Source organism: Aphis gossypii, chromosome 3, assembly GCF_020184175.1.
Source record: "Aphis gossypii isolate Hap1 chromosome 3, ASM2018417v2, whole genome shotgun sequence".
Taxonomy (NCBI): domain Eukaryota; kingdom Metazoa; phylum Arthropoda; class Insecta; order Hemiptera; family Aphididae; genus Aphis; species Aphis gossypii.
Genome location: NC_065532.1, coordinates 8,463,790 through 8,607,968, shown reverse-complemented (window position 1 = coordinate 8,607,968; position 144,179 = coordinate 8,463,790). Strand labels below are relative to the sequence as shown.

At 27.2% G+C, this 144,179-nt stretch overlaps 17 protein-coding genes and 3 long non-coding RNA genes across 30 annotated transcripts in view; 10 read left to right on the top strand and 10 right to left on the bottom strand.

The window, feature by feature from the left end:
• LOC126550976 (uncharacterized) overlaps nt 1-1,662 on the top strand; it is a 1,688-nt gene extending 26 nt beyond the window's left edge. Inside the window, exons 1-2 of the mRNA XM_050203731.1 lie at nt 1-728; nt 922-1,662. The exon at nt 1-728 is cut by the window's left edge and continues 26 nt beyond it. Coding sequence (XP_050059688.1) covers nt 384-728; nt 922-1,662 — 1,086 coding nt within the window. The 5' untranslated portion in view covers nt 1-383. The remainder of the gene's footprint in view (nt 729-921) is intronic.
• A 2,358-nt stretch (nt 1,663-4,020) lies between these two features.
• Nucleotides 4,021-7,923, bottom strand: LOC114133130 (26S proteasome non-ATPase regulatory subunit 14). The gene is made up of 6 exons (XM_027998770.2): nt 7,750-7,923; nt 7,405-7,657; nt 7,124-7,340; nt 4,785-4,897; nt 4,464-4,664; nt 4,021-4,386 (listed from the first exon to the last, which is right to left on the bottom strand). The coding sequence occupies exons 2-6, from the start codon at nt 7,645-7,647 to the stop codon at nt 4,225-4,227; spliced, it is 936 nt and encodes a 311-aa protein (XP_027854571.1). The 5' UTR covers nt 7,648-7,657; nt 7,750-7,923; the 3' UTR covers nt 4,021-4,224.
• A 148-nt stretch (nt 7,924-8,071) lies between these two features.
• On the top strand, nt 8,072-8,928 carry LOC114133131 (COX assembly mitochondrial protein homolog). Its single transcript, XM_027998772.2, has 3 exons — nt 8,072-8,375; nt 8,445-8,549; nt 8,616-8,928. Exons 1-3 carry the CDS (start codon nt 8,309-8,311, stop codon nt 8,819-8,821), a joined length of 378 nt encoding a protein of 125 aa, XP_027854573.2. The 5' UTR covers nt 8,072-8,308; the 3' UTR covers nt 8,822-8,928.
• Nucleotides 8,864-10,424, bottom strand: LOC114133129 (uncharacterized). Its single transcript, XM_027998769.2, has 3 exons — nt 9,926-10,424; nt 9,281-9,785; nt 8,864-9,209 (listed from the first exon to the last, which is right to left on the bottom strand). Exons 1-3 carry the CDS (start codon nt 10,109-10,111, stop codon nt 8,944-8,946), a joined length of 957 nt encoding a protein of 318 aa, XP_027854570.2. The 5' UTR covers nt 10,112-10,424; the 3' UTR covers nt 8,864-8,943.
• A 4,733-nt stretch (nt 10,425-15,157) lies between these two features.
• On the top strand, nt 15,158-28,080 carry LOC114118912 (neuronal synaptobrevin-like). The gene is made up of 6 exons (XM_027980344.2): nt 15,158-15,738; nt 17,877-17,997; nt 18,066-18,144; nt 18,235-18,314; nt 21,002-21,053; nt 24,262-28,080. Coding segments are annotated over exons 1-6 (354 nt in total). The 5' UTR covers nt 15,158-15,736; the 3' UTR covers nt 24,282-28,080.
• Nucleotides 28,081-29,052: 972 nt separating this feature from the next.
• LOC114118915 (facilitated trehalose transporter Tret1-like) lies at nt 29,053-36,561 on the bottom strand. Of its 3 annotated transcripts, none has more exons than XM_050204413.1 (7): nt 36,414-36,561; nt 36,003-36,266; nt 35,514-35,592; nt 35,209-35,326; nt 34,489-34,680; nt 33,247-33,542; nt 29,053-31,178 (listed from the first exon to the last, which is right to left on the bottom strand). In XM_050204413.1, exons 2-7 carry the CDS (start codon nt 36,086-36,088, stop codon nt 30,312-30,314), a joined length of 1,638 nt encoding a protein of 545 aa, XP_050060370.1. In that variant the 5' UTR covers nt 36,089-36,266; nt 36,414-36,561; the 3' UTR covers nt 29,053-30,311. The 3 variants fall into 3 exon arrangements, with proteins under 3 accessions (XP_050060370.1, XP_050060371.1, XP_027836149.2); XM_050204414.1 differs by having other exon boundaries at nt 36,003-36,120; nt 36,414-36,559; XM_027980348.2 differs by lacking the exon at nt 36,414-36,561 and having other exon boundaries at nt 36,003-36,367.
• Nucleotides 36,562-37,047: 486 nt separating this feature from the next.
• Nucleotides 37,048-47,727, bottom strand: LOC114133145 (facilitated trehalose transporter Tret1-like). 7 transcript variants are annotated; one of them, XM_050204410.1, is made up of 9 exons: nt 47,581-47,713; nt 46,163-46,250; nt 43,147-43,222; nt 43,002-43,089; nt 42,836-42,917; nt 42,617-42,734; nt 40,867-41,058; nt 40,489-40,784; nt 37,048-40,044 (listed from the first exon to the last, which is right to left on the bottom strand). In XM_050204410.1, exons 3-9 carry the CDS (start codon nt 43,208-43,210, stop codon nt 39,277-39,279), a joined length of 1,608 nt encoding a protein of 535 aa, XP_050060367.1. In that variant the 5' UTR covers nt 43,211-43,222; nt 46,163-46,250; nt 47,581-47,713; the 3' UTR covers nt 37,048-39,276. The 7 variants fall into 7 exon arrangements, with proteins under 7 accessions (XP_050060367.1, XP_027854604.2, XP_027854603.2 ...); XM_027998803.2 differs by lacking the exon at nt 47,581-47,713 and adding an exon at nt 46,546-46,717; XM_027998802.2 differs by lacking the exon at nt 46,163-46,250 and having other exon boundaries at nt 47,581-47,727.
• Nucleotides 47,133-51,328, top strand: LOC114133146 (synaptobrevin-1-like). Its single transcript, XM_027998805.2, has 6 exons — nt 47,133-47,193; nt 47,641-47,729; nt 47,840-47,918; nt 50,050-50,129; nt 50,205-50,256; nt 50,722-51,328. The coding sequence occupies exons 2-6, from the start codon at nt 47,646-47,648 to the stop codon at nt 50,742-50,744; spliced, it is 318 nt and encodes a 105-aa protein (XP_027854606.1). The 5' UTR covers nt 47,133-47,193; nt 47,641-47,645; the 3' UTR covers nt 50,745-51,328.
• A 6,781-nt stretch (nt 51,329-58,109) lies between these two features.
• LOC126550891 (uncharacterized) lies at nt 58,110-66,895 on the top strand. Its single transcript, XR_007604949.1, has 4 exons — nt 58,110-58,300; nt 61,315-61,422; nt 61,517-61,614; nt 66,340-66,895. It is a non-coding gene; the product is annotated as an uncharacterized LOC126550891 (long non-coding RNA).
• Nucleotides 66,896-75,327: 8,432 nt separating this feature from the next.
• LOC114118905 (chloride channel protein 2) lies at nt 75,328-92,142 on the top strand. Its single transcript, XM_050203437.1, is given in 19 exon segments — nt 75,328-75,787; nt 84,148-84,403; nt 86,348-86,476; nt 86,548-86,681; nt 87,305-87,587; nt 88,119-88,203; nt 88,334-88,438; nt 88,540-88,574; nt 88,577-88,641; nt 88,759-88,890; nt 88,967-89,129; nt 89,211-89,326; nt 89,416-89,530; nt 89,610-89,747; nt 89,835-90,094; nt 90,407-90,546; nt 90,753-90,894; nt 90,999-91,226; nt 91,297-92,142. Coding segments are annotated over 19 exon segments (2,805 nt in total). The 5' UTR covers nt 75,328-75,637; the 3' UTR covers nt 91,426-92,142.
• Nucleotides 92,143-93,586: 1,444 nt separating this feature from the next.
• Nucleotides 93,587-96,343, top strand: LOC126551219 (uncharacterized). Its single transcript, XR_007605083.1, has 3 exons — nt 93,587-93,834; nt 93,894-94,022; nt 96,246-96,343. It is a non-coding gene; the product is annotated as an uncharacterized LOC126551219 (long non-coding RNA).
• LOC114118927 (60S ribosomal protein L34) lies at nt 94,553-97,623 on the bottom strand. The gene is made up of 4 exons (XM_027980360.2): nt 97,463-97,623; nt 97,278-97,350; nt 96,977-97,174; nt 94,553-94,698 (listed from the first exon to the last, which is right to left on the bottom strand). Exons 2-4 carry the CDS (start codon nt 97,340-97,342, stop codon nt 94,602-94,604), a joined length of 360 nt encoding a protein of 119 aa, XP_027836161.1. The 5' UTR covers nt 97,343-97,350; nt 97,463-97,623; the 3' UTR covers nt 94,553-94,601.
• A 999-nt stretch (nt 97,624-98,622) lies between these two features.
• On the bottom strand, nt 98,623-99,996 carry LOC114133115 (gamma-aminobutyric acid receptor-associated protein). The gene is made up of 3 exons (XM_027998737.2): nt 99,728-99,996; nt 99,253-99,450; nt 98,623-99,179 (listed from the first exon to the last, which is right to left on the bottom strand). Exons 1-3 carry the CDS (start codon nt 99,815-99,817, stop codon nt 99,111-99,113), a joined length of 357 nt encoding a protein of 118 aa, XP_027854538.1. The 5' UTR covers nt 99,818-99,996; the 3' UTR covers nt 98,623-99,110.
• A 5,165-nt stretch (nt 99,997-105,161) lies between these two features.
• Nucleotides 105,162-108,902, bottom strand: LOC114133114 (60S ribosomal protein L22-like). The gene is made up of 6 exons (XM_027998735.2): nt 108,738-108,902; nt 108,267-108,497; nt 107,474-108,193; nt 107,289-107,410; nt 107,105-107,210; nt 105,162-105,288 (listed from the first exon to the last, which is right to left on the bottom strand). Exons 1-6 carry the CDS (start codon nt 108,756-108,758, stop codon nt 105,244-105,246), a joined length of 1,245 nt encoding a protein of 414 aa, XP_027854536.1. The 5' UTR covers nt 108,759-108,902; the 3' UTR covers nt 105,162-105,243.
• Nucleotides 108,903-109,060: 158 nt separating this feature from the next.
• On the top strand, nt 109,061-109,825 carry LOC126550956 (uncharacterized). Its single transcript, XR_007605014.1, has 2 exons — nt 109,061-109,504; nt 109,580-109,825. It is a non-coding gene; the product is annotated as an uncharacterized LOC126550956 (long non-coding RNA).
• Nucleotides 109,826-112,498: 2,673 nt separating this feature from the next.
• LOC114133135 (paired amphipathic helix protein Sin3b) lies at nt 112,499-117,140 on the bottom strand. Its single transcript, XM_027998779.2, is given in 3 exon segments — nt 112,499-112,583; nt 112,651-114,282; nt 114,285-117,140. Coding segments are annotated over 2 exon segments (3,582 nt in total). The 5' UTR covers nt 116,410-117,140; the 3' UTR covers nt 112,499-112,583; nt 112,651-112,825.
• Nucleotides 117,141-117,188: 48 nt separating this feature from the next.
• On the top strand, nt 117,189-121,047 carry LOC114133139 (protein OSCP1). Its single transcript, XM_027998782.2, has 6 exons — nt 117,189-118,397; nt 118,555-118,865; nt 118,936-119,095; nt 120,002-120,155; nt 120,219-120,413; nt 120,673-121,047. The coding sequence occupies exons 1-6, from the start codon at nt 118,286-118,288 to the stop codon at nt 120,827-120,829; spliced, it is 1,089 nt and encodes a 362-aa protein (XP_027854583.2). The 5' UTR covers nt 117,189-118,285; the 3' UTR covers nt 120,830-121,047.
• Nucleotides 119,797-122,234, bottom strand: LOC114133138 (protein aveugle). The gene is made up of 4 exons (XM_027998781.2): nt 122,057-122,234; nt 121,393-121,509; nt 120,834-121,015; nt 119,797-120,161 (listed from the first exon to the last, which is right to left on the bottom strand). Exons 1-3 carry the CDS (start codon nt 122,093-122,095, stop codon nt 120,845-120,847), a joined length of 327 nt encoding a protein of 108 aa, XP_027854582.1. The 5' UTR covers nt 122,096-122,234; the 3' UTR covers nt 119,797-120,161; nt 120,834-120,844.
• A 2,170-nt stretch (nt 122,235-124,404) lies between these two features.
• Nucleotides 124,405-140,356, top strand: LOC114133134 (NACHT and WD repeat domain-containing protein 2). Of its 3 annotated transcripts, XM_027998778.2 has the most exons (23): nt 124,405-124,654; nt 124,742-124,830; nt 127,419-127,535; nt 130,210-130,413; nt 130,471-130,615; nt 130,706-130,931; nt 131,241-131,439; nt 131,497-131,946; nt 132,020-132,159; nt 132,443-132,898; nt 132,981-133,233; nt 133,292-133,464; nt 133,551-133,574; nt 133,717-133,936; nt 133,994-134,206; nt 134,275-134,435; nt 134,564-134,850; nt 134,920-135,133; nt 135,217-135,435; nt 135,501-136,050; nt 139,431-139,759; nt 139,837-140,017; nt 140,085-140,356. In XM_027998778.2, exons 1-23 carry the CDS (start codon nt 124,552-124,554, stop codon nt 140,250-140,252), a joined length of 5,121 nt encoding a protein of 1,706 aa, XP_027854579.1. In that variant the 5' UTR covers nt 124,405-124,551; the 3' UTR covers nt 140,253-140,356. The 3 variants fall into 3 exon arrangements, with proteins under 3 accessions (XP_027854579.1, XP_050059656.1, XP_050059657.1); XM_050203699.1 differs by lacking the exon at nt 133,551-133,574; XM_050203700.1 differs by lacking the exons at nt 124,405-124,654; nt 124,742-124,830; nt 127,419-127,535 and adding an exon at nt 129,103-129,301.
• Nucleotides 140,357-140,475: 119 nt separating this feature from the next.
• Nucleotides 140,476-143,626, bottom strand: LOC114118914 (solute carrier family 25 member 16-like). The gene is made up of 7 exons (XM_027980347.2): nt 143,148-143,626; nt 142,967-143,059; nt 141,590-141,723; nt 141,330-141,515; nt 141,112-141,268; nt 140,916-141,054; nt 140,476-140,790 (listed from the first exon to the last, which is right to left on the bottom strand). Exons 1-7 carry the CDS (start codon nt 143,239-143,241, stop codon nt 140,616-140,618), a joined length of 978 nt encoding a protein of 325 aa, XP_027836148.1. The 5' UTR covers nt 143,242-143,626; the 3' UTR covers nt 140,476-140,615.
• Between the last annotated feature and the right edge of the window lie 553 nt (nt 143,627-144,179).

The window sequence follows — 144,179 nt, the reverse complement described above, 5'->3', positions numbered from 1 at the left end:
ATAAGAAAAAATAAAGTCGTATCGTACAAAAGCGCCAAAATCGTATCGTACACAAGCGCCAAAATCCTTGGTACCTGTGTGCCACGGTTAATATATGTTAAATAACAGATATTAAATTTAGAACTATATCGTTCAAAAACTCCAAATGTTTAATCTTAATCGACAAATGTCGACAATTAGATTATATATCTGATTACGATAGATTGTCACATAGACAGTGTGTGGGCAGTTTTGTATTATAAGTTTATAACATATTGTTAGTACCTACTTTGTACGCATTCGTTTAAGCATCATTCGTTAAAATGAATTTCACAAAAACTTTTACGAATAAAGGTGTAGTGTGTATTTTATTTAAAGAGTAAAAATATAGATTTTTACGAGAAATGGCCAGTGGTAATGTGTCGTTGAGGTGTACCAAAAAAAAATGTTCTGCTAGAATACAAATGGATAAATCTATGACTACAATTGTTAGTATTAATGGTGAGCATTTACACGAAATAGTGAACGATCATGATGCCCAGTGTCATATTTTGCGCAATAATTGTAAAAGAAAAGCAACCGAAAATATAACGGACCGACCATCGAAAATTATGCGTCACGAGTTGTGTGCTGCTGAAAGTACTGCAATGGTTTCAGATGATATTGGAAATATTCGAGTTTCAATGTACAGACAACGACGTAAATTATTGCCGAAAACGCCTCAATCATTGGAAGAAGCTATTAATCAAGTTAGTAACCGGAATATTTTTACTAATAGGAACGAAACGTTATGTCACGTAGATACAGAAAGCAAAATCATTTTTCTGACCACTAAATCTAATATCCAATACATGTGCCACAATAGTTCACTTTTAGTTGCCGATGGTACATTTTACGTTTGTCCGAAATTCTTTTACCAACTATATACGATACATGTTATAGCTGTGGAAGATATTTACATTTAATTTACTGTCTACTACAAGTAAAACTTCAAATTGCTATGAATCAATGTGGAAATACATACAAAAATTGTGTGAAAAATATAATTTAGAATTTTCTCCTAAAATACTCCTAGTTGATTTTGAAAAAGCAGCACATGATGGATTTTTAGCAGTTTTTCCCAATTCAAAAATAAAATGTTGTAAATTTCATTTAGGGCAATCGTTGTTTCGGAAAATTCAAATCTTGGGTCTTCGAAATGAATACATGAAGAACTCTGAAATAGGGATTTGGTTGAAGTCTTTTTTTGGTTTGGCTTTTCTTCCGTGCACCGAAGTATCTGATGCTTTTGCAGATTTAATGTCTATCGCGCCCGAAGATCAAACAATTTTAAAATTTAGTGATTACGTTTTAGAAACATACATTGATTCTAGTATTTTTCCACCTAAAATTTGGGCTGAAATTCCGGATAATGAGGTTATACGAACTACAAATGCAGCTGAATCATATCATCGACATTTAAAAGATCAATTTTATTCGGCTCATTGTTCCGTCCATATAGTAATTGATGTATTATTAAAATTACAAAGTGAAACATATTTATTTATGAACTCTCCTCCTAACAATAAATTAAGGGTATCTCACGAAGAAATAATTGTACAATGGAAGAAATATCAGGATGGTGAAATAAATCGTTTAGAATATGTGAAAAAAGTAGGATTAAAAAATCAACCAATTTATTAAATTATTATTATTGACATTTTTTTTATAAAATCACAACCTTTTTATTAAATTTATATTTATTTGCATGTATATTGTATATCATAATTTGTTATTGACATATTTTTTTTTGTATAAAATCGCAACCGTTTTTTTAATTTATATTTATTTGCATGTATATTATAATTTATTATTGACAATTTTTTTAACACAATATAATTATTTAAAAGAGCAATTTTTAAATATCTACTTATACAAAATTTTAATTTTGGCTCAAATTATTTGTAATTTTTATACCTTTGGCGCCTATTTCACATGTTAGGTATACAATATTATATTGGAGCTTATGTCCTACACATTTTGGCGCAAATGATAGGTCATTTTTGTGCCTTTGGCGCTTCTGTCATATAGCCGAAATTTTCAGCAGCAGTCAAGTCAGGAATATAACACGGCATTGACGCCCGTCGAACGCAGATAATAATAATTAACAATAAAATCTTACGGTTTTTCGTTACGAAAAATATTTTTTCAGTCACCACGCCAGGCCCACGACAAGAGCTATTCAATAGCTTAAAAATGATAATTCATTAATTATATTCTTAATTTTATTTACGGTTTAAACTTTTACGGATAGATTACACCTTACTATCCGTCTTAACCATTAATTAGCTAAAAAATTATTCTCGGACGTCAAAAAATATAAAAGCTTCTCATTTATCATCAAGTATTATTTGTATATTATTTGATTAAAATAATATAAATATTGTCACAAAAATTAGTTGTTACAAACTTAATAATATCATACTGCATATTGTATAAATTGCAAAAACATAAATTTATAGTATCAGTATGACATATTATTACACACTAAATTAGTTCCTGTAAAAATACAATCACAATGCATGTATAATATTATTAATATTTAATATTATTATTGACAATAAATTGTGACGATGGATGACAGTGCGATACTAAGAAAATATTGGCTTATCGCTTTTTCTGTCAGTCACAAATCTAGGAATTGTTTTATTTGCAGTCGGTAATAATAATATAAATTTAATACATACAACGCTACCTATCGGCAGCTATTTTAATCAAAATTTTAGTCACCGAAAATCCTTATACCAATGGTTTATCTGTCTATTCTATACCTAATCAATGGTAATAACAAACAATTAACAAATTGATTAATGTCAATTCATTACTGTATAGTATTAATGTTTTAGGTCTTAATCAAATAACATAAAATTTTCTTTATTAAACTTCAATACCCATTGTTTCATAACGCGTATCCCTTATGAAGCAAACAACGAGAGGGTAAGAACTATGATAGCTATTGAAAACGAATGAATTAAAATTAAACTATTGTAATTTGTAACATAAAAGAAAAAAACCAAGACTTAATAAGTCAACATTACAGTAAAAATGTTTTTATGCATAAATATTACAGTACACATTATATCTGTCAGATACACCTTTTTTCATTATTTTGGTAGCTTATGTATAGAAATTTCAAATTCAAATTATATGATTATTACAATATCCAATCGAGATATTTAATAACCTAAATTATTTTAATATCTATTCATTCTTTTTATACTTTATAGTTTATACAGTAACAGAGGGTATACACATTTACACGCCAAAAATGTAAAAGCCTTATTTTAAAAATCTCAAACAGGCAACTGGTATACATACCATTTATATTTATAAATTATGTACCCAAATGATAAGTACTACCCAAAATGATTAATAGAAATAGGAAATATAATATTAAAATAATAATATCTAAGATGTATACATTAAGTGTAATGTTTCAGAAGAGTTTTAAATATTTTCATACAACAAATAAAAACAATATAAATCATAATATGAATCTTAGTATTCTTAGAAATAAACAAGGCACATATTATAAATTATAACTGTACTGTTAGTGAGTTATAACTTATAGTTACTATGGAGTATAAAAACTAATACACATTTATACACGCATCACACGTTTATAATTGTACCTATTTCACAATGTACATTTATGGATGATAGTCATTATCCGTATTTTGTGAAGGCCACAAACATCATTCTGTTATTAATCAATTGCTTTTACATATTTATTAGAATATTTTTTTCTTATTTTAAGTCCGTAAACCACCACTGATTTAATAAATTATATATTAAAATTATTGCGAGGGAGATTCTTAGATGACTTGTAATAATTTGATAAAAATTATTTTTTAAGAAAAAATTTGTATAGTAAGTAAATTCTTAAATATTATTATATATTACACTCATTATTCCTTTTTTACTTTAATACCTTAAAATAAAATTAAAAATAATTATTTATTTCAATCTATTAATATGAATAATATGAACGATAATCTTAGCTTAAATTATATGAATAGAAATCTTTATTAATCAAGATTTATTTATATTAAAAAAAGAGAAAATATAAAGTTATGACTTATAAATAATATTCATAGAAATATTGGAGCGGCAAACAAATATTAACTATTAAATTCTGATATACAATTTCAAATAATTTATTTATCTCCGTATTTTTTTCCACGATTGCATAAAATTCCACAAGTATTATTTAAATACTACAGTATCCAACATAGAACCCAAACACTGAACAATGTTTCCAGACATTAAGTTATCAACCTTTTCTTCCAAATGCCTCTTAGGATCTTGTTTTCCTACATTTTTGATAGCCAATTGTTCTGGTGTCATTTTATCCTCATCTTCCAAAGCCTGTTAACAATTAAACGCAATATATTTAATTATTAGTTAATACACTCAGTTTTCTTTACAAAAAAATTAATATTTACTTTATTGTAACTCTTAGCTAACTCTAGCATTTCTTTAACTGTTGATCGGTTGGTATCACAATGCTTTTCATAATCTTCAAGTGCCATACCATCCATCCATGATTTTTTATGTAAATTCAATAACATTTTTTGTTCGAGTTCATTTTTCCGGTAGTTTATTGAAATAGAATAGTAATGACGATTAAGACCATGAATTAGAGCCTAAAATGGACAATAAGATATTAGAACTCACTTATAGTGTTGTTATATTATAATATGTCATTTGTAGGTAAATTTCCCAACTATTAAAAACAAAACAATAAATATTAATATTTTACTTACTTGAACTGAAGGTTTTTGTAAATGTCCTAAATTGCTAGTAGTTTGTCTTGGCTCTTGGCCAAGTACCATCATGTTGGGGTTAATTAAACGGAAGGCATCAATAACTACCTTTCCTAAAAATCAAACAATAAATTTAATTAATTATAGTAAAAAATAACATAATCAATAACTGAAAGAGGGCATACATTCTGTATTTCTTAAATTTTATAGAATAACGAAGATATATTTTTTGAAACAGTAATTTAATTTCTTTGTTCATAGTATAGAATTCATACTTATATGTGTTGTTTATATTAACAGATTATAACACACCAAAATATATGTTCAGCAGTTCTTTTTATGTTGTAAGATTGTTAGTTTTAATATTAGAATGAATTGATCTATTATGAAACTTAAAGGTAAATCAATTATCTGTGTTCTCTCATTCAATTTTTACATTTTAATTTTAATTTCCGAGTATATAAAATGAAATATTTAAAAATATTCATAACACACTCAAAAAATAAGATTAGAATTCAAATGGTAATCAAGTATATTTTTATAATGAATAGAGTATTATATTAGTAAGTTATGCCAAATAGTATGAACAATCACAAAACATCTAATGAACTACTATAATAGTGTGCTAATGGGTCATTTAACATTATTTAATGACACATGATTAGCATGATGAAGCTCAGATTCTGTTGTAATAAAAATATATAATATGAATGATTTCAATATTGAGCTAATAGAAGATAATAACAAATTATACTAATATTACATTACATTATAGTGATTATCTATTAAATTATGTTTAAGGGGCCCAGTGCCAGATTTTCAAATTTGTATTTTAGTTACCACCTTAACTGTAATACTTTTCTACTAATTTACTATCCGATACTTATTTAAGGGGGGTTGATAGGGTGTATTATATCCAAAAAAATTACTTTACGGGAATAATTCTTAGGCTTTGTAGAATTGTAGGATTTTGGTAACTATATTTTTATTTGAAAGAAGAAAACTGCCTACAGGCCGCATAGAACTTCAATTTTTATTTTATTCAAAATAATAGTAAAATATAATTTATACAAAATTGCTTAAAATTGTATTATTTTTGAAGACAGATTACAAAGTTTGAGATTAAAATATTAAAAAATGGGGATCGATACGGCCTGTAGAATATTACCCTTTAATAGTTAAAAAAAATTATCGAATTTGGTTGATTCTACAGAACAGGATCTCTATTCCTATTGAGCATATTTTTGTGTACAAAATCGCATTGGCACCGGGTGCCTTACGCAATATACAAATAAAAATGGAAAATAAGAGTATACAATATTATTAGTATTTAGTATTTATTTGTGAAAGTGTAGTATACTGGTATGTTATTTTGATAAACTTAGAATACTATAACCCATAAGCATCCAGACCATGGAGCAGTTATGCGAAAAAAGAAAAATATTGATCTTGGAAATTAGTATTATAAGAAAGATGTTACTAGAACTTATTTTTAATTTTGTTCTAAACATTTGACATTCAATTTTAGTTTTCTATACATAATTATTACATTTTTTGTTTGATAATTAATGTACAAAAAGTATATAAATAAAAACACATTAAACATTACTTTGTCATGTTTAAATGTGTTTGGCAGTTACTTAAAAATTCTAACAAAATAAAAAAGCCATGAGATGAAAGAGTTTGAGTACAGGTGATTAATAAACACCCCATTTGTTATTATTTCTTATAAATAAATTGGTTGGATTCAAATAAATGTTAAGTCGTATTGAATAATAAACATAATATTGTTTAAAGTAATATTTTTAGTATAGGTAATTATGCGTTTTTAAGTAAAATAATTAGTGACTATTAAACCAATAAAAAGTTATAATAAAAAAATTGTACCTACAAATTGTTTAGATTGAAGTTTAAATTACTTTTTCATTTTATTTTGCAGAAAACGTTAAATATTTATTCAATTCAAATTGGAAGTTTTCATAATGATTAATAATTTTATTAATAATAATGGTGATGTAATACTAATCATCTGTTAAATTCTACCTTAAATATTAACCAATTTTCTTTCTTTAAAACTTTAATTTTAATTTGGCCATAATAATTTAAAGTTGTTTGTTACTTTACTAAAAACATCTACAAAAAAAATAATCTCAATAAATCGTATTAAAATTAAAAACATTTTAAGTTATTATCAACAAATTGACTGTTAAGAAAGTTGTAATAAATGAACAACCTATATTAAATTATTTAACTATGGCTATTAAATATTATTTTTAATTTGCATTTTATATTTGTAAACATAACAGCAATAAACACTAAACAAAGTATTAGCGTATTACCTTTAACACTTTGAATAGGGTCCACTACAACAGCAACAGCTCTTTCAGAGAGGGCTTCAAAACTTTGTTGTGTATTAATATCGACACCAGATAACCAGCATCCAAACCCTGGATGTGAGTGATACCATCCTACAACCATTTCCGGCCTGCCAGTTTGTTTCAACATGTCCAACATCTTTGCTTGGAATACTGGATCTACAGCTTCAACACTTACACCCTAGAATGATTAATTAACATCAACTAAAAAAATTAATAAATAAATAAATAATAAACATTCTTACAGTTCCAGTTTGGGGCATTGCAAATACATCAATAACGCGTACAGTGTAATCGTCCACAAATTCACCCAACATTAAGCCCATAACTTCCATAGGGACTCCAGCACGACCATGTTTCAACATTTTTAACAGGGCCAATGACGATACATAGACTTGTTCAGCAGTATCTACAACAGGAGTATCGGCAGCAGGCGCTCCCCCTTGTCCCAAAGGAATACCACCGCCCAACCTCAATAGACGATCCATGACTTTTGAACTATCCAAAAAATAACATCAAGTGAGTTACAAAGATTTAATATAATATGTTAATGTTTAAATTAAAAACAAACTGAATAATATACGACATACCTGTATTGTAGGTAACTATTAGGATTTAAATTACAAACTAATGTAAATTCATAAACGATTATATTGTTATTTGTTTAAACTTTTGAAGATATTCACTACTTTAAAGATACTAGTCACTAAAGTATATTGTGTAGTGAAAAGACTATTGTAAGCAGTGACTATTATGTATTCGAAAAATGATTAAGCGAATTTAAGTTTGACAACAAACTAATCACATAACCTAAAATACTACGTTTATTCTGAAATTGAGGTTAGACCATGGTTAGAAAGTGAAATATCAAGATGATTGATAATACTATTGATAAAGTGATATCAAGAAATATTTTTATCTTAAATTCAGCTTCAGCCTTCTCAGGAAAGACGAAACAGATTCAAAAATTCAGGATTAATATTTATTGTTTAGTATGAAATGACTTGAAAGTGTAAATTAGAATTTAATATTATAAAGTACCTAATGTTATTAATTTTTAATATATTATTTCAAGTAAACTTGTGTTTAAAAATATAAATATTTCAAAATACATTTTTAGTCATCAGCATAATATTATTTTATACTGTAATGTCTGCATCATCTGAAATTAAGGATGAACGTAAATCTCGATATGGAGGAGGACCACATGGGTTGGGTAAGCATTTTCTAATAGTTCTTTCCTTGAAAATTTACCCTTTTAAATATCATTTCCATAATATTTCAGGAGATCCTGATAGCTATTCATTGAGAAAAATTGAACAAAATGTAGTAATACCAAAAATTGTAAGAGAAAGAGCAAAATATGAAAAATGTTCTGAAGAAAATAAAGGTAATTTTACTACATTTAGGTTTATTAATTATTGGAATAAATTAATAGTTTTAAACTCTGTTTAAGTGTTTGGAGATTGTTGTTTGAATACTGGATTCTGGATGTTCTATAAATGCAGAACAGAAGTAAAAGGATTAAATGATTGCATGTCCAAGTGGTTTACTAATGAAGATTTTATTAAAGAATGTCGAGATCAATATTTACAAGAACGAAGACAATACAGACTTACAGGAGTTAAAAAAAATCCAGAAGTACAGAAAATAAAAAGTTGAATATTTTAAAATAATTATAGATTAGAAAAAAAATGGCTTAAATTAATCATTAAATCTGTATATTTTTGTTTTTAGTCACACAATATACTGTTTTTGTGTAAAGTTTATTCATATTAACAACATTAAGGTTTTTTTCTGTTTTGAGATGGCACCCAACGTCTTACTATAATGTCATTAATAGTGTACTGTGACAGATCGATAAGCATTTCTTCTTCATACTCAGGACCAAGAACTGTGCATATAAGTAAATCTTTACTAGCAGCTTCTATTGCTCGACCACATCCATACCATGAAGGCCACGATGGTAACAATTCACTATTTTGACCATTAGCACTAATCACAACCACATATGAAGAATGATAGTATGTTGGAGATGATTTGTACAGTACTGAAAAAATGCATATACCAATGAAAAAAATTATTTATATTTTAATTTTTAATATAACATTTAAAATTCACCATAATCTCCACCATATTGTTGTCCCGGTTTAACAACCCATCCTTTTGATCTATAATAATGATAGGCTGCATAATAATATGGAAAATTTTTTTTCAAACCATTAAATTGCTTCCAACATTCAACTACACTCATTAATGAACCATTCTCTTTTCGCATTTCCAAACATTCCAAAGTGTAACATAAAAAAAAAGCTTCTTCTAAAAGTAGAAAATATGATAATTCATGTTGAACACCAGATAGAATTAACAGTTGTTCATATTCTGTAGAACGACTTGATTTTAAATCTTTCCAATTATTATAAGTTGGCTTATTAGCGTCATGAGGTTTTTGGAATTTGGTACGTGCGTTTTTTTTATCTTCATAATTTTGGTTGTTATTAGGAAATTCAAAAGGTACTAATTCCATTGCTTGCCAATTCTTTTTTTGCCTTAACACTTGATTTTGTAGAGTTTTGTAGTCTATGAATTTGTCTTTGTCAATTATACCAAATTGTCCAAAACAACCCTGATATTAAAAAAAAAATTAATTCATAGATGAACTCTACAGTTTCACAGATTCACTGAAACTCAGTAATTTCAATAAGATCTTAAATAAAAAAAAAGTAAAGTATATTCCTAAAAATTAAATATAAACATTTTACAAACCAAATTGCAAAGACGTGATTTGTCGTTTAAATCGTTGATGATAATAACTCTCCCATTAAAAATTCCTTGATATTTTGGCCATGCATTTGGATCAAAAATGTCTCCATTTTCATCAAAAATTGGAAAATTAACCAGTTTAATATTTTTTACATTTTTTTTAGGTACTGGTGGTTTCAAAGGCAACATTTTTCACAATAATTTCAATACAATCTATTAGGCCTCTGATTGTTTTTGGATAAAATTATTTTTTTTTAATCTTGAATTAGTTAGATTATTCCAAAATGAATTTACCATGGTCGAAAATATATTAATAATTATTGTAAACAAAAATGGAAAAAAAGTATTTGAACTATAACTCTACTTAGGAGGTTAAAGACGTTAAGCCGTTAAGGTTATATTAAATGTCGAATAAATCGTGATCTACGTTCAACATAAAAAATTCGAAATATTTAACTTCATTTATAAAACATTCATAACAAATAACAATCATAACACAATATTTAAAAAATTCTCTCTTATCATTAGTATAATGTTAAAGTTTATCAGTGTAGCCAATAGCCGCAGACATGTTTTAGAGTAAAGCAAAACTACCTATTATGAATAATTATTCAAAATCCTGAAAAATGAAAATAAATCACCATTTACCAATGTCTTTATATTATGTAGGTACCTAAAAATTATTTTGAAAATCTGTGGCTTACAATATTACATATTGCACGTTTTTACCGAGTAAAACAAACTCTTGTGAACGTTACATTTTCCATATTACGCGTTCGTAAGATGGAGACAAATAACAACACATTCGGGTATAACATCCTTTTTACAATTATTAACAACATACACACCTACAATGCTGTGAAAACTATTTTTTTGTCTTTGTGATAGGTACAGAGAAACATTTTGAATTTTTTAGCAACCTACGCGCAGTGACAGCTACACTTAATACTGCCTATTTTATACTTAGGTAACAGATGCAACTAGTTCAAAAATCGTGATCAGATAAGAAGAACAAACTATTATATTCGTGTTTATTACTTCAATTTTTACATGGTAAGTTCATTACGTATATACAGGGGCTGATTTATCAATTCGTGGGCCCTGTACAACTTACAATTTTGGGCCCCAAATTGTCCGTCTATATTTTCTTCAATGCAAAAATAAAAATGTACGCATAATATATTTTTAAGCTAATGCTGTAGGTACCTAATTAGTATATGAGTAGTTAGAGCATAGAATAAAATTGTATTGTTAAAAATATGATTATTAATTTTAATATTTATTCAAGTAAAACAAGTAACATAATTGTTATAAACAACACGGCTTTTTTTTTAAATTAGTATTTTTTATTAGATAGGTATTATTACACTTATATACACTTAAATTGACTTAAATTGATAAAACGGTATATAAATAATTTTATGTGACCGAAGTCGATGGGCCCCTCTGACAAGTGGGCCCAGTGCAAATGTTCCATTTGTCCTTGCATAAATATGGCCCTGCGTATATATTATGCTCTAATTAACTTAGTTAAACTATATTAATAATTTTAATTGTTAAGTACACTGGTGGGTTTATTATTTGTTTTTAAATCAAAGGGACTGGTTGTTCTGTTGAATTGTGTGAACTTTATCCACTCCACCTATCAGGTCTAAAACTATACAGTAGAGACGTAGAGTAAAGTGTATAATTCAGTCAGAAATCGTTAACGTTAAGTTTTTCGTGTACCATATAACGGGTACCTATGTGTATTGATTATACATTTACTCAACAGTTATTTACAGTTATTTGTGTTACAATTGTAGAGAAACACTAATTAGATTAGATTAGATTGTTCCGAGTTTTCTTACAAAAAAAAATGTTCCTTGTCCAGGAAAGGTTTACTCATAAATACAATATTTAAGTATGACGACATGACATATACTTTATATTGGATAGGTATAAAATATAAGAATACAATTATAAATAAGCAATGACAAACAATGTTTTAAATAATAAAAAGCATTTTAGCTCATCTACTCAAACTCAAGCATACATTTTTGAGAAAATCATTAAAATTTTAATTGTTTAAACACTTGTTTACACCTAATTATTGCTATTTTATAATATTTTTTAAACTTACATAAGATACATAAGATCTGTTCATAACTGATAACTGTAATATTGTGCTTATAATATTTTGCTTCTGAAATTGTCATACTGGCAAATAATCACGTCTAACTCGTCTAAGTAGGTATCTAACATAATATCAAGATAATGGTATTTAGGTCCGTCTTTATTTGGATCTGTATTTTCTAATAATATGTAATAATATAAAATACATATAATTATATCATTTAATCATTTTAATTTATACTTTTATCAAAAATGACTACCTAACTTAAGTATGGATCACTGGCCACTATAGATCTATGCTATAAACTACTGTAGTGCGACAATATATTTAAGTGGGTTTAATGAAATACTGTATACTTTAACAAATTACATAATGGAGTTTCATAAATATTCATAGTATTTTGAACATACTTACAGGCTACACATATAGGTAACATAATCAAAAAAATTAAATTTTTGTTTTTGATTAATGACGAGAGGTCGCATATTTAATGATTAAAAGAAAATTAATTGTGTATTGTATATAATATATATTATATAGGTAATTAAAATTGATTAAATAAAATAAAGTATTTACAACAAAAAGTAAAATTAAAAATTACGGTGCGTAAAAATAAGCAGATTCCAATTATGATACTATTAGGTTCCATTAATTAATAATAGCTCTAAAAACTTTGCACTGTGTACTTATATAAGGTCGATTTTAAATTTAGGTGCTGTTATATTTACAGGGACTAGGGAACCACAGACAGAAAATAATCGTAATCAGATTAAAAGAGTGCAATATACATTTTTAGGTTTCGGCGATTTCGCTACTCATTCATTATTTAATAATGATCATTGATCATGTATATGATACAGAGTTGAATATATCAGGTTTACAATCCCTAGCTCCTATACGTTTGTAAATCACTTATAGAAGCTAGGTATAATCATTTTCATTGTGAATAGAAAATAATAATAATAATAATATACGTGCGATGGCAAGATGTTTCAAACTTTCAACATCATTTCCCTACGATTAATAATAATTTTTTTTTGATTTTGACGAAGACTGTGTTGCATACTTGCATGTTTATTTTAGTTTTTCTATTATTTAGTTTTTAATTATTTTGAAATAACTATGCATTTTTCACTTTTGACTCTTTGACTTTAAGTACAAACTAAATCCAATTTGAGAACAGAAACTACCCTCAATAAACAAGATTATTTTTGAAATACCAAGTATGCTCAATTTATAGTTTTTAAAAGAAATTTGGAAAATATTATTAATTTACAAAAGCAGCACAAAAAGTATATATTTAAGTCTTTGAGGTATAGTTATTATTTACGATTGTTTACATAGTATAAAAATACACTTATTTATATATTATGTATTATATAGCAACTACTATAAGTATACAAATTAAATACCTATATTTAAATATTTAAAAAGATACATTTATACTAACAATAAGGGTTCAAAACGTCATGGTTACAATATATGTTTTCAAGTTTTATTAACGTTATATCGACATATTATATTTATATAAATATATAAATGTACATAAAATTATAAGAAAATTAAAATGCGAACCGACCGAAAAAGCGAAAACCACTATTTATTCTATATTTTAAATCAGGTCACGAAAACCACAATCCAATGTGCAGAGCTGCATAACGCATGAGTTATACGGCCATAAGTATACGATATACTTTTATAATGTTTAGGCATGTAAGGCTATAATAACAAAAAAAGAAAAGTTTTAGCACAGAAGTATGAGAAAAAAAATACTGCAGAAAATCTTATAGTATCCTCTAAACATTTAACTTTATACGTGTATCAAGTACCTATTAGCACCCAATACAATAAGTATTTTAGACTGATGAATGCATATGTGATGGACAATCATCGTGTATTTTTGTCATTAAAATATATACCGTGCGTCCAAGTATATGAATAAATATCAAGTATAAGTATAGATATCTATACACATTATATGCACTTTCGCCGATATACACGCATCGAGTGTGATGTAAAATACGCGTCATATATGCATATATTACGCCCGAATTCGATCGCGGCCGCCTAAGAGCAGCGATATACAAAAATAACAATATATAATATAATCGCTGGCGGAGGACGCCCACGATCGAGGATCAGCGTTGCGCGCGACGAAATCGCATATGTACTATTATATAAACCATATAATGTACGGGGTGATCCGCATTTCGCCGGTTATACAGTAATAATTTTAAATCGTACGGGGTTTTTTATTTTTTTAAATCAAAGTATTTATCAACGCGTTTAAAAATAAAAATTCACTCGAATACAATTATTTACTATATTTTTTTACTATCATACCTCAACGATACTATAATATGACTATATTATTCGCTTACGCGGTGTCTTAGGGGTTTTTCGTCTTGTTTCCGATTATAACCTATTATTATTATTATTATTTAACCTCAGCACGGCCCGAAAACGTTGACGACGACGTGTATCGAATTTCGAACAGATCATATAGGTATATGGGTAAATATAATTATAATAATGCACTGCTCCTGCCCTGCTGCACGTTTAAAATATATATTTTATTCCGACACCACACGAATTGACTGTATACAACACAGTGACCCGCTTAAAAGCAGGACACCCCGTATACACACAATATCTATATATGTATATACGTAAATGCGTATACGGGCGCTAAAGGTTTTCCTTGTTTTCCGCGGTGTGCGTGGGTGGCGGTTGCGAGGCGTCTGCGGGGGTGGTTTAGAGCGTCGGTGTCGGTGCGGGTTAGGTTACGGCGGCGGCGAGTGGGTCCGATATGGGTGACTCTGCCGCCGCTCGTAAGGACCGCGGGGTCGGTGGAGTCGTCTGAGGTGGGTGTGGAGACGGTAGCGGCGTTTTAGCGCGCGCGCGCTCGCGAGCAGCCCTCGACGGGGGGTGAGCGAGCGGTGTTCCCCGTTCCCTTACGACGCGGCGCTACGGAGTGGTCGCGGGTTCCGAGGGACCCGATCGATCGTCGAGCTCGACGCCGCTCACCCACACTATAAAACACTCACACGGACGCGCGCGCGCGCGTGAAAACGTATACACACAGACACCGCGTACGACACTATATAACGGACGGCGGGACGACGCGCGCGCGCAAACGCACGCAGACGGTATCGGCGAGCACTCGCACGCGCGCGCGACGAAAGCTCACGGCAGCCAGTGCCTTCTACAGTCGTCGACGACGCCGCTGGCAAAAAAGTAAATTTCGATTTTGGAAAAAAATATTCTCGTCCGGTACTCGTCTCGCGCGCACTGCCGTCGACATCGTCGTCACAATCACACGGATTACTGGGACTTACGACGCATCGCACCTAACCCGCCGCCGACAGGACCGTAATATACGCGCGAGTTGACTACCAATATATTATAATAGAATATCACCACGTTACGCGTACGTCAAAGGTACCCACATCAAATCTGCGGCCGAAAAGGAACTCGACGGAGTGCCAGTTTTGAGCGCAAGTCTCGAGACGACGTGCAGTAACCGAGTCGCCACTCTGCACAGCGCGCGGCGTGTCATATTTTATTATTATAATAATATTATATTAAACTATACGTCGTAGGCAGTCGCGTCGTCTTCGTCGCACTACTAGCACATTTGCGTACAGCAGCGACGACCGTCGTCGAGTCGTTGTCAATCCGATCGCTTTACGGACAAAATGTGAGTATATATTGAATAATAATCTTACTTATATGCGGTTAGGTATACATTATTATTATCTATTTAACGATGTATTTATCGAATCGTATATAATCGTATGACCCTCGCGTGCAGTACGCGGTGCAACGTGCAGTGATTTGCAGTCGTACTAGGAATAATATTTTATTTTGTCGTGTTAATGTACCGTAGGTACCACCACACGCCGCGAGTATTACCTATGTATAATAATAATATGTAAGCCGCATCGAGTTCGTGAGTTCGAGGGTTATACTTCGTTTACGAATTCCCACAAACTTTCCTAGGTGGCGGCGAGGGGAGTGCAGGGATAGGCCGTATTCGCTCTACGCTCAAACACGGTCGAGTATGTATAGCGGCTATACAGTGCTATCCGCGCGCGACACCCACCCCTCAAAACCCTTCTAGACCGTCTCCGACAGGATTCCGCTTTCGGGGATGTCCGCTCCACCGCGACGACCGCCGCCCCGCCGCCGCCACCACGCCCGTGCGTACGATGTATATATATAATTTTTTACCCTCGTAACAACCCGCGTTGAACGCTTATAATATATTATGTACGACGATATATACTTTCGACTGATACGGTTTTTTTGGACGTGCGTGTGATACATCACATTGTGGGTCTAAGCGCACGCCGTTACAATATAATATAACGCGTTATTGTATTAAGATCTGCGTAAGTGTTTTCCTCCGGACTTTCTTGCGCGTAATCCCGCAGGCAGCCCACGCCATTTCTACCATCGATTTATCAGTGGGAGGCGACGATGATATTGCTTTGTATTATTATATATAACTGTGCACAGTACCTACCGATATAGGTATGGGTCGACTTCGGCTGCAGCTTTTGTATCAACGTTTTATAACCCACAATGTTATACATTTTACTAGACATTCCGTGATTTCAAGGTACACTACACGTGTAACCCACGACACAAAATTACCAGTACGAAAATGATTTATACGTGTATTACTTATGACTTAAAAAAAATGTGTATAGCTTATATTATGTGTTCAAAATATCCATATATGTTTTTACAACTTTGCATCTATGCGCGCCCTTAAAATGGCCTGATTAATATACAGCATAATATAGACATATTATAGTATGTCGTTTTTTAAATATGTAAAATAAATATTTATATAAAAACGATAGTAAATATATAATTAACTTAGTTAAGGAACATAACAATATATGATCATATTGCGAAAATGTAAAAATTTATCATAAATTAATAAATGCATCAATACCTACACAATGTTTGAAAACATTAAAACATATTTTATAAATTATATAGTGTTATATTAAGTTGATAAAATGTTTATTTTATATTTTGGCAATTTCAATTTAAAACTTTTATAATATTAATTTTTAGTTTTGGTTTTGGATATACATTAAAAATTTCTGTTAGTTTTAAGTGTTTTAATTATTAAATTTCATAAATTTAACATTATTTACTAAAATATAATAACATTTTACACTTAAAACAATTTGAAAACATTTCGTTTCATACTTAGAATATAAAATCGTTAAAAAATAATACTAACAAATAAACTAACGTCTAAAACCTAATTATATACATTATTTAATTTTAATCAATAATTAAATAATAAAATGAGTAAAGAGTAAAATATAATAAAGTAAATTCTCAAAAAAAAAAGTGTTACAAAATTAATTTATATTTCAGTATATAGATAGGTACTCGACTTTTTCCGATCCCTACACCCTTAAAATCACCTGGAACGTAAATCGGTCAAGTGAACTACACATATAGATATATACACATAAACACGTATTGTAGATACTTATATTGCTAACTATATTACGATGGCTATTGTGCAAACGCCTGTCCTGTATCCACGTTCAGAAATCCTATGTACAAACATTGCCCAACTGCATACACGTAAAAAATATGACAAACAGTATTCCTTGTAATTGAGCAAACAAACAAGGGTTGAAAAACCTTTTCGTATTATATGCTTGTAGACATTTTTTGGATAAAATATACGCCCTTTTTCATTACTCTTACCGTCAAATAAACTATGTATTCGTACAGCGATCGATAATAATAATGATTACATTCCTTTTATTCTTATCATAAATTGTGTATGCACATTTACAGGGCCGATGGAACAGGCGTTGGACTTACCGCAGGAGATGACAGTGTCGTTGGAGGCCCGAAGACACCACAGCAAATTGCGGCGCAAAAGCGATTGCAACAAACACAAGCACAAGTCGATGAGGTATGTACAAGCACAACAATTATGTCATTTATTTGTAACTTACTGTATTACTTAATGTGTTATTTTAGGTCGTGGATATTATGAAAACGAACGTGATGAAGGTACTGGACAGGGATCAAAAACTTTCCGAACTGGATGATAGAGCAGGTTCAAACCATTTTTGTTCATTATTAATATTTAATATAAATTATTTTTCTTTTATTATTGTTAATTATTTTTATTTATATATTGTCACAGATGCATTACAACAAGGAGCATCGCAATTTGAACAACAGGCTGGAAAACTAAAGAGGAAATTTTGGCTACAAAATTTAAAGGTATGTTACAATATTCGATATTGAGGTACTCGTAAAAAATATGGAAACTCATATTATGCAAGTATTTTGATCAATAGTTCAAGAATAAGAGCATATAATTTCCTTCTTTCCGATAAAAGAGTAAATGGATTCATAGTTAAAGAATTATTTAATGATTTTTTATCAAATTTAAAAACATTGATTTTTGGCAATCTTGTTTATAAATATAAATAGGTATATGACATATTTTTTAACTAACATTATTAGGTCTCACTTCTATAAACATCGATATTTACGTATACTAATATTTTGTCTAAATCAGAAGTTAATATTTATAATAAATAATATCAACAATTGTCTATAAAAAATAGGATTGTAGATACAGAGAATAAATAGATGCATTAAGGAAAAGTATTAACATAATAAATAGTAAATTACTATTTTAAACAATTTATAATAGCGACTGTATACTATATAGTTTATACAACAGTTATTGTCTAATCATTTTATGTATATCCATTTGATGTACAATATAAGTATATTGTAAAATAGGTCAAAATGTCAAATACCTGAAAATTAAATGTTATTTGAGGAATATGAGGGTGCCGTCATACACTGATTCGTTTCTATATTCGATTTACGAACATACAAAATATATATTTTAGCTATAGCTAAAACCATATTATATGGCCTAGTTATTATTATAAGTATATTATTTTATACCTATTATCTAGTAATTTTAAAATAACACGAATTTTTGTTGTCTTTATTTAAGTGTTTAAATTAAATGATAATGTTACTTGAGTCAATATCTATGACTAATAAAAAGTTTTATTTTTCTAAATATCTCAATAAGTTAGATAAAATTAAAATTAAAAAAAAAATGTAAGACTCATGGATCATGATAAATATATATATATTTTTTAATTTTAACATATTTAAAAAAAAACCAATTAACTTTAATACAATTTAAAATTCTTAAGTTATAATAATTATGTTAACGATCATTGGTAAAATGTATTATGTCGTGTATTAGATCATAATATGATAATAATAATTAATGTAGAAACCTATACCAAGTATTATATCTATAAGCTGTATATTTTTTCCTAATATGAGGAAAGTATCATAATATAACCAGAAATATACCGCAAAATAACTATTACAATATATTTATATATTTGTAGATAAGAATAAGCATATAGTGTTAAGTAGATTCTTATAACACTATATAATTCTTATATTATAAAAATAGAAACATTTTTATACCATATTTTAAATATATCGATAATATTTAGAAACAATATGACTGCATTAATTCAAGAAGTTTTGCATCTATGTATTTACATCAAGATAATAAACTTGTATTCTGAACTTGAAGTTTGATTACACCATTCACAGTTTTGGTAAAACCAGCTTTAATGAAAGTCACAAATCACGATTACAATAAAACATAACTACATACATTTTTTGTTCTTTAATCTTTATGCACTGTTTATGTGGTTCTATTACTTTTTTAAAAAATACATTAAATATTTAAAAGATCAAATATCAATATAATTAATTAAAATTAATGAAAATAATCTTTTGTAATAAAAAAAAAATGTTTGGACCACATTGTTTTATATAGATTTTAAAATAATTACCTTCTTTTATAAACTATTAGATAGTTTTTGCTTCATACTTTATAATTTGTCATTGTATTTTGATACATTTTAAACATAAATAATATAGAATTTACTTTTATAATCAATTAATCAAAAAATTACTATTTAATCTTAAAATTACTGTGTTTAAAAGAAGGATAAAACTTAAATTTTATGAAACTTATTTGAATTAAAATACATAATTTTAAATTTTAGTTTAAATTTAACTCTATTGTAGTTAGTAACACAATCGTGAAAGAATTGAACTAGTGTTCTTTATAATTTGATCGAATACGTTCCAACTACTTCGACGATGTACAAAGATAAGTTAATATTTAATCAAGGGCCACACCTTTTTTTAAAAAAAAAAAAAACAAAAACAAATAATTAGGTAGATACTTTTATTTACAAAAACCTATCTAAACTATTATTATAATTCTAACCACTTAAAAATTTCTTAGCTTTATTTATTCTTTTTTAGAATACTATTTAGTGTAGTTATCTACACCAAAATTATAATAGATTTATAACATAACAATATACATGAATTTTTCTAAATGCTATATATTTAGGGAAGTTTTTATTAATGATAATATCACGTATATTTATACACATAATATTAAATGAATGAGATACCTACCTCAACAATAATATACCATGTTTCTATCTTTTTAATTTTATTAATATAGGTACAGACTTCAAATAAAATAAAAGGAAGCTTTAAAAATATTTTGTTTAATATATTAATAATTTTTCATTGCAATACTAAAGAAATAAAAAATAGTTTTATTTATATTATATAATATGGGTTTAATACAAAGATCGATCAACTTGTTCTATAGGAAAATCTTAATAGTTGTTGATTCTGATCTTTGCACTAATATTTTACTAGGTACCTACAAACTACATTATAAGGAATCTATTTATTTATAACGTTTAGTCATAAGGTTACAATTTAAAATAATTATTTTATTATATTGTTTTTTAAAAGTATTAAATTTAATAGAATAATGTAGGCTTTAAAAAAATAGAATTTTTGAATTTTTGAATATTTTATTTCAGATGATGATCATAATGGGAGTTATTGGTCTCGCAATATTAGCCATTATAGTTGGTAAGTTCCAATAAAAACACTTTGATGGCTTAAGAATGTATAACTTACCGGGAAATTATACAAATTTACCTATTCACAAAAATAATTGTTAAAAAAACGAATACAATATACAATAGAATTTAATCAAGCATTCCTCAAGTTTCAATTATATATTATATGATATAACATTTCAGTTAGAAACACACAAAATTAACAAATATTGTTTTTAAAGCTTATTTTTTTATTCAAAATTCAAATTTAATTTATCCTTATAATACTTTAAACATAATTATGTATTATCTATACATTATATATATATATATTTTTTTTTTTTTTTTTTAGTACTTATTTGATTACCAATATAATATATAATAGTATATATACAAATATATATGTATACATTATAAATAAATACATATATATATATATACATTTGAATATATAAATATATATGTATGTATTATGTATATAAATGATTGATGTGTTCAGCTTAAAAATATTGTTGTTTAGCTGAATTTAGGACATTCGTTGTACTATATAAGGTCATATATAATATCAATAATATTTCCTAAATATTACTCGTTTATAATGTTTGAATAACACAGTATTATCCATTTTTAGAATAATTTATTTAGGTAAAAAGTTAATAAAATAAAACATAATTTTATTGTGCTATTATTAATGACGTGTCTTGTGTATTTGACAATGTATGTTGTATATTATACAGTGTATGATATACATTATATACGTAATATTATACATATTTAAACCCTCTCCACATATTATATTATAATATACTCACACTATAAACTAGAGAAAGACATTAAACAAAGCAACGGAACATTTAAAAAAAAAACCGAAAAAAAAGGAGAGAAACACATACATAATATATTATACATTAATACATTATACTTACACAAAGGATAATCATGCTTTGTTTTGTGTGCTTTATATTTTTGTGTGCCGTTTATTTATTATTATAATTTTTTTCGTTCCGATAACGTCATGTGTTTTATGCATTTTGTTTCGACAACCGTTGATACTTAAATACTTGAACATAATTCTTGTTGAAACGATCTAACTCGAACACACTATTCTCTTCGGTATGTAATCTATTATTAGGTAATTTGTTTTTTAATTATAAATTATTTAATACTTTTATAATTCTTCCGTGTTTTGCACTATAGTATTGCTATATTATTATATTATCACGAATTTACTTTCAATTATCAACTACTTAACTATTAATATACGAAATAGAAAATTTAAAACAAATGCTATGCCTTAAAAACCTTTAAATATCGTAGTTTCCTCCCAATTTTTATTTATTTAGTACCTATATAGTAATTATAATTAAGTTGGTCGTCAGCAATACACGACCGTGAACGTGCGAACATAATATGTATATACACACGGAATATAGATTATAATATAGATAATTTCATTTAATATAAATATTTCTTTGACTTATATTGATTGTCTACTAGTCATTCATTTCATTCGATCATTTATACTAAACATGTAGCTGTTTTAAGTACCTACCTAAATATTTTATGAATGTAAATTTGCATGGCTTATTATTATTTTTTTTATACCTAATATACACAAGATAATGCACCATGATATTTTAATAACCGTTATTGCAGTTTAATCGGTTAATAAACCTTATAACAATAAAACAATTTTTTTTTTTTGATCAATTAAAATGATAGATTTTCAGTCACTCAAAAAATTCATTTTTTACATATTATAGTTTTTAAAAATTTAAAAAAACTTTGTTTTTATTTGAAAAAAAAATTGTTCAAAATATTGTAAATTACGTATTAAAAAAAAAAAAAGGCTATATTAATATTATATTATGGTCATAATTGTATAGTTGGCACGAATTTATTTTCGTGTAAGTACCTAGTAGGTACATAGTTATTTTACTGAAAATAAGGACAATATATTCTTACACTATGCATATAGTATCATACATTACGCATATAGGTACAGTGTACACACTCCATAAAACAATAGTAATTTGCTAAATACTTTATAAAATTTATAATTATTTATAAACTACTTAAATTAGTTTTAAAATATCTATTTAATTCATATAAATAATAAAATTAAGATTATGAATATTTAACCATTAATAAATAATGAATGTACTTATAGTAAAACAACTTCTTACTATAACGAAAATACTCTAAATATCTATTTATATATTATAAAATATAATATCATTTGTTACTTGTTTATGATAGATAACTAAATTTAACGGGTAACGATTAGTATAAAACTAATTTTTGTTTTTAGATTAAAAAATAAAATGTATAAGGTATAACTTTTCGTTATTATGTATACTATATACTATATTATGTATACATTGTATAGTAACTAACGAAAATGTTTAAAGTTAAATTACTTATACTAATTATTATTTTATTAAAATTGTGTTCTAAAAAGTTTTATATATTTACACTCATTCACATTCACGTATTTTCAATATGTAAAATATGACTTTTATAATGTAAAAAAGTTAATAAATACAATGATAAAAATAATTAAATTTAAAATATAGTTACAGTATATATTTACCTATATTTCTTTTAAATACTTTTCTATAATTTTAAAATAATTATTATATTTAAGCTCATTAATTATACATTTTACATCCACTTTTATTATAAAATATGATAAAGCATTTGATCTACTAGAATACTAAATATTTACAGGATTATTAATATTATTAAACTATAAAATTTGTTCTATCTTGAATGTGAAGTAGGTAAATATATGAAAAAGGAAGTCAAGAATATTTCTTTGTTAATTATTGTTTTTTTTTTTAGTTTGGTATTTAAATTAAATTTATCAAAACGGATCTGTCAATATTATTTATAATTAATCGTAGTAATATTAGTATCAATATGCAGTCCTAGATCATAATTCATAAATAGTATCTTTAAATTACGATAAATCACATATTTAATCACAGCCAATAAAATATAATACGGTTTAAATATTTTAAGTTTTCAATCTACTACATATTTTCAATATTGCTTTTAGTTGTAAGAATACGAGTATCAATACAATTTTGGTACTTTGTAGTTATTATATTACGTACTTAATTCCATAGAGCAATTTTATCTTAATTATTATCTACTATTAAATAGATTGCATTATTTACCGTATAGTTATTTTGTCTTATTAAAAATATTGAAATATTTATTTTTTTTTTTTGCAGCTTGGTTTTCGGATGAATAAAGCTAGGTAACAAACTTTGATGCGAGCCACCACACACACTGACCATCGTTACAACCGCAAAAACGTGACTCTTTAAATGATATAAGAAACTGAAGGTGCATTAAAATAAAAATAAAAACTTATAGGTATATATAAACATTATTTATATATATATATATGCAATCTACACATATATATATATATATACTAAAAATACATAAATATCGCTTTGAATAACTGCCCCTGCCAAAAAAAAAAAATACTATCGTAATAGGTACTCGATTAAGACGATTTTTGTTATACAGACACACAAATTTACATGACATACACGCCGTAACATCCATATACAGCTATCTGCATAATAAAACTAAAAAAAAACTACATGTACTTATCTGTATATATATTATATATTATATAAATGTGTATGTATGTATATGGGTGTGTGTATACTTTCTTTAATATCAAAGTATAAAAGTATACGATGAGTTCATGTTAAGTTAAACAAGAAATATAAATATCTTTAAATCTATATACGATAGAGTATCCTTTTGTAAATATCACTTAAAACTATTTTATACAATGTACATGTCTATCATCACATATTATAGAACTATAACGAGTTTGTAAACCTTCACTATATAATATATTTTATTGAATCATAAAAATTGGGTAGGATTCTCAACATATTATACCTACGCTACAATAATATTATACCCTCATACGTATATATTATTATTATTATTATTATATGTATGAAAACCTATTCATTGTTATTTTATAGAGTACTTATATATTTATATGAGTATTGTTTGTACTTATAATATTTATATTCGCTTATTAAATTTTGAATAGTTTATTATATATGTATGAGAAAAACAACAGCTAAGCATATAATAATCTATTAAATTGTTATAAATAATGTGGCAAAATAAATTTGTTTTCAAATAATATAAAATCATAATACATCATACACGTAACCCGTAACTGTGAGTCTAACATTAATGGTTTTTATATAATATCAACATGTTTTATTCCCAAAATAAACTTTTTACGAACATTTAGGATAAATAAGTCCCCTATTTCTAAAAAATGATATTACTATTTGACAGCAATGTTTTTTGAGTTGTAGAAATCAAAACTTCTAAGGCACCACGTGTATAGAAGACGTATTTAAAATGATCATCTTATTTACGTCATTTTTAATATTCGAAAATGTATAGTTAAAAACTAAATATACTTGGAAAAAACGGCAACAAGCATTTTCAAATCAAAAGAAAATAAATAGATACATTTTTCGAAAAAAAATTTCTTAGGTATTAATTATAGTAAGTTATTATGGAGAACTGTTTTTTTCTTTCACTTATTCTATAGCTACCGTAGATATTTATGATCATATTATGTGCATTATGCTTAATAGAAAATTGTCATAAAATCAAAATGTACTTAGTATCTACATTGGATTTGATAGTACTATCTACCTCTGCACTCTGCAGTAATCATGATGAGTTATAGTTTAATTTTTGAAATAGCAAAGAAATATATAAGCATAAAATTGTTATCACTTGTTATAGCCAGTAATTTCGGCGTATGCGTCGGGTACGCCAATTCATTATTTAAGACTATTTTTGTTTTTATTATAAATAACTAATAACATTGTGCTTCCGTGACCATTCAAATTTTTCGACATTTAAATCATTAATTTACCAGCACAGATCAAGGGAAATGCATTCCAGTGTATCCTGCAAGTAGAAAATCTTGAATATCCCATTAGTCTGTATTCTGTGATTATAGTACTGTACAATTAGCAAAAAAAAATATCAGGAACCTGTCCTAATCTATAAATCTATAATAACATAGGTACAACATGCGATTTGTGGAGAACTACATGATTTTTATCATTGAGGAACGAGGGTTATTTGTGAGGAGGGTGCGAATAATAATTAGGATATAAGGATAGGTATGCGGCAATGTTTTTTGGCGGACTTGCCTTCCAATTCATAAATAAAAACTGGAAATTGGAAATATAACGTTGTCATCTTTTATGTATGCATACAAGTATATAGATATAGCGAGTAATGCTTTAATCAGAAAATGACTAAAATTTACAATTTAAAATATATACATACTCAATAGGTATATACATAAAACATTACTTATGAATAACAGATGATGAAGTCCGTTGAAAATTAGACAGATATGATAATTGGGGGTTTTGTTAGACTGTAAACATCCTTAAAACTATTATTAAAGTAATCAAGACAAATTGAAAATCATTACAGTAAAGAAACAAACTGCTATTACTTAGAATTGTTTTAGATTGTGTCACTATTAAATTTGATATTCTTTTTAAACGTGATAATCACACTAGGGAATAATAAAAGTTAATATTATTGTTTTTCATTTGTAATGAATAAAAATAATTTTTTTTTAACAATGAAGCTGAATATACTTAATAATCAGGTGCCTAGTATAATGTTATATATAGCTATGTTATACACAACTATTAAAATAAAATATTCACTGTTACAGTGGTGCAGTTATACCTTTTACCATTATATGGACTCACGTTAGTTGAGGCTTGGGTTACTGCTTACATGATAACATTATAATACTGATAAATTTTGTAATTATTTAAGTCACAGACATTAACCATTACTTATTTACAGGCCCGGCTCAAGGGGTAGGCGACACAGGCCCACGCCTAGGGCAGCATTTAAAATTGTTGTTTTATAGATAAAAAAAAAAAAATATTTGATGTAGTATGTAAGGGGTGACAAAATTCAAGTTTTCGTAGGTGTGTTAAAACACTTGAGCCGGCCCTGCTTACTTAATGGTTTTTAAGTTTTGAACCCAAAAAACAATAATGCCAATATTCATGCGGTATTAGATCTTTTTCTCGATATGTCACGTAACGTAATACATAGCGTAATTTACTATTTAATCTATTGTAAACCGATGACGTATCGGTGAAAGTAACTGATGTCGGAAAAATGTGTTATTAATTATTAATTATTATAATCATACGTTTAACATAAGAAGACGCAATTTGTGTTTATTTGACTATTACATAAAAAAATAATATTAACACCTCTTAAAATTTATTATAATTTTGTTGTATCAATGTCGAGACGATAATAGAAATTTATAAGGGTACCATAATATATTTTGTCTCCTACAGTGTTATATAGTAATATTATTATTAAAACATAAAATTTATTATGTAATTAGAAAGTTAACATTTTTACTATATATTATTATATTTATCTCCATCGTCGACCAATATTGTCAAAATGTGAAGCTTAGTTGTTTGGAAATTTGTTCTTATAATTTCCAATATTTAATGCGTGTAGATTTTTTTATTGTAACAATAATAATAATAATTCGAGGATAACAACACAACACCAATTTAATTGCGCGACGTGCGTGTATTAGATAAAATTACCTATTTATAAATAAACAATATTAATTATATTATTATTAGTTTGTAAGAATTTGGACTACGAAAATGTGTAACGAACAAAAAATATTATATGCTCGTATATATTATATTTAGGTATACTAAGTATGACCGAGGTGTTGAACGGAAACGTTTCGAGTGTTCCGGATGTAATATTATTAATTATACACTATGAAATCATCATATAATAACATATTACGCATGTACGATTTTATTGAGTAGAAAACCTTTTTTGTGGCGTCTACTAAATTTGTATATCGAATATTATATTATTATACACTTATATAACGTATGTGTGCGCGTATATATTATTAAATACACGATTATTATGGTATTAAATATAATATAATATATATACATAAATGTATAAGTATAATTATTATTATGAAAATATTCCTCGTGAGTTTAATATATAATACCTATACAAATCAGTGACTTAGCCAAGGAGTTGTGGGGACCAGAGACTGCAGACCACCGCAAAATTGTAGAAAAATTTAAAAATGGTTTCATTGTTATATGAACGTATATCAATGTATCATATTATGAAGTTAAGACATAACTTTGTATTAAAAAAATGTATTTCCACATAAAGCAATTCGCAGAATAGTTTAAAATAGCGTTTCTCAACTTGTGGACCTCGATCACCTTAACTAGAGATCACTTAGGTCAAAAAGCAATAAAACGCTAATTTATAAAATGAACCTTTTTGTTTAGAATATTGAACAAAAAAAAATACTTTTAATTAAGTACTACACATGGTATTTATAAATTAATATCCGAAATGGTATATTTCGTTTGGTTAATCAGTTAATGATATGATGTTTTTATTGTTCAAATTTGTTCTTAATATAGATAGGGGTCGCGAAGTAATTTACCATATCGTATATTACCAAATTTGGGGGTCATGATATTACAATGGTTGAGAAACGCTAGTACAAGATGTTATACACCTACCTGTAGCACTATTATGTACCAAGTCTATGTCCAAGTAAAGCCTCCTCTTTATAACAAAGTATCACCTCTCCTCCCCCCCACCCCAGACACACATTTTAAACCCTGACTACACCACTGATTTACCTATCGACGACCTACTACAGTATCATTCGTGAACTCTATTAAATATTTACACCATACAATATTAATATAATATATAAAATCACCGAACACGCGTGTACATTGTAGGTATGTGGAATTATTTCGTGTCCCCGTTTTTGGGGTACTCGAAGAATTTTCCGTTGTAAGTCGTGTAACTTAAACGTGACTTGTGGGATGAATACTTATATAATAATATGATAATTGATAATATTATAATAAAACAGGACGGTATTTACATAATTTCTTACACAACGTATCGATTTATTTTTCAGCGTCCGCCGAGGTAAAACCACTCGACATTTTTTTAATTTAAGTCTTTGATTTACATATTATTATACTTTCGAAGTCATAATATAAAATATTAATAAAAAATAATAATAAATTACAAATACAAAAAAAAACACGAACGGCGATTATAAACAGGTAAAAAAAAAAGTGCACTTTATAAATTTCATAACAATCGTATTCGTATATTATATTATTATACACCACGCATGCTATTACTGTAATAACTATAATACTATATTATTGTATTCCATCGATCCTATTTCTTCTGCAACCACACGGAAGAATTATACAAATGTAGTGCTTACGACAAATTTAAAAACACGCGGGTTCATATAGAGGTGTCCAGTGGCGTACACAAGAGGGGAATGTGGGGGTCAAATCCCCCCCCCCATTGTCATTATTTTTTTTTTTTACTTAGAATTATATTTAGTATGCACTATGAACTAAAATGTAATATTTTGTTATATTATGGGTTATGATCAATTGAGGTATTGCATTTTAACAATTTTGTTAAAACTGAATATCATTAAAATTTTATTTTGGTTTATTTATAGCAAAGTCATGTTTATTTGGTCGAAATGGTCGATGACGACTATGATAATTATAATTATACTTTATTATAATTTATAACATATCTTACTGTGTTTGATGTGAATTTTGAATTAATTAAAATAATATTTATTGTTTCTTATTGTTAAATATTTCTCTACCTAAGTAAAAAATGTTGAGAGGGTGGGTGACCTTCCGATTTTCCCCTCCTATTTAGCTATGTCGTTTTCTATTTTTGATCCCTCCCCCCTTTCAGAAATCGTGTCTACGCCACTGGAGGTGTCGGTCGCACGAATCGGACAGTGCAGCGAGTTAGACGGACACTAATGGATTATATACTGTGTTATAGTAATGATAAAATCGTTAATTTCGTTACCGGTTAGGTATCGTTCGGGTGAAACTGCCGACTAACGTTGGCTTTTACAGTTTTCACAGACTTACGATTTGCGAGATGGAAAAAAATTTCAAAAACAAAACGCTATAACATGCGAAAACTAAGGCGGATAGAGGATAATTTTCCTGCGAGACGTCATCGTGCAGTATATTATACACACACATATATATATAACGATTATATACACACACACATGGCAACTGCGCTGCGGTCAAGTGGTCGGGCCCCTCACGCAATAACGCGAGACGCGACGGCCCGTGCCGACACATCACGGCGGCGTCGAATAGGTCGTCGCCTTGCAGCGGGCGTCGTGACCGACCTGGTCGTCGTCGTCGTCGTCGTCCGAGGCGGCGGCAAAGTGCGCTTCGATCTCGTCGAACCGCTTGCCCATCGTCTCGGGCAGGCGGACGTAAACGTACGCGGCCATGGCCAGCGACGCGGCGGCGAACGACGCGAACGTCATGGCCACGGAATCGCCGCCGTCGGCCACCGCGTAAGGGAACGCTTTGAGCACGACGAACATTAGCGTGTACGCATAGGCCACGAGCGCGGCGCCGGCCGCGGCCCGGACCGAGACGGGCAACAGTTCGCCGACCAGCGTCCACGGGAACACGAGCACGCCGGCCGATCCGCTGCACGCGAACACGGCGACGCCGACCAGCGGCAACAGCGGCGCGGCGGTCGGGCCGCAGGTCAGCGCCACCAGGGCGGCCGAGCACGCCATGGCCAACGACGAGGCTATGAGCAGCGGCCGGCGGCCCACGTGCGTGGACAGCGCGCACGCCGCCACGCTGGTCAGCAGCCGGACGGCGCCCAGCGCCACCATGGCGTCCATGTCCGAGTACGGTCCGACCACGTTGGCCGTGCACGCCACCGACCGCATGACGGGCACCGCGTAGAATATCACCGGGTAACAGCCGCTCAGTTGCTGCAACAGGAACACGGTGGCCAGCACGCGCACCGGCCGGGTCACGGTCCGCGGCTGCGGCGAACGCCACCAGCCGCACCACTTCCGCTTCCGCCGCGACCGGGCGGATCGTCCGCAACCGCTGCAGTGAGGAGGCGGTTGCGCGTCCGCCGCCGTCTCGTCCGCGGTCGTCTTCGAGTACAGCAGATCCATTTCCTCGGCAAACACCTGCGCAGTAACAAAATACACGACCGTTACTCTGTCGTAAAAGAATTCGTATCGAGGGAAACCACCGTTTTTTCACCGAAAAGAGCTCTCGAAAACGGATGTTTCGAGATTTAAATTTTAAAGGACTTTAGTGATTTTGTCACCTAGAAACCCCCGATTTTTTTTTTTTTATTATTGAAAATCAGTGCGCGCATTAAAACGAGTTGTTGGGTACATTGTTTTGATGTGATTTTGCACTCCAAACCTGTATTTCGTACATATATTATGAGTGTAACTGTATGTATTTATAATTGTGAAATAAACACGACACATTTGCGCGTCGGCTATTTTATTGTGACCTTGCGGCTTGCGGGTCGAGTTTAAAGTCGTATAATAATATATTGGTTGTTTAATATATTTTATTTTTTAATCTCAAGCCTCGTTAAAAAAATATAACTCTGGTGCACATATTCCGTCGGCTTTGAATGTTGACAGGATACTATTTCTACATACCTACACGTTTCAACTGTTTTTGATATAAACTATATAGTTTCGTACTTAATGTATTTTTACGCATAATTTGTGTTTAAGCTACAGTTATGTATTATATAAATTATTCTTATGCGAATCTCGAGTGTATTTGTAGGTATACACAAATGTCTAATCATTATAATATGTACTTATTAGGTACATAGTATTTTATCGAGCACGTGCACATACACGTTCGTCGAGTGTGTTGTAAAAGTTATCTTTTTAAATATATTATAATATATGCAATGAAACTTCGAACTATTTTTAAACTGTTATTTACACATTTTGATACGTACAATTATTATATAATCCAGACAATATAAACATAAATATTACCATACAAACATTGTTATTTGTTTCTTATCCTATAATGAATAGAGTTCATAAAACGATTCGATTAATTTTATTGATAATAGGTAGGGTATTTATGTTATTTATGTTATTGATCTATTTAATATGATTTATAGTGAAAGGGGTTTAAAAATACATCGGAAACGTATCACACATTCACTTAACACGCTCTGTACCTTGAGCATCGTAACATCGAATTCAAGATTATCGAACTGCATAAAATATTATGTTATTATTATATAATATATATATTGCTGATATTATAATAAATAAATACAAAACCAATATAAAACCATAAGAAAATATTGGAGTACTTACATTAAATAAAATGGTATAATAACCTATATTTTCTCCAAAGTTCGAATATGAATAAAATCGCTTTAGAATATTAAATCAAGGTAATTTTTGATGAGCAATCAATCAATAATTAATAAATTAATAATACTTAATAAACGCAATTTTTTTTTAAATTTAGTCTGACGATGACTTACTTTGCAAGAAAGTTGCTAAGATTAGATTAATAAGATTATTAATTTACCATTTAATAATATTAATGTGCCAACATTCATTACCAAGTTTTTTTAAACTGTATAGTCTGTATTTAAAATGTACACAGTTTACAGTTATACAGCTTTTGGTTGAAAATAATTAATCTATAAAGTATAAGAATGAGACATATTACGTAAAATTGCACAATTCTTTTGGTATTCCCGCTATTTGATATTTGTCATTATTTCATTTTTAAATATTCAAAAAAATACCTATTAATAAGTATAAATTGAAATATAAAAAAATGTTTAAATTTGAGAATAACGTTGTGAATATATTTTTGTCTTATTTTATCTCATAAACCGTAGTTAAGTCGAGATATTTTTCTTTTAAAAAAAGAAAGTATTAATATAAATTAGTAATTAATATAGTTAATGTCTTCTTAAGATAGATGTTTAAATAGATGTGAGAATTAATCTTTTAAGAATATTTGTAGTAAAACCAAAAATTAGATAGACCGTTATGCTCTGCAGGGTTCTTTTGCCTAAATGTTGGTACTTAGAACATATTATTATATTTATTATTACCATTATTCATTAGTATTGCACTTCTACGTATAGGTAATAGGTACCATATATTTAACGAGTTTTAAGTTTTAAAATCGCTGTGGAAGTACTTAATATTAGTAAGACAGAGTTAGAGAAATTGTCGAACTAACTTGGTTGTTTCTCGGGTATATTCTTCTCATTGAACTTCTGGCGTCGTACATACGGTCGGTCCGAAACTTGGCTAACCAAGCCGGACTTTCTGGTAAAAAGATGGCCAAGAGCACTGTTGTAACGGCTGTAAATGTGAAAAATATCACGTTGACTGCCTGCCACTGGAACAGTGATCCAACAGTGGTTGCGAACAATACGCCCACCGAAAAAAACACGCTGTTCAACGACAACAACACTTGTCTATACGAAGAGTGAGCTATTTCCGAGACGTAAACGACGACCATGGACGTCATACCTGTAAATCGAAAATGGTTCAAACATTTGTACATACGTTATTACGATTTATTATAATATACAGTAGGTATATAACAAACATGCACCTCTCTCCCTTTAAATTTCGATTTTTGACATTTTTAAACTCAATGATGATAACTTAAGTAGTTAAGTACTCAAATACTTTGATTGAGTATTACTATACAATTTTAAGCATTGTTAAAAAGTGTCTCATGTCGATACAAACTTTATATAATTTTATTTTCAAATTATAACCACCCTTTTATTGAAAATAGTTGGATAGAAAATCAGATAATTTTGTTGATTCAACCAAGTTTTGATTACATTTTACTTTACTTGGGAAACGTATCTTTTCTATTCTATTCATTATAATTGATTATAATAAAACTACTTACTAATTTTACTAACATAATAAACCAAACTGGGATACTACAATTAATATACATATATCAGTGGCTATTTTTTCTGTTTTTCCATAGTTACTCTCAATTTGTCCAAGGTATGATTGTAAAATGTTATATAGTACCATAAGGGTCGTACACATTTTTATTTTTCGTAGTGTACAAAGTGTGTCATATAGTACACACAAAAATAGCCACTGAATTATGTATTTACATAATTATAAACAAAATAAACAATATTTCAATGATTTTACAATACTAACCTAAATTGAGAAATAAAAATCACAAGACTGGGAAATTAGAGCAAACAAGTGTTTATTAGTTATGTATTACAAAGTTAATGTGAATTTTCTTGGGTTAATAATATTTTCAACTATAATATATGTAACATATTTGGATATTAAGAGAAAATTAATTTATATTGTTTGTAAAAACTCATCAAATAACTGTTTTTAGGTATACTATTACTTATTTTAATAAGGTGCCTTACAATAGATCGACTGTATATCCATATCCATATGCATATTATAAATTACCAAGTCTTACCTCCACCAATACCAGCGAAAAATCGACACGCGTAGATCAAACCCATGTTTTCTGGCCGAGCAACCGAAGCGATCGACCAGGATATCAAGAGCGGTACGCACGTGAGTAAAAACGCGTTCTTCCTGCCGATCCGGTCCATAATAACGCCAATGGAAATCGCCCCGATTGGTGTACAAAGCACTAGAATGCTAGCTAAAACGTAAACATAATGATGTTATATAAAATAATGGACTGTTGTGTAATCGTTAGTAGGAATTTCAATTGGCGTCAGAACGGCTGACTTATAGAGATCAATGACCCAAGTGATACATTATTAGTGTAACTAAGCCTAAAACTAGTGAAATTTTAAAATAATATGTTATTACCGGTATAAACGGTATTTTCTGTAACTTTTCAATCACGGCATTTCAAAAATACCACTAACCATAATTGATACCATTTACTGTTCAAAAATCTAATTTTTAGCAATTAGTCAATGAGTATACGTAAAGTCCGATCAAAATACAAGACGGTATAATATTATAATGGTAGATAAGTATGTTGTTGTGTCTTTGAAATAATTATTATATTATAACAGGATAAACAGTTTTCCAGAACGATAAAGACGTTCGTATAATTAGTTTTAATTTAAATCTATCTATAATGACCCGTAGATAATCGAAAAGTATTCTTTTACTAAAGTATTTTCATAGTTTGATAATTAAGGTATATTATACTTACTTAACCAAGATAATTCTGAAACATCTGTAAATTCATAGTGATTCAGAAATATGTTTGAGTATACCATATTAATTCCGGGCTGAGTGACCAACAAAAAAGCAACAACACTTGCCAATATCTAGGTAGAAATACGATTAATGTGCATCATCCCAATATTAAAAAAAACTTTTGTAAGTAATATTTTCTCAAGAAGTCAAATGTATATAATTTTAATTTTTTAATTTTTACTAGATTTGACAGAGTCGTGAAATGTTGGTACAGTATCGAGAACTAATCGGTAGTGATAATAATAAGATCATATTAACCTGAGGGTAAAGATCTCCCTTAGACAGTTTGCTCGTGACATTTTGTTCGACGTGGGATATGATATCATTTGATTTGTATCTATTATAAAAACAAAAAATATTTATGAAACACTTAAAAGGTAGAAAATAATTATAGGTCTTAATTTATAAGTAAATTATAAAAAGATCTAAATTAGAAATCAGCTCATGAAATACAAAATATAATGTCCCTAAGAAAAAAAGCAACTAATTGTACTATGTAAAAATCAATATTCATTAAGGTTGCGAAACTTTAATATAAAGCATATATTATATGCTTTATATAATATATTTTGATTATTCATTTATTCGTATAAAAATAAAAACTGAACATTTTAAAATGCAAAAAGGTATAATAATGAACTAATATAATAATAATAGATAACAATAAAATAATATAATCGCAATATCATGTTAATTGTTATTATACGCATATTTCACAATGTATATTATTAGTTTTTTTTTACTCACTGTATTCCATTCGATAGGCTTTGATGATTTTTCCAGACAGAAGAATTTCTGGAAATAAGTGGTGTAGTAAACGTACTATACGCCATTGTGTATACAATGAATGAACCATAAATATGTGCTGCAACATCATGTTATAATATACGCGTATTATCTAACGTATATTGTGTATACGCATTGATCCAATGTACGAATTCAATTCTTTTTAGCGTACTTTGATATAAAACAATATGCCTTATCTTATATTTTAAATTACACGCGCTGCACCTAGTGAAAATCACGGATTTAATATATTATACATACTAACTAGGTATTCATTATATTATGATGGTATGTATTATTTTTTTAAAAACGGAATATAACTAAAACGTTATCTAAAATATTAAGTAATTACGTAATAATATTAGGCCTTACCTTATTAATAAAAAACTCAGTAATTGCCTATAAGTTCAGTACAATATCTTTTACAGTGTACAATAATATTATAAAACATACATTCAGGACAATCGTATACCTAGTCGGCTGTACAAAAATACCAACGTCTATGCTGGTAATATACGAATACGATAATTAAATATAATAATATTAATAATCATATTAGGTTTACATACCTTATTATATTGCCTAATCAAATTCAATTTGTTTAAAATTTTAATTCGGTATACCCAGGTTATACTCGCAATACGTTATATAGAAACATAGGTACTAGCAGTAAGTAAATATAGATAACTAGGTACTATTTTATGTATGAAAGTGTACAAAATAAAGAAATAAAAAATTCAACAAAATAATATATAAATTTTATACTAGAATAGAGATTATACAATAGAGATACTTCAAAATAGCTTATGCCAGAAATATCAATAGATAATGATTTTATTTATAAAATTGATATCATTGTTGAAACACATATAGGTAACGAAAATCGTGATGATCAGGATTATTAGTTGCTTAATACTATTATTATTATCTAATCTACCTGTAAATTAAATTCGAAATTCAAATAATTATTATATATATTCAATGAATAAATTGTATTACGACACAATCATTTTTATAAAATCAGTTAACAGTTTATTATTAATCATAAATATTGTACATTCATAACACCTATCTACACTTGAAACGAGGATTCACAATTCGTAAACATATTGTTATATTACTTTTACTTAATGGATTATACAAGTTACGACGTATACAATAACAAGATATTTTTCGTATTGATTATAACGTATATTTTCTACGTCATCACTACAATTAATAGATTATATACCGAACTATAATAATTTATCAGTTATCACTGTGCATTCGTATACAATAATAATATTAAGTTAATTTGGTTTTTAATTACAAAATATAATACACACCGAATATCGACAATACCTAAAATGAGCGTATAATATATAAAATATATAATAATATAGGTATTAAGGGGTGGGAAAGCATAAGTAATTTTGTTCTGGGACACCCGAGATTGGCACAACTATTAGTTCGCTCAAAAATGACCTTTCTCTATTCACCCGCGTCTTTTTCGAATAAATATGATAAAGTAGTTTACTCTTTGCACTTAAAAATAACTTCATTCTTTTTGTGCACGGTTATACGTTTAATATTTTGAAAAGCTGTCTCAAAATTAGTTTAATTAAGCTATTTAGAATAACCCAAGGGCAATACGAAGAAGCGCCTTTTATTACTCTCTAAAAATGTTTTGTGTACACTATACCTACATTAAAATAATAATTGTATAAATTAAAAAGTTGTGTTTGTGAACTAATAAATTAGTACTATGTAGGAACATTAAAATAATCATCATTCTATAACATAGGTAAGTACATTTATAATTAGTTGTTATAAACTTATTTATGTTATTGAAATTAACTAATAAAGTGATAAGTATGACGTATGTATCTAACAATACATATTTTTAAAACGTAATAGAAGTAACTTCCTTGTGGTGCTCTCTAGGCTATGCTAAATCAAACTAATCCTGAGACAGTACTTTTCAAAATGTTGAACTTGAAATCTTGTGTAAAAAGAAAAACTACTTTATCATATTAAATCAAAAATAGAACGTTGGCGAATAGAGGAAGATTATGTTTGGGTGGAACGAGCATAAGACCATATGTGGGTTGCCTATTAATTAATATTTATTGAAATTGATATCTATATCCAAGGCCGTAACTGGGGGGTCCAAGGATCCTTACTTTCTCTTCAACGAAATTTTTAAAAGTAGAAATATTTTTTTATTATTAAATAATTAACTATATTATATATAAATTGAATATGTTAATTCGGGGACTTATATTTTTAATAACGATAATGATCAAATTTTATATTTTTAACGTAAAAATGACAAATGTTCAGTATCTATATTTAAAAAAATGTTGGACGTCCCCTCCTAAAATTTTTTAGTTACGGCCTTGCCTATATCTACATAAATATGTGGTGTTCAACAATACCTATATAGTTCTTTACATGTAATATTTATTCTAAGCTCGGTTACTCGGGGGAATAGATATTATACTATATAACAGGGACAGCAAACGTTTTGAACACTACGTGCCAAAAATTACCTTATTTTTTTCGAGCGTGCCACCATGAAAAAAATTATATATATTATATTCAATAAGACGTATGTTCAAAATATTTGTATTTATTATATATTGATATTTTAATTTTTCGCGTGCCATGGATTTGCCGTCCCTGCTATATATATAATATATAATTTGCAAATAATTATACGTATTTTATAAACATAATATAAATAAAACAAAATAAAAGTAAGGATACAATTATTAAGAGCGAATTTGTAGTATTTGCAACCCTTCAATAATCTGATAGCTCGAGGTGAGGATTTGATAGAGAGTTCACAAAACACAACGTTAAACTATTTGAATATCAAACATGTTACATTTAAAGTTCAGGTATCAATTTTTTTTTTTATCAAAACGTTTATTAAATTTAGGAACAGTTATCTATAAAAATTATTTTTAAAAACATATTCGGTGCATTATACTATAACAAAATTCTTACGATGATAGTGAAATATTTTAATCTATAGGTATACATATTTTATAATTGGAAATGCTAAACCTGAAAAGAGAGAGAGAGAGAGAGAGAGAGAGGGAGAAGTATAAAGCTCTATAGAGCCACATTTACTGATTACACGTAGGTTTACCCTTTCAAAATCGACGAGGAGGAGTGGAGCGGTTTCAAAATTCGCACCAAACACGGGGCTCTGGGAATGTATACAATAATATTATATAATAGTATGATTTTATGTCATCGCCGCCGTATTGCTCCGAACGGTCTTTGCACTCGGTCCCTTGAAGTAGTCCTCTATCTCTCGAAAACTCTTGCCCAACGTCTCGGGCACGACGAAGTGCACGTACACGGCCATGGACGCGGACACGGCGCCGAACGCGACGAACACGTTCGGCACGGCGACGGCGGCCAAAACGTACGGGAACACCTTGAGCGCGGCGAACATGATCAGGTAACCGTACGACACCATCGCGCAGCTGCCGACCGCTCGGACGGGCGTGGGCAGCAGTTCGCATATCAGCGTCCACGGGAACACGAGCACGCCGACGGAACTGCCGAACATGTACAGCATGACGCCGCACAGGGCCCACGGGACGGCGAGCGCGTCGCGGTCGCGCTGGGCGACCGCCACCAGGGCGGACGACAGGGCCATGGCCGTGCACGAGAACACCAGAAGCGGTTTCCGGCCCACGCGCAACGACAGCGCGCACGCCAGCAAGCCGGAACCGAACCTGACGACGCCCAGCGCGGCCAGCGATCGGATCTCGACGGCCGGCGGGTAAGCGGCGGGCACCACCGACTTGAGTATGGGCAGCGCGTACGATATGGTCGCGTAGGCGCCGGTCAGTTGCTGGAGGAGCAGCAGCGCCATCAGTATGGCTATCGGCTTGTACCCCTCGGGATTGGACATGACGAACTCGACGAACGACGGTTGTTGCGCGTCCAGGCCGGCGGTGTTGTCCGACGCGGATTTCAGTCTCCTCCACTCGGTTTCGAACACCTGTGCGACACGCCGCCGGGTCGTTAATACTTAATATTAATTGCGAACGGACATGAATTGGTTTCCGCCTACCTATAACGATTTTGCCGATTTTTTGAAATTTTTTTTTCCTAATTTATGTTGCCCGTCACGCCAGTTTCGAGAGATATCATGATTTGATTTTACTTTATAGATTTTATGAATTATTATCGCTAATTTAGATTAAAGGTATCTACGTGATGTACAAGTATAATGAAGATTATATTGAAGAAAAATAACAATGGGTACCAATTTGACAATCGTTGCATAAAAATATTAGATACCGGAAACCAATTCGGATTATGTATATAACTATGTACATAAAGTACAATATCAAAAATAATAATAGTAATAATACTCGTAAAAATCAATTAAACAATAATGTCGTGTTTAGTACAAGATTAATATAATAATTGTATGTCCCACCTGATTGTCGTTCGGGTAAATCTGTTTCACCGCCTTTTTGGCTTTATCAATGTGCTCCGAACTTTTAAACTTCAGTATCCAGATCGGACTTTCCGGCAAGTAAATAATTATGAGAACCATATTGACGATAGTGAAGATGACGAAAGAGAAGTTTATGACTTTCCATTCTAAATCTGCTAAACAAGTAGATATCAGTATACCACCGGAAAAGAAAACGCTATTAAGAGATAACAATATCTGCTTGTAAGACGAGTGACTGATTTCCGACACGTACACTAAGCCCACTGTAGTCATTCCTGATTGATTTGATAAATATAAACATATTTTAATACAACATATATGTTATTACATTGTTAATGGATTTTTACATTTGTATACCTGCCCCGATTCCACCCAACACCCTAAAGGCATAACACGTGTAGATGTTATCTGAACTTGAGATGGTCACTGTTGTCCACGATGCGAGTAATGGAAAGCAAGTTAGGAGACAAGCGTTTTTCCGACCAATTTTATCCATCACCAGACCGACGAGGATCGCTCCAATAGGTATACACAAAACCGAAATACTTGCTTTCATAAAGAACAACATAAAAATTCGCTTTAACTAGGTATACTTAAACACATCTTAAAGCATACACGTTATTTTATATACATACATTTAAAAAGCTATTAAATATTTTATATTAGGTATAGATAGTAAACGGACAATTAAGACCCTAGCCACTTTTTTCTATGTGATACCTACAATTTACAAAAGATTTTTTTTGCAGCATAATACTACATTAATAAAAAATGGGAATTAAGATATCATTTAGTGTCAAACACGGTGTGTTAAAAGTTGAAATGGGTTTATTAATGGAATAAAATAAAATACGAATTTTGATCGGTTATAAATTAAATTATTTATTTATTAACGGACATAAGTCTTATTATTAGCAAACTGTTATGAAATACAGCAATACATTCTTTAAATTTTTTCGACGGAGCCAATTATTTATATACGGCATTTATTCGAAAATCGAAGGGACCAATTTTCAGGGCAAACATTGTCATTAATGTCTCCCCTGTCATTTTCCAAAAAAAACAAACATTATAATTATAATAATAGTAGCAATCAACGTGACGGTCGTTAAAATAATAATGTAAATTTCAATGAATCATATTTTTAATCGTTGATGTGTTAGGTATTCCTACAAAAATAATTACGATACGTACAATCGAAAGCATTTTGTTGTTACCTATTTGAAATTCAAACGGTATTTAATTAGATTTTATTTTTATTTTATTATTTTATGATTTTAAAATAGGGTATTTTCTAGCAAAAGTTTTGATAAATAAATTTCTTATATTTTCGTCAGAAAAAAACTTATAACGTTAATGTATAATTATATTGTAAAGAAATTTTAGGTTCATATTAATGTAGAATGGTTAAAAATGTTAAAATACAATATTTTAATTTTTTTAATTTTTAATCTGTAAAATGTATATTTTTATGAGAAAATTGATTAACTTATATAATTTCTTATTTTCATTATAGTCAAATGATTATTTTAAGTTATTCGCGAGTTTATAGTCTCAATTAAAATGTGAATTTCAATGTTAAGAATTTATTTAACCTCTGTTAGGTTAGATTTTCTTAAAAACATTACACTTAATATTTAAAAACCATGAATATGGTAGTATACAGTTTAATAGTATTTATAAATATAGAATATTACAATTTGGTATTTTTATATTATAACACATACCTACTAATATTATATTCATTACCTACAAATACGTACATTTAAATTTTAAATTAGTAGATAATATAATGATGTTATAATATATTATTATAATTAAGAGATAAAATAATAATTTCATTATTTATACTTTGAGATACTAAAATATATTGTTATTTAGGTACCTAGTGAATATTTGATATGAGAGTTATAATTTTAACATTGGCTAATAAAAAAAATATTTCAATATACTTATTAGAATTTAGCAATTAATTGAATTATTATTGATTATTATTTATTATTAATGTTATCCCTACTAGATTAAATGTATAATAGGTATTATGTACATTCGTACATTCAGTTTTAGAAATTAATATTTTAAAATTTAAATATGAAATGGTTATTACTTATCCATGAAAATTGTTCTTTATTTATTGTTGGCATATGATGCAACATATTATTTGAATAAGCTAAATGTATTCCTGGTTGAATGACCATTAATAAAGATATACAACTGGCCAACACCTAAAAAAATGATCTTATAAGTTATACAATATAAATTATAAAAATAATTATTTTAATCAATATATATAATTAATGGAACGAATTTAAAATTTAAAACCTACTTGAGGATATAAATCTCTCCATGAAAGACTCGAAACTGACAATTTTTCATCTTCAACATATATGATTTTATTCTCTGCATTCCTGCAGATAGATGTAGTTATTTTAAACAAATAATTTATGAAATAATTATGTAAAGGAATGTAACATATTAATTATAATACGTACCTATTGTTTTCAATTAATTTATTTTGACCATCATCATTAATTACACATTTGTCTACACTAATTATAGTTGTAGTGTTTATATTACATTCTGAAATAAATATTTTAAATTGAATTATTTAAAATATGATATAATTTAATTACGTACTATTATTCTCGGGCGTGGTGATTTTATCCGCAATAATTTTCACATTCTGATCTGTATTACTCATCTTGCTGTTGTCCTAAAAATTAAATTATCAAAATAAGTATTAAATATTTCTAGGCATTAGCATTTATGTACATTAGTACTGTAGCCTGTAGGTAACATCTATTGCAAACTGCAATAATTTTTATCTATAAAATATGATTAAATATTTCAAAATATAATATATGTTATATATACATAGTATTATTATATATTACAATACGACTTAGAAAATATTTATCAAATTATAGCAACAATAATCATTAAGGTCATAGAGATGGAACCTGTACATTGATATTATTATTAATAATCTTCAAGTATAGACTAGTAGTTCACTAAACTAAAGACAGATTAATATTGAAATGATGTTTGTCATATATATTTGTAAAGATCTATTAACATATGTCATAATTCTACGACATTATTATTTCTACGAATAATTTTAATCACGAAAAGTTAAAAGAATATGAAATAACATAAACAGATAACTTATCTGGTTTCTACGATCCTTTTTATTATTTATCCTAAAACAAGATAACAATAGATTTGACAGTTTTATTACATTTTATGTTGACTCAGTACCTATAGTTTATAAATACAAAAAACTATTTATATTTAAATATTTAATTACATTATTATTTGTATGAAACCTTATTTTCTGTCTATAGTATACTTTAACATTAAACTTTGTTTGATATATTTCTCCAATATTTCACAATATACCAAATTTAAGTCATTTTGAGTCTACAAAAATGAAATAATAATTTCACAATCATTTTTATTTTAGTGTGTGTTTGCCATGATCTTTTGGAGCAGAAAAAATGCTTTGATCTTTTACTTTAGTATCTTCTCTAGCAAGAAAGTGAATATCAAAAGTGTTGGCAAAAAGAAATACAATTAAGGAAAAACAAACATTTTTAAGCCAACAAAATCATTTTTTTTTACATGTGTAACTCCAAAAGGAATAACTGTGGATACTTTAAGTTTTCACTATGTATTAATATTACCATCTTATATACATAATACATTTTTTCTAAATATTTGAAATTTTTGTTCTATAAATGTCCATAAAAATTTTATTACTTGACCAACCAAGAAACTTAAAAATTTTATAAAAATACCCTTATGATGTGTGTTAATATAGCTGTTAATAAATTTAATACAATTTAGTGGCACGATTTATTCTTATAGGTTTAAAAAATTTAAATTTTAACGAATTTGAACGATTTTAATTATTTTATTGAAATTCAAAATTATTATTCAAGAACACTTCGAACTTTTTTAATGTTTAAGCTATTTTTGTTACACTTTTTCAATTTTCCAAAATATTTACATTAATATTGAGCTATATATATATAGGTATATCAAAACCTGAACAACTATTATAAGGAACCGTGTAGGTAAAAACACTAAGATATTTTTATTTTACATCTGTCAAAGTTCCAACTAGATCCAATTTCTACCAGAAACTACCCTCAAAATGGAAATATCAAAGCGGTTTTACTACCTTAAGGTGATAGCAGGCAGAAAAAGAACAAAGATAGGTACAATTTTGTAAAATCAATACATTCATCGCTCCATTTAAAATTTAAAAATTGTTTGAATCTTGAATTTGTTTAAAAAAGATAAATTTTAGGGCGATGGTAAACTCTCCTGATTTTATGGTTCCTTTAAAATCGCCAAAATCCCACACTTATGCTTCCAAAAATATTGCGTGTAAATGACCTATATTAAATTTAAATAGCTTCATCAAGGTGGATTTATAATTTATAATAAGTCCATCAATAAATGCGTTTAAAGAGTATATTTACCGCTCGTAGATAGATTTTCAATACTAAGCAATTGCATATTTTCTTAATTTATTGTCTAGATTTCCACGTATATAATAGTTAATAGGCATAAACAATTTATGGCAAAAATATCGTTGCTATAATAGCCAATATTAAACGTAGGTAGCATCATGCATCATACAATAATAATAGAGGAGATGAGAGTCCACTTTAGTCTGTATAGTTAAGTTTAATTTAATTATTTAATACACCTTTCAACTTCTGTGTTATATAGAAAATCAAACGAAGAAACCAAGTTTTAAATTCAACAGCTAACATATTAACGTACTTATAGCGTATCTATAATGTACAATAGAATAGTGGGCATTGTTAACAATTACGTAATAGCGTATACACTACACAGACTTCAATTTTTTTGGAGATGTATTATTAACAAGAATGCATGAGACTGACTCGATTCACATTTTGCGTGGTTATTAATTTATACGCATCCGGTCAGTACAGCAGTAAGTACGTTAACCTAAGGTGTGCCCATATGATATTGTGTATGTACATAGAATAATATATTATTATAAGATATAACTTCTTAATCCGTCGTTCCATTAACTCTTAACAAAAAAAAAATTATAGTAATATACTACCGATTAATATTAGTATACTTAGTATTGCAAAATAATTTTTAACCTGCAAGATGGATAAGGTAAATGAAAATAAAATAAGTTGAGTTAACGTTAAATTATAGAAATACTTCAACTGTGGCAGAAATCACAAGTAAGGAAAAAAATTATCAAAAAAAAGTTATCAACTATCTACGCCAGACGACATTGAGGTACAATAAAGGTTATAAATAGGTACATAAATTGCGCCGGCGGCAGCGATACTGAAGTTGAGAAATAAACAATATTGTTTTGACATCATTTGCATTTATGTTTTCAGGTTTCCTATTTTACGATTGGTGAGATGACTGTTAATTTATATGTTATTATTCTATATGTTCGATCGTATTTAAGATTTAATAATTTAATTTAATTAGATTCCCAACAAGTATTTTTATGGTTTTTGATAGTGACTCATAATGTTAACGTATGCATTTATTATGGCGTACTTTTTTTGTCTATTTAATTAAAATAAAATATCTAAAAATATTATAGTACCTACATAATATTATATTTTCAATTGATATATACCTTTTAATTTGTGATAAATCCACCGGCGCAAAAGATGTATAGGTATAGATTTCAGGTGGTCCAGAAAAATCGGCACAATTGACGAACACTGTACATTAAAAAATGTTACTTTTGGAGACAATAACTTGTTGAGTAATTAAATTAGTTATAAAATTATCTAACCGGTGAAATTAAACAATTCAAAAAATAAATATTTTATCTAATATTTTATCTAATTTTATCTATGCCTATACATCTGCCGGTAATCGGTAAAAAACGTTAAATACATTTTACTTTAAAATTTCAAATATTAGTTAAAGTATAAGCATATTATACAAAACGATTGTTAAATATTAAATAAGTAAATAATAATAAAAATAAATATCACACTCCGAATACTGTACCTATTGCAATTCACTATTCACGATTTTATCTATACGTTATTGATCAAATTCAGACTTTAGAGTAGTATAAATTCATTGTTGAAATAATATTAATCACTTGACGATCTTAAAAATTTTCCAAAAAAAAAATAAACTACCTACACGATAAATATTAAAACATAGATCGCGAAAGCGCGGGTAATCGCAACTGTTAAGCCCGCGCTCGAATCGTTGGACATGTGCCAAAGACGTTCCGAACCACAACAAAGTGTTTACAACGTCACCGGGATAGTTCCGTATCAATCATTATGACGTCACTTTATGATTGCATCACCACCAATCACTATTCTTCAGTCATCTGTAGTCACTAGTTGCACAGCATTAATTCGTTTAACAATTATTATTCTTTATTTCCTAATCTTAGACAGTTAAAATTGCGATACGCGAATCGGAGGACCGATCGGGGCAGACCTATTCTCGATACTGCGTCAGTCATTCAATTATTGCCGTGATCGATTAAAAAATCGTCACCCGTACGCCAGTGTCGTCAGTCAGACCGCAGAGACGCAAAATTCCGACGTCGACGTCCCGCCCTTGACCAGACGTTCATCTACGTCGTCCATTGAATCGCATCAGTTACCCGGCCAATAGATCTTAAAAAAAATTCCGGTGAGTACTACCTACGATCAAATACGATAATATCACGTCCCTGTGCCGCGCGCAACTGTCGTTTTTGAGTTTTCGGCATCCGGAAACTATGACAACCTTTGGTCGAACGTAAAACGCTGCGCTGCGTAATGCCGCATAGTAGGTACCTGTCTATGTTTAAATCTGTTTTCGATAGGCGTGCGTACTAAACTTACAATGTTGGTTTATGTGCAGGTGTACAAAACATTACATTAGCACACTACTAACATACATCCCAACGCCGATCCGCTAATCTTTGTTTACCCACCAAAGTGTTTATTGTGACGTTTTCTGTTTTCCGATAATTGCCATTCGCGAAAACATTTGCCCCGACCATTATAATATTAAATATAACTTTGTGTCACATACCTATTACGTTTAGTTTCTAAGTTTCCGTGTCACTGATAGTGGTTCCGTTAATTCTTGCAGGCACAATGGCTGACAACAAAGGACAGAGCACAAAAAAACCGACAGACTCCCAAAAGAAGCTTCAGGAGTCCCAGGCTCAGGTTGATGAGGTCAGTATGAGCACATTGTGTACTATTTATTAAATTTATCTGTATGAATGCATTATCAGCGTTGTACGTATTCAATAAAAAATTATCTAATCATGTATAAATATTTCAAGGTCGTTGGAATTATGAGAGTCAATGTTGAAAAGGTATTAGAACGAGACCAGAAATTATCAGAATTAGACAATCGTGCAGGTACATAAAATATAAATCATTATAATTTTTAAATATTATAAATATTTTAATCATTATAGTTAAAAAAGAACCTAACAAAATTATGTTCTTAGTTATCTTATGTGGTTTATGTTATTATTTCAATGCAAGGAAAGTTGATGATGGGGCAGTATGTTGTACTTAGGTTATATGGATTCAAAAATCATTAATTTTCAGAAAAAAAAAACTAAATTCTATATTGACTAATCTATTATAACTAGTTATCATTTTTATTTTAGTAACAAAAACTGAAACTTTTTTTCTATGTCCAATGGTTTTAAATTAATTTGAAAAATTTAGCTATAAAAAAAAAAGTTTTTAAATAAGTTAATAAGTATTTACTATTATATAGTGCTGAATTATACTTGGTTTAAATTTTTAATAACTATTTTCTATATAACTAAACATTTAGATAATATGTATGTTACACTAATTGTCTTATTTATACAACCAATTATAATAATCTATTCTAATAGCAAATGTAATTTAATTTCAATCTATAATTTACTCAAATAAAAAAATATTCTTATTTAAAACTAAATCGATTTCCAAAAACATAATTTGAAGTAACTACACAAAATCAACTATTTAGAATGATCAAATAAACATTAAAGAATACAGTTATAATAATCCTCAGATTTGTACAAACAAATAATAAATATTATAAATTGTTAAATATTTAGTTCTGAAAACTATTTTTTGTATTTATTAATAATACATAAAAACACAAATATACATTTTCACTTTCTTATTTTTGGATTTGATAGCCTCATTATTATTAACAACCCTATCAAACAATTAATATTGTTTACCTATTATGATTAATCTGCATAAATATTCAAAAATACTACATTATACCTTTCTACAAAAATTTAATATAATTGATTTTTGTTTATGCTTACAATTATTCAGTAGGAAGGTAAGTTTGGTTAAATAACCATATATAGTAGATAGCGTTTCAATAACAGAATTTTATTTCCTGTAGTAAAAATTTATCATGCTTGTAGTAGTGTCATTTGTGGAATGCATTTATAGTATGCATATATATATTTTCTTAATAGGCTACTAAAATTAATATTGTTATTTTGGCATAAAATAATAATAAAAGACACTGCTGTTGATTGTTATTTAACAATTGACTTTTTAGATACCTTAAGTATTAAAACGTCTGTTAAGTAGAATATGCATGTGTACTTAATATAAATTGAAATTAAATATTTTAGCTGCTTATTTCAAAATTAGTTCAATTGTATTTATAGTTGTTAAAGATTTAATGATAGTTATGTGTATTTCTTATACTCAAATTATTCTGACTCAGCACTTTAAAACATTTTTATCTTTGGAATTCATGTACCTGTTTAAAAAACATACTACAAATCATATGCTGATAATAAGAATATTATAATTTTCTTCCCATACTGTATTAATCAGTATACAATAAATAATTTATAAGATTGTTATCTTATACCTAGAAAGCAGAATTTATAATGATTTAAAACAAATCTACTATCATCTATGACTAAAGGGTTATTTCATATTTGCCAAGCATATAACCAGCCTTACCCCTAAACTAGCCAATTTTTCTTTTTACAAAAAATTCTTTGACATTTTTAAATACACAATAAAAGACCATATTTTAAATTATTTAGAATTTTTATATGATTTAAATAGTCTACTGTGTCAAAAAATCTTTATAAAAATTTGAATGATAAGTTTCTGTCCTTAAAAATGGTTTTATTTTTTAAAATATAAAATATGTGTAATATTGGATTTAAAATTTATTATTCCCAGATAATTAGTAGTGTTTCATAACAAAGTTATAAAATGTCAATAGGTTAATATTAATTTCTTTAATTTCCAAATTAGCATTGTCTCTTAACCAATTATTATGGAACTAAATTATCATTAACACACCAACATAAATAACCCAAAACTACTCATTCAAACGTTGATTAAAATATATACAATTTTCAAAAACATAAACATTTTTTAGAACCACCATGCTTTTGTTTTATTAGAATCTATTTGACTAGTCTGTTAAAATGTACTGTTTCAAAATGTATTCTATTGATTATAATTAACTCTCAATGTAACATAAATAATTATATTTCAGATGTATTGCAGCAAGGTGCATCTCAGTTTGAGCAACATGCTACAAAACTTAAAAGAAAGATGTGGTGGAAAAATTTAAAAGTTTGTAGTACTAAAAATACACTTAAATACTTAAATTACATTATTAATTTAATATATTTATTTTTATTTTATTAGATGATGATTCTTTTGGGAGTTATTGTAGCAGTTCTTTTGATTCTTGTTGTTGGTGAGTTGTTTTTACAATTTTATTTGAATATAATAATTGATATTACTAGGACTTCAGTTTACTATTACTATTGTCAGCTAGTACACAATAAAAATCACTTACAATTAGAATATTTAATTGTAATATTGTATATATTCAATGTCCATAAAAAATGTATTTTTCATAAAAAGGGTCAACATACAAACACATAATATTAACTTTATAATTGATAAATTTGTTCATTATAATAATAAAAATAAAACCTTAATTTATTTTGTTGAACCCAATTTTTCATATTATATATGGGTCAAAAACAGAAAACAAATAAAATGCTGACTTCCGCTCATAAAAAAAAATATATATATATGCCATATTTATAAATATGTTAAATTTATATTAAAAAAATGTTCGTATATTCTCAATAATAGTTAGGATAAAATTATAGTATTATTATTGTAACAATTAATTAAATATTTTTATTTACAGGGTCATTTTTTGGTTCCAATTAAGTAATGTTGTTTATGAACAGAAAAAGAAGAATTATCATTTTACATCCTGAATGCATTAACTTAATATTAATATTAATATTAATATAAATTGTGATAAATAATAAATTAATGAGGTTACAAAATTGCATTTTTAATACATTGCATTATATACAAATTTGAACTATTTGTCTGTCAGAAATATTTTATTTAATCTTAGAAATTTATTTAATTTTTTAATAATCGAAATAATTATAAACTGAATTTTTTTTTTTTTGTTGTTCATAAAATATTCAACATTGTACAGTAAATTAAATTTTAATATTAATCATTAATCATTTTTAATTTATTCCTTTATTATTACTTTAATTTAATTTGAGGTTTAATTGGCTATGGTAATAAAATATTGTATTGAATATAATATTTATTTTATTTTTTTATATCAAACAAATTATTTTTATAGTGTAAGCTGATGCATAATAAAATATATATTTCTTGTAAATCTTATCAACAACATTTATTTTTGTTAATAATAACTTTATATGTATTGTTAAAATGTTGAAAGCTTTAGGAAATATACTATGAAAACATCGATTTAAATAATTAAACTATAATTTGTTTAGAAAATCCTTAATGTTAATAATATCCTTTACTAGTTATGTATGTATTTTTTTGTAACAGTATTTTACAAAGTATAAAAGTATGACTTTACTTGTATGTAGTGAAGCTAAGTTTTTTAACATGACTACAAGAACTACAAAGCATTTAATTTCAGTAATTTTAATTAGCATGTTATTTTTATTTTATTCATGTTTGACAGATTTTAAATTTTAATATTTATTTTATAAATTAATTATTTCAGGTATGCTGTAAAAATATAAGAGCCAATGCACTTTGAAGATAATTTTCATATATAAGGCCTGGATTTAAATGTCTTAAAAACTACCAAAAAATAATCACAAATGCTTTTCCATGTGTCCTTAAAAAATTATCAACATTTTTTTTTATAGGTATAACTAAAGGTAAAAGGAAAACAAAACTTTTTAAACATTATAATTTTAATACTTCTTTATATTAACAAAACTAACAGTATCAAAATAACAAAATACCAAAATCAGGCATGCATAGGTGATATATAACCAGTATACTAGAAATAAATACAATCACAAAGTATCTTGAACCGTTAAATTAGTTGTTATTTGTTTGAGTCTCAGTAAAACTGCTCACTCAATAATAACTAGAAATAGCATAAGACGTTATCATATTCATTTATAAATAAGTAAATTGACATTTAATAAGAATGAAAAATATCTAGGTGAAAAGTATTAAGCAAATATGAAAACAATATTTCTTGGTAATATGTTTCTTTATTTTTACCTAACTTAATTTTCAATAAATCCTCGTACAGTACATTAAAATATGCACTAAAAATTAATAAAATTCAGAATATAAGTGTCACCTTTGAAGTATTTATTTTTATCAAACAACAATCTAGGAAAGTTTTTAACTTTAAACATTTCAATTTTTAAATTTATGAAGAAAATTTTGGTATCACTAGTTAATTCTTCATTAAAGAATTATCAACCTTATGTTTATTATTTTTTAAATTTTTTTCTCCTAAGTTACATGCTAGGTTATATAACTTATATCCAAATTTATTTTGCTTTAAAAACTCATATTATTTATGTATATTACAACACGAGACCTAATATGTGTACTATAGTAGTATGTACAGTTGGTACCTATATTTTTTTTTTTTAATTAATTTTTATAAAGAAAAAATGAAATTCATAAACATACATTAAAATAAAATTTAAGTAATAAATTCAAATACCTGTAATAAATCTTAATTCTATAAAAAAAAAAAACTGAACAAATTACAGTAAAAATATAGTATGTGACTTTGGAGCATAATTCATAAAATTTTAAGAACTGTTAAAATGATAAGTGCTAACTGTATAGGTGTACTGTACAACTTACTGTCTGTACTAAATAATGAATACTGCGAATTGTAAATCATGAAAACGATTGTCCGTTGTTATCATTTTTTTTTTTTTTTTTTGACGGTCTATCATATTGAGTCAATAGATGACACGACACGACTGCTAATAATACTATAGATGTTATAAGTTCGTATAAAAAAAAAAATGAAAGTTGATAATATCAAATTCTCAAATAAAATTATTCATCTACAACGTATTAACGTAATATCCATTCAACAGTTACAAGTTTCTCATATTTTCATCATTCGACGGTTCATAAAATGAATTATGTAATTGGAATACATTATCCTAGAACCTAGAGTACCTATCCAAATAATAATGTATATTGCATTATTAATCGGGCTTTACTTAAATGATTAAGGTACCTAAATACGTACCACGTATAACGTATGGAATATGCTTATATCTGAGGGACGGAAAAATGTATTAGACATATTTTTTTAAATTTTATATATAAAAAAAATAAAGTAAAACAGCCGTCAGGCCAATGACAAATTTGAAATTCCAATAAGTCAGGCTACCGGAATCCTCCGGGCCTGTCTTTGTTTATATCCATCAATTTAGTACAATATGAATAGCTTACAGCTAGTACTTTCAGTATTTCAGTGTATTGTGGGAAGTGTGATATAGTATAGTAGTGAAGTGTGTATGGTCGGTATACTCAATGCGGAACAAAGATTACCTAATAAATGGAAATTAGATATTATGATTATAATATGATAAATACGTATAATGATCTAAACTATCTTAGAATCTTAGATACGGTAGAACACCAATTTATTATCAGGACGAGAAAAATAAAAAGTTTGGTCTTTTAATAACTCGTGAATCGTAATCGTGTTTCGTTTTTCCGCATAATCGTAATCGTAGGTTAGATATCCACTTTGATTATTATCGCCTATCGAGTATTGCACTGAATCAGTAGTTCGGTACCTATTTTTCTCAGTAGGTCAGTTGTTGTCTAATCGTTGTACAAACTAATTTGTCAATCATCAAGTGGATTTCAGTGCCACGATGTCGTCTATTAGAAAACGTGTAAAGTGCTAACAACAAAAGAAAAATTAGACATCATAGAGTGATTGAAAAAATGGTCGGTTGTACAGTAGCATTTGTCAAAATGTACAGTGTTTGAAGATCCACAATTTCATAATATGTATATAAAAAAAAGATAAATATAGTCAGTCTCATTCTGAAGCTTTTGATGCGTTATTATTATTATTATTACACCGTGTTAGGAAGTAGCAGTGCAGCACAATTATAATATACAAATATACAATAGAATAAAATAAACAAGTAAATAAGCGTAACATTAAGTTAAAATTTAAAATAATATAATTTATATTGGTAACCCTTAGTTTCTTTGGAATTTTCAGTTTGTGTTATTCAAGTTGTCATAAGTCATTTAAATCAGTACTGGTCACTGGACCATATTTATAGCGTTCTGATCTGTTTCTATAAGGTCCTTGTAATTACATGTGATTGGACATTCACTAAATTTAAGAAGTCCATTATTTGTTTTTCACCACACACAAGTACAACGCTGATGATGCTTCTAAGTAGTCTCACTTTTTAGATTGGTTTTACATCGTCCCACATTCGTTCGTTGAAGAGTTAAATTTGGCGTTTAAATGCGGTTTCAGAGGCGAGATAAATCGAACACCGTTCAGTTGTTACAGTTAAGAAAATTAAGGGACTTGCTGCTCCACAGAGAAAGTCAAGAATGAAGCAAACTAAAATAATGTAAATACCATGTAAGTTTTTTCTTTTTTCCTTTTTTAAAATATTGATTGTTTGCTCTTTTTAATTTTTATAATGTTAATTATTTCTTTATCATCACAAATTTCAAATTATTTTATAATTAATGAGTACAATGTAATAATCCATTATCCGGTACTCGCTTATCTAGCTACTCATTTTGATCTTAAGACAATTACCTCGACCAAAGAAAAAAAAATTCATAACACATTTTTGATCAATTTTTTTTTTTAATTTCTTTCTATAAATAACGTTTTTAAAAAATATTCGCTGGGTCGAAACTCTAAATTCTCGAAAATTGAATTAAAGTTTCTCATAAGTTGTTCGTTTATCAATTCAAAAATATCGAAAATACTTTATCACAATATTTTTTTATAAACATTATAGTAAGAATTTTGACAAAATTCAGTCTCGAAAATTTACAATTTAAAATTTTTATTATGAAAAATATATTAATAGTAACAGTAAAGTACATATTAATATATCATGAATCTTGACTATTCTGTTGCTTATCGTGATCTTTTCAACGCTCAGTTACAAAAGCAGACTTTTATGTGATTGTACTCACATAATATATTATAAAATATTTAATTGAAATTTACGCTTTATTTTTTCAGTATTTAATAAGTTATGAGGATAAATAATAACATAGACCTATTACTAATATGTTAAAATATTACGTACCTTATTCAATATTAATACAAATTATTATTTAACGGCGTAACGAGTATGCAATAAAGATACAGTGCTAACATGAATTTATTTTTCCGGTATTTCCTAGATTACTATTATTTTGACTATTATTTACTCTGTGTATTTAAAAAAAAAATTTTCTTTCTCATTGCTCTTCTCTCCTGACTATTTGGGGTCGGCGTACCTTCTCCACCTCACGTCCCCCTAGAGTTATGTCCCCACTTCTTTACTCAGTCGAGTACACTGAATAGATGATTCATCAGTCAACACATCTTTATAGTCGATACTACACTTTTTTGTGTCGTACATTTTAATATTTTTTTTTTATTGGGCAACAGAACCCGTATTTAAGATTATGACAGTAGTAGGATGAAGGTATCTACATAGTAGTATAATTAAAGCCCCGAGGCATCAACTGCTGACTGGTTCAAAGAACGAGGTGCGTGTTGTATAATATACAGATTGATGTTTTTGACGTACACTCATCATCATTATTTCATAGACTTGATGTTTTTTATTTATTTTTTTTATACATAGTAGAACATTTTTCTAAAAAGTTACATTTCTATCACTATTATTGTTTAAGTATTTTACCATTTTGAATTTTATATTCCGAGTAGAGTATTTTTTAGACTTATAATAAACTAAAATATACCAATATACCTATGTTGTACAATTTTTGAAATATTTTTATATTTTTTAAGTTTTTGAATTATTTTTTATTTTATATTGAATTTTATAAAATGTTTTATTCTAAGAAAATTGCTTTAAAGTTAAATTCAAGTTTCCTCTTAATTATTATTTATTACAAAACTAATATTTTTAAAAACATAGCTAATTTTTTTTCAAACTTTCTTTCATTCAATAAAAGCTCTGCAGACATATTATGGACATATAATATATATCAAAATAATACAATATAGTATAATATAATAATAATAATATATGTATATATATATCAATATAACATTAACTTCAATAATAATAAAATAAAGTGTTAACAAATATAAAAGCTAATTTTAAGAAAAAACTGTACAGTATACACCTCCATGTTTTTTCTCCGTCTTACAAACATACAGGATAGCTAAATTACCTTTAATAACAATAATTTTGTTCTTTTAGCTTTAATATTCAAGTAAATATTTTCCTATTTCTAAAGTTAAGAACATTATATGGCATTATCTATAAGTAGCATTGGGTCTTTTTTTAAATACTTATTAATTTTTAAGCTAGAAATACAGAAATATTATTTTGAAAAGTATCTTTTGAAAATATTATACACACTCATATTTTACCATCCCTTATAGTTATATTTTATTCTATTATTTTAATCCGTGTAAAATTATTTAAATATTAACATAATAATTATATACCTGTATAAAAGACAACTGTTATTCCCATCTTACAGTAGACAAACTAAGATAATTCGGTGGTCCACCTTTTTATGTTCATAAAAATAAATAAATAATTTAAATTAATTTACAATATCTACTTAGATAATATTCTCACCTTTAAATTTAACAATACGTCAATTCATTTTAAAAATAATAAAATAACAGAGTAAAATAGATTGTTTCAAATGTAAGACGTAAAATGTATTTGTTATGTATGTTAGTATAAGACGGGTATGACGTACTCTTTTAAGCGTAAATATTATTGTTTATACAGATTCTCAACTACTGTCGGTTAAAAAGGAAAAGCGTAAATATCTTAATTCAGTTAGTATAATTTTCGATAATAACCAATAGCAAATAGCTAGGTATACCATTCTTTAATTCAGTCGAAATATGTATTTATAAATGATATACAAATCAATAACCTTTCAGATAATTGGGTAACATAGTTCAACTATATCACTGCAGTATAAATTATATAATTATTTACATAGAGCATGATAATACTTAAATTGTATATCTATAGACACGAATTGTTCAATTAATTATTAAGAGGTTTATTTTTTAAAAAATAGAGAATTGTGCATTTATTGAAATACTAATTGAATTTCAATTTTATTACAACGTTAGTTTCAATAAGTTATGATAAGTCGTACACTCGTACATATTATAATAGTCTGCTCCCGCATTTACTAATCATTTTGGACATAGTTGTTTAAACTTGGTCATTTTTTTAACAATAATTTGATTTTTTAACAGTATATTCATATGAATTTTTTGTATTGCAATTTCAGTACTGTATTGCAATTATTGTTTTTATTAATACCTATTTGGATTTTTTATATTATGTTTTTTTAATATAATATAATTAATATTATTTTGAAAAACTGTGTCCGTGTTGAATAATATAAAATAATATTTTAAAGTGACGATGGTACATAATTTTAAAAGTTAAGTTCAAATAACAAACGAGATAAGACATCTAACAAAAAAAGTATAGTAGATACTTATTTAAAAATGTATCAAGTGAAATAAAATTATTCATATAATATATACATAGGTATATGTTATTATGTGTGTTTTAATCGTTATGCACATGTCGTATACTTATTATATATTATGCTCAATGGTAATATATACATTTTGGATTAATAAACCTACGTAGTATATTATGTGTTTATTAAATCTGAGCCATTAAATTACGGTTCAAATTAGTTCAGCTAATGACATTATATGTACAGTTCAATGTCAGCTTATTTATCAAGATAAGGTGTATAATGTCTCATTGCATTTTATTAGGTATACCTACGCAATACACAATAGTAAAATTTATTTATAATTTTTGTTATTGTATCCACTATTCACCTTATATTATAGTTATACATAACATATAATACGATCTTTTTTATTTAAGCTAACCACCAATAGTAATAATGTACCAACAGAACAATCTTTTGCTATGTTTATAAAAATAAAAAACTAATCGCAGTACAAACAAATTAAAATAGCAACATTATATCTTCTACTTTATAGGAAACATAACATTAATGTTTATCATCATTTAGTAGATGGTTGGCGTTAGCCAACATATAATAAAAACAAACTAAATGATCCTTTTATAGGTTTTTACTTTTTTATTTTACAACACTTCATTAAAAATGTTTACTTTAAACTAAAAAATGATTAAATTTTAAAATTAATTATTCGGTTGATGGATAACTAGACTACAATTTAAGTAAGTTATTTATATTTACGTAGGTTGCAGGTATAATAATTATATTTATAAGACATATATATATATATTATATATAATGAAAAAAAATATAATATAATATAATTGCAGATAAGTCATACATTTAAAATTTAAATTCAATTTATTTAAAATAAACTACATATATACATAAAAGTACAAGATTGTTACTATTATTTTGTATTTATGCGATAAAATGATAACTTATATATTTGTATGCGGTATCATTATCTCATTTATATTATTTATTTAAAACATGAACCAAGATGGTATCAGATTTTATCCGACATAATATTTTTCTCTTTTGTTTACTGAAAATTTAAGTCCAATATTAGATTTATCTATGTTCTATTTAATGGAAATAGTTTTCATTTGGGCAATATGTAGGATATTCCTCTTAAATAGTAAAAATTGATTTTGAAAAACGCTTATTGAAAATAAATTATCAACTAATAATTCGTTTTTAATACTCCATTAGTTTATAATAGGTAACTATGTTCTGTAATTTATATTTTGATTTGTTATTATGTTCCTAATTCTAGGTTATGCCTTACTAAATTCTCAATATCTATTGTCGATCCGCGACTTTTATAATCATGAGCACCCATTGGGAGGAGCGAGATAGAGCACTTGCCTCCCCCGGACAAGAAATATTTAAAACTTGTAGCTCAATAAATATTACCATAATATTATTATTATCTTTATTACCTTACATTTGAGAATTTTTTTATTTCTAACCCCTCTAAAATGTTACTTATAGGCGCCCATGTTTACAATCAGACACAAGTCTCAACATAAGCATGGTTATGTTTATATTTATTTTATATGTCTTCGGTTAGGAATTCTTATTGCTTTCAAAAAGACGAACCATTGACCAACTATCTACTATAAATTATAATAATTTACTGTAAATATATATTTTTTAATTATAGTCTGTATATTTTATAATTTATAAGAAGAAAAGTCAGAGGTACTGCAACTATTGTTCGCTAGCAATCATAACCCTTATTTAAAGAATTATACATAAACAAAAATAACATATAGGTAATTTCCATTGATGAATCATTAATAATTAATATAATACATATAACTATTATAACTGTTGTTGGTAGGTAGTACATACAGCATACTTTAAAATTTTAATTTTAATATATAATATGTAGGTACATTGTACAGTGTACTATATAAATATGAGACTGTATAATAAAGTATTACAATTTTTGGAAGACTTCTTCCAACATGTGTGTAAAAATATGTTATGTTTTAGTATTATATTTTTAATTATTATTTTATATTTATTTTAAAATAATTAAAAACAGATATAATATATTATGTTAAATTAACTACATTGTAAAAACTAAAATAAGTATATATAAAATTACACATGCCTACATACGTCCTACACTCCTAAATGTATAATTAATATTCATAGGTATAGACATGTAGTTTATTAATAATTGTATATAGGTATAACCTTCATCTACTTTTATCCTTTATTGAATAAACTGTTCAAACTACCTTTTTTATTATAACATAAATATGTGTTATATGTATACTATATACATTAAATGATAAGTAAATTTGTTAACTGAAAAATGAATAAATAAAATTATTGTATTATAGTTATTTTTAACTTAGAAATTGAAAAAAACGTTATATAATAAATAAATAAAAAAAAAACCATTATTATTTTTCATCGTGTCTTAAATAAGCTAATACTGACAGAAATTACTTATCTATACTTTTGTATCACCATATTAGATTAAAATAAATATTTTAATTTAACTACAATAAATAAAATCAACTAACTATTTTATTTTCTCAATCGAAAAACATATTTATTAATGCAATACTAAATACCTGCCTACCAAATACGAACAAAAAATAAAATAAAATTATAGCTATCTGTGTGAATCCACAGTAAATTAATAATATTCCTGTTGGTATTAAAATTGTAACCACTCTCTCTATTGAATCATTAAAATAATAAAATGACATAGTTTAGCAATGCTGTGTTAAAATAAAGCGTTAGATTGGGTGTCAGATAATTGGAACTATAGCAAGTGAAATTATTTTTGCTAAAACAATGAAACTACTGACCTACCAGCAACTTATATAATATAATTCATACTAAAATTGTTATCAAAATATAACTTAGATAATTATTTGATAACTTTTTAAGTAGACAAAATAATATTTATTTATTTCCAAAATTTACTTGTTAGTAAGAGGAGGGGATACAAATTATTATATAAATCTATATTTTATTTTATTTTAAGCTATTAATTATTTAATATTATTTTGCTTACTTACTCTGTGTTGTTTGTTTTTTTTTATCTTACATTTTTATTTCCGTAATTAATGTATATTTTTCATCTAATATATAATGTAAAAGTCCTAGTAATAAAATTGAATAACAATTAAACATTAGCATCATATTACAACTTTAATACCAAATTCATTGTATGAAGCAAAAATTAATTTTGATTTCACAATGCATAATTTATTTACATTTCATCTTAATCTATGTATATACCAACGTCTTTTTTAGGTAAATCGTAAAATGTTTGAGTAACCATTATAAGATGTATTTATTATAATTGATTAATAATAAGCAGTATGTACGTAAAACAGTTCAATAATATAAAATAATATCTATAAATACAAAGAATTATGTATGTTTTATATTTATATTTTATTGATATATTTACTAAAAAGTATTGATTACGAGTTTCAATATTTTTATTAATACATAATTTTGTTAATGTTACAATGTTATTATTTATTTTTATGATTCATAGTAAAATCACAATTTATACAAAAAACACACATACAATTTATTTTAAAAATCGTGTGGTTAAACGTTTAATAATGTGCAAAAATTATTACTTATTTAAAACAATTTTATTAATACAATATGCATGCATTATTTCTACAGTTAATTTTATAGTAAGTTCATTATTTAAAATAACTGTTTGAAATGCGATACATTCCCTTAGGTTTTGTAACGGTATTACAACTATAGATAATGTATTCCACAGATTACCAACAGTCATGTGGTCATCGTTGAGAAGAACTGTCGTGTACGCTCTCCCTGATTGTTGCTTGTAATTATTACGTAAAACAATTATTGTTATTACCTTATTATTTTGAATATTTAATTTAAATTTGAAATTAAATATATCAATTTTTTTTTTGTAGATATTAATTAATGTTATTTTAAGTTATTATAACTAAGAATCATGGATAATGAAAATGGAAGGCTTCCACCGGACTCACATGAATACCATCATACTTTGGTAAGTTAATTAACCAATTATGTCGCATTTTTTATTTAAAATAATTAAACTTAATTAAAAAGATATTTATTGTATTATATATATAAACATATATATATATATACATATTTTACAAAAAAAATAGATTAAATACCTTAATGTTTTATTTAAAAACATAATAATGTTTAATTTACCATTTATTTTTGTATTAACATTTCAAAACATCTACATATTATTATACCTATTATGAATTATATATAATTTATATAGTGTATTGATCCTATTAATTTTAATTTGCAGAAACAAAATTATTTTCTGTAATTAACTTAAATAGTGTGTCAGCTAATACTTAAAATGAGCTATTTCGTTATATATATTATTACAACTAAATATACTAATTAATTCAAATATAACTACATAATTTTACCAACGAACAGTAAGTAACCAAATTATTTGTTTAATAAATAAATGATACATCATATTATATCTACTATATAATTGAAGCCATACTTGTGGTTCATATCGGTTGTAAATACAGATTTTATCAAAATAAAATATTTTATTATATGGTTTAATAGTTTTAAAATTCTAATTCCAAATTTATTTACCAAAAACAGTAAAATAATTATACTTTCGTAATGGTCCATTTGGTAGGTAGTTGTTAGTTAAAAAAAGAGTTTATTATTTTTGTGAAAAAAGTATTAAATCAATATAGTACAGTTATTTAACTATTCGTTGGTGTTTGTACGTTGATAACTTATTTGGTACGATTAGATATGATTCAGTACAAAAAAAAAAAATAAACCATGTAAAGTAGTTAATATAATATCTTATGAAATGTATAAAGTATAATTTATACATATACATCAATATAATATTATATAACTTACATGACATATAATGTGTATATTGTTTAAATTATTAAAAATTATGAATATTGAATACATTTTTACAAGTAGCAGTATTTACGATAGTAAAACTCACGATTTGTTTATAACCAATTATCTATGTTACATGGTTTGTGTTATTTGACTTAGGATTATGCACTCGTAATTTTATTCTAAAATTTAAAAGAGTTAAGTTTCTTGAATGTTAAACGTTTTCGATCACAAAAATACAATTTAAGACTTAATAATAAATACAATTGATTTATTTTTAAATGAGTTTTTAAAAACTAAAAAATTTAAATACGCGTAAAAAATATTATATAATGTTTATCAAGTTTAACTGTATAATAGTTTAAATACTTGAGCTTCTAGATTAAAAAAATAGTTTTAAATTACTTTTATACAATACATAATTCAAAATGTACGTATAATTAATACGGTTTTATTGTAAATTTAGTTAATTGTACTAACCAATATAGTTTGACCATAAAAATAAGAGGTTTTTTCTTAACAATAATATCTTTTCTTTTTTTTAAATCAATAATTTACAAGATAAAAATTTTCAACTTAAAGTTCATGTCTTAAATGTGGTGTAAAGTATATTGATTAAATGTATTTAGGATTAATCATAATATGATTTAAAATTATAAAAGCTAGTAAAAATGTGTAAATTCTTTCTATAGTTTTGTTACTATAACTACAATTAGTTTAAAAAAATCAATTTGAATTAAAATGTGCACTGTGTGTAAAGCTTATAACTTATATAATGTATAACTATGTGGGCTTATATACCTATATAATATAGGTATCTTGAATTAGTTCATTACTATTTTAATAATCATTTACAAGTAAATATTAAACATACATATATTGTGTGTGAGTGTGCACGCGCGTATGTGTGCAGTATATATTAAGTTTAGATAAGAATAATAGAGTGGTAAAAATTATTTATCTCCATGTTATAAATATATATATATACATATTTAATTATTTATTTCTTCATTCTAACAAAATTTAATTTATTGAAGCTGATAATTTACTTATTATTACCTTATTGTACATATTTTATTGGTTAGCTTTTATATTTTAAACAACATATTATCTAAATTAAACCATTTAATTTAATCTAAATAATAAATAATAATGTTCGTTTAAAAATTTAAGAGAATTTCAGAGCTCTATAGTCTTTTTGTTTTCTATCTCTGGCCCATGTGCCACATAGAAAAAATGCATTTACGCAGAATCATTTGTTTTATGTTTTTGAATAATTTTAGAGCAAAACTACCTATTACAAAAACGATGGATAATAATATTTTTTAAAGTAAGACATATCAATTTGTCTAAATATTGTCTTAAAATAATAAAATTTAACATCATTTAAATTTACAACATTTTTTTCTAAAATCAAATAACAATAAAATATAAAACCGATATAAAATATCCTCAAAAATATTATCTTCTATAATTTTTGTAATAGATGATTTTACTCAAAGATTACTCGAAAATTATAAAAAAAAAAAAAACGATTTTAGGTGAAAGAGTTTTATCTATATTGCGAGTAGGTCTAAGAAAGAAAACAAATATTACATTGACATCCCCTTAATTGTTTGTGACTTAAACGAATTAAAAATCTTATACTGCAAAAGTATTAAAAACCTTTAAATCTTGTCATAATTACAAGTTTAGACAATTTTTAAAAATAAATGAACGAAAATACTTAATATTAGTGGTAATATGGTTTAACTTTAAAAATGTTGTTATATAACTTAAAATTAGCATTTATTCTATGTACAAACAAACGTATTGAAATGTAGTTGTTCAAAGAGTTTTACCTCAAAACAAATTAATGATATCAAACTATCAGTCAGCGTTTTATTCACAAGTAAAACCGTTATTTTATATTTTTAAGAAATCTGAATTTTTCAAAATTTAAATAAATATATAAAATATGACAATTATTATACTCAATATTAAAATAATGTTATCGTACCAAATGGTATAGTTTAGCAATAATTAAAAGAATGGATAGAATTAAATTATGATGTACATAATTAACTGTGACTGACTAACCTAGACATCTTAAAAGAATGAACAACAGATGCGATTGACTAAAGATTGTTATACTACTGAGTACTGACAATTTCAATACAATATGTAGGTATGTATAAATGTATAATATATATATACACACACACATTACACATGCATAACTAAACAGTACGCGTACATTTTGCAAATGAACTTCTTTTGTGAAAACCGTAAAACTAGTCGTCTAAAAAGATCATACAAAGCCAAACAATAAATTTAATTAAATAGTTTTTACCCGAAAAATTTTAGAAAAATGTAGTATTATTAAATATGGAGGTGAAAATACGTTTTAGTTTTTATTAAATCACTTATTTCATTATTCCGTATTTATAGACATAGTAATATAATCACATAGAGATATTTTACTATACAGCCTTTTTATGAAATATTATATTATTCACTTACCCAAAGTTTATAGAATAATGTGTAAATGTTACTTAACATAAATCCATAAAAAATTATCGAATTACTTAAATTGATTAAAATAGTTTGATTTATTTATGATTCCGAGTATCTAATAAATATTATAATTTATAACAATATTGAATTAGTAGTATATATAACTAATGAGAATTACACCATTGTACATTGTTTAAATTTAAGAATGAATATTCTAAAATCATAAAATAAGATTAAATATGAGAATAATAAAAATATTAATGTATAAAACTATATTTGTTATAATCAATAACTATAAGATAGGGATACTATATTTTTACGAGTGATAATAGACAACTTACTATGAGTGTTCTACTTAAAAATCGTCAAAACTTTTTTCATTATACAAATTAACTAAGTATTTTAGATTCTGAGCGGAGCGAGGAATGTATTGGTTTTACAATAATGTTTATTTCTTTTTTATTCTGTAAACACTTTTTCTTCCCCTAAACTTGCTCAAAAGTACAAGTGTTGCATATTTTCTGAAAGGTAATGTTCTTAAGCTGGTACTTTATAGAGGTTATTTTTTGATTTTCGAAATGATTCTCGAAATAAAAGCGGTTAAAGCAGAAAAAATGTACAACTTCACGATTATGTGGTGTAAAATAATTATGGCTTTGTTTATCATCATAGAAACGAATAAAATTAAATAAAAAAGATCCCCTCGTGTCCGCTCAGAATCATTTTTTATCGAGTGCAATCATATTGCATTCAAATCGAATACCTACAGTAAAATTATACTATCTTGTCCGAGGACCGAAGGGGCGACAAACATCCACCACCGAAATGTGCTGACCTACTTTTTTTTCATTTTACATATTTTCTTAATCATAATCATGAAATGAAAAATTAAAATGTTGAACAAATTGGATTGATATTAAAATTCGTTTGAGTATAAGTACTTTTAAATTTTACTATTCTCTAATCTAATTCAATAATAAAAAAAAAATACAACGATAAACTAATTATAAATTATTTTATTTTATTGTCGCATACAATTTTAAAATTAATAAAAAAGTATATTAAATAAATAAAATAATTTACTTAAAAGTGTCAAGGTAAACAGATTATATATTTTAAGCAATAAGCATTTCTACTGTAGCTTGTTGTAATATATAGTACAATAAAATATAAGTTATTTAATAATAGGTAAAACATAAAAACATTTATAACCTATATTGGCTATAGTTACTTGAATTTTATTATTAATTTGTAACGTTTGTATAACTTGTCTATCCGGTTACGAATACTTAAAAATAAAATATGTACGTTAACATTTCTTGGGGAAAAAAATATATTATTTTAATTATGGATTTTTTTACATAATTCACAGATCTAAAAATAAATTAAGTAATTGCGCCATTATACAGTAATTGTCGAGTATAGCTCATTATTGAAAAGTAAGTTAATAATATAATGTGTGTGTTAAATTTATAATTAAATGATAAATCTTCGTATACTTATAACGATTCTGAGTAAAGACAATAAGTCAGCATGTATGTTACCAAATATATTTTATGATATATTTATATTGTCATTAAAGTAATTTATTTTACCCGCTTTTACCAAATAGATTCACATTCCTACCAGAAATCTAGGGGTTTACTGTTCTAATAGATAATGGTCGACAGAAAAAAAAACATACATCATTGTAAAATGAATACATTCATATTACTCTATTTGAAATCTAAAATCTGAAATTTATAAAATCTATAAATAATAAATATTTTCAGATGATTTAATAATATTAATAATTTTGAAAGGTAAAATAGATATAAAACAAATATTTATTACATTTAATTGTATTATAGATACCTAAATAATGAATAATACCAATAAAATTTAAAAATTTAAAAAGTAAAATATGCGGTAGGACACTCATGTAGATTGTTGGTAGTAGGTATTAAAAAATATAGTATACTAGTTTAATCTGTCTAGACGAAAAGTAATCATTTTACATTCTGAACAAAGTAAGGAATGCATTGATCAAGAATGATGTGTGTCTTTTTTGTTTTTATGTCTGTATATTGTAATGTTATTGTTTTTATATAAAATATAAATTTTCGAAACAATACTTCAATTTAAAACTTCAAGGATGGTTTCTGGTGGAAAATTGAATATCCTTAGTGCATTATAGAGATAGGTTTCTTTTAGTTTTTTTTTATATGTATATATCGATAAACAATTTTTGGTTTAGTCAAAATACTTGGAAATTTAATACAGTTTTTAATGAGTTATACTAATAGTGATTCAAAAATTTTAAGAATATACATGCACAATTGTTTAATTTATTTTTGTTAGCGTTTGAAATTTAAATATTGACAAAAATTTATCAAAATCATGAATATTTGCAAGTTATTTTGTAGTTAAAAAATTACAAAAATGTTTGTATAAGTAGTTAAGATTTTAAAATGCAATACAAGGTTTTTAATAAGTTTGGCTTACAATAATTATAAAAGAATTTGACCGTTGTCAATTTAAAAAGTTTTATCTTAAATTTAAATTTTTACGAAATAAAAAATTCATGCATAAAATAACGATTTACTATCAAATAATTTTTATTGTAGTTAAAAATGACTAATCGTAGAAACTTGAAACATACACTAGTTGTTTAAGTTGGTATTTTCTGAACATGATTTAATTTTGGAGTATTCAGGCCATTAAAACATGTACCATCTTTTTTGCCACCAGCTGAAAAATATTTATTTTAAGCTGACAAATCATCTCCGTTCAGGATTGTTTTTCGTATATAGTGATACCTATCATTACATTCAAATTTAACTAACCTAACCTACTATATAGCAGAGCGTTACCCGCTTGACCACCCTTTTTCATTTAAAAACATGAATTTTGTTCAAAGTAACGACATAGTTAGATATGTGATAAGAAATAAAAAAATATTTTATTTCATCATGAATTTATAAAACTTAATTGAGATTTTTCATGTAATTTTTTTTTAATTCAATATGATCATTAATCATTATTTAAAAATTCTTAATTTTATCGATTTTTACTTTGAAATATATATATAACTCTAAAGAAAAAGAAAAATCATAATAAATAATTAATAAAAGATCATTCAAATTATCGAATTTTTTATTATGATGGTTGGTAATAGGCAATAGCCAATATTTTTCAACAATACTGTACATAGGTTCATCGTTAATGATCCCCGTGATCCAAGTCTTAGTTTAGTTTTTAAAATCTGAAAATATTCGCTTTTTTGGGTTCCTCAGAGGAAAACTCTTTTTACTTTTAATCTCAGTTTCTGAAATAAAATAATAAACATCATTTAATTTTGGTTCACTAAGAATGTTAAATTCTTAATAGTGAACCTATTTACTACAACAGTACAAATCCAAGTTAAAAAGTTTACAAATTTAAAACATTTTTTTCTTGATTAAAGTCCAACATTGGGTAGTCAAGTTATTTTTTTTTTTTAATTATTTGTTTTTATTATTCTATTAATATAATATTTTTAATAATAATCCTACGAAACAATAAAAATGAGAATATAATTAGAATTTCATAGCGCGATAATAATTGTGGCTCTAAAATTATAGACTGAAGTATTGCACACACTAACATACTTAGTTAAACGTTAAACCTCTCAAATTAAGTTACGCTCTAGAACAAAGAATACATGAAAAGTAATGGTAAAAAGTTATCCAATTCCAATGTGGTATTTATTTCACTAATACATCTTTCCGGAAAATAATTTGTTATTGAAGTTACCTAATTATGTATTCATTAGCTTTTCATATAAGTATTATAACACCATGTTTTTTCAAACCCCTCTTACCCACTTACCATATTTTCAAAAAGTGACGTATACAAATGAAGAATGAGACACGCAGCGTCTCGACATTTATTATTTTTATATGATTTTTTAATAATTATAAGCGAATTATTCAGTATAAATTCAATGATTAATTTGAATGGAAAAAAAATAACTAAAAATAAAATATAAATTTTTATTGATTCATATATTTACAATTATTATTTATTAATACTCGTATGTATAATTTTAAAAAGTTATGAACAAAAATTAGGCTAGAAAATTCTTTAAGAAAAGTATTTATTTCTATTTAAGTTTTACTGTTGATCACAGTATTTGCAGTAAATCGTTCAATTTTATTGAAAGCTTCAAAAATTTCATCACTAACCTCTAGTTATTTTTGTTAAATCGTCTTAATTTATTAAAATGTATTTGTGCTTATGCAATAATGAGAATGAAGGGTTCAGTACACTTTTAAGGGGGATATCATAATTTTATAAAAAAATTGAGTCTTTAAGTTATTCACTAAAATTTTCGAGTTGAACAAGATTTTCTTATTGTTTGAATAGAAAATTCTAGGACTTTACTAAAAAGTTTGAGGTATCAATGATTTTAAGTTAAAGAAGTTCGAGTTAACCAAGTTCGACTGTAATGTGATAATTATTCTTCAAATATAATCTTCAACTAAATCTCACTCAAATTATTTGAATACCATTTACATTTTTTAAAATTAAATATATGTACTTTAACTGTCACATTATATTATATAAACAGAGTAGTGTTTTTCTATGATCTCATTATTCAAAATATGTAATTTTACTATAAAACTATTAGTAAACTTCTTGTGTATCAATAAACATATTTAATTACCGTGTAGTTACTATAATATATTATGCATCAACATAACCTTATAATAGATAGTTGGCAGTTTGGGTAGCTGGTACAGTAATAAACAATCATTTTTAAAAAATGTATGATATAGATTCTAATAATGGGTACTAAATAGGTAAAATAACTGAAAATAAATCATAAACATAATACCTGTTATTGTGATAAAAAAAAACGAGGTTAACGTATCATCTCTATGTAAATTTTAAAATTGATATACTTAACTATTACTGAAATTTGAGAATTAATCATAAACATCAAAATATTATAAGCTCATATCACCATGTTAACAATTTTAGATTTAAGAATTATCACTCAACTACCCAATAAATATTACACAACAGTCAATATTTGTTTACATTAATATTTATATATTTAGTGTCTATTCATTATATTAGACAATACATTATAAATTATTTTAATAATATTAGAAAATAATACGTAACCTTGTTAAAATGCATACGTTAGTATTAAGTTCCTAACAACTAAAACTATATGTAGCCACCTACTTGATTTTGTATGACAATCGCGCAATTCAGTAGTTCAGTAGTTGATTACTTACTTCAAAAAGATTTTCTAGCACAAAATAAAATGTAATTGCGAAAAAATATTTTATTTGTTTAAAATATCTTGTTAACCATTATTGTGCTTACCAATTATGAGTTTCGATGATCGACAATACAAGGACAAGTAACTCAGTACTTACCAAAAATTATAATCTATGTAAACTTTAATTAACAATAAAAATAATAATTTATGACAGTATTTATCGATGATGAAAATTTAAGTTGTAGATACTTGTATTAAATACATTCCCATATTATGAAATTGTAAAGCCAATCAAGAAATTCAAAATAAGTAAAAACATATCGCATTACAACTTGTAAGTTTTGTGTCAATTTAATACAATGCCTTCAAAAAAAAATATTTTTATACTTAAATATATTTGGTTTTACATTCTATTTAGTTTAAATCAAATATTTTTGAAAAAATATTTTGAAACTTTATGGATTTAATTTTTATACTTGTAGTAAATTTCAAATTTGTTCTAATCATATTATTAGCACTACATTAAAAATTCTATGATAACAGTGGTTTAAAAAATATAATATAAATATTTAAGTTTAAATAATTAATAAACTGAATAAATTAAAAAATAATAGGAAGTCCAATAAATGTTAAGATTAAGATGTCTTCAGCCTTCGATCAACAAATTATGACGAATAACTGCGGATATTTGAAATATGACAAAACAACTACTTTATAAATTATAATTATACAGGTAATTGCAATATTTTTTATCTTATAATATTCAAACATAATATAAAATGTTGAATGAACACTAGCTATTTGATTTTCATTTTATACGTACCTATACTAAATTTTAGATGAATAATAGATGAACCGGATATAGTGTAGTATTTTTTTATCCGTTGTATTGTTGGTACTCGCGGTTAATGACCGATCTTTATAGTTTACAGATATATAAAAACATGTCTTGCTATAACTAAACATGATGACTTTTAATGTAATTTACTTTATAAGCAGTCAATTACATATTGTTGTTGAGTACCTGTATATGTTTATTTTAAAACATTTAGAAATAACTTAATAATAACTAATACCTGCCCAGATAGCTGTCAAATATGTCAGGTTAAACAACGTTTAAAATAAAATTAAAATAAAGTATTTTTTTATTTTTAAAAAGTTATATTTACATCAACTACCAAATTTTTGAAGAATAATTATTGCAAAACTACCTATTTCAAAAATGTATTTTTTGCAGATTTTCAGATTTTCCGTTATTTTAAAAATTATAACTATATCTAAACCTAAATTAAATATATCAAACTGTAGATCACTTTATAATTATTGTACTGTACTGTTTAAACTTTATATTGTATGTAAATAAAAGTAGTTTTAAATGTTTTGAGTATGTTTTTAATTTAGTGTATATTTTTATATTTTAAGTTTTTACAAATTACAATCCTACGCAACTAATAATATGTAATTGAATGGAATTCGCATATTATGTATGTATATTGTATATACTAATAGTAGGTATCCCAAGCTCCTTATTTTTTGTTTTTAAATAATTAATTGCATATATGTGTTATACATACATAGTTATAGACATAGTAAATAGTATGTCCTCTACCTTTATAAATTGAAAAGACAAAAATACAAAACTGAAAAAGTAGCTCTATATGAACTCTATAAATTGTTTAACTAAATTATAATAATTTTATATTTATTTTAAGTAATATTTATTAGTTTTTAAAACTGAATTATTATGGTTTATTGTATAGAATAAAATGTTTATAATTCTAACCTAACCCAACTCAAAGATGTGAAGAATAAAAATGTTAGTCGTTCTCATATCATTTTTACATTTCATAAATAAATAAATTTAAAACTCTAACCAATTCAATATTTTTCCACAGCCAACCTAACATTTAAAATATAATTATACATTATTTTAATAAAAACCAAAAAATCATCGCAAATGTATTTTTTTCATTTCATTAAAATTACGAATAAGTCATATTTAAAACCAGTAAAATATTCATTTTAAAAATTCTTACCTATTTTTTTAAACTATGTGAACACTGATTTCAGTGCAAATTTTAACAAACATTATAATATTATCATTCCACATCGAATGGATCAAAAATAGTACCAACCTTAAAGTATCATAATTTCTTAACTGAGAAATACCTACATAACAATAATATACTATACAAATACAACTTATAATATTAGGTAGTTACTTACATCTGATACAACCGGATGATATATTATTTATAATTAAGTCTTAACGTATCTATAAACTTAATATTAGTCACATTATTTATATAATAAAAAATAACGGTTGACCTTGAATTTTCATAATGTTCGTGTGATCATAATAGATAAAAAGCAATAAACCAAAAAAACTATCATGAGAATAATTTTGTTTATATCTATAATTATAAACGTATTAGCATAATCTACTAGTTATTGTAGCAATCATCATAATATTGAGGAAAACATTTGTTTATTCAAATATGTAAGCCCCCACTATTGGTTTAACTTATCAGAGATTTTTTTTATACTTATACTAAAGTATTTTAGATTTGTAAACAAAAATAAAAAGTTAGAAAAAACCACAACCATGTATGTTTTTTTTTTTTAATTTAAATAGATAAAAATTTATATTTTGTATCAATCTGATTGAAATTAACAAAGTAAGTGTTATACTTATAAAATATTTATTAGATTATCATAAAAGCATAAAATAATTCACATTATTATATTATTACATAAAATTACTCTTATTTGGTCTTGGTACGCATAACATAAGGATGCTTTAATACGTAAGTACCTAATACATATTATAGTAACACATTTTTTTTCTTTAAAGATTTATAAATATGTAGCTAATTGATCTGTCATTAAAAAAAAAACTGAAATTTCATATATTAGGAATATAGGTAGATAGTTATGAATATTATTAACACTTCTTATGTACTAGTTATTACTTATCACACTGAACTTAAATCCATCAAAATAGCTGTGAATTTTTCAAATAGGTATTTTCGTATAAAATTTATAATGATAAAGCAGAATACATGAATATTCCTATACGTTGTTGGCTATTGTATCAATTTAATTATTTGAATTTAATCAAATTATTGTTATGTAAGTTTTCAACATTTATATCTGGGTAGTGTGCACATAACGAAAATTAAACGAGATTTTAATTTGTATTTCCCTACAATTATTAAACTTCTAGTACTACTTCACTTAACTAAACTATTTTAACTATGAAAATAAATCACCAATGTCTTTTTACCTACATGCTATTTTAGAAATGTGAAGCTTACAATATTACATATAAAACATAATTAGATTAATGTATTTTAGATTCTGAGCGGAGCGTATTATTTTTTGTAGATGAGTATCTACACGATTAATTGAAATCGAAAAACACAAAGTATTTTGTGGTTAAAATGGCAGGTATTTGGATGTTGTTGAAGGAAACTCAATAATAATGAGTAATGACCCACAAGACATATATAGGTACTGTAGAGCGGTACCTACTATTGCTTACCTATTTTTCACAATTATATACAAAAGTGCAAACTCAAGAGAATCATTTTAAAATAAAATAACATATCATATTAAAGGGAGATTATCATTTTGGGAATATTATAAAAAATGAAATGTATAATATAAAATCATAAAAAGGTTAGGTTAGTTAATATCAAAAAATAAAATACATCATTTTATAATTAAAACGCCTCACTTCACATGAACGCATACAAATAGACGCGTATGTAGTATAATGTGTACAGACATTTATTTTATTAAAATGATGGTATACCTAGTCTGTTCAGTAGTGAAGGCATTATTTTTTTTACATGATAATAATATGTAAATGTAAATTGTGATCAATGTTTTTAAAATGTTTTTTAAATTATACTCAATTTTACACTTACATTTATCGAATATCAAATGAATAATTAAGTTATAAACTCCACAATATTACTTCGCTATAAATGTCATTATTAGTCGCTCCAAATTGACTTTTATTTTATTGGTTATATACTAATTAAAATAATGAATTGTATTATTGTCCCATGTTTAAGTAATATTGTAATAATAAATTAATTATCAGCATATCTTTATATGATGTACTCAAGACACTATCAAATAATTTTAATACTTAAGGTATAGATTTATAAGAATTATGTCGTAAAAAATGTATAATAAAAGTCAAAAGAGTTCCAAATAACAGAGTAATATTATTAATTATATAGTACAATTACAGTACCGTACCTATACATAATACTATAACCATATCCATAATGTAAACTTTGAACTAAATTAAATTTAAAATTCACTTATTTAATGAACTATAACTAAATTCTATAACGTAATTATTATTAACTTCTATTCATATTTAAAATAAATACTGCTCTCAAATCTTAATTCATTAGGGGAGGTACAATACAAATGTTCATAATAATTCTTTATAATGTTATTATTCATTAATTCTAAATATTTAATTGTCAATTATTTCCATATACTGTATAGGTTTTAAGATAATGTAATCCTACGGGAAATCGTAATCTTAAAAATTTAATTTATCCTCTATTTTTATGCTACAAACGTAAGATAATCGAATTTTGTATGATAATGAATACAATACAACCTAAATATACATGTAAAGCAAGATATAAATTGACCTTATTTTAGTGCAAAAATACAAAATACAATTAACATAATATATAACGCAATAGATAAAACATGTATTTTAAAATACGATATCGTAATAAATAATAACACTCTTTATCAGTACTAATAATCAATAACCACTGTATAAATGAATAATAAAATGGTAGGTACCTATATATCAAATAAGTAATAACATTACACGCACTAATTAGTTTATTATTCAGTTGTCTACTTGTCCAATTCACTTAATGTTGACTAAAGATTTAATTTAGTTTCGCTTAAAAAGATCGCTAAAATACAGAACTCAGAATCAATATTTTATTGCCTGTAATCGTTGTTATCCAAACAGATAAAACACAGTGACGATGTTTAAAGAAACAAATTAATAATATAGAGTAGATAGTAGATACACATAGTATACATTCATTAGGTAGTAATAGTGTTCTGTGTCAGCTAAGTGTAGCCAATCATACATTATTTATCTAAACATTTGTGACGTTTAATTTCTTTTAACGCCATACTTTTATATCCTTCGTACAGCTTATCCTGTAAAGTAACGGGCGTAGGTTTCATCATTGCCTCAGTGTAGTCCAATTTAAGGTGATTATTCAATTTGTACTCCCTTTTTTGTGCACAGTTTATTCATGCCAAATAGCCGCACGTACAGTCATCCATATAAGTGGACACAGTGATCAAATATTAAACATTTTTTCTCGTGAGTTAAAAATAAAATTAAACATCAAAAATGACTGTAGGGAAAACTGCGAAAATATCATCACCCTCTATGAGGAGACGGAAATCTGCTTTAGGCGAAGACGATGATTTGGAACGAGAAACAAAAGCATTAGCTTCATTTTATCCAAGTCCACCGCCCGTAGACTTTGTTCAAAGTACAGTAAGTCAATAATGAATGATTTTCAAGTTAAAAATAATAATGTAAAAGGCTAGAAAAAGGTCTAGAAAATTAAATATTATAAAAAAATAATAAATCTTATTTCTAATTACAGTATAAATTAAAAATACATGTAAAATTAATAATTATTTTACAGTCTCAAGTCTTAGGTGGGTACCTACATCAGTTAACACTATTATTAAAAAATCATATATTATGATGCTAGACATTAATTTATTGTGTTCAATATGTCAACATATATTAAATGTGTTTTTTAATTAAAAATATCTACAACATACTGTTGAATATTTGTAATTTATTGGTACTTAATATGCATAACAAGATTTGTTTTCTATGAAAAAAATAGTTAAAACAAATAACACATTGATCCATATTAAAAATACAAAAACTATTTAATGATTCATCGGAAACTACTTATAACTTAATACTAAGGAATTTCTTTGAAATTTTATTGGAATAAATAAAACTTTGTTAAATCAAAAATTATATCAAAGAAATTGATGTAAGCAGCGATGACTAAGGTAAATAAAAAATAATTTTTAGTACAGGACATACTATACAAACAAATAAAAAGTTAGATTTAGTTTTTGTTACAACTTGTATAGTTTTATATACACTGTAAAAATATTGTACTTTTACAACACGTCAACACAACAGCTACTTACATAGGTTACGCTAGGTAAGGGATTGGTGATTGGTGAAGTATTTTAATAATAATTTTCCGATACACCATATTTTTTTTAAATATGACCACTACTACCTAAAAAATACAACTTATTTATTAGGTATTAATTGTGTAATTACTAAGCTAATTCAAAATAAACATGTCAATATATATATATATATATATTTATTTATTTATTCATTTATTATGATATAACGGTATTTTTTCCACCTTGACCCAGATATTTTTATTCAGACCGTCTCCGTGTTTTATGCACTATGACAATCTAAAAAATCAGTTTTAATTAAAACGTATTATTATAGGTACTTAATTCATAAATACGTTTTATATCCTTCACTGGTCGCTACATTCCTCTGAAACGTCTTCAATATTAAAGAAAGCCTCTAACTAATGTCATAAAAATCAACATGGAATCCATTTAAAATTTAGATTAGTTTAATACTGATAATACTAACAATTACAATATGTCAATACATTGAACTAATTTTAGTATAACGAGTATTTAGCTGTAAATATTTTCAAATTGATTATTATATTAGTAAGATCTTGTAATTAATAATAAGATGTTTATAGTTGAAGAATCGATTTTAAATTAATGCAACAAAATTTAACTTAAACTTTTGTACTGATAATAAGTATATATAAGAAAATACGACATATAATGTATAATATGCGACGCCATATTATGAAATATGATTAAAGTGTTAAGGGGGCTTCAATTTATTTTTTGTAAGACTTTTTTCCTATGTGATCTCCCTTTGTAGCTATGACGATAATATAGAGAGATTAATAAATTCAATAATATTAAACGAGCATGGTTGTAAGTCATAAAAAAATTTAAATTGTAAGTACAGTGATTATTTTGATATTGAATACATATTATCTCGAAAAACATATATGATATCATTTTTTCGAATGAGCAGTTAATTAGTTATTAGTATAGTGCTCGGATTTTATTATTTTTATTTTTTAAGCATGAGATAGAAATCTAATTTGTATACATAAATTCGTTTCACGTCGTTCTAATTCCAAATAAACCAATTTATTTTTTTGCTTTTTATTGCTTTTTTTCAATTATTCCAGCAGTGAATTTTTATATGTTTATTACGCTATTGCAATAAAAAAAAATAATTAATAATAAATGTAAAAACCCAGAATGCGGATATTGGATTATTATTGTTTTCGTTATCGGCTTATTTATTAAATGTATTACCGACACATAGCATGCAGTGCCTTTACGGTCAGTATGCCTATAACATCGATATCGACAATTTCAAAATTAAAGATTTAGTGTTGTAATTTTAACCCTCTCGTATGAAGTATGCACCGATCACTTCAGTGGATGTAAAGAGTTCGTTTTCTACGTATAAAAATATTCTGTCTAACAATAGAGTCAACTTCATTACTTGTTGTTGTTTCGTATGGCGTATTAAAGTCCGGGGTAGGCCCGAAGGCCTAGTTCGGACGCCTATTTGGCAGAATTTCTAATGGGGCACCCGTAGGTTTCTGCCATGCCCCGGGGTGGGGGATGGCGGCACTTATTCTCCGAACACCGTGAGACTTGCCCGAAGAAAAATGCCACCTGGTGACCGCGGATCGAACCAGCGACCGGCTTAGTTCGCACGGCCACCTCGTCCCCACAACTTCATTACTGAAAATCTAAGAAAATACATGGTAGTTAATTCTTTTTTTAATTTAAATTAATATTACAAATTTTTTTATTCGTTTTTTTTAACTAGTTCGTGTTAATTTTTGGTCACGCTTTTTTTTTGCTTTATATTTATTAAATTTTTATTGAATATGATTTATTCAATATAGTAATAAATAGTTTGGGGCTACATTGTCTACAAAACTTTAAAATAATCATGCGATTATACCCAAAAAAAATCACTAAAATATACCACGAATTAAAACACAATTTGGCAACAGGTAAAATAATTTCTTGGGTTGATCATTTTCATAATCCACCACTGAGCACAAGGTTATCTTAATAAACTGTTGATCAATGATTTATTATTCTGCTTATTAACTATAAATATGTATAACTAATTCTACTTATTTTAAATTCGATTTTTAAACATTTAAATTCCCAAAAAGGTATTCCATTTTGGAATATTAAATTAAAAATTAACGTTATAATTTTCAAAAAATAAAAAAGAACTTTAAAAAATAATAAGAATTTTGTTTTACAATTACTTCAAATTATGAATATATATATGTATTTATATAATTTATAAAAATGTTAACAGTTAAAAGAATCGCTTAGTATTATAGTCAAATAATCATATAAAATAATATTATTATAGTCAAAAATTATTATCATTCACAGCGTTGTACTTACTGGTATCTAAGTAAATATTGTGTAAATAATCTAAGAGGGCAAGATTAATTGATAGCGCTAGCGCTGATAGTTTTTCCACTAGGTATATACTTCTACCAGTCACAATATGACGTAAGTACTTGGAAAATTGAATGCTCAGAGTCTTTGTTCTTCAACAAAATCCCAGTTAAGATAGGTTATAGCAGCTTATAAAGAAAATGTAATATCTATTATTAAATATGGAATTAAACACGCTAGAATCTGACATCTTCATATAATTAAATGTAATAATATCCTATTTTTAAATTCAACTATAATAATTGATCATTTTTTACACTGAAAAAAATAGTAGCAACTAATGACTAAACAAAATTTTGGATTATTTGGATTATATAATAAAATAATAAAAATAAACGCTTACATATTTTGAAGCTTTGAATTGTATTAGGTCTTTAAGTTATAGATAAAAATATACATCTCCTTCATAGTTTATACTTGTTACCTACTTAATATCTATGTTTTTACTTCATAAACATTAATTAACATTATAAAAAATTCAAAAATTTTAATTTAATACAACAAATATAATCTATTACAGACAGCAATTAGAATTTTATATAATAAAAGTAAAATGTCTTACATATTATTTAGACAAAATAATAATAATAAGTTTAGTTAGAACGGATCAAAAATATGAAAATTCTTTCTTAATAATTTAGAAAACATATCAAGACACCAGTAAACTAAGAATTTACGCAACATCAATTTTCAATAAAATTGAGTTTATTTTTATGTAACTTATTCAGAGTAGAATAATTTTAGACTTGAAATTTACTAGATTTTATAGACAATTTGATACAATTTTCTAATTATTTTGACTGTTTTTGAGCTTTTAAAGACATTAGAAATTACTTTACTTCTTTTCAGAGTTCTCCATAAGTAATGCTTTTTTATATTGACATTAAGTTATAAACAATATTTTTGACAAAAAATAGTTCAGCTCACTGAATATATGAAATACAGAATAAACGTGATCGTTGTAACGTAAAAAAAAAAATAATATATAAATAAAAATAGATATTGATCTTCTTCACCCGTCTCTATTCCTGAGAATCATGTTTTTGTAGATTATGAATTATCATAGAATTGAAATTAACCATAAATATTAGTCATTACCTACAATATATTTTAAGGTACACTCATCAAAACCTTAAATTTAGAAGAGTTAATTATTTAGATTTTTTTTTTTTTTGTTTTAGTAATTTCTTGCTTTTAATGATTGTAATATAAAACACTTATTATTCTTTAGGATTAGATAAGAGTATTATTAAATATACAATTTATAATTAATTTATATTGACATGTCAAGTGTCAACAAAATTATTGAAGTTATAATAAAATGTTTCACAATAATATAAAATGATTTAATCTGCCTTATACCTACTTATTTTTTTATTAAAACTATGAGGGTGGACTCATTAGTCTCTCAAGAATTCCATTGTTTGTATACACTTCTTTATTTCTTTATTATACAATTATTGTTGATTCACATTTTAAATTGTATAAGTAATATCTACATATTATGATTTTTATCATATCATATATTTTATATTTAATGTTTTTACTAGACAGTGGACACATATTTTACTAAATGTTATATAATTAATAATTTTTAAACACTATACAAACATGTAACTTATATACAAGTAACAATTATATTCATGTACATACAATAACTCTTGGGCCTCCACAATAAAATACTCAGTGAGGCCCAGTATTCGTATCTTGAGAAATATTATATAATATTTTATATATATTCATAGCTCCTAAGCAGGGTCACGGGCCGGATCTATCATATTTTTTACCTAGGGCAAAATATAAAATTAGCGCCCTCTTATTATGCTACTGTTATTTGGTGATTTGACCATCTACCGATCTATAATTCCGAAGCAAGTGCCTAGTTTGCACCCCTAGATCAGGCCCCGCTCATAAGTCATGTCAATGCATAATAATTGTTTATATTTAATATAGCAAGTTCTTAATCCTTAACATTTATGGGTTCATGAAATTCATAAAGCATTTAAATCTATCATTTAAAATAACAAATTAAATAGAAAATGGAAATAAAAATTATTATTAATCATTTAGAATATTTTAACAGGGTTCGGTCAGTTTTTAATGTATGTAGTATGTTTGTTTTAAAGGGTTCGGTATTTATAAGCTAATTTTAATAAATTTATTCATTTTTCAGAATTACTATAATTTATTTACTAGTATAGCTATATTAGATAACTATTCTTATAACTGAATACTTATATAATATAATTGATACTATGTTTAGGAGCTAGATCTAACACAGGTGACCAAATAGGAAAATTCGTTACTATACAATAGTTTTAATACATTTTATGTATTTAATGATTGATAAAGCATAATTTTTTGTAGGTATACAATGTACTTAAGCAAATTAAAGTATAAATTGTATACATGTAATAAAATTAATAACTAATTTAATTTATTTAAGTACTTGGTAATTAAGTAGTATTAAGTAGGTATTTATTAATATGATAAATATAGATTTGAATTGATTATAATCTATTATATAAAATCAAAATAATTACTTTTATATTTAATATATAAGTTGCCTTTATATTCGGTCAGGGTAAATATTAATATTGTACCTACCTACACATGTTTTTAATAGTTTTTAACTTTAATGTACCAAATATTATTATTTACTAATTTAATGCCAAATAAATACTGTACAATATATTAATTATTTTAATTATGTACCTACTAAAAAGGTATTTAAATTAATTCATTTTAAATTAATCTTGATGTACCAAACAAATTTAATACAAAGTCTATAGGAAACCTCAATTTAAATATATTATAATGCAACGGTGTAATGGTATGCCGCGCCGTAGAATTGTATACGACCTATGATCTATCGTACCTATATGGTGTACAAATATATTTGAAAACTCTGTGATGGAGGCGATACAAACAATTATTATGATTATGACAATATTCGATTGAGAGATTTATGATGTCTGGTAAAATTCATTTTCGTATTAGTATATTCACCATAAACAATTTTTTTTTTGGTTTTATTATTTTTTATAATAAATCATATATTAACTTAGAGAAAGGCGCACTGAGAAAACATTACTTCCAAAAAGGCGTCGCAAGCCAAAAATGTTTGGGAACTACTGATATATTCATTTTTATGACAAAAAAATATAACTTAAATTCAGACTCATCACCTAAACTTTACTAGTTAATCTATATTATATATAGGTACCTAGTTAGTAACTATTTAATTCAAAAATCATAGACCTTAGATAAAATACAGAACAAAACCAAACACTTGCAAAACATTAAAGCCACACATATTATAATCAATTATAAGAATGTACAAGTATGTGTGTTATTTTTTAATGTAAAATATTTTATTTATTTTTAATTTAAATTGAAAAAATATAATATAAATATTTTTAATCTAAGTATACTAATCATAATTTTAATATATTATAAACGTGTGGTTTCCATCAATCGTACTTTTTGGAGTCGAAATCATAAGTTTTTGGCTACAATTGAATTCAAAATATTCTTTAATCCAAATAACATTTAGAAAAGAAATGTGTATAATATACAAAAAAAGTTTTATTTGATAAACGTATTACGAATAAAAGAATTATTAATCCAACTTAACACAATTTATTAATATATCATATTATTATATAACTAATTACATCATTATTATTAGTTATGTACTTATGTGTAAACATAACTTTCAAATTACCGTATTAATATCACGTTATACCACTCTAACTGTAAGAGAAGATAAATTAAAAGCTATTTTATTACCTATAGGAGTAACATTTAACATCCAAAAATATATGTATATAACACCTACATTATCATATTATATTATAGTATGTCCCATAATTAGAAAGTCAAGGTTTTGAGACGAATAATAAATTAATATCATTATTATATTTTAACAAAATTTGATAGTTGAAATACTTGTAACAAACCGTAATTTAGTAGATAGTTATTATTAAAATACATAAAAAATATGATCTAAATATGAGTATTTTTAAAACTACTCTAAATCAATAATTAGATATATATATACCTATTTTAAAAACAAATACAATAATATTCATCTATTTACTCTCAATGTTCTAATGAACATCGGCTTTAGTATTATTTCAATTCTATATAAGTAATTATAAAGTAATGATTACTGCTACTCAATACGTTTTTTCGAGTTTAAGATAACATTATCATTTAAAAATAAATAATTTCACTTATGTTATAATACATATATTATACAGAGTATAATGCAAACCGTTGACAATATTGTAAATATATTATGTTTACAAATATAAATAATAATACATCTTCGTGATACACCATGTATACCTACACTAAAACGCATGACTAATGTCTTTAAGTAGGTGCTTCTTATACATTATATACAAAGAGAAACATTCTATTAGATATTTTATAGTTAATAATTCAAACATTTTATTATGGAAATATTTCACACAGATAATAAATAAATTATTGTATTATACATGATTTAAAATTTTTAATATTTTACCGTAACAAAAATATCATACAAACAATAAACCATAAATTTAAATGGTCAACTAATAACGAATATTCAGTAAGTGATATTTCTATTAGCAATAAATAGTTTTTTATACTCCGTTAAAATAAAGAATATGATAAAAATATTCAAACAAAACGTTTATAACAGATTGCAATTGAACTGAAATGGAGTATTGCAATTTTTTTTTCGAAATACTAATTTTTATACATCATTAAATATTATTATCAAATATTATTTAATTTTTGTTTTAACTTCTTATCGACTTTTAATAGTTACAGTGCAATTGTATATGCATAATTTAAAACAACACCTTCATAATAGGAAGCATAAAGTTATTATCTATTACATATTGTAATAAAATAACGATAAGAAGTGCACAGTCCATACTCCATACCTATGTGTATATATTTTTACTGTTTAACTCGCCATTGCCTGTTTGATACTAGAATTGATAAAAACAGTTTTCAGTTCACATCTTATACGACACGAATTTAAGTCCCGAGTTTTCATTTAATAATGTTTTCCCCTATCCGGCAACTCATAGTCACATGACCCAATGAACTTCGATAACTTGTACTGAAAAATAGCACATACAGAGGTAGATGATATTGTGAATTGAATTAACTTTTAATTTAATGTCCTCGTTGATTTGATAAGTTTATTGGTTTAAAAAAAAAAATTGTTTTTTTTTTTACATTATTGTTATGGCACAGATGTATGGACAATACACAAAAGAATTGGGTGATTATGTCAAAGGAAGGCAGCAGAATATACCAGCGCCCGCCATACACGGAAGTACTAACGAAGAATTCAGCAAGTATGGCGGGAAAATCAGTTCAACTTTGGAAGTCGTATGGCGCCATTCGTTCGCAAAGCTCAGCGAAGATTGGGTATTTCTCACGTTGTTGGGTCTCGTCATGGCCGTATTAAGTTTTGCCATGGATTATGGTATAGACTTCACCAACGAAGGTCAGTTACTACTATACGACTATATACAAAACGTTAAATTAAGTAGCCGTCGGTGGTAGGTATATATTTGTATGTATACGTCACAATTAAACAAAGGATTAAATAGAATTTTATAATCTATGAAAAATATTATGTGTTTGTATTACATTTGAAAACGATATGGCATATTACATAATAATATTAACTGTTTATAACGGACCGAATAGCGTATAGCTTTTTTCTTCGAGTTATCGATAACTGCTATAAGTACTTTTATACATTTTTTCTGTTATATTGATTTACAGATCCGTAAAATAAATCAATTCACGTGTTTTTTTTATTCATTTCTTTGTTTAAACTTTAAAGAATTGAGTTAGGAAATGGAAATTGCTGTTTTTTAAGTACTAAAACTATAACTAATATGTACAGTGGAGCCCCGATAACTCAAACCTCTATAAGTCGAATTTTCGATAACTCGAAGGAATGTCTCGATCCCTGCCTTACAATATATTATATTTTATACATTTTCTGAAAGTTGAATTTCTGATAACTCGAATCTTTTTTTGCCCCCAACCGATTCGAGTTATCGAAGTTCCACTCTAGTATACAAAAACGTATTTTGCACATTTTCTTCGAACAGTGCAATTTAAGCATATTTTTCTTATTTTACCGATTTATAGTTTCTTAGTCGATCTGTTGAACGTGATTTATGATATCTACTGATAAGCATTTGTGCATTTTTTAAACGTTAATTACTTAAATAAATTTAATCTACTATCCAAAGATAAATAATATTTTTAATTGTCTTCGCACAATAGTTTTCGATAAATAAAAAACAACAAATAGGTATCACATAAATAATAATAAAAAAAAAAGTTATAGACTTTTTTTAAATCCAGTCAAAGTTATATTTATAATAGGTATAGGTTATTATCTAATTTCAAATTAACGTAATACAAAACATCGTTATAAAAATATTCTTTTATTGAAAAAGAAATAATAATATATTAACATTATGTTATTATTTGGTTATTAAATTAATAAATTATATTTATATTTAGCAAAAAATACATTGCATAGCTATATTTCTATTATGGTTAATAAGAAGTACCCAATAATAATAATAACTCGGTTAGACATAATCATAACATCTGTATTTTATCAAGTACCTTCGTATTTGTATCAGCTTAAAAATCTCATTTTGATAATTTAAAAAAACAGTAAAAAATGATACACAATACACATAAATTATAATTATTAACATATTAATATTACCATTATAAAATACTAAGATGTGTTAGCATGGGCGTAGCGAATTTGCACCTCAAATTGAATTAAAACAATTTTTTTATATAATTATTATTGGCATTTTTATAATCTTGTTTTAATTTGCCCCCCCCCCTGAGTGAAATCTTAGCTATGCCCATGTGTGTTGCGTGTTGGTACCTTTATTTAGTATAATAGTATGTTGTTTTTCATTTTAATCATTGTTACAATATGTAATTAGTTTTAATTATTCAAAATTGCTGATTAAGTAAAATGTAATAATTACAATTAATATAGTAATTATTAAATAGTATAAAATATAATAGACTATTTTCTAAAGTATTTAAAAAACCAATTACCAACATATAAAACATATTATAACATTTCCCAAAATATATATTATTTAGTATTTACTTAGGTTATTGGACTAAAAATATAGTAATAAATTAATGAATATTGAAGATTAATATACGCTAATAAATACATTTTTAATCTTAAGTAAACGAGTAATATTCAGTCGACACGATGATAATTATATTAACTTTTATGTTGATGTATTTATTTTTCTAATCATCAAGTTAATTTTAATTTTAGTTCGAAATATAGGACTCGTTGTTATTTTATGTTTACTTATTAGTAATATAGTAATAAATAAATAATACTAATAAAATATTAATTAATTAAACATTTTGTGGTCAGGAAGAATATGGCTATTCAAAGATATGACATTCAACCAGTATTTGCAGTATATTGCTTGGGTACTTTTACCAGTCAGTTTGATAACATTTGCAGCAGGATTTGTACACTTAGTTGCACCCCAATCTATTGGTATGCAATTATAAATTTGTAAGCTATACGCATATAACATTTTAAAATGGTCAATATTTTGTTTTATTTAGGCTCAGGAATACCAGAAATGAAAACAATATTAAGGGGCGTCGCTTTAAAAGAATTCCTCACATTAAGAACGTTGATCGCAAAGGTTGTCGGCGTTACAGCAACCCTAGGTTCTGGTCTACCTCTCGGCAAAGAGGTTTGTATTCTTAAATATATTTTTTACATAATTTCCAGCTCAAATAAAAAAAAAAATATCGTTAAATTTTTTTTAGGTTTTTTACTTTTTTGAATAAAAATATATTTTTAATTTCATCTTCTGAAGCAAAATATTTTTTGTGGTAGTTTGATATACATACAAATCAAAATTCGAACTAGTAGCTTATATAAGTTATATGGGTATTTAACGTTTCAGCGAGCGGGTAGTATAACTAACATTTTCTAGGGTGTTTCCGTGCCACTTCACTCCGCTCTACTATAAGCTTTAAATACTTTTAGCCACTGGAAATTATCTAAAAAAATATTTTATAAATCGTTGATATTGTTATTTTGAAATAATAAATGTTGTTTAATAAAATAACCACTCTACACGTGGCAAACGTAGAACTAAATGCCGTGTGACATTTCAATAATACATCATAATTTGGTCGGAATTAAAAAGTGTCGAATGTGTATAATTTATACATGATTTAATAATTATACATAGGGCGTAACAATTAATATTACGATATCTATAATAAAAATTTCTGAACGCGCAACTGGGATATAGTACCATACTACCATGTTGGTTAACTATTTTATTTTATACGCAACAAATTTCAGGGTCCGTTCGTGCACATTGCCAGTATAACGGCCACGCTTTTGACGAAAGTAATCACTTCGTTCAAAGGAATCTACGAGAACGAATCGCGAAACACTGAAATGCTGGCTGCAGCGTGTGCGGTCGGAGTTGCGAGCTGCTTCGGAGCTCCTATAGGCGGTGTGCTCTTCAGCATCGAAGTAACAACCGTGTACTTCGCAGTGAGAAACTACTGGAGAGGTTTCTTTTCGGCAGTCTGTAGCGCGACAGTGTTCCGATTGCTGGCCGTATGGTTCAACAAAGCCGGTGCGTATATTATATATCTTTAGCTCTCCCGCCACAAGGGTAATTTTTATTACTATTATTATTATTATTTATCATAATAAATTACATAATATATACAATACGATATTATTTACAAGATTATCTATCTCTTTAAACTACTATAGCTTGTGTCGAGATAGAGAATAATACATTTAAAAGATTTTGACAAAAAATGTGTGATTTATTTAATTTATATAATAAAGAAAAAATTAAACAATGAAGTTAATTAGAAAATTTGAACGGAAAATTTAACGTATACAACTTTATAGAATAAATACAATTTCATTTACACTAAAAATAAGAACTTAAAATATAATATGGACGCATGTAAACCAGTAACATTAATTTTATTATGCTATTAGGGAAAACAGCCAGTGGTATATAATTTTTTAGAATTAACTTTAGTACAGTAAACGTTCTGCATTCCCTTTTACTATAGTGACATTTTTCATTTAAACCTTTGATGACATGCTTATTTATCATGTGAAATAATCTATTTTTAAACCTGTTTAGAAACTGTAAAAGCTTTTTTCCCGACCCATTTCACTATGGAATATCCATTTGATCCTCAAGAATTGACAGTTTTTGCTTTACTTGGGTAAGTGTCCCTATTCAAATCTGCATGGCGTTACGGTGTTATTACGTTTATGCGTAAGGTTTACCTTATACGTCTCATATTATATATAATATGCGTATATTAAATACAACAACATTATATCGCGTTTTAGGGTAGTCTGTGGAATTATCGGAGCCGGTTACGTTTGGGCGCACAGGCAATACGTATTGTTTATGAGACAAAGTAAAAGAATGAACTCTTTCCTACAAAGAAGTAAGTGAGTATCATCATACGACCGTATTTTAATATTTAATACTTCACGTGCAAAAGAGAAAAATTTTTTTTAAATGTGCTCGTTTACACATTATTATGTTATAGCCGTTTTTTATATCCGAGCCTTATAACGTTTCTCACGTTACAATCACATTCCCTCTGGGCACCGGTAAATATATTGCTGGCGAACTGAACGTACACGACCAAGTAAGAGCGAATAATAATAATAATAATAATGTAACCACTACACTAACCGTTGCAAGACTGTTTTGCAGACTGTAACATAATGTATTATGCAAATTATAACTTAATTTTTTTTTTTAGTTAACTGGGCTGTTTAGTAATTTCACGTGGACGAAGACTGAGTTCACCATCGAGGAGGCAGAAATGATGAATCATTGGCGAACAGAAAACACCAACGTTTTCATTTGTTTATCGGCTTACATAGCTTATAATGTAATGAAACATATATTATTTTAACTTACCGATAATAATTTTTCTCCTGTTACTCAAGCAAGTTATTTGTTTTCAGTTTGTATTCTCTATAATAGCATCCACCATTCCAATACCATCCGGTAGTTTCATTCCAGTGTTCAAAACTGGGGCCGCGTTCGGTCGAATAGTCGGCGAACTCATGCACTTGTGGTTCCCGTACGGTGTTAGACACGGAAAATTCATCACGCCTATAATACCGGGTAAAAATTAATAGAACAATTTGAAAATTATATAAATAGACAGTTTCCAATAATATGTCAGTAATAATATTTCATATTTAGGAGGTTATGCCGTGGTGGGAGCAGCAGCTTTTGCCGGGGCCGTTACACATTCCATTTCAGTGTCTGTAATCGCTTTCGAAATGACGGGACAGATCACACACATTGTACCTGTCATGGTATATTTTATCTTTAAAAATTGTATTGATTAATTAATTATTACTATTACCAGTATTCAACTGATTAAACTTCATGATTAATTTATTAGATCGCCGTGTTAATATCAAACGCTGTAGCAGTATTACTACAGCCTTCGTTATACGACAGTATTATACTAATAAAGAATCTACCTTACTTGCCGGATCTTCTCCCGTCCATATCTGGTACAATTGTTATTTTTTAGTTTATCTCGTACATAATTGAAACTGTTTACTTAATATAATCTTTAACTTGTGTTTATAGGTATTTACAGTGTGTACGTAGAAGATTTCATGGTCAGAGATGTCAAGTACATTTGGTATAATATGAGCTACAGAGACTTGAAAAAAGTGCTGAGAGAAAACAAGGTTCTTAGAGTGTTCCCGTTAGTCGACAAACCAGGTAAAATCAAACACTGGCTATAAATGGTCGCAATACCCTAATCAAATAAAAGTAGTAACTGTTATTAACTGTTATATCTTATTTCAGACTCAATGATTTTATTGGGATCAGTGCCTCGGATTGAATTAATAAAACTAATCGATAGACAAGTGGGTAAAGAAAGGCGAATGCAGGTAGTTGCTAAATGGCAGAAAGAAGCACAGGAGAGACTTGATGAGGTAGAAAGAAGAAGAAGGGAAAACAAAGAAAGGAGACCTTCCAGATTTGAAGTCACGCCGGCACCAGATACTCTACAGAGGAAATATTCAATTAGTTCTCAATCGCTTTCTACAAATCCCGTAATTAAGGTATGTAATAACTTTTAAAAAGCACATGCTTAAATATTTTTTGCATTAAACGTACCTAAACAAGTCGAAACTAAAATTACGTAAACATATAACCACACCACACAAAGACAAATAAAATAATTATTACCAACCTTATTCTAATAATATATTATTGTGTATAAATATTAAGTCTAAATCTGATTTACAAATAAATAATGGTTGATTTCGCTATCAAAATAAATACGATCTCATGAGTCATGAGAATAATCATTTTAACGATTCGGCCATGGCATCGACACACCCTGTTATACACTATGTACGATTTAATTTTAGGTACAATGCAGTTCTTCAATGAAAGGACATCCGAAAAAATCTATTTTAAAAAAGACCAATTCGTTCACTCTACATAACCTGACACCAATGATGACTCCATCAGCTACACCGTATTCGACGATAACTGGAGCCGAGAGTCGGTAATTAATAATAATGATTATACACAACGACTGTACATCAAAACGACTTATCGTACACGCAAACATGATATTATACGCATTTCCATTTTGGACATTGTAAATATCTACATACAGTATAATATTATATTGTTGCTTACGAATTCATTTATTTATTAACATTTTAATTTATCTGTATAATATTTCAATTGTTTATACTTGTCATATAGCATACGACTAGCGTTCGAAGCTATATTTCACAAATCTGCTACACTACGAGATGCAAATCCAGAGCAGCAGAGCTTGACAGATATTACAGATAAGGATCGGTGTTCGTCGCAGATTATACAAGTGTCCAAAAAAGTTCAATTGGTACGAAATATTATAATACATACTTAATTGAAATCTTTATTTTTGTCTTTGAGATATTTTAATGTATTTCATGCAATGTTTTTTTTTTGTTTATTTTCTCGCAGCCCAAGGAAAGAGTCATAGACATGTCACCGGAAGAGCAAAGTGAATGGGAACAAACAGAAATGGACAAGATTTTAGACTTTGGTTCCTGTCACATTGATCCGGCACCGTTTCAGCTAGTCGAGAGGACGTCTTTACTTAAGGTCCATTCGGTGTTCTCGTTGGTCGGTGTCAATCACGCTTACGTTACTGCCATTGGTCGCCTGGTCGGCGTCGTCGGACTAAAAGAAGTAAGTACACAAAACATTTTTTTACACTAATTAAGAACATAAAAATTAAATTATAATTACTGTAATATAGCTGAGAAAAGCCATAGAAGACACCAACTCGGGAACTAAACTCGGACACCACAAGACATCTGGTTTCCGAAGCGCTGCGATGGAATCGCTGTTAAGTAATAGACGAATGGATGACGACTATGACGTGTAAAATATATAAATTTACATTTTGTAAAAGTAATTCAATACTGACCTTTTTTAAGAAAACATAACTATCTTTTGATTATCACACACCGATAAGACTATAAACATAGGAATCGTTAAAAAAAATCTATAAACATATAAAAAATTTTATGCGGTTTACTTGACATCGATCATCAACTTTTTCAAATTTTTGAATTACCAGTATATCTTACCTTCCTTTTAAATTTTAAATTAAAATGAAAAAAATGATACGATTAATGGCTTTATGGAAAAAATTTAAAATACTGGAATAATCTATTTCAAGTTAACCTCTTAAAAAATTTAAATTTCTTATCATAACTTTTCAGTTACGTTGAATAAAAGGTAAGTATGTACATGAATTTTAACGAAAAATAATATCACTCGTCGCGTAAACAGATTAGTGACGTCATGTTCGTGTACACCTAAAACCATTTTTAGACTATAACAACATATGTTACAGACTAATAATCACTTACTATATATGTATGTATACGTTTAGACACTTAAAAATTTTCTAAATCGAACCTTAGAAAAACGGTTGGTATTGAATCTCCTTATATAAAATATTATGTAAAGCATCATAACTACTCATTAAATTTAAAAGTTAAGACTGTCTTACTGGCAACTTGATATGTTTTTGCTAAATGTTATAAATGAAATGTTATGAGTACCTATTGTTGTATAATAAATACTTAAAATATAAGTAATTTATTGTTACTTTGTAAAATTATAAAAATAAAATAGTTATTATAGTTATAAAATATTTAACACACTGTATAAATATCCATTTGTATAAGTCTTTGTACTTACAGTTAATTTAATTTATTTTATGATGTTATATTAATTCTCCGTTTAAGGAAGCGTAACTGCAACATGCTTAATTCATATGCCTGGCTCGAACGTAATATAACAACAATAGTCATTTCGTATTTCCATGATTACAATTTACAACTCTACAGGTTCACTAAGCAAATGGTTTTATTATACGTTTTATAAATAACGACGATATTTCCTGTACATTAGCCAAGGTATACATAAGTGAAAATATTATTTGTTTCTGTGTTATATACGCTAGGTGTATTATACTATTCTTATTATTATTTAAATTAGGCCATAGTATCACGGCGCCTAAGATAGGCAATATGTCTACTTTATTGTGATATATCCATTTTTATGTAAAAACATGATATTATTGTTTATTAATTTATTATTATATATGTTATATTATTATTAATATTATGAACTACGCTTAAACCTACCAACTTATGTTGCACAGGATTCGAGTGGCATGTTAATAAAATAATCAAAACTATATTTTAATTAGGTACATTACACCCATAACATATTGATATAGCTCAGGTTTAGTGGTTTAATCATAATATTACCACAGATAATATATATAATCTGTGATATTACTATTATACATACCTCTAATTTCAGAAATTTCACCATTGCATAATAAAATAAGAATAACCATAGTAGTTTTAGTTCAATTTTTTGCTTAAATTCTCAATACTTTTCGCTGTTTTTAAAGATCATCATTTTTTCATGACGACATAAATTAACCAAGACGTCTGAATCAATGATATTAGGTATAAATGTATAATATTTATACTTACTGGTTACTTTTAACAATTTTGATTTAAATCCCACTTAAATACTTAATTAAAACTAAACTTTCCTTTTAAAACTTATTAATTGTTCTTATATTTTAAAAACGCAAATATATAATATACACTATGTACTATAATATTGCTCGAACTAAATAACAATTATTGTCGGTTACAAATTTAGTTAGTCCGTTTATATATTTATCCAACGTAAAATTATTTACTAAAATACAATTACTTTTATTGTAAATTTATGCTACACTGTTAATGGTAATCCATAATATAGTATTTTTAGCAAAGTATTAATCAATATTTTCTATACATGATATAATTTTTAAAAATATTTTGACTTTTTGTAATATTTAGTCATTATAAAGTTTTTTTAATATATTATTCCAGAATATTGTATACGAATAAAAAAAGTAAAACTTTATGCAAATGTTGTATTATACACTATTAGTTATTACTCGGATTTTAAAGTATATATGCTTATTTTTTTAATACATCACTATATCAGATAGAAATCTAAATTTCCGATTGAAAATAATCCAATTTATTTTTGCTTTTTTTTTACTTTTTCAGTAATTTCAGTTGTAAAATTTTCTGGCTATTATTGCTACTATAGAAATAATAAAAAATTGAATCAATAAGAATTAAAAAAGGTAAAAACCCAAAAGCAGAATATAATATGTTAATATCGGATTATTGTTTTCATTAACGGCTTGTTTATTAAATGATTAAATTTATAGATTGTCGATCTACACATAGCCTGCAGTGCCTATACAGTCAGTATGCTTTTAACATCGATATCGACCGTTCCAAATTTTAAGATTTAGTATTGTAGTTTGAAATCTCTTGTATGAAGTATGCACCAATTAATACAGTGGATGTAGGAAGGTTCGTTTCTATGCTAAACGTTAAATACTCTGTCGGACAAGTCAGTTTCACTGCTGCAAAACCAGAGAAATACACGGTAATTAATTCTTTTTTTTTTTTTAATCTAAATTAATTTTTCAATTTTTTTATTTATTTCTATAATAGTTTGTGTTGATAGACAACTCCTACTTGGAATGAATCATTAAATTCAACACATACATTAATTAAACCTGTTTCTCAACCTTTTTAGCACCAATAGCACCACAGACCCCCTTTGATAATATATATAGGTCACAGACCACTTCACTTTTAAGAAAACTAAAAAAAACTTCTTTTTTACACTCATTAACAATATCACAAATTACACAAAATCAAAGAATGTGTATTTTTGTTACACATCATTATTTTTCTTAAAAATCTATGGGGGACTGCAGACCACCAGTCGGCAAATACTACATTAAATAGACCTACAGACACCAACACACAACAGAGCAACTTCTCTATTTCTCATTTTTAATAATGACTATTTAGTTTAAGCTCAAAATATAAAAATAAAGCCTTTATAGTTTATAGGAATAACTGTAAAAATGGTTTTAAATAAATCAGATAAATAAAAACTAAAATATGTCTGTTATCAAATTAACATTTATTTTGAAAATTGGTCAAGTAAAACTACTTATTTGCTTTTCAACTTGTTCTTAGTTGAACTCTTTTGTGATCGTAAAACCTTAACGACAATTTTCTGTTCTTCAACCAAAAACGCTCTGAGGATCCTGAAAAATAAATAATGCTACATTAAAAATACTGTTAAATTATTAGTGTGATTAATAAGTGTATGAACCTATGGAAACTATACTTATTGCAAATTGTTTACAAAATAAATAACTAATAAGTATTTTTTAAAAGTAAATTGTCAACTCTATGTTTAAATGCAAACTTAAAATAAATAAAAGTGAATACTCTTTAGCATTGCACATCACAATAAGTTTAGTCATATAAATCCTATAACATGAAAATAAACCTAAGAAAAAACATAAACGTATCATAAAATAGGTTTTTTTACAACTTTTAATCTCAGAATAAATGTATTAAAAATAAAATATAGAATTTTTAATTTTTATAAGATTTTAGCTCTTACATAATATTAATGTAATAAGTTAATAGAGTTATTTCAACCAAACACAATATAAATTCTATTTGTCAATAATCAAAAGAAGAAAAGGGCTAACTTTTTATTCCTAAATTAATAACTTTGTACAGGCATAACACTAAATAAACACTAAACTGTTTTGTAAAATTTTAAAATTAGAAATATAAATAATTAGTGTTAATTGAATTATCCTATTTAATGATAATGTAGTACTAATATTACATTTACTTTTTTTTACATACTAATACTACTAATAAAAAGATAAAATAGTACTCCTCAGATTGTGACTCACAAAAAATTTAAACACTTTTAAGCTTAATATGAAATATACCTAACAAGTAATTATATTAATATATAAGAAATTATACAAAGAGCACAAAAAATTGATATTCAAGTATGCATTTTGTAATTAAATATTATATACATAATGAATTAAAGAGCTAAGACATGGTGATCAAGCCAATCGCTTTGCCCTAATAAATGTTAATACCAGAAGGGGAGCTTTCTCATCAAATTATTACAGATAACTCTAGTTATAGATCTTTTTTAAGTATGAAATACACAAAAAATAATTAGAAATGCTGGCTAGTTTCAATACAAAATTTATGAACTGTATAGTACTATAAAAATAATACAATTCATGTCAATTTACATTTTAATATCTAATATAGACATAGAACATATTTATGAAATATAGTTTAACTAATGAAATTAATTATGAAAAATACATTCGACTATATTACAACATAACAATTTAACAAATGAAATAACTAAATGTACAGCAACATGTAGCCTTAGATTAAAACTTATTAGTTCTAAGAGTGTTCAATGCTGTAATTACTTTAGGGAGTTTGTATCGATTAAATCACTAATACTTTCATGATGCAACCTTCTTTACTCCCTTAAGAGGTGTTACTGACATTATGTCAGTATACACCATCACGTTTTTTCTCTTTAGCATATGCACAACATAGACAAACCATAATCATAAATAACAAATTTATGTGAGTGAATTGTATCTACATCGCATAAAGATAATTGAAAGAAAACAAATATTGCTCTGACTTCTTACTGATATAAATAAAACCAATATTCTAAGTACTATAATAGTTAATGTAAATATAATAAAAAAATACTATTTAACTATATTTATAACAAATATCTTAATAGAAAAAGAAATTCATAACTAGGAACGAGAAGTTAAAAGAGGAAAAACTAGTCTTGTTAACCAAGAGCCATCTTCGATACCTTAACATGTGAAATGAAGCCAGTCACCAAAAAGTAGCACGCCATTTAGAAGGTAAAAAAGACCTTTGATTTATTAATTAAATTAAATTATAACTGTGCAAAATCATAACTCTATAGACAATTATAAAACTCATTAATTATTAAGATAAATTAATTAAATTTCACTTCACTACTTAAACCACTTTGGATGGATACACTCACAATTTAAAATTGTATATATAATCATAATTTAATATAATAAACGATGAATAGTAAAAAAAATGTAGAAGTAACATACTGAATGATGCTTTACTATGATTTTTATTTTAACATTAAAATAGATGGCAAGACATATTTAAACAAAATAACATAAATAAATCTTTTATATGTATATATTATAAATTTATATTTTTCTAATAAGTTTCGATTGTATGTTAAGCCAAGCACCTACGTATAAATTAAGATCATAATAAATTAATAATTTAATAATTCAGATACTTAATAACAGAAAATATAATAATTTTCCTAACCTATGTATTAATCTACAAAATGATGCAGTACCTTATGCAAAAATATCTACTATCCAAATTTATGACCAAAATTTGTATTCAAATCCATCAACAACAACAACGATAGTGTTTAAAAAATAATCAAAGTGCGGGCATTATACTTACTTTTCGCGGACACAGCTATGACATAAAACTCCACCGTATGCTCGTTTTACTGTCTTCTTGCGTTTGCACATACGACTCTTCTCAATAGCCCTAGCAGGTTTGATACCGTGTAACTTGATTTTACAGTTACCGCACTTGGGTACACGCTTTGGTTTCTTCAAGTATTGATAGACTAATCGTCCACCGGGAGTGCGTACCCTGAAATATGCATGAAATTAAATATGATATACACGACAAAAAAGAAAAAACGAAACATAGTAAAACGAATTGTTCTCGAACCGAACGATATTAAAGTACTCACATACGCCTCCTGTTGCTTTTGGTGTTGTACGAAAGCCGCCTCCTAAATACTACACTTTGACCCATGGTTGGTCCTGAAAGAAATAACAAAACGAACGTGAGAATTGGAATTCAAAATGTACGACAACAAGAATTAGGCGTTCAAAATTATTTAGATTGAATCGGATGAAAAAAAATATTACATACCTTTTTGTGCCAGTGACGGGGAAAAAGTAATGAAAAGACCTACACACGATTACCAGTGTGTGATCCGGCAGTCAACAAAACATGAACCAAATAACCAATAATGATAACGTGAGCATGGAAGAAACCAAAATGCCATGGAAGAAAAACCCGCGAAATATGCAACTTCTAAGGCGGCTTTAAATTTCCCTTTTTTTTTACAAACCACTATCGAACAATGAAAAATAATGTACACATTCTAACACAATTACAATTACGCAGTTGAGTGTCACAGACAGACACTGACAGGACAGGTGAATAAGTGAGTTGACAAAATTTGTTGTCAAATCAATATCTAACATAAGAATGTTTTACATAATAATTTGTTAATTATTATTTTTACTTACACAATATACCACATTTATTGAGTTTGTCTACCAGGTCTCTTTTTAACCTTGTATCCATATTCTTTAGTGACATACTGACATACCTAACAAATACGTTCACTTAATTACATAAACATTAATCAAAATTGTGATTTTTATCGTTACTAAGATAACGTATATGAACAATGAAATCATTATAAATAAAATTTTATCTTGCATCATCATGAGATGTAACCTTGATATTTTTCAATTGAAAAAACAAATTTTTTTGAACACTTGTACTTTCAATTTTTTTTGTATAACGAGAATAATTGAGGAGACAATTCCAATTTCCGTCTATACATCAATTAATAAAATTTGAATAGATATGTAAAATTATAATTGGTCAATTACATAACATTTGAGTAGAAATCCATAATTATAATTGATCAATTACAATAATGTTTACATAAATGCAGTAGTTGAATTTAAACTAATCAAGAATATTATAGTTTCATGTTTGATAGACATTAAATACAAAATAGATTAATTAACTTGTTTGAATTAATTTACTTATATAATTTATATTTAAATAATCATTTTTTTATTATTTAATCTGCTTCTATTAAATACTGTCATTTTAAGATAAATAATAACTTATCAATAATCTTAAAAATTAAAGATGTGTTCAATATAATTACAGTCATAAGAAAAAAAAATACTTTTGCTAGTCTATCAAGTTTTATTTTAAAACTATATGTATTATGTATTTATGTATATAATACATATGAGTGGTTTAATAAACAAATACACAATTAATATTACTAATATATAATAAAGAATTTATTTTAAATAATTATAAGTATATACAGGATGAGTGGCCAAATGTTTGTAATGCTAATCATTTCTGAAATGACAAAATAATTTAAAATATTTTTACACACAGGATTAGCACACCAAAACATTTAGATATAAATATCTTATAAACAAGTCATAATAAGCTTAATAAAAATAATAAGAAATCAAACAAAGGTTAATATTTTAGCAAAATTAAATTTACATAGTATCTAACAATACATTAACATCTCATACTTTTTATCGCAATATAAAATAAATTTATACCACCATGTATGAGGGGCTTATATTATGAACATAATAATAGTATTATTATTTTTTTTTTGTTTTTGGTATAATATATTGACCAATTTTTAATACATTTTATTTCTTTTTTTAGGTCATTATGTATTCAAGGAGTGCATTTTGAAATGAACAATGAAAAAACAACCAATTGACATTTCCAAAGTGAATTATACTTGTCCATAAACGTTTTCATCACTATATGCGATGTACAAGAAATAATCTTCTTCGCGGTGATCCTGTAAAACAATAAAAAAAAAGGTTCAAAATATGAATAAAAGGTATTTAAGTATTGACCTTGGGAACACTTACATTGTATAATGATCCCATTGTGGCACTGGTTGGTGGAATGACGTTGTTGACGAAAAAGAATAGGGCGTCTTCTGGACGTAAGTGAACTCGCTTTCTGATGAGGAAGTAGAACTGTCCGACCGTTAGATCGGAGGGTACCAGGTACTTTTTCTTATCGAGCTCACCGATACGCGATTTTGGGGCCTTTTCGACGATCACCTGTAAAATTAAATTAAAACGTAATTACAAATAAGACGACAATGATCAACAACAAACAAAAACAACAACAACAACGATGACGGCGGCGGCGGTGGCGGAGTAAAAATCAAATCAGAGAAACCTGACATTGACCTTTGCCTCGATAAAAATAAACGAGTCACGTCGTGGACAATGGCCAACGTTACTATGGGGAAAGTAGGAAAACGAAAAGGGAAAAACGTTTGGGACGTATCATGAATTCCGAACAGCCGTCATCGTCATCGGAACTCCGTCTCACCGGGACTCTGTCGGGATACTTCTTCCTGATTTTCTCGCCCTCAGTCTTCCTTTTCTCGAAAACGTTGTCTTCTTTGTACTGGAACTTCATGGTGTAAATGTGTAGCGCGGAACTTAACAAAACGAAAGTCGACGATAGACGACCCGACAAACGGAAACGGTCTGTATCGACTGACGGAGGAACAAGGCAACGAACAGCAGCGGATCAAACGCAATAAACGAGCTTACAATAACAGCAGTATGACTAGTATGAGTAGTAACAAATAACAATGACAATATACGTCGTTAGCCGTGGAGCGGCGGAGTACGGGGTTTGTTGTTTTCGTTGGACACGGCCGTGCGGGGCGCGGGCGTCAGCTGACCGACCAACCGTACCAACCGTACGACCCACTCACTGGACACCCGCGGACGGCCGCGATGGCCGGGTGGACGGACGTCGGTCGGCTGATGGACGACGTGCAGAAGGCCGCCAGCCGCCGCCAATGACGTTGCAGGACCGCGGCCCTTTCGGCCGAATCCCGTTGGAATTTCGAGCGCCACGATTGCCGGACCTGAGTGTATCGACTCAGCTGATCGCGGCGGAAACTGCGACGATAATATTATAAGAGTACAATAAGACCCGTTGGGCATTGGCCATTGCTTACTGCGCAGCAGTGTAGCTTCATCGCTGATGGTCTCCTTTGTTCCCGTTGCCGGACTGCACAGAGTACAGCTGACGTCCGTGTTGGCGTAGGTCCTTGTCTCGTAATCGCGCGATCCAAAAAAACATTACTGTGTGCCATTGTTTTTTTCCTGAAAACGGCCGGGCCAAGTCGGTCGGCCGTTCGTCATCAAAGATAATTTTTAAAAAATGTATACGCCTAAATCGAGTAAAAAAATCCCTCCAGAGGTGGTGTGCGCAAACTTCATATTATTTGCAAAATTTACAGTACCAAACATGCTGACCCATTCCCTATAAACTAAAAAATAATAAATGTATAATCTAGGTATTTGTTTATTTAGGTATATCTAAACTAGAAAGAAAATTGGTTCAATAATCACAATGATAGTTTATGCAATTTTCCATTAATCCATCGATCTATTGGTACCTACTACCTACTATACATATTGACTACGAGTATATTGCTCCTATAAATTGAAAAGTAAACTTGAATTTTCGATTTTTAAATATTTTTTAATGTCTTATAATTTCATACAATAACCTATTTTATTTTTACGTTTGATAGGTACCTACGTGTTGTTTGACGTAAAACAACAACAACATACGCTTATCGCTCACATTTTTTTCACTTGATATAAAAAAAAATTTGTATTATTATTTTTTATCTCATAACAGTTTTTTAATATAGTAAATAGTAAATACTAAATAAAATTTATTTAACTACTAAAAAATTAAGTATAACCATCGTGAGAACTGAAAAAAAATGAGTTTAGGAACTATCCCTCTCACATTTGCACATTTCTCTATTTATAACTTAAAAGCACAAAGTAATGATTGACTTGTGGTTGTGATTACCTTCAATCATAAATTCGTATCTGTCGTAAACTCGTAAAATCATTCGACCGTAATTTTATTGTCTAAGTCTTTCAGAACTATCAAAACCAAAATATTATATAGTGATAGACCGTGGATGGTTAATACTTATTGTTTTCATATTTTAAATTGGTTGATATTGAAGTTTTTATGTCAAAAACATTAAAATATTGTATTTACCCACATGTTTTTATTTACATAAAACTATAAAAATTTTAAAGGTTATACAATTGTAAAACAATTTTTAATCATAAAAAATTCGTAATTTGTTTAAAATTTAAATGATGAACATTTTTGTCAATTTTAAATGTGTAAGGTTAGATAAAGTAGTGGGGATTTTATTGCTAATGGTAAATTATATAGCATTCCACGTTAATTTCTGAAACAACGTACATTGATATGTGATTTCGAAAAATCGCAGCCAAAATTTTAAGCTAATCAAAAGTATTTCAAACATTTCGGCCGAGTAACAAAGATGCAATACAGACATCTGCAAAATTTCTAAATAGCCGATATAAATACCATAAATAGTCCATAATATTACACCATTATTACGACGAAATAACATGATTATACAATATAGCATGTAATCATGTAGCCACGCAACCAATATATTAGGTATTTAATATTATTATACATCCGTAAATGGTTAGTAATTTCGAAACTATGAATATCAGTATATCACTATAAGGAATTAAATTATGCCACTTTTTTGTTTTACTTAACTATATAGATAAAAACTGTTAACATTTTGATCGATTTGAGCAAAGTACAGTTTACTGGTAAGTAATAAGTTAACAATTTGTATTGTTGGGTACCAATTCTCTTTTATCTAAATTTCTAAATCATTACTCAAAATTAAACTTAAAAAAAAAAATCCATACAATACTGAATTACATATTAATATATTATCAAAATAGCGAAATGTACGGTTGTAAACTTGTAACTCACACCATTACACCAGACTACACTCTCACTATAAGTACTAAAAGTTCCTCAAGGCTCAGACTTACCTAGGTACCTACATTATATTATTATTCGGAAAAAACACTATTAGGAAGTTCAAAACTGTACGACTGTCGACTATATGAGAATCGAGAGATAATTGTGATGTCCCACTGTTCCAGATAGTGGTAAATGAATATCACAGGAATACAGGATGGATATAATGTATGAGAACCATAGTAAATCTAATATACTCACTCGTTGACAATAACTATAACAATAATTATTGCGAATTGGTTGCCCGTGTTGATTTCGTCCTACCAAACCAATTAGGTACAATAATAAAAGACCCCTCATCGTATTTAAAATTTATATCATGATTTTCGTGCAGCACACGATATTACCTATATATATCATATACTATATTTATGATGTACCTCCTTTCCATATTTTACAATACGATAATGTCTGACTATAAATTACTTTTTACTATATTATATTGTTATATTATTATGTACCCATATGAAAAACAATGAAAAATATTTATTTTTATCATTAATAAAAATGATACTTATATATATTATAATTTATACTTACGCTGTAGTGTTGTGGACTTGTGGATTTGAAGGTAGGTACCACAAAATATTTTTCTTGCGTGTTTAATAATCATGGAAATATGCATTTGAAAATGTACACAATTCTATTTTTATTTGTTATGTTCATATTATACATGACGAGATGTCGTAGGCAAAGAATTTGATTTTTATGCAATTTCACTAATTTAATACATAGTTTTTTTTTTTTTAAACAATACGACAATAAATTATTAGTAGAAAATATAGTTAAATATTTTTTATAATAGAACAAAATGTTTTATTTTTATTATTTGCCTGACTTGGAGTAGACATTAATTAGTTAAATGCCTAGACACAAGGCATATAGTGAAATTGCATAAAAATCAAATTCTATGACTATATGCCTACGAATTACGATATAATATACATGCATTATTATTTACCAATAACTTAATCTTAGACGTAAACGTTCAATTCTTATGTATTAGTAGTGATTATTATTTATTTGATAGTTTTGTATTCTATTACCTATGTGATATTCATATATATACACATATAGGTAATATATATTTTCAGGAATTACGCGCCATGTACATAATACTATTAATAATAACATTTAGATACCATAAAATATACATTATAAATAGGTATTTGCCATTTGGCAGGTATGGAGTCTGAAAACTGTCTCAGGTGAGAACAGTTTTTTTCTATTAAAAGTAGGTATTATAATGTTCATAAATGTTATAATATTATGCAATTATTTGATAATTGAGGGATCTAATGCAACAACCAGATGACTCAATTTTTAACAAAATCGTTTTTTAAATTGATATGATAAGAAAAAAATTTATACACAAATAGGTGCAACAAAAGTACTTCTCCGTTATTTAATAAACGAAATATGAGTAAGTTTGGAGTTGTCTAATTTCAAATTAAGTGAAATAAACAGATCACTCCGGAGCTTTTGGTTGTAGCACTAGATTTTTTTTAGTTTTATATTATTTTATTAAATTCTTTAAAATTATAAAATAGTTATTCAACAACATAATTTACATATTTTGAGTGATTTTGACAACATTTCGTTGAAAAAAATGTCAGTATTTTTTGATGTATTTTATTTATGGTAAGAGCAGTACTATTATGACTACTTTTTGAGGAATCTTTTAATACATTTTCAAGTACTTTTATTCAAATATTAAAATTTTAATGGAAAAAAAAAAACAAAAAAGTAAAAAATGTGAATGTTTATAAATAACACAAGTCATTTATTAAATCTAATTAATTTTGAAAGTTGTATTATCATATACATCCCGTCATTCTAGTAGGAATATTTCAGTGAAAACTTAAAATTTCTACAATTATTCATTTTTGAATTAAAACATATAAATTATATTAATTTTGTCAAACACTCCATAACTCACTAGCTATTAGATCGTAAAAATGATTCTTTCCTGATTATTTTGAAAAGTACTACAAACTTTAAATAAGTTATAACAAATTTAAATTGCTATTTTAAATTTATTTTTGTATTAATTATTATGGTAACTAAATTAAACTATATTTTGTACAAAAGTTATCGTAGAGTATTAAGTTTTTCATTGTTAGTTATTAAAATGAAAAACTTTATTAATTGGTTTTGGTACATTAACTTTTTCTTTAAAACATATTACAAAATTTAAATTGAAAAACAAAGTCGTTCGGCTTTAAAATAAGTATTAAGTATTCGAAATTCCCAGTTAGAACTCTATATTTTATAACATTGAAAACATAGATTATCCTAGCCATTATAAACACCCTAAAATATATTGTCAGCTCAGGCAACATTTTTAAAATTATTTAAAAATGTAATAAGTATATAAATAATTTAAATTAAGAATTATTTAAAAATACTAAATACTATTCATTATTCAACATCTAAATGTCAGATTATGCTTAAATACTTTTATACTTGCCTGCAGTTATTATTAAAGTGCTTTAGAAAATATTGTGATTATACATTAATTAGTTAAAACGTAGAAAACCGAAAACATGATATAACTTTTAGTTAATAGTAATTATTTTAATGAGTGTAATATTCCAGTGATAAGTAGCTCTTTTAAAAGTTTAATAAATCTTTTTGCTGCAGTTTTAACATTTATTTTCTATTAGTTTGGATAAAAAAAAATTACCATTATAAATACTTAAAATCAATAAAATATTTTTATGTTTCTCTTGTTATTACTATAAAATATATAAAACTAATATTTTATAAGTATGTAATTAAAACCTTATATGGAATTAATATATAATTATTCATTATATATAAATCAAGCTTAGTCACATCACAATTCCATATTGGAAACAAATAGTATGTAATATAAAAATAAGTAAAAATATGTATATATATATGTTTTTTTTTTTTTATTATGAATAAGACGATGTACAAGGAGTCAAACAATTAAAAATAAAATTTGTTTTCAATCTTTAATCAGCATTATCCTCTTCGTCATCATCTTCAGCATTATTGATCTGTAACAAACATTTTACAAATTAAATGATTAGAAATTTATAGCAATTATATGGATACATTTGGTGATCTTAAAACTGTAAATTAGTTATATACATAGATACAGAGTGGCTGGTAAAAGTTTAAATTCATTATAACAAATATATTTATAAACTATGCAAAACAATATGCAAACATCAGCAAGAGAAAATCCACTCTTCGAAACTTCTTAATTTGTGAGTTGTATATTTAAGATTTATTTATGATAAAATACACTAAATATTATAATAATTAATGGGTAGGGTAAATAATTTAAAAAGTAGACTTCAACTAGTTTAGCAAAGAATTAAGTAAGCTAGCGCAGCGATTTTGTTATTTCTTGATTTTTAACCTTTCACTCATTCCCTTTACCATTATCCGGGAGTTTTTTTTTTCGTGAAACAGGCATTAGAGGTAAAGCACTTTGTCCACATTGAGAACTAGGGTTACAACTTAAAGTATGGCCAGCAAAAAGTGAGCTGTGATCGTCATGTTACTAGTGGTGTATTTAAGCATAACCAGGGATTCTGTTTGAAACTACTATAGTACGGGGTGATATGGCCAGTGAAAAGTGAGCTGTGACAAATAGTTGTAGAAACTCGGATGAAATTCAGCCACCCAGAGAATTAGTATTGCAGTTCACTTTTTGATGGCCTTACTATAGTATTGTATACTTGTACATCAATTTATACTATAACAATAGGAATAAAACTGTTTCTAAATATTTCATACTTTCAAGTGTTATACATAAAACTTAATTAATACTGATTTTATGTTTGTAAATTATCAAAAAAAAATTAACTGATGTTTTAACCATTGTAAATATAGGTACTCTTTACTCTATTTGTTGAGACTTGACTACATCACAACTGACTGACAGGTGCTTGTAAAAAAAAACCACTATCCACAACAGGTGATGGGTAGGGGACCCATAGCCTCTAAGTATTGTACATTAAACTCATCTGTTGAGCAGGCTTAATCTCTCAGCTAACAAGGTATGTAGTAAGTGAATTTATATATTAAAAAAAAACGATTGAAATGTGTTATGATAATATACCAAAATTAAATAAACACAATGAAAGAAGATCATAAGCATAACCTATTAGGCTAGAATCACACTATGCGTTTTGCTTTTGGCGTCTCGATGGTTTTATACAGTTCTGTAAATCGGTCTAGTTTGGCTCTGATAACGCGTTTTATATTTTAACTTATTTTAGTTTTAATGTGTTGCGGTTTGGCTCCATTTGGTCAGTAACCGACAAAACGCGTAGTGTAATCCTAGCCTTAGTACATTCACTTCCAAGGCTGTGTTATCTCAGTTTTACAAATAATGTAAATCATACCAAATTTATAATCAAAATCTATTTTGTGCAATTAGTAAAAATTGACATATTTTTAAATTTTAAGGTAAAAAGTTATCTGTTTGCTCTAAAAATTTTAAAGTTAGAACTATCATAAACAATAACAATTAACCGGGTCATTAAAAAACTGACAATACAAAATGGATTTGGTACAAAGAAAATCTGATAAGATGTACATTTGTAAGTCATATCCATTTGACATTTATCATTTTCTAATAATTTTAAATAAAATATAGATTTGTTTTTTTATTATTTTCGATTTTAACTTTAAATGATATTCCTGAAATTTATACAACACCCTTGGCTTTATAACCACATTTACACTATGAGTCACATAATGAAATAAATACAGAATATTGTCGAGACCCGATAATAAATCAATAAAATGAACATATTTTATCATAATAAATACTATTAAATATAAATTAAAATTGTTTACCTGGAAGTATCTGAGCTCATAGCTGTCTGGTCCACTATGGACTACCCTCAACCAATCTCTCAAATTATTCTTCTTCAAGTATTTCTTTGTTAAATATTTCAAGTATCTAAAATTATAATGTATTATAAATAACCCTTATTTATAAAAATATTTGATATTGTATGATATTATGATTGTTACATACCTCTTTGTGAAAGGTACATCAGAATTGACAATAATTTTGGTTTTTGTCTTTTCCAATGAAATTACATTACCAAAGTTATTAGTTTTTCCGTTATACTTCATTCGTTCTTGAAGGAATTTTTCCTATAAACAAATATAAACTATATAGTATTATAAAAACAAAAAAAAAACAAAATTTAGTCTTACAAAGTTATTGACATCCATAATACTGTCTTCCACAGGATGAGTACAATCGATCGTCATTTTTCTAGTTTCCTTCTTCTTTTTCAAAGCAGTTCCTTTACCTCTCAATGTCGCCTTAGGTTTTTTCTGTGCAGTGTTGGGTTTTTTGGTTAAAGTGAGTTTTTTAGGTGCGCCAGGTGCTTTCTTTAATGTGGGTGGAGCTACTGTCTTCTTAACGGTCACTGCAGCAGTCAAAGGTTTTTTGGCTGGGGCAGGAGCAGCAGGTTTTTTCTCAACTGGTGCCTTATCAGCGGGTTTTTTATCAACTGGCTTCTTGGCAGCAGCGGGAGTTTTTTTGGCAGCTTCAGGTTCTTTCTTGGCACCTTTGGCAGGTTCAGATTTCTTTTCAACTTTAGCAGGTTCTTTTTTATCTTTTTTGACAGCTTTAGGAACTTCTTCAGCTGGACGTTTAGTAGCTTTGCTCTTGGGTTCTTCTTTCACTTTTTTGGGTTCTTCTTTCTTACCCTTAGCTGGTGCTGCTTGTTGTTGAGCCTTCTTGGTTTGTTTAACTTCAGGCTCTTTAGCTTTCGCTGGTTCAGCTTTTTTAGCTTTAGGATCAGCTTTGCCAGCCTTGGGTTTTTCCTTAGCTGGTTCAGCTTTAGCATTAGCCTTAGCTGGTTGTTGTGGAGCAGGCTTCTTACTGTCTTGGCTTGCTTTTGGTGCAACCTTCTTTGGTGCAGGTGCCTTAAAAAAAAAAAAAAATTAATTTTTAAATTTAAAATAATTACCAAGTAAAGTATTTAATAAGAAAAATTACAGTTTCCTTCTTGGGTTGTTCCTTAGCCGATTTTTGTGCAGGTTGAGCCTTGGGAGCTTGTTGTTTGGTGTCCTTTTTAGCTTGTTGTTTTGGTTCGACTACTGGTTCAGCCTTTTTGGGCTGAGCCTTAGGTTCAGCTTTTGGCTTAGGTGCTTCCTGTTTGGCCTTAGCAGGTTGCTGGGCCTGCGGCTTCTTAGCCGCAGGCTTTTTTTCCCCACCAGCGGCTTTAGCCTAAAAAAAAATACCATTTAACTCAATTATTTATAAATAAAATTATGGTTTAAAATAAATTTAATTTAATTACATTAAGCAAAGGTTACATAAAATTAATGTTATCTAAAAAAAGTAGAAAAATAACACGAGTTTTAAACACGAGTACAAGACGATCAGCCGTAAATTATGTGCAAGTACTTCAGTATTTCTAACACAAATTAAATTTATAATCTAAAGAATATAAATTAAACACATTACCTGTTTAGCAGCAGGAGCCATTTGAAATGAGAATTGTAACTAGAAATACAAAAATCTAAAATAAATTAACACTCGCTAAATAACGTGGTCGAGTATCACGTTCAGAGAGTGAAAAGACGTGAAAATCAAACGACGATAGAAGTGAAGGGGCCGGGGATGCTTTGGTTTTCATGGAAGAAAAAAATTAAACTTACATGGCATCTTAACCTGTAAATAGTACAGTGTGGTACCCGGTACAATAGTTTTCGGTATATAGTTTTACTTTTTATCTTTTAAAACGCACGTGATCTTTTTTGTAATCAATCTATAATAAAAAAAAATAATGGAATTCGGAATAACTAAACAGTAAACGGTTTCACGTTTAATATCTAATATCTATTGTTTATTGAACATTGATTACAAAACACGAATAACATAATAACAAATACCTAATAGGTAGTTTATATTTTACAAACGCTTTGAATGCCTTAAAATAATATAATTTCCACTTCCACGTTTTTATAACTATAGAAAAGATTGACTGATAATGATTAATGGCATTCACTTGTAAAATATATTGAATATTAATGATTGTTCGTCGTATTCTCGTATGCTGAGAAATAAGTAATAACGATATTTATAGTGATTACTCTTTTATTGAATGTTCGGCTAACGTGTTGGAGGCCGGACTCATTGGAGTACAGATCTGTCAGATCTAAGTATTCTAAATCCAACATGATATTTTTTGACAAATTATATAATATACAATTTATTGATATTTAATATTTGTTAGTAATTTTGCAGCTCTGTTCAAATTGGTTGAATAATTATTTTTTTTAAATATATAACTTATGTGATTACAGATGCATTGTTTAGAGAAAGAAAATTCTGGTCAAAGTCAAAATTCACAAATACACCATTTAACAATAAACAACAAATTTTAATCATGTCGCACATAATACTACATATTAAATGATTTGTAATTTGTATGGACATAATATAATAATATAAAATATAATTTAGATTATTGATAAGTTACAAATAAATCTGTACAGGTAAAATTCTACTTTTTGATAAGTGATAAATATATGTAATTTTTACAGTTATAATGCTACTTATTAACAATTTACATATTATAGTTTCACAATTTTAAAATAATGTGGTTTACAATATAAAGGCTGGATGCCTGTTATTAAATGTAATTCTATCATTACAAATACATCAATTTATTTCAAATTTTATATTTTCTTGTTTTATATAAAAATATAAAATTCACTTTAATTATTCATAAAATGTTTTAGATAAAAAGTTAATTTCTTATTCATAAAAAAAAAATGTCAATTAAGTCATCATTTCTCATTGACTTATTGAATGTTTAAGGATATAAAGGATGTATTGAATATCATGGTTTGTGAAGTTTTATTTAAAATTATATTATTATAATTATCTTATAATAATAACACCAATGTAAGGCAATGAATATTTTTAAACTTAAATAGAACATATAATAATTTTTGTATTACCATGTTACTAATTTTTATGAGTATCTATTTTTAAATTATAATATTTGTTGTTTGATACTTGATTGCTTAAGAAAAAAAAAATTAAAATACAGTACAAGTAGTATGAATATGAAATAGTATAAAGAATATATGATTTTGCTTATTGCTAAATGCTAATATTAATAAAAAATACTCATAGATATACTTTTACTTGATTAATCAATTAAACATTGTTTATTAGTAATTTATGTTTAACATAAGTCTAATAATTTAAAACCAGTCTTCAATAACCCATTTTCAGCCTTAATTAAGTACCTTTTGGTATTTATTATGGGTAAAGTAGGAATTAATCAAAAATGTATTTTTAGTTTCATATTAAAATTGTTTGAAGTAACTAAATTGTAAATTGTGTATAAAACTCATTTAAATAAATTTTTTTTCAAATTAATATTTTATAATATTCACATGACGTTTGATTGTTTACAAGAATTACGGTAAAGTATAAAAGTAAATTCAAAAAGTATAAAATAAAACTTTAATTAATTCTTTCCAAATAAATTAATCAATATATATATAAACAAACTAAAAATAAAAAAAATATAATGCAAACAATTCAATTAAATTTTAAAAAAAAAACTGTAATAAACATATTACAATTTACAAGCAACCAAGGATATCAATTCAGTAAATGGCAATTTCATTGACATTTTTATTCATACGAATATATTATCATAAATTTTCATGCCTATTTTAAAATTCATTAAAAATACTACTCTCTAAAAAATATTTTCCTATTTATTAAATAAATATTAACATTTCTATGGCATGTATAATACAATTATAAATTCAATCATTTCTACAAGTTAAGAAATTATTTATAATGAAAAATATATAAATTATTTACACCATTATATGCTATAAATACAAAAAATTGTAACAAAATAATTACACATTTTTTGTTTACAGATTTTAAAAAAACCTATGCACAATGGAAGAACCCACATTTGAACATGATTTGCTATTGCTGCATGATATTAAATTTAAAACTATAATTTATTTTATGCTAAGTCCCTACATTCACAGTTTAAAGTATAGATTCTTAATAAAATTGGTTATTTGTTCTAATAGTGAAATTCAATTTCACAATTTTCACAATATTGTTCCTATTGGTGTTCTAAAAAACATCCATTGGTAACTGATTAAAATATTCATCTATTTTCTACAGAAAAATTAAAATAAAAAAATATACATAAATACAGTATATCTATACATAATATTAATTTTTTAAACAATAGTAAAAATGTACAAATTAATGCTTTTCAGTGATTACAATGTAGTATATAAAATGACTATCCACTGTTATGAGAATGGATGGTAATTGGGTTGCTGAAAAAAAAACAAATTAATTAGTTTCACATTATATTAAATAGATTCAAATTAAATGGGTTTGTTAAATATTATTCAATAATTAATATTTTTTAATATAACTATTTAAAATACAAAGGAGCCTAAATAAAAGCTGAAAAATTATATTTTCCTCATAAGTTAAAAATAGTAGCAACAAAATGAGTTATTAATTGAATAATTAAAAATTGAGAATTACTAATTTATATTTAACATGTTGCAATGACGTGTCAAATTGTTGAAATAAAGTTCCTTTTTTCTTTTTTTTTTAACATTAACTGATGTCAAATATTATTGACAAAATATAAACAGCTATACACACATGACTTTTTACATTAGTTTATGCTAACAATAAAATTTTTCCTTTTAAATTATTAATTGGTCATATTCAACAAATCAAATTATTTTAATAGATGGTTTATCTAAACTTCGGAAATAACATTATTTTTATATAAACAAACATGGTACCATAATGAACTATTCTAGACTTCAATGAAGCTTCAATAAAAATATAACACAGATTTTATAAAAATTAAAGTATTTTTATGTGATTTGAGAGGATATTAACAATCATTACTATTAATATAAGAAATAAGGGGATTAACAATCTTTACATCATATTTAAAATATTCATTAAATTACCTTGATTATTTCTTGAATATTCAACCAACAAATTTTCGAGAAATTGATTTGATATTTTTCTGGAAAACAAAAAAATTTACTGTAAATTTAATACATAAGTATTATTTTATTACAAAAATACATTATACCCAAAATTTATTTGAATATAAAAACTAGGCTTGACAAAATAAATTAAAAATCTGGTTAACACAATTTTCTTTAACACTAACAAATATCAAATAAACATATTCTTACTTTTATGAAAAAAAAATATGTGGCAACTGGCTTTTTGATTCTCATCAAATGTCAATGAATAGTTATATACAAATGTAACACAAAACTGAAACATAAAAAAATTATTAGTAACATAGTTATACATTTTATAATTTTATAAAAAAAAACATTACCTTTTAAAGTAATAGTTCAGACGAGACTTTGGAATCAATACAGAGCAAGAAAAAAATAGGCTACATATTGTAGTAGAAACACAATTTATGTAAAAAAAATTAATAATAATAAATAATAATTAAAGTAAAGAATACTTGGTTATTTAAAGTTAGATCATTTTAGTATATTGAATATTTAATCTTTAGGACTTTGGTTTTCTTCTTGCTTATCATCATTAGTTTCAGATAGTGGTTCGTTATCAAAACTTGTCCATTTACCACTGTCCTGATTATCATCTGTGTCTGTATCCAGTAACTCAAACGTCAGTTTGCAGTTAGATTTGTAAATAAGTATTTTATAGCAATTGTTATCATTACTTAAGGCAGCTTCAGCTCTACGTTGATATGCTGCTTCTTGTGCAACTCTTTGACATGCTGTACTGCAAAGACCACCTGTTCCGTTCTTTTTACTTTCTTTTATAAATAAATTATAACATTCTTGACAGTATTCGTCAGATACTAAATGCTGTAACTGACGAACAGCATAAACAACAACCTTATCAAGTGTAAATCCTATATATGCGTGGATACCAAACATTTCTCTTAACGTGTCTTCATACGTATTTGAATCCATGTTGCCGTCCAGGACATTTTTAATCATATCAAGTAGAGCAGGATAATAGTCTTCTAACAGAATTGATGAATTGGGGTTGAGATTAAGCTTTGAAGATGCAGCTTCTGATCTAGCTGCCTGATAAATACATTCTTCATGAAGTAATTGTGAGGCTTTTTTGTATATTTGAGTAAGGCGATCACATAGTATATGATGTAGTCTGAGGAACAAATACCAATTATTATTGCCATAAAATAAAGTATAACATTCTTCTGTACTAGAATGTTCAGGTGCTTTTAATTTATCATTGTCAGTAATTTTAAGCTCAGGTAAATCTTTTTCTTCGGAGACTCGCAAAGATGCTTTAGTTGTTTCAGGTGAATTATTATTAGAACAATCATTCTGACCGTCACGTTCATCATCACTTAACTCTTGCCTCGGATGACGAAACATATCGGGAATGAACCTTCTAATAAGTGATTTTATTTTTTGTTTATCTTCTTTATTAATGCTTGCTTGTCTCTTGACATGATGAATCAACAAATTAGCAGCATCATCTATAATTGATTTATCGGGGTATGAAAACACCATATGAGGTCCAGTGCTGGTGTCACTCTGTTCATTACGCTCATCATATAAAGTTTCAATTTCATTTAGTAATGATTTTGATCTTAAAAATTTCATGTCACTTTGTTTAAAATTAACACCTTGATGGTCTAATGATTTAAGATAGTACTTTTCATTTTGACTTCTCCATATTTCATTAAAAGTATTTCGTGCTAATTTCCATTCTTCATTTTTGGATTTTAATCTTTTTAAAACTATTGGAATAGCGGAAAATGGATTTTTTTGAAGTCCTTCAAGTATATCTGGTGTCTTATCACCATATAATCTTTTAATAGCTCGTCTATTAGTTGTCATTGAAATTGTATCACTACCAAAACTACAGTCTTCCAATTTAAACTTTGATATTTCATCAGGTGTCATTCTATTAAATCTTCTTGATACTTCTTCCAAACAATATATTGCTGCCAAATTATTTCCATAACGAGATCGAGTTCAAATCTTTCATCTTCACACCGATGCATATATTCTTCATATTGAGTTTTTCGACTAGTGGCAAATGATGATTCTTCAGACCACGTAGGAAAAGAAACCCATGTGTCATTCAGTACTTCATAACACATTTTCGTCCTACCACTACATTTAGGAGTTAAATAATCTGAGGGTACAGCACAATAACTTGCACCTAACCTTTTACAGATGCTATAATCTATATCAGTGGGTAGATCACCAGCAGATCTATCTTGGCGATTTGATCCAGGATCAAGTAATGAAAAATGCGGTAAGCCACAAAGTTTGTTTTCTGTTGGAACTGTAGCAGCATTACTGCTTTTTTCACCAGTCCCAATAAAATCTTTAAATCTTCTAAATAGTTCTGAGTATTTTCCAAGGAAAGGCTGTACTAAATTTAGCAGTTCTGATTTAGATATAACCTCAGTGTAATATAAAACTAAGCACCTCAAGAAATCATCATACGCAGATGCATTATGAATTGATTTTCTAACGAGATCAAAAAATGCAAAATCTGTTAATGTACCGTATTTATATGCTTCTTGATATGATACATCTCCCAAGCTTGGAAACGGAGATTTTGGTTTTTTAGGTGGTGGTAAATTCTGACTGGAAGAAAACGATGAAGTTCTTTTGAGAGCTACGTTTGGAACACTTGGCTCTTTAACAATTTCCTTGGCAACTGGAATAGCAGCCGGATGTTCTTTTTTGATGGGAGGTGGTGGTGGCAAAGGAATTACAGGAGGTGCACTAGTAACAACAGTAGTCTTCTTGGGAGGGGCAATGCTTGTTTCTGCCGCCTGTTTGGCATCAGGAGTTTTAGCATCAGGTAAAAACTGTCCAAATTCCAATAGTAAATCATCTTGGTTTTCAAATAATTTGGCAACTTGCTGATACACTTCAGCTTCTGTTAATGTTTTTTCTGCCACTGGCACATTATCTTTATGAGTTTTTTGCTCTTTTTGATAAGTATGTAATATTTCTAAAAACCTTTTATATTTTTCTGGTTGCCCTTGAAAACGATTTTTTATTTTATTCACATAATTTATGGCATGATTAAACTCAACCGGTTGATTTTGTGAGTTGGTTGATTCTTGAGTTGTAGGTATCGACACTTGAGGTATATTAGATGCCACTTGGCTTAAACTAGCTACAGACAAAGGTATTTGAGTTTGATGAACACTGCTAGTAGGCGCAGTCGGTGTCACACTATTGTGCGTCGTATGATGATTTATTACAACCGAAGTAGTATTGACCTGGTTTATGGTAGGTAAATGTCCAGCTGGTTTAATTACTACAGGCGGTGTGGTAGTCAAAGTAACAGGTGGAGTAGTAACTATTGGGGTACTTGACATTATGTGTTGAGTTGTCGAATGTATTATCGTCTGTGATGACGTAATAGCCGGACTTTGAGGTATCGACACAGAAACATGAAAGCCAAGTTCGTTATTTTTTATTTCTATTTTATAACCCGGAGGTAGGAACGTATTAAAACCCACTATGAGCTCAGGATGACCTTTGAATAGGTTTGAGACCCGTGTTATCACTCCGGGGGTGTCTATGCTCTGTGATTTGAACTCTTTCATTATGTCCAAGAAGTCATTGTACACTTGAGGTTGATTACTAAATTTATATTTCACCTGATCCAAATAGGACAGGGCATCTTCGACCTTGAGTCTCTGAAATTGAGTCTGCTGTTGCTGCTGCTGCTGTTGTTGTTGTTGCTGTTGCTGCTGCTGCTGCTGTTGCTGTTGAATTATGGTCGTGGGTGGCACGACTTTTTGCCTTATCTGCTGAATAGTATGTTGCGCCTGTATCGTGTGGAGGGCCGGCATGGCGGAGCCACCAGGTAGCGAACCGGGAACCTTTTCATTAATGGCTAGAACCGGCATTGTGGGCGCGCTGAACGGTTGCACGGTATTGAACTGTATGTTCGGATTGTTTATGGCCTGCGATACGAAATTCGACTGGACGACATTAGAAATGGTCACCAAGTTGGGCCTGGACCTAGGCGGTGAACGGGTCGCGGCGGCGGTGGCGTATGCGCCGACAGTGTCCGCGGACGCCATGTGTTCATCCGAATGCCGTTTCATTTCTCGTCACATTTGTCCTGTTAACTAACATCACGACGTGAATCGGATCGAACCAACGAGCGGACGTTAACATGGCATTATCGCCGGGCACGGCTGCGGCGGTCGGCACGAAAAACAAAACGTTCGGTCTCTGTGCACAACACTGACGGTTTGAGATAGTTACGCGACGGGAGCGAACGGTACGACGGGGAGAAAACAATTTTTCGTGCGAGTAACGATACGCGGACAGACCGAAATGCAATGCTACGCAAAGTGTAAACAAACGTTACGCTACCGATCAGCGTTAGTGCGGGAGACGGGCCGCTTGTTGAGGTGAACCCCAGCGGGGAACGGTCGGCGGGTGGTGGGGACATATGAGAGAAATCTAGCGGTGGCCACGTTGCCGGACCGAACAACGGCCGTTCCGTTCCGGCTATGCCTAGTGTTCCGACGCGCCACCGTCAGCCGATTTCCCCGGTTGAACACGACGCGTCTGTTATCAGCCATAGTCCGGCAACGCCGCATCAGGTGTTTCACTAACAACTGTTGCAAAATGGCTGACGATAATAAAACGGTTGTCGCGGTAAAATACGAACGCCTCGACAACGCTCACCAGCAAGTAGCAACATATTGCACGGTCCTACGAGGGATTAAAGGATATTATATTATATTTTCCTCAGAGTTCTCGGTTATTGGTCGTCGTCTCGCGAGCAATCCGGAAATGGCCGAGACACGAAATTATCGTACCATGTCGGCCCGCGCTCTCTTGGATTCTTGTAGATTTGTGTACGTCATGTTATATATATTATCCGGCTGAAGGTGTTTGGACGCCACAGTTATAGGTCGACCGTGGACGGTACATTTAATGATATAATTGTCGTTACGATTTTCGGTTATTGAAATTTCCACGTCGAATCCGAAAGTACCAAGACGGCGAGACGGCTGGTGCACCGCGAAATAAACCATACTGTTATAAATATATGTTATTTTCTGAATCGTACACAGCTGCTACTACAATCCGTATAGTATCCACTTCATCGGTGATTGCGAAATACTCGATTTATCGTATTTTAAGGCTTGTGTTGCACACTTAAATTAACTATATTATATTACGGACTGCTATAATATACATTATGTACCTTTATTCATTAATTCGACGGATCGTTAAAAACGATTCAATACAATAACTAGTTCAAAGCGCATCTGCACTATAATATTATGGATCATAGAAAAACGTTATGTTTCCGTAATATTTGCTAGCTGCTACAATAAATATTTATTAATCTATATTACATACCTACCTAGTTGGTACCTAATTTTTTAAATTTTAACTAGATGAAATAATATACCTACGATTTTTCACTGTAGTTGCGTTAATTATGGTCGTTGAATTATCAGCTACCTACATTGCCGGTTTTAAATATACCTTTAACGTATAACATGATAATCGGACGTTTAAATTCATTATTGTTTTAAATGTTGACATGGTTTAATTTATGGAAAATTATTTATTTACTAAATATTGTTGGTCATATTATATTATGTATATTATAGGGTCAAGGTTACACGTTTACATCTTATTTATACCTAACTTATATATTATATTATGTTCACACTGTAAGTAATGTGGTCATCACTTTTTATCAATCCTATAGGTTTAATGTTGTTATAAACCAATATAATAATAATAACAATTGTTTACGAGCGTCGAGCAGGTAGCAGGTATTAGGTACCTACTACCTATTGTATATTATTATTGTAGTAATATAACATACATTACGCTTGGTTTCCATGGTTCCTCTGAACAGTCTGAATAATAACAAATTAAAGTTAGGTTGTTAGGTACCTAAGTGCAATTATTATTAAACCTAAAATAATTTTACTGATATTGTTAAACATGGCTTTACAGACGTATTCGATTTTATATTTAAATTTAGTATGTGAAATGATTTATGTAGTGACAGAAAGATTGAAAACACAAAAAATCCAAATAGACAAGTCTAAATTAGGTACCTACATAGCATAAAACCTGTTATTAATATTATTACCGACATTAATAAAAATAATAGATATTTTCATTTAAAAATTAAATAATTTTGATAAATACCTTTGTCAAATCTACACAAATATTCTAAAATGTAATAATTAAATTGGTTTTTATTGCAGTTCTTAATGACATAATTGCTGCATCACTTAGCTGTCCATTTTTGTTAGTACCAACATCTATTGTCAACAAAGATATTTTAGATAAAAGTATACGTTGTGCAGTTCATTCTTCAATTATGAGACTAAATGATTCTAGTATGGAAAAATTAATGGGTTTGATAGAAACCTCTGTTAAAATGCAAATGTTCTCGAGTAATGGTCCGAGGCAAGTATTACTAGTTACATTGAATCATTTAGATTCTATTCGTGAATTAGCTAGTACACATCAATTAAAACAAAGTATAGATGTTATTCAACATAACTTTTATCAAGTAATTGGTTGTTACTTCTATTAATTAGCTTGAAATTTGAATGAGTAAGTATAATTTTTTATTATTTAAGACTTTTGAGAAAATGACAAACGGAGAAATAATTAGAATGCGTTATGCAATGTTGAACTATTTGCAAGATATACATGTCAAAGTTACCATATTTATTAAAGAAGGTTTACAGCGATACAATGGATCATTTGTTTCAGTTGGCAAATGGATGATTCCACATGGTGAAGTACATTTATAATTTAGTGTACACATTTTAGATTTAGTAATTTATTTTTTAAGTATAAATAAAATATTTAAAAAGTGAATATTTTGCTTCATTAAATATTTGAACTATTAAAATTTATTTAAGATTGAAATTTATTATTTGCATCACAGTTATGGTATTAATATTTATCAAAAAATTATTAGGATTAGTTCGTAACATATTTCATAGATATTTAGTCCACAGATAAAATTTTTATTTATTAAGGACATAACTTCTTTAAATATTTTATTTTTTTATTTTTAAACTAGAAAATTGTACAATCTGTTAAGTAATGATTTACAATAAGCACAAGTGATTAAATAATTACCATAGAAAAGACAAAATAACAATAATAACATAGTATAAAGTAACAAAGTAGCAAACAGTAATAAGTTAAATTAAGTTTTAAAAATAAAATCATGTACAAATATTTTTTCTCAATTTTATATAAGTATTTTAAAATAAATGCTTATTTAATAATAATAGAACATTTAAATTTTACCCAAATATATGTTAATAAATAAATTTCATAGTTACGTATTAATTTTACTCAAGAAAGTTTGAACCCTGAAGTACATGAGTAATAATATGAATCAAAGTTTGTATTTATGTTTAATTAAAATGGATGAAATATAATATGTATATGGTAGTAAGGAATTTTACAATAATAATACACAATTGAAATAACACATTCAATTCTTTATATAAACAAACAACAATTATGCTTAAATAGTTAAATGCAAGTTATAATGATTTGTAAAAAATAAATAATTTGTATACTTATAATATATTAAAAATAGTAATTTAATAATAAAATGGTTTAAAGTAAGTAATAGTTTTTATAAAAATAATGAAGATATTATATAGTTTTAATATATTTCAGGATGTGAAGCTCCAGGTGTTATAAGAGTATTCAATAAAAATAGTACTCTTATTGATATCAGTACATTTCATCCAATATCATTTTATAAAGTAGAAACCGAAATAGGTTCAATCAAACCTAATAGTCCTCGTTTCACGACACTTGGGCTTTCAATGTAAAACTGAAAAAAAAAAACAAATAAATACATTAATAAAATAAAATGTATTTTTATTTTCAGCTTTAATATTAATAAAAGTATTAATCAATCAGAAGAAACATCAGATCCATTATTTAATGGCCAGACTAGTCGTGATGGATACAAACAAGAAATGGATCTTTTTGTTACACAACTGATGGGAAATGATAAAGATAATGAAGAAATAGATAATTTGGATCTAGAAATATTAGAAACTCCGTTAAATATAAATGAAAGGTAATGAGAGTACAACATTTATTCAACTAAATTTAAATTTAAATTATTTTAAATAATATTACAGAACATTATATTTTTAAGATTCTATAATTTAAACTTTAAAGTCATACAAACTTTTCAAGCTATTTATCAATTAATACAATGAAAATCATTGTATAACAATAGAATAGATGAAATAAATAAAAGTCAAAATATTTAATTTATTCTATGATATAAAGTATACAAATATAATAATAATAATAATAAAAAATTATTTCAGCAAAATAGAAGAAAAAAATCCAGAACACAATATTTTAGATTTCAGTCAAATTACTGGTAATTCGTCTTTACAAAATATAAGAGCTGAAATGGATGATTCAGTTTCAAGACAAACAGGAGATTTACTAAATATGATGCAATTATTGGATTTAGAATAATTACCTCTTTGGGTTTTAATCATAAAGATTGTTGCGTTCCAGATCTCTAAATTCTAAAATATAAGTTTTAAGACGTAGTTTAAGTATTTCACGGCAAATTTCTTGACTATGATCTGGATTTATAATGCCCATACGATATAGTTGATTTTCATTAATTCTTATTAAAGCACGTCCAATTATTTCATGCTGAAAATAAATAATGATATACAAATTATTTATTTATAGGTACAACAACTTGATTTAAATCTAATAAGATATTTTGCTAAATTATACTTGAATGTTATGTTTTATTATTCTTAGGTACTCAATTTTATAATTATGTTTTATTGTTTTTAAATTTTACAATAAAATGACTGTCATTAGTTTTAAATGATAAAAAATAAGTTTTATCAGTTTTTGTAATTAAAAATTAAGAAAAATGACTAAAAATAATATGTTTAGAAAATAATTCTATTCTAAAAAAAAAGCATATTATAAATACTTCCAATTCAATTTTGATGGAAGAATAAGTTTTGAATTAGATTTCAAGTAAAGATGCTTTTAATTATATAATAATTAGGTACCTGCAAGAATTTTTCTCCATATAAGACATAATAATCATAACAATGACGGCGAAACCATTTTTGAACATCTTGTACTGTCCATTGGTAAACAACTTTAGGCCGAGCTGCTCGACTATTCTAAGGATAAAAATAAAATGGTATACATTACAAATCAAATAATTTGAGTAAATAAATATTCAACTTTATAATAATTATAATTTAATCAACAATCAAAGGTAGGTGAGTCTTGTTTTAATAATTTTTCTAATAAAAATATTTTTTGTCTGCAAGATATACCTAATTCATATTTTTTAATTTAAGATTTTAAGACTAAAAACTATAATTTCAATACCGCACAAGAGTTAAAAATTATTATTCAATAATACATTTTGTACATAAAAATATAATGAATAACTCAGAAATCTAACATTGGTTCTAAAATAATCAAAACGCCAAAGCAAAAAAATAAGTAGGTACCTATATCAAATTTCAATTATAACAAATATGTGATTAATAAGACAATTTTTATTAATTATTATATTATATTAAAATTTATGGGCAATTGCAAGGTTGCGTTTTAAATAAAATATATTAATATATTATTATTCATACAATATCTAGTGTAAAATTATATTAATAATAATGTATTGTAATTAAATAACATAATCATATATTTAAATCTTACCCTTGGTTTGACAACATTTTGGTTATCTTCTAAAATCATTGCTTTTGCTTAAACTATACTAGATACCTATACACTTAAAAAATATCAGAAAATTGAAACATTTTTACATATATCTCCGCAAACCTAAATACCTAACATATTTTAAAAATTTGAAAACAATACAATAATATGGAGACGAGATAGGTAATCTTAATTATTATATACTAGATAGTCGGACACATAATATAAGTATAGACATCTAAAATATAATTAAAACTTCATTCATAATTTTTAAACAGAATAGACTATTCAGCGTAAAGTTATTATAGCCTATAGGAACAATAATAAAAACAAACAATGGTCAATAAAAATTGACAGACACGGTTTTCTTAGATAATTCCATTCGTAGCCGATATCAGCGACGACAATTGATAACGTTCTTCAAGGCCTCGGCAGCAGCTGCTACTACTAACACGTGAGTTCGGGTCATGTGACAGCAATAATTGAGCGATACACCTATACGGCCGCTATACCTATGCCATGTGGATGTGGCAGTAGCATACTGGTGTGTGCTCAAGGCTTCAAGAGTTTGAATTTTTGAAATGTCTGAAACGACTAAAACTCTATAAACAGGTTAAATTAAACACTTAAATATGAACCTAAAGCTGGTGCCCATCGCCCATGTAGCAAGTACCTGTAGGCTGTATTGATATATTATGTATATTTTTATTTGTGTTGTTTACTAATTATGATATTCTATTGACTTCGATTTCACCGATTGTCAATAATTATACCATTCTTATTTGTTTGATGATATTTTGTAAAACATCATGTTCAGTGATCACTGATCACTATTTTCAAATACTATATAAATAAATGAATGGTAATATACAATATATTATTAATATTTAATTATATATTTATATAAGTAGGTTAATAGGTAGTAGGTATTAAGGTATATAATACCTATGTATTCTACAATCTACAATTTACTTACATAATGATCATCACATAATATTAAATTTTGTTCATTCATTTTTAACTTATACAGATATATAGGTACCTACTGGCTACTAAAGGCTGGGTAGCTGCTAATTGCGTCCCATTTCAAATTGTTTCTGTAAATTACAGCAGCCCGAGTATATTTTATACATACGTAAATTGAGGCCTATGTATAATATAGGTCTCATATTTTTGTGTATGCCTTCCTAAATATTTTTTATTCATACACGAATTACGTCTAAAGCTTTTCTTTTTAAATTATTGTCAAGTTTCTGTCGATTGATTTTCGAAATTTGTAGGTAAATGATTGTGATTTAATTCTTTAAAACTATCTATACAAATATTATTAATACATTCAATTAATTCAAAAAGCATTATTTACACGTTTTAAACTTTTAACTGCAACACATCACATCGTTCAATATTAAAGATAATATTAATACTTATCTAATATCTTTAAATTGTACAGCCTACCGGAAATCGGAATATCCATAATTTTTCAACTAGGTACCTATAAATGTTTGCGCAAAAAAAAAAAATTAAATAAAAATTTATAATAAAATAAAAACTATTAAAAATTGTTTTATGACTTAACACTAAGAGCCGTGATAAGGAAAAAACAAATTACTGATCTAATATTCTATTAAATTACTAAATGAGCAACCTAATATAGTAATCGATTAATTAATTTACGATTACTATTCATTATAGATCGAATTCAAAAATACTATTTTGTAACTATACTTAATTGAATAGATGATCGAAAATGGACGTAGGTATTCAATAAAGTTTAAAAATAGACCCCCAGGCCGCAATTTATGTACATTTTAAATAGATCAGGGAAGTAATTTACGTATGTTTTAAAATTACACGGCCCGCAATTTACATAGTATATGACTATGACCTTTTTAATTTTTTGGGGGACGCAATTTACTGATTACGTACAGGCTGCCAGGCACCATATCGCATATTATCTAGTAATTCTACTTAGTCTAAGAGCAGTAAGTGCATTTTTCTAAATAGTATCGACTTGTATCAATTTAAAACTAAGTACGAACTAATATATATATATATATGTATTGAAAATAATGCACAAATAATGCAATTACTCGTACGTACACTATACCCTTCCCCATTCACTGTATTAGAACTTCGTGTTCTTTACAGAACATGCAATTATAAATCAATATAATATTATAACTTTTATAACGAAGTACATTTAACAGTTGAATCGCTCTGTATAAACAAACAATAACGAGGCAAACGGTTGCTATATCGTAGTTTTGCATTAAACATAAGTACACATATATATTATTATTATTATTATTATTATTATTATTATTAGGTTTAACTATTATGAAAAAGTGCTTTCTTGAAAACTTCAAAACCTAGGGATAGTAACACTAAACACGCAGTTATGATTCTTCATTCCAACATAATACAACCACCAACTTTCATTCATGAAAGATTTTAAACTACATACTACAAAGTTGAAAATATTATAACTTCATACTATGGACGATCGGACAGTAGACTTAATTTTCGCAGGATCCCTCGAGAACTTGCCTCCAGTTAGTTCGAAAATTGTTAGAATATTTACCAGCTCTACATTTACAGGCACGTTATAATTGAGATGTCGAAAATTATTTAAAAACAGAGTAAAATAAAATATTAATTTAAAATGTATAAAAAAATTACTTTCAGATACTACAATGGAGAGAAATACATTAATGGCTCAATGTTATCCAAAATTGAAGGATTTTTGCCGAGAAAAACATGGATTAGAATTTCAGGTGAAAATAATCTGACACCGCAAAATGCATAGAATCTGACATATTCGTTTCAAAATTATAGCTTTAAATATTATTATATTTTTATACAATTGTTTATTTATAAGCAGTAAGTAATAATCTAATTTTATTTTACGTACTTAAGGAGTTAAGGATATAATATATTATTATTATTCTACATATTTATGGGTTTATGGTGGTGGCCAATAGTGGCATCGACAACTGGATTATTATAGCCTATTCATTATTTAACTATATAGGTATTTAAATTATTAAAGATTACTTAAGTTTATTATTAAATTTGACACTCAATATTTTAGTATTTTTATATTTCAAAAACAATAGTGACGAAGTTTAGTAGAAGTTTAAACAGTTTAGTGTTATTGTATTTAATTGTATTTTACGAATTAAAAAAAAATTCTCAGATTGAACTACTTAAAAACTGTGGGTTTTAAATTTCAAGTTTAATTTTATGTTATTAATTAATTTAAAATAACTCAAAATTCTAATCTTAATATTTAACTCATTCATTTATAGCTCTTTAAAATGTCAATTAATAATGACTAACTACCTATAAAAATACACTAATATTGTAAATATCTTTTGCACTTATAAGTCATTAAAAAGGTAATTTTTTTTCTACTTATGGGATATTTATTTTCATGCTTTTAGGTTGCATTTGGGTTATATTTTGTGCTTATGAGCTACACAGCTCTTAATCCTCATAAACAGTGGTGTTGGTAGATCAGTGGTTTATATTGTTTGTATACAAAGTAAATGAAAATTATGGTTAGGTATAATTTATAAAATTATTTATTTAGTACAAGTATACAACTTATAAATATATATCATAGTTACTATAAAATAATACGTTAAATTATATCATAAATTTTATTTTTTTATACAAATGTAACTACATAGATACAATATGATTATATAATTTGATCTAATCTTATTTTCAAATTGCATTTTTAGAAAATAATTTAATTACCAATAAAAAACATAGGTAGGTATACAAGTTGGTTTACATTCACTAAACATGTTAACTTATTTTTTTTATTTAATAACGCAGTTATTTATTTATGAGTTATATGTAAGTAAAATCTATTTTTAAAATATACATCACATCATTTTAATTTACCTACTTGAGATTAATGTGCTTGAATCATTAAAAACAGTAAAATACATTGGAAAATAATTGGGAGTATAATATTATGGTAGGTATAGTATAGTACATTTATTCCGTAATGGGGATGGAGTTGAAATCTGTTAAAAATACTCTGTTGCCTAGTTTAGAATAAACACTTAATCTCGATCTCAATACGACAATACGTCAAGATGTATAAGATAATTATAGACATTAAATAGAGAGATAATAATCTATTTATCTATAATAATTAATAAAATAATAACAATACACTTATTAATTTATAAAATTTAAAATTATTTTTCGTTAACATGTAAATTAGCTAAATAGGATTGTTCAAATTTTTTTTATAAGTTCCATTGCTTATATAAGTAATGCTTGTTTATATTTGATACCTACTAGTTTCTCCATTTACTTGTAGTCTGTAGAATTCGTTTTCAATATTGCACCTAATACATATTATTTTAATATAATCATAAAAACTATTTTGCTATAAATTTTGGGTGCTCAAAAAAACTTCAAAATTTAATACATGATTTCCTATAAGTTGTTCTTATTGTAGTTAAAAAAAAATCAAAAAAAAAGTTAGTCACAATTTCTTATTATAAACGTTTAAAGATCAAATTTTTACGAAATATGTCAACTTATTTTACGGCTGTTTATAAATTATATAATAGACATTTGAAATATTCGTTTTTGTTTAGTTTTATATCTAAAGTTTAAATTTTTACAAAATCAAATATTCACATGTAAAATAACGATTATTTACTACCAAATAATTATTATTCGACTGTCGTAGAAATTTAAAATATACATCAGTTGTTTAAATTGGCAATTTCTGTACATGATTTAATTTTTGGGGTACCTATTCAGGTACTTAAAAGCCCCCTTTTCACCACCCATTGGAAAATAAATATTAAGCTGACAAATTATCACTGTTCAGAATCGTTTGTCTTATACAATGATATCTATCATTACATTCAAAATTAACATATCCTTTATAGTGACCTACTTTATGTCTGAGGTTCACTCGATATCTACTATATACAGCAGAGCGTCATCCACGCTGGACCACCCTTTTTTAAAATTTTATTCTTTGATTTTATACCCATGTAAAAAATTAAAAAAATCATTGCAATGTTAAATGATTTTAATGCAACATTGGATATTCTATAATATTTGATTTTAAAATTTAAAACAGAAATTTGCTTCATAGCTATATATCTGTATGGCTTATATCTTTATGATATATTTGATGTGTGCTGTATGTATAATGTATATTGTATATGTGTACCATAATATTGTTATTGAAAATAGCATGCATGTTTGTAAGTATTTAGCCTTAATATAAAAGTCTCGTAAATCAATACAGTAAATTTGACCTTGGTGTATAGCTAGGTACCAGGTACGGTTAGTAAGATATATTTATAATTTTTAATTTTAGGTGGTTGATATGAGATGGGGTGTTCGTGATGAAGCCACAGACGATCATATGACAACTGAACTTTGTATGAAAGAAATTGAAAACTGTCAACGTCTATCAATGGGACCTAACTTTGTGGTAAAATTTAAAACCATATAAGTATTCGAAACGTTGTTTATAATTGTATACATTATACAAACACCTAACATAACTACCTAACCTTTTCCTTGTATATATATCTAATATATATATAACCATTCATCAATAACCTTGCAAAATGGATTAACTATTCTATGTTCACTTTAATATTAAAGCAAACAATACCTACACGATTGGTTCTAATAGAATTTGACAAAAATTGTCTACGTATATGTTGGAATGTTAAAAAAAAAATTCAAAAGTGCTCTGACATCCTTTTACTTAATTATTTTCATATTATTATTGCACAGGAAAAAATTTACTACTTAATCACAGAAAAATGTCAATAAATTATTAAAAAATAAATTTTATAAAGTTCTTAATCCTTTAAGATGAAAATACCTAATTTTTATCATTTATGAAAAGTAGATCGTTGTGGATATGGAAACTTTTGTAGACTTGACTAATGTAGTGATGACGTGATTTAGGAGGTGAAAACATTTATAAAGTATCTAAGAAGGTATCTTACATTTAATATCCAGGATTACGTCTACATATTAACAATATCGTTCCGTGTTTACGTGCACTGTAATTTTTGTTTATACATTTTACGAGCCTCTTAGGATTAAAAACTATACCTACAATTTACTTTACTTTATATTAAGTAATAATTGCGATATTCCATCATAGTTTATTTTGTGTGCGAAGCTCAAGCTAAAAATCCTTTACAACCACTACTACTACTTGGTACTACAAATTACAATGGCAAGTTTAATGATCTGTGCAATGGGGTATTTACAGAGGAGATGAGGAAGATGTATCTCTCCCTTTGTCCTTTTTTTTTAGCTTATATCACTGTATTAGTTTCTATGAAAAGATTAAAAACATATATAAAAAATTCTATGAAGGAAGTAAATATTCCCTCTTCACTAATAAAGTATTTGTTGTAGGAATTTTTCAATTGTTTAAATTTTGAATATTATTTAAATTTTAGTCCAGATTGAATGGGCTTACAAAGCTTTACATCCATAACAACGTAAGATTGGATGTTGAAGAAATTATTGACAATATAGCTAAAATAACCTTAAGAGCTACAGTTAGTTTTGTAAATGATTAATAAATAAATGATTCGACATTCAATTCATATTATTTAATATGGTATATATTATAATTACAAGATTTATCAGGTTTATGCACCTACCATGAACATATAAAATTAGGGCTCGGATTTTAAAGCATATAGGTACTTCTTTTTTTATATAAGAGATCTAATTTTTATAGATAAATTCGTTTCATATCATTCTGATTCTTAATACACCAATTTTTTTTTTGCTTTTTTAAAATTATACCAGCCGTGGATTTTTAATATGTTTATTAGGTATGCTTTTGTAATAATAAAAATAAATGAATTAATAAGAAATGGAAAAACCCAGAATGCGGACTAAATGGTTAGGTGTATTGGATTATTATTATTTTCGTTATCGGCTTGTTTATTAAATATATTAAACGTATAGATTATCGATTTACATAATTAGCATCAGGCCTTCAGTATCTACTATTTACTACCTATATGGTCAGTATGCTTATAACATCGATATCGATCGTTTCAAAATTTAAGTTATAGTGTTCAAGAGTTGTAATTTGAAACCTCTGGTATGAAGTATGCAGTAAGCACCTATAATTTCGGTGGATGTTCGTTTTCTATGTATAAAAATATTCTGTTGGAAAATAGTCAGTTTCACTACTGCAAATCTAAGGAAATACATGTAAATAATTCATTTTTTTAATTTAAATTAATATTTCAAATTTTTTTATTCACTTTTATAACTACATAATTTATGGTTGATGTTAATTTTTGGTCATGCTTCTTTTTTGCACTTTTAAAACAATCTTGTTGCGTATTATGCTTTAAAATCTGAGCCCTATTATAATAGGTATATAATATTATATATTAGGAATTAAGTTATAATAAATTGATAGTAGTTTCATGTATATTTCAAGTGAAGGGAAAAAACTATTTTAGTCATCTCACCTTCTCAAATAAAAATTAAAAAGACTACTAGATCTGTGAATAAATAAATTTTAATAGGACAATGGCTGACAATTTAAGATTATTGTATATTTTACCTGCTAAAATTCTGTTTTCAAAAATTTTATTAGTTTTATTTTGTTTATAATAAAAAAATATGAATTATGAGTGGATTTAAAAAACATATGTAATACAAGAGAAATTAGAGCACAAGATACAAACTAGCTTGGTACTCACACAAAAAATTATTTGGTGTCAAAACTTTATGGGTTATCTTGGACCTATGTTATTTCATTGACAGTCTATATATAAAAAAAAAAAGTCTATATTCACAAACACTAAACACTAAAAAAAATCTATAGGTATTAATAAAAAGATTGTTAATTGGTTATTCATGTTATTAGACTAGTTTGTTTGTTTGTTTTTATTTATATAATTATGTATTACTTAATAGTTAATTTAAAAAATTCTGTTTATATGAGTATTTTGTATTCATAGAATTCTAATTACCTACTAATATTTTCCAATTGTTATTTGTTGAACTATAATTTAAATTCTTTAATACTACAACAAGCTAGCTTAAAGGTGGTACCTACCTAATTATATTTTATTATCATGTATTTTGCTTTTTACTATGTATTACAGGTATTTCTCGGACAAAAATATGGATATCGTCCAATTCCTACATACATTGTTTCATCAGAATTAGAGTTATTAAGGGAAGAATTAGTTAATGTTGGTTCAGATGTTACCTTATTAGATATGTGGTATAGAAAAGATAGCAACGCTGTACCCCCAATTTCTGTTCTGCAACCAATTTCTTCAATACTTATCAATTTTAATAATAAAGTAAAATAAAAACTAATGTAGTAAGTCAATAATATTGTATGCAATTTTAATTTACAGCGAATCCCAAAACTTCAACAACAAGATCAAGCCATTTGGTGGGATACTTTAGCTAAAATGCAGAAATTGTTTAGGAAATCTTCAATAAGTTTATTTAACAGTGGAAAAATTGATAAAGACACTATGCACAATTATTATATGTCAGGTAACTCTAGAAACAAAGTATAAAATAATTTAAAATCTAATTGCTTACTACCAACTTTAATTATATTTAACTTGTTGAATTGGTATTTAGTGACAGAGAGAGAAGTTATAAATGGTATATTAAAAGTAAAGAACACAAAAAATCACTGTCTGGCTTATGTACGCTACATAAACAACATAAATCTCCAAAATCTTAAAAAAGCTTCAAACTTTTTGGACATTGTTAATAGGAGTATTGATACAGAGGCATCTCGTTTACTAGGAAATTTACGAGATGAACGTCTTGTGCAAAAAATTGAAACAACTAATTATCAAAAGTAATTTTATCAAGTTAATTATTATTATATGTACATAATATCTTAAATCATAACAATAAATAAAATAAATGGCACCTGAATATTAAATTAGGTAATTATGCTATAGCTAGTATACCTACTTGTTACCCAATACTTCTTATATGTAGGTGTGTAATTGATGATTGATGAATATTAACATATTTTGTATTGTAAAATACATGTACCTACATTTTATAAGAATTTCAAAAAAGCAATTTTTTTATAAAATAGTGTTAAAAGTAATGAATATAGTGAATTTTAATTTTAATTCATATTTAATTTATTTGTTAGATATACAGTTGAATGGATTGGCCGAGAAGGATTAGATACTGAAACACATCAAGAATATTTACAAAATTTCATAATGCATTTTTACAAAAATATTACTAAGTTAGTGGACAGAGCAATGAGAAAAGAAGATTCTAGTCCTCAAGGGCAAATTGTGACTGAAATATTACAGCATTTGCATGCTTGTCATAACTCTGTTAAAGTTGGTTTTATAGTTATATTTAAGAAATTTTTATTTTATTGTATTTTCATTTTTTAGGTTTTTTATGGGCGTGAAGATAGTTTGAAACATATTGAACAGTATATGAAAAGTAAATGTGAAAAACCAATGATACTTTTTGGTGAAGGTGGTTGTGGTAAAACATCACTCTTAGCAAAGGCTGCAGGTTTAAGTTATTCAACATGGTTTAATAAAACAGCCACTAAGCCACTTTGTGTGATAAGATTTTTGGGAACAACTCCAGACAGTAGCACATTAACACCAGCATTAATATCTATATGTCAACAAATATCATATAATTATATGTTGCCATTTGATGATATACCTGATGACTTAGTTCCACTAACAGCTCATTTTAAACATTTATTAACATATGCAACTCTAGAGCAACCTTTAGTATTGTTCTTGGATTCAGTGGATCAGTTAACAGGTACCCAAGATACTAATAATGTATCGTGGTTGCCAACAAGATTGCCCAATAACTGTAAAGTATGTTTAAAAAATATTTCTTTTATTAGAACATTTTACATTTTATTATTATCTAAACAAATTGTTTTGTAAGTTGTTGGTGTCTGTAGCAAAAGAAGAAGGAAATTCAGATGTATCTCGAGATTACCATGTATTGCGTAGAATGATTGATGATGGAGAACAATTTATTGAAGTAACTGCTCTTGGAGAAGAATTAGCTGAAGAAGTTATTAGGTAAACTATTATTGGCTTTATTATAGTAATTTATAATTATTTACTGAATTGTCTTGTCTTATAATATAAATTAAATTATTATTATTTTTTATAAATTATACAACTAAACATGTTTTTTTTTATTGTGTATCATTATTTACTAAAAAATTTTATTTTTATAGATTTTTACGCTCATATAATACTTTTAAAAGTGTAAATCGTTTGCATATTATTTTAAATAATTTATATTACCAACATGTTAAACTTTATTTTTAGTTTAATGTTATATACATTTATATCATAGGAAATGGATGGAAACAGCACACCGGGATTTGACAAATTGTCAGTGGAGACTTGTATCCAATGCTATCAATCAGTGTTCTTTGCCTATTTTTGTCAAACTAGTATTTGCTGAGATTTGCCGTTGGCGAAGTTACACAAAACCACAAGAAACTCATTTAGCATCTAATGTGATGGATTCAATTATGATGCTTTTTGAAAGAATTGAAAAGCAACACGGCCGACTTCTTGTATTTCATGCCTTAGCATATATAACAGCGTCAAAGAGTGGTTTGTCAGAATCAGAACTAGAAGATCTAATATCTTTGGATGACAAAGTGTTAGATGATGTTTATCAATACCATTTACCACCAGTCAGGAGAATTCCTCCTTTACTGTGGACTAGGATTAGAAATGATTTACCTAATTACCTATCAGAAAGAGAAGCTGATGGTGTTAGTGTATTAAACTGGTACCATAGGTATGATTAATTTAAAATATTATTCATTTTCAAATGTAGTTAATTCAAATTATATACTTATGTCTTTTAATATGTTTTACAGACAATTTAGAGATGCGGCTCGAGAAAGATACTTTAAAAATATGAATATGGTTACCTATTTTCATTCTTCTATAGCTGATTATTATTTAGGAATTTGGGGTGGGGGAAATCCAAAACCATTTAAGTATACAGAAATTCAGAGACATAGATTTAACTTACAAAATAGAGAAGGTTCAGCAGATAGAAAAGTACCAGTACAACCTCTAGTATTTTATTCAAAAGAAGGAACAGCTTCAAGATATAATTTGAGAAAAGTTAGTATAAAACAGCAGAATTATTTATACTAATAACAGTTTTAAATAAAATTCATAGTTTGGAGAGTTACCATATCATCTTGTACGAGCACATCGTTTTCAAGATTTGTACAAGAATGTGTTATTTAATTATCAATGGTTGCATGCAAAGTTATCCTCATGTCCTTTACAAGCAGTTCTAAGTGACTTTGAGGATGCTTGTGCAAATATTGATGACCGAGATGCAACTAGGTAAAAAATTATTTTAAACCATATACCTCATTACTATATTTTTTAAAATATTTAATGTATATTTTTTATTTCAAAATGTCAATAAGCAATGAGATCAAATCAAGGCAAAGGTCAGGTTTTGGTTTTGTAAATATAATGTGTTTGTCCCTTATAGGATATGCCAAATCTGACATGGCAATGGTCTAGGATGCCATATGTCCTAAATGAAATCTTTTTCTAGAATTTCAAATTAATTTTAATTTTAATTTTTAGGGAGTTAATACTTGTTGCTGATGCTTTAAGACTAGGAGGAGCAATACTTGGTGAATTTCCTGATATGCTTGCTCCTCAATTAATTGGACGTTTATTACCAGAAATCGGATCAAATCCAAATATAAAAAGTTTATTAGCGGAATGTGATAAATTTGGACCAGATAATTGTGCTCTTATACCTTATTATCATTGTTTGCACACTCCGGGAGGTCCATTAAAAGTATTAATTTTGTTAACTGTTATAATTTTTTTTACTTACTGTATTTTATTTCTATAGTATTCCCTAGAAGGTCATCAATTTGCTGTTTTTGATTTTCAAGTTACATCCGATTACAGATATATTGTGTCAATATCAAATAGATTTATCACATGGGATCTATCTACAAGTGATATGACTAGAAATGTAAATCCAGGGTTGGAAGGAATTATGCAAGCGTTGTGTTTGAGCCCTGATAATCGCTATGCTGCAGCTTATACTAACAATAATCAAGTTAATTAACAATTTTTAGATAATTTTAAGATTTGTGTATAATTTATAAATATTTAAATTATGTACAGACTGTATTATTGAACTGTCTTACAAGTGAATTTATTGTTATTGAAAATCCTTTTGAAAATGGAGAAATGGTTTCAGGCGTTAACATGCTAAATACTCATTTATTTGTGCATGGATCTTTTTCACTGTGCAGATATGACTTGCGGGGAAATTTAGAATCCAAGTACTTAATCAATTATTTTTAAAAATTTATTCAACCCACTACTATTTATGAATCTTATATTTTAAATGTTAATGTTTTTTATTACTCTATTATAAACTATTTTTTTATTTAGTATTATTGTTTTCTAGAATTTCGACAAATGAAGATCCTAATCAATGGGTTTTAATGTCTGTAAAATTCACTACATTGACTTGCAATCGTTTTATATTTTGGTCTGGCAGAATGGACGACACTAGGATGATGATGCAAACAACAAAAGATAATAATACTGGCCCAAAATTTTATTTTCATAGTGCTATGGCTATAAATAAAGAAGAAACAAGATTATATTGTTGTCCAACTAAAAATTCTTATGATATTTCTCAATTTGATTTTATTGACAATGAGTGGAAACTTATTAAAGATTTAGAACATAGTAAAAAAATATTTTTATCATATTTTAATTGCACAAGTTGTATTTTAACATTATAATAATTAATTTCAGTTAGTAATTGCACAGTGCTTCAAATTAAATTATCCGAGGATTCGTCTTCACTTTTGGGTACAATTTCAAATGGTTTTTGTATTTGGGATTTGTCTTCAGATGGCACAAAAGTGTTACATTTACCACATGGAGTACGTAACATTACTATAAACATGATGCAATCAAATTCATGTATGCTATCAGCTGACAAACGGTTTTTGGTTGCTGGAGTTCGGTTAGTGTAAAACTACTATTATTAACTCAATAACTACATTAAAATGATTCTATATATATATATGGTTGTTTAATTGTTTTTAGAAAAATGTTATATGTGTGGAATATGGAAACTGAACTACTAATTAAAGTATTGGATGCACATTTTGGTCGCATAATATCACTTTTGCCATTAACTACAGGGAATTGGAATTCTGTAATAACTTCATCTATTGACCGATCAGTAAAGGTATGGAACATCAACAATATATTCGAACAAGTCCATGTTATAGATCGACATGAACTACAAATCGATTCTATAAGGTAAAATGTGTGTTTTAAAAATAATTATATGTAAATGATTAATAAATATTTAAATGAATTTAAAGTTTATCACATTCTGGCCTGGCAGCTACTGTAACAAGAGGCTGTGTTGGAATATGGGATATTAACACAGGAAGATTAATCCAACAGTTAGCGGACAATTTATTGGGAGCTATTGTTACTCAAGCATTAATTACACCTGATGGAAAATATATAGTGTGCTCTGAGTCTGGAAATTTACTCATCTGGAATCGTATCTTATGTCGAGTAATTTTTAAGCAACAACAACCTGGAATTCAACAAATAATGCTTTTAGACGATGCGACAAAATGCCTTACAGTTTCAAAACAAGAAGAAATTAATGTAGAAACCCAGCAGAATATTGATGCTACAGCCATTGTGAGATCTATTCCAGATGGAAAAACTATTTATTTATTTGATTATCAAGTGCGTAATGTCACGGGTATGGAATTCAAAGAGCTTGTCGTAACTGCAGATGGACTTAATTTGATTGCTCTGGCTAGCGATAAAGGTCACAGAGAAGCACTTCATATATTTAATGCATCCAACGGTGAATATGTAACTAAAATTGTTCTCAAACAATCTGGAATGAAGGTAGGCATAGTTATTGCATATATTTTAATGCATTATGTAGGTTATGCACTGTAGTATGACTCATTTAATTGACACTTTAGATTTATATTTATTTAATTCATATTTTAAAAAAAAACCTAGAACAAAGGTTGTTCAGATATTCAAAAACAGAATAATTAAATTATTTTACCCAATACTAGTTTCCAAACACAACTAGTTATGAAATTATGTAAATGTAAGCGGTGATGTTATTGCATGGTGCAAGGACTTACGTGAGTCCATATATTTGGGATGTAGAATATATATAAATACTTATACTTGTAAACGGCCAACTAATAACAAATTCATAAATTTTGACCTTCCTTGATGATTATGAACAGAGGTTATTTATTTACAAAAGTCTATTTAAACCAATTTATTTAATATATGTGTCTCCCCTTTTATATATTATATATATAATAAACCTACTGCACACTAGCATGCATACACAAAATATAACTTATTTCAACAACAATTTATACATACAGGATGATACAAGTAGGTTACTATACATCTGCCCTAAAATAGGGAAGTTTAGGATAAATAGTCTAATTTTATGGAGTAATAATTTATTAGGTAGGTACTTTTTAGATTGTAGATGAAAATCTAATCCATAGGTGTTGACATAAGTACACTAGTTGTTTTTAACGTTCATGCTAATAGTACAGATGAATGTATTGTTTAGAGGAATGTTGTGTGGCTGCACTGAGGTTTTTAAATGTGGTGAGGAGAAAGGGATCAGGGACTTGAGTAATAGAATACTGAGTTATTGAGTTATAGTTATTTACAGTTATTAAATTGTGTTCTTCCTCTACCTAGTCACAGTTGGTCTCTCATATTGGTGGTGTGTAGAAGTGTTCAGTTTGGTTTATTATTTCAAGGTTAGTTTTGGTTTTGTTGTATAATTAAACTTATTATTTTTATTTAATATAATTAATTTGCATAAAAATTCTATGTTGATGTCTGTTAATACACAGAATAATTATTTCTAATATTTCAGAAATAGGATTTGATCATTTAATGACCATAAAATAATAAATATACCAACAAGAGGTGACGTTGTTTTCTGTTAAAAAGCAAAATGAATCATATTTTTGTTGCTTTAATCATGTGTGGTGCTGTAAGTGTAGTCAGATCTTGTGACTGGGAAAGTTATAATGTTCAATGTCAACAGAGGGAGAAGTGTACGGATTTAATAAATTATTCTCAAGTGGCAACATGTATTAACGAATGTAAGAATGAAGCCTGGGATAATTGTCTGCAAAGTATTTGGAACGTTTCAGTGAATGACACTAGATATAGTGCCATACCGAAGAGGAATAAACGACAACCAGGAAAAACTACTGGTTCAAAAAGTCGTTCAAACATGTGCAAAACAAAAAATAATAATTATAATAGTTTAGATACATGTAAACAGTATTGTCCCTACAGGTATTGCAATTGTAATTCAATGCAGGTAAACAAAGAGACACCTTTATATAAATGCATTCCAAAATAATTCAATGTAATTGACATCAAATTATAATATGTCATTTCAAAACTTATAGTCGTAAGGTTAGGGAATTAGATTTAGTTCATTCCACCATAAAATATCTTTAATTTGTGTACCTTATTATTCAGTAGACACATTTTGATAATTGTTATAATATAATAATGTTTTAGATTATTTACTATTATTATTTGAAAAATGTGTAGTTATGCATATTTTTAAAACATTATAATTTTATATGGTATCCGCACAGCATAGGTTTGTGGACATGACAAGTTTGGACCCTGTTCTATTATTATATGAATTAGTCTTAGTTTTTATTTTGTAAAACATTAGCATTTTTTTTCGAATATACGAGTTGTTCATTTGCAATTTTAGTTTGTATTCATCGATACATAAATGTATTCGTTACATTAATGTATAAAAACAAATATATTTTTTATATTTATGTTTTTTTTTTTTTTGACATTTATCTATTTTGACTTAATGTTTTGTCATTGACAGTTGTATAATGTATAGATAATATATAAAGCACAAAAGAAAAACAGAATGACCAAAATAGACTTATAATTTGAATATACTCAGTGTTTGTAATCGTAGACAATAATTGATAATCTTCTTTAGTCAAGTCTTGTGGCTTTCATATTATATCAGATGTCTATTTATTTTTATTCTTATCTACTGAAATAAAAATCAAGGTTATAAGAATTAGTAGGGTTTATTTTCTTATTTAAATTAAATTACATATACCTACATTTTTAAATAATATTAAGATAAAAAATGTTTTGATTTATTAAATATAAACTAAATACTATAGCATGATTAGAAAAAAATATCTATTTTTGACTGTATGACGAATAAAAATAACAGTATTTTAATTTGTTCAAATTTTAAATATTATAGTATAACTAAAGCATATAAAAACAAATGAGAAAAAAAATTAATTAAACTTTGTTTTGAATCTTACAAATAAAGTAAATTAGTAATTACCAATATAAATAGTCGGAGTCAGTAATAAAGACATTATGGTTAATAATTTTTATTGCTTTTTAAACTATAAGGTAGGTATGTTTTATTTCAATAAATGTTATCTTATACTTCTTCTTTAATTATTGAGCCATTACAGTCTATAGTGATCATTTAAAAATGGATGTAAATTATTTAAAACTTGCTTAATTATTCAGTATAAAATATTTAAATATTATAATGTATTTAATGTATTATAAATAACTTTGGTGAATTTGACTTAAAACAGCATTTAGTATTTAGATATAGCCAATAATTGACTTGGTAATAAAGACACTATAAATACCTATTAGTCATTAATGCTTTTTAAGCTATAGGTACCTAATTTATTTTTTAATGCAATAAATATTATCTTTATACTTCTCTATTGAGTCATTACATTTTTCTATGTTAATTAAAAAATAGAGAAATATTACTATATAATATGCTAAAAATAAATAATAAAATATGTAAGACTATATTTTAATTATTCAGTTTAAAATATTAAAACATTTTTATAAAATTATAAATATCTTGAGTGAATTCCAAAATCACATACTTAATACAAAAACAGGGTTTAACAACAAAAATCTTAGCAAAAATAATGACTTCTAAATAGTTTAATTAATATAAATATAATATTAATTGATAATAAACCATATTATATTAATGGGGTGACAAAGCTCAAAGATCTACATTGACCAATGACCATACATTTTATTGTTGTGATGCATCAAAAGCTAAGAAAAAGGTTAAGTGTTTGTTGAAAGTCATATATAAATGATTAATAAAAATAAATACTGGTTGTGTTTGGTAATCTTTCTTGATATAACCGTAAGAATAAATAATAATGTATTCTCATTTTCAGGATATTATGTTTATAGTAGCAATGCCACATCGAGCTAATTTAGTCGCTGTAATAAATCCTGACAAAGGTATGTTGTTTGATATCCGTACGAAGAAATTTTTAAAATCAGTTCCAAAATGGGGAGGATTTTGTACGAAAGATGGAAAATACGGATTATACGCACCTACCAGAGGGGGTCTAGAGCTTTTGGAACTTAAAAAAGGCAGCTCTGTTAAGACGTTTATACCACGAGTTGCTGAAGGTGTATTTACAGTAATTTGTATGTTTAACAAAACCGATGAATATGTATTATATTATCACAGTGGAAAGAAAACATTGAGAGTTTTTCGGTTTGTCTAAAGTTTCTTAATGATGTTTACTGTTTAGTATTATGCTATGCACTTATACACGAACAATTACTCCACAGACTTACTGATGCAAAAATGTTAGCCAACTATCGTGTACCTGCGGAACTAAGCGCTATAGAAACAACAGAAGATGGACGAGCAGTTGTTATAGCTACAGTAGACGGATGTTTAACAGTCTTAGCCATAGCCGATCCAAATAAAAATTCATTCCTCTCAGCATTACCGTCCAGAGATGAAACCGTAAGTGTTAAGAATGTTATTTTATTTTATGAATTCCAACCAATAACATTACTCATTTTAATATTAGTGGAAAAAGAAAATGGATAAACAACGAACAGCAAAATTATTCAAAGCTGCAGCTGCTATTACTAAGTTCTGTGTATCCGTAAATGAACCAAATTTAAAAGAAGAAGTTGGAAACAGTATTAATAGTTCACAACTAATACATTCATCAAAAATATTGTCAAAAGGATAAAATAGTTTTAAATTTATCTTCCTGAACTTGATTAATTTGTAGTTGTACATTATAATATGTACTATATTTAAATTGATATTAATAAATCAAAATAAATAATTTTATATACTATTATTCCTTTGAAAATTTAGTTATGTGCATTGATTATTTCTTTTCTATTATACAATTTATTTAGATTATAGGATTCAATTTTTATCAACTATCAATAAGTCAAAGGCAACACTTCTGAAAAAATAATTTATTTTAATTTCAACAATAAATATATTTAAAAAAAAATAATAACAATACTTTAAAACAATAAATATTGTAATCTAATAAAAAATCTAGGTCTAAAAACAGATTCATTGTTTGCTAAAAATGTACTCAGGAATCAACTCCAGTATCTAAGTGTAGAGTTTGTTTCATTAATTCATAAGTAGAAAACGATACAGCAACCATAGGTACTGCTCTAATAAAATTAATACTCATGCCTCGATATAAACCATTTGTAACACCGTCATTACGATAAACTGTTATTAAGGTCTTGATCATACCATGTCTGAAATGAAAAATAAAATAAATAAGACAGTATATTTTAGATAGAATTATTAAGATGAATACAATAAAAATAAATATTATATTATGTATGTATTAAAATATAAAATATACTTTAAAGTTACTCACCCGTATTTTGCATTATTATCCATGCTTGATAATTGCATTCTTCGTCTTGTTACGTCCAAAGGATAAGAGACACATTGCGCAAGTGCACCAGATAAACCACCACAAAGTAATTTTGCAGGTATAGTAAGTACAGCACCACCTGTTTAAAATAAATGTTAATAATTTAAATAGCCTTTAATAAACCATTAAAACTCACCAGAATCTTTTGCAGATGGTTTACTAAACCATTTTGGTAATGTTTTCAAACAAAATTTTTTAATAGATTCAAAACAGAAGAATGTTAAACCTGCATATGGGACCATACCACATAATGTAGGAACAAAACCACGGTATAAAGCTTTTACTCCTCCTTCCTATTAAAACTGTTATCAATATACATTATACACTTTTTATAGCATGCGATTTTCAAAGTACATTTTGAATAATGGATTTAGCTGTATGTATAATCCCATTGTAAACATGTTCACCAGTCACTTGAAATGCTAACCGTGCTCTAATTGTATCAAGAGGATATGTAATGGTAACTGCTGTGACTCCAGCTGATGAACCAGCCACAAATTTTCCAATGTGTGAACCATTTCCAAGAATGGAACCTAATAGCTGAAAATAGTTAATTTTAAAATACTTAAAAATATAATTTAACTAAGAATTAATTAATTTAATAGGCATATTACTGTTTTGTAGAATTCAAATGAAGTGAATTGAATAGCAGCATATGGGAAAACTCTCACCATTTGGGCACCATTGCCTTTATATAATGCTATAAAACTCTCACGTTTAACAATTTCAGCAAGACCACTAAATACTCCTAAAATAATAAACATCAATTAATTTATATTATGTTTGATAATTTTTAATAGCTACTTGTTTTATTAAATTATATTAGTATAAATTTACATACAATAACTAATAATAAACTTAATAATCTATAAATATTTAACGTTATATTGTGTTATAACATGGAATTAATAAGTTAATGTTCAATGACATATAATTTTAATTCTAATAACTATAGGAATTTCATGTACCTAATATTGTTTAAACTGTTGAATAAAATAAATAGGTAATCTACATATTTAATTGTCCATTAAAAAGTTATTAAATTATGTAATTGTAAAAATAATTTATTTTACCTTTTACCTTTATATGGTTACATAATAAAGTAATTTTATTTTTATTTTCACAGAAATTAATCTGTAGGAATACTTGTATATTTTGTAGAATTGAAATTTAAGTAAAAAAATAATTTTTTAAAATAACAATATTTATTAACTGATTTTTCAGAGTAAATCATAAAAGAAATCTTAGGTAATAAGAAAAAATACCTATCAATATTTTTAGCCAGTTTTATACTTAATTGGTAGTATTTTCCTATGCTTAATCTATTTTACCATTATTGATTTATAGTACATTAAACATATTATTTTATATACAATTGTATGAATATATATAATATTGATTGCAAAACTATTTTTGAAGTTTATCAATTTAGTATTTGTCTATTAAATATTAATAGGTAAATTGTTAAAATATAAATTATATTTTTTATAATAAAATTCTATAAAGAATATTTTTCTTAAAACTAAAAATGTGTACAATCTATAAATATATGTTTTTACAATAAATACAATTAATGATGTTTACAAGGTTAATAAAACGAAATAAAATTAATAATCTACATTTTAGAAACTTTGGGGGGATGGAGCCATCCAGGGATAACATTTCATGATATGGAGTAAACTTAATTTTAAAATTTATAAATGCATATTTATTATTTTATAGATTTAATTTAGAGTACCTATAGTTTTTTTTTTTTTTGGTCATGATTGACATGAGTATTATTATTATTATTAATTTTGACTGTATAATAAAATATCATTTTCATATTGCTTTATAGGTTGATCGACTTAATTCAAACAATATTATGTTAAGTTTTACATTTTTGATTCAAAATATAAATTTGTACATATTTGCCATTTTTTTCTTAGTTAAAAATATTACAATTTATTAAGGCAATAAATTGTAATTAAAATTATACAAGTAATGTTTACCAAAATTAGCATAATGCTTGTTATGGGCCTGTAACAGTATTTTTATTCGGTCCAAAGGTGCAACAGCCGTTTTTGAACACATACCAGCAACACCTATAAAAACCAACAGGGTGTTATTGAAGCTATCACGTCATTTGGTATAGCAGCAAAAAAAAAAAAAAAATTAGCAACAAAGCCTCACCACCCGCTAACAGAGATTTCATCACATAGGTAAAATCCTTTTCCTGCGTTTTCTTCAAAACAATCACTTCTTTAGTTTCAGACGCCAAAGCCATGGTCGGAACGGATATCGCTGGAATTTATTAACAATACGTCGTACACTTTCACTCGGAACACGATAGCGAGAGAGAGAAAAGAAATAACTCGATGAATTCGGTTATATAGTAAATTTACGACGGTAAAACTGCGGCAGACAGGAAACACCACCGCACACCGTCCACTGTCGAATGCGCCATGCCCGGTCGTCGCTTCGGGTTATATCATTCAAATTCCCGACTACAGGCCGCTTAAACTATGGGTAGGTACAACTGCGGACCTTGAAAATAACTTTCACGCGCGACATTCAATCGAGGAGGATACGCCGCGGCTTAAAATTTCTACGATAATATTATGCACGCACGATGCCGCGATAACAAAAATGATATTACCCACTCCGCGTGAAAACAATAATACCACACAGGTGCACGAGCACACGTTAGATGGATGTCATGGCATAAATACGGCGAGATATAACGTTATTATCTACGTATTATCTATACCTACGTTTTATGCCATGACGAGCGTAGAAAGCGCGCTTAATACGTCTCCCCACCTCGGTTAATACAGTTATATATATTAGAAGCGGTCGAACGGTCGATCGTGTTAGGATTTAGGTACTTTTAGGGCTCTATACGTTTTTTAATAATTATACTTATTCTATAGTAAAAAAAATTGTGCATGGAAGTCGATCCTTGAAGGTGAAGTATACATAATATTTATTTTAGTATATATATTTATACATATATTATCTATGGTCCAATGATCCTCACAGACTGTGCATAGTGCAGATCGGTAGACCACGGTCTTACTCGTCTTCTTGGACTGAGTCCGTGTTCGTCTTATTGACTTACAGTCTATAGACTAATCACAGACAATATTAATCTATTCTCTGCAGTCAGTGGTGGGCGGCGGCGCGATGTTGAGCATGGTCGTGCCTAAAATTTGTCCTTTTTAT

Excerpts from the sequence above, each read along its gene's own strand:
- LOC114133130 (XM_027998770.2), bottom strand. The coding sequence starts at position 7,647 with ATGGATCGTCTATTGAGGTTGGGCGGTGGTATTCCTTTGGGACAAGGG. Across the intron at positions 7,341-7,404 it reads CAATGCCCCAAACTGGAACT|GGTGTAAGTGTTGAAGCTGT; the intron begins GTAAGAATGTTT and ends TAATCATTCTAG. Across the intron at positions 4,898-7,123 it reads CCCTATTCAAAGTGTTAAAG|GAAAGGTAGTTATTGATGCC; the intron begins GTAATACGCTAA and ends TTTGATTTTTAG.
- LOC114133131 (XM_027998772.2), top strand. The coding sequence starts at position 8,309 with ATGTCTGCATCATCTGAAATTAAGGATGAACGTAAATCTCGATATGGA. Across the intron at positions 8,376-8,444 it reads AGGAGGACCACATGGGTTGG|GAGATCCTGATAGCTATTCA; the intron begins GTAAGCATTTTC and ends ATAATATTTCAG. Across the intron at positions 8,550-8,615 it reads ATGTTCTGAAGAAAATAAAG|TGTTTGGAGATTGTTGTTTG; the intron begins GTAATTTTACTA and ends ACTCTGTTTAAG.
- LOC114133129 (XM_027998769.2), bottom strand. The coding sequence starts at position 10,111 with ATGTTGCCTTTGAAACCACCAGTACCTAAAAAAAATGTAAAAAATATT. Across the intron at positions 9,786-9,925 it reads AATCACGTCTTTGCAATTTG|GGTTGTTTTGGACAATTTGG; the intron begins GTTTGTAAAATG and ends TTTTAATATCAG. Across the intron at positions 9,210-9,280 it reads ACAATATGGTGGAGATTATG|TACTGTACAAATCATCTCCA; the intron begins GTGAATTTTAAA and ends GCATTTTTTCAG.
- LOC114118912 (XM_027980344.2), top strand. Across the intron at positions 17,998-18,065 it reads CACAAGCACAAGTCGATGAG|GTCGTGGATATTATGAAAAC; the intron begins GTATGTACAAGC and ends GTGTTATTTTAG. Across the intron at positions 21,054-24,261 it reads AATATTAGCCATTATAGTTG|CTTGGTTTTCGGATGAATAA; the intron begins GTAAGTTCCAAT and ends TTTTTTTTGCAG.
- LOC114118915 (XM_050204413.1), bottom strand. The coding sequence starts at position 36,088 with ATGGCGTATAGTACGTTTACTACACCACTTATTTCCAGAAATTCTTCT. Across the intron at positions 34,681-35,208 it reads TTCAGAATTATCTTGGTTAA|CTAGCATTCTAGTGCTTTGT; the intron begins GTAAGTATAATA and ends TTTACGTTTTAG. Across the intron at positions 31,179-33,246 it reads TATACCCGAGAAACAACCAA|GTGTTTGCCGAGGAAATGGA; the intron begins GTTAGTTCGACA and ends GTTACTGCGCAG.
- LOC114133145 (XM_027998801.2), bottom strand. The coding sequence starts at position 43,308 with ATGTTACCTACAGGCTACAGTACTAAT. Across the intron at positions 42,918-43,001 it reads AAATTAATTGAAAACAATAG|GAATGCAGAGAATAAAATCA; the intron begins GTACGTATTATA and ends ATCTATCTGCAG. Across the intron at positions 41,059-42,616 it reads AGAACAATTTTCATGGATAA|CAAGTATTTCGGTTTTGTGT; the intron begins GTAATAACCATT and ends TCTTTATGAAAG.
- LOC114133146 (XM_027998805.2), top strand. The coding sequence starts at position 47,646 with ATGGCTGACAACAAAGGACAGAGCACAAAAAAACCGACAGACTCCCAA. Across the intron at positions 47,730-47,839 it reads CCCAGGCTCAGGTTGATGAG|GTCGTTGGAATTATGAGAGT; the intron begins GTCAGTATGAGC and ends AAATATTTCAAG. Across the intron at positions 47,919-50,049 it reads AGAATTAGACAATCGTGCAG|ATGTATTGCAGCAAGGTGCA; the intron begins GTACATAAAATA and ends ATTATATTTCAG.
- LOC114118927 (XM_027980360.2), bottom strand. The coding sequence starts at position 97,342 with ATGGGTCAAAGTGTAGTATTTAGGAGGCGGCTTTCGTACAACACCAAA. Across the intron at positions 97,175-97,277 it reads AAAAGCAACAGGAGGCGTAT|GGTACGCACTCCCGGTGGAC; the intron begins GTGAGTACTTTA and ends TGCATATTTCAG. Across the intron at positions 94,699-96,976 it reads CATAGCTGTGTCCGCGAAAA|GATCCTCAGAGCGTTTTTGG; the intron begins GTAAGTATAATG and ends TTTATTTTTCAG.
- LOC114133115 (XM_027998737.2), bottom strand. The coding sequence starts at position 99,817 with ATGAAGTTCCAGTACAAAGAAGACAACGTTTTCGAGAAAAGGAAGACT. Across the intron at positions 99,451-99,727 it reads AGTATCCCGACAGAGTCCCG|GTGATCGTCGAAAAGGCCCC; the intron begins GTGAGACGGAGT and ends TTAATTTTACAG. Across the intron at positions 99,180-99,252 it reads CAATGGGATCATTATACAAT|GATCACCGCGAAGAAGATTA; the intron begins GTAAGTGTTCCC and ends ATTGTTTTACAG.
- LOC114133114 (XM_027998735.2), bottom strand. The coding sequence starts at position 108,758 with ATGGCTCCTGCTGCTAAACAG. Across the intron at positions 108,498-108,737 it reads TGGCTCCTGCTGCTAAACAG|GCTAAAGCCGCTGGTGGGGA; the intron begins GTAATGTGTTTA and ends ATTTTTTTTTAG. Across the intron at positions 108,194-108,266 it reads AACAACCCAAGAAGGAAACT|GCACCTGCACCAAAGAAGGT; the intron begins GTAATTTTTCTT and ends TTTTTTTTTAAG.
- LOC114133139 (XM_027998782.2), top strand. The coding sequence starts at position 118,286 with ATGGCTTTACAGACGTATTCGATTTTATATTTAAATTTAGTATGTGAA. Across the intron at positions 118,866-118,935 it reads TTCAACATAACTTTTATCAA|ACTTTTGAGAAAATGACAAA; the intron begins GTAATTGGTTGT and ends TTATTATTTAAG. Across the intron at positions 120,414-120,672 it reads CCGTTAAATATAAATGAAAG|CAAAATAGAAGAAAAAAATC; the intron begins GTAATGAGAGTA and ends AAATTATTTCAG.
- LOC114133138 (XM_027998781.2), bottom strand. The coding sequence starts at position 122,095 with ATGATTTTAGAAGATAACCAAAATGTTGTCAAACCAAGG. Across the intron at positions 121,510-122,056 it reads AAAATGTTGTCAAACCAAGG|AATAGTCGAGCAGCTCGGCC; the intron begins GTAAGATTTAAA and ends TTTTATCCTTAG. Across the intron at positions 121,016-121,392 it reads ATGGAGAAAAATTCTTGCAG|CATGAAATAATTGGACGTGC; the intron begins GTACCTAATTAT and ends ATTTATTTTCAG.
- LOC114133134 (XM_027998778.2), top strand. The coding sequence starts at position 124,552 with ATGGACGATCGGACAGTAGACTTAATTTTCGCAGGATCCCTCGAGAAC. Across the intron at positions 134,851-134,919 it reads TATTAAAGATTTAGAACATA|TTAGTAATTGCACAGTGCTT; the intron begins GTAAAAAAATAT and ends AATTAATTTCAG. Across the intron at positions 135,436-135,500 it reads CTACAAATCGATTCTATAAG|TTTATCACATTCTGGCCTGG; the intron begins GTAAAATGTGTG and ends ATGAATTTAAAG.
- LOC114118914 (XM_027980347.2), bottom strand. The coding sequence starts at position 143,241 with ATGGCTTTGGCGTCTGAAACTAAAGAAGTGATTGTTTTGAAGAAAACG. Across the intron at positions 141,055-141,111 it reads ACCATCTGCAAAAGATTCTG|GTGGTGCTGTACTTACTATA; the intron begins GTGAGTTTTAAT and ends TATTTTAAACAG. Across the intron at positions 140,791-140,915 it reads GATAATAATGCAAAATACGG|ACATGGTATGATCAAGACCT; the intron begins GTGAGTAACTTT and ends TTTTCATTTCAG.